The 137,459-nt window shown below is 55.5% G+C and overlaps 6 protein-coding genes, 1 long non-coding RNA gene and 1 pseudogene across 11 annotated transcripts; 2 read left to right on the forward strand and 6 right to left on the reverse strand.

Annotated features, from left to right (window-relative positions):
- Positions 1-1,350: 1,350 nt before the first annotated feature.
- LOC123950104 lies at positions 1,351-1,432 on the forward strand (annotated as a pseudogene).
- A 2,788-nt stretch (positions 1,433-4,220) lies between these two features.
- Positions 4,221-7,961, reverse strand: LOC123947999. Its single transcript, XR_006819902.1, has 2 exons — positions 6,956-7,961; positions 4,221-6,782 (listed from the first exon to the last, which is right to left on the reverse strand). It is a non-coding gene; the product is annotated as an uncharacterized LOC123947999 (long non-coding RNA).
- Positions 7,962-19,085: 11,124 nt separating this feature from the next.
- FRMD8 (FERM domain containing 8) lies at positions 19,086-42,168 on the reverse strand. Of its 2 annotated transcripts, none has more exons than XM_046016278.1 (11): positions 42,021-42,168; positions 41,625-41,709; positions 39,788-39,952; positions 35,736-35,837; positions 35,313-35,371; positions 35,029-35,195; positions 32,977-33,201; positions 30,745-30,868; positions 29,723-29,866; positions 23,958-24,162; positions 19,086-20,746 (listed from the first exon to the last, which is right to left on the reverse strand). In XM_046016278.1, the coding sequence occupies exons 2-11, from the start codon at positions 41,707-41,709 to the stop codon at positions 20,628-20,630; spliced, it is 1,395 nt and encodes a 464-aa protein (XP_045872234.1). In that variant the 5' UTR covers positions 42,021-42,168; the 3' UTR covers positions 19,086-20,627. The 2 variants fall into 2 exon arrangements, with proteins under 2 accessions (XP_045872234.1, XP_045872233.1); XM_046016277.1 differs by having other exon boundaries at positions 39,788-39,955.
- Positions 42,169-47,780: 5,612 nt separating this feature from the next.
- On the forward strand, positions 47,781-53,801 carry SLC25A45 (solute carrier family 25 member 45). The gene is made up of 6 exons (XM_046014399.1): positions 47,781-48,000; positions 48,958-49,001; positions 49,205-49,276; positions 49,554-49,739; positions 52,086-52,344; positions 52,498-53,801. The coding sequence occupies exons 1-6, from the start codon at positions 47,964-47,966 to the stop codon at positions 52,764-52,766; spliced, it is 867 nt and encodes a 288-aa protein (XP_045870355.1). The 5' UTR covers positions 47,781-47,963; the 3' UTR covers positions 52,767-53,801.
- A 7,436-nt stretch (positions 53,802-61,237) lies between these two features.
- On the reverse strand, positions 61,238-64,059 carry TIGD3 (tigger transposable element derived 3). The gene is given in 3 exon segments (XM_046016825.1): positions 61,238-62,089; positions 62,091-62,979; positions 63,912-64,059. Coding segments are annotated over 2 exon segments (1,425 nt in total). The 5' UTR covers positions 62,964-62,979; positions 63,912-64,059; the 3' UTR covers positions 61,238-61,537.
- A 3,485-nt stretch (positions 64,060-67,544) lies between these two features.
- On the reverse strand, positions 67,545-81,683 carry DPF2 (double PHD fingers 2). 4 transcript variants are annotated; one of them, XM_046016019.1, is made up of 12 exons: positions 81,571-81,683; positions 76,880-77,040; positions 76,363-76,470; positions 75,872-76,035; positions 74,387-74,476; positions 73,932-74,010; positions 73,376-73,417; positions 72,183-72,320; positions 71,930-72,058; positions 71,732-71,844; positions 70,844-70,925; positions 67,545-68,876 (listed from the first exon to the last, which is right to left on the reverse strand). In XM_046016019.1, exons 1-12 carry the CDS (start codon positions 81,600-81,602, stop codon positions 68,800-68,802), a joined length of 1,215 nt encoding a protein of 404 aa, XP_045871975.1. In that variant the 5' UTR covers positions 81,603-81,683; the 3' UTR covers positions 67,545-68,799. The 4 variants fall into 4 exon arrangements, with proteins under 4 accessions (XP_045871975.1, XP_045871974.1, XP_045871976.1 ...); XM_046016018.1 differs by having other exon boundaries at positions 74,387-74,479; XM_046016020.1 differs by lacking the exon at positions 81,571-81,683 and adding an exon at positions 78,684-80,022 and having other exon boundaries at positions 74,387-74,479.
- Positions 81,684-85,643: 3,960 nt separating this feature from the next.
- CDC42EP2 (CDC42 effector protein 2) lies at positions 85,644-94,188 on the reverse strand. The gene is made up of 2 exons (XM_046014272.1): positions 94,026-94,188; positions 85,644-89,291 (listed from the first exon to the last, which is right to left on the reverse strand). Exon 2 carries the CDS (start codon positions 88,982-88,984, stop codon positions 88,340-88,342), a length of 645 nt encoding a protein of 214 aa, XP_045870228.1. The 5' UTR covers positions 88,985-89,291; positions 94,026-94,188; the 3' UTR covers positions 85,644-88,339.
- An 11,107-nt stretch (positions 94,189-105,295) lies between these two features.
- POLA2 (DNA polymerase alpha 2, accessory subunit) lies at positions 105,296-132,151 on the reverse strand. The gene is made up of 18 exons (XM_046017074.1): positions 131,401-132,151; positions 127,347-127,471; positions 126,774-126,853; positions 126,529-126,586; positions 122,285-122,391; positions 119,730-119,923; positions 119,045-119,133; positions 117,264-117,419; positions 116,577-116,639; positions 115,835-115,877; positions 112,401-112,525; positions 111,868-111,906; positions 111,136-111,209; positions 108,078-108,186; positions 107,771-107,877; positions 106,881-106,940; positions 106,522-106,648; positions 105,296-105,793 (listed from the first exon to the last, which is right to left on the reverse strand). Exons 1-18 carry the CDS (start codon positions 131,477-131,479, stop codon positions 105,641-105,643), a joined length of 1,788 nt encoding a protein of 595 aa, XP_045873030.1. The 5' UTR covers positions 131,480-132,151; the 3' UTR covers positions 105,296-105,640.
- Between the last annotated feature and the right edge of the window lie 5,308 nt (positions 132,152-137,459).

The following is a 137,459-nucleotide window of genomic DNA, read 5'->3' on the forward strand; positions in this document are numbered from 1 at the left end:
GACTACACGTCCAACAGCAGCACCACCGTGGGGACAAAATAATGCAGTTGTTCCTTTGCTCTTTTTTGACGTCGTGGACCTCTTCAGCTGTACATACATACATACATACTGACACAGTTTGAGCATTCACAGGCTTCTAGAAGCCCATGTGGCCTTCTTCAGATTTCACTTACTTGACAGAGAGACAGCGAGAGAGGGAGAACACAAGCAGGGAGAGTGGGAGAGGGAGAAGCAGGCTTCCCCCCCGAGCAGGGAGCCCGATGTGGGGCTCCATCCCAGGACCCTGGGATCATGACCTGAGCAGAAGGCAGCCACTTAACGACTAATGTGGCATTAACGGAGAAAAAGCCTCTTCCAATGTATCTGTGAACCCTGCTGATGCAGGGAGAGGTGCATGAAAACAAAATTAAAGGCAAAACCAGAACAGACCAGAATATGCACACTGATGGTTGTTACATAAAAGGCTCAGAGCAAGGCGGACAGGTGCCTAGAGGGCAGGGAGAGGGAGCAGGACCCAGGGGCTGAGCCCGGGCAAGAAAGAGAGGAAGGCAGCACTGCAAATGCCTTGTGCCCCACACACACGTGCCTTTACCGCCCTGTCACACTCACCCGAGGGAAGCGGGCTTGGGGGGTGGGGTTGGGGTTAAGTAACTCGTTCTGGTTCGTAAAGCCGCCCAGTAGCCAGGTCAGTAGAACCCAGATCTATCTTTATGCACTTGCTTTTGAGCCGCCCCCCCCCCCCAGTAGGGGGGGGGTTGCCGTAAGTTCAAAACAGAACGGCGGAACAGGGAGCCATGGGGAAGCAACCACCAGGACCCCACCAGGAGACAATACCTGCCTGTCCCCACGGTCTTCTCCAGTGAACTGTCCCATCCGGACAACCACCCTCGTGGCCAACAGGACTCTGCTACTCACGCTGTCAAGGAGCCCCAGGGAGGCCGGCACGGGGCGGGGAGCAGCTTGGGGGGCTCTGAGCAGGCAGCAGCCATGCCCCCCAATCCCACCAGCACAATGAACTCCGGCTGCAGTACACGTTTAAATGTAAAACAAATGAACCATGAGCACCACAACAGAGAATATTTAGGTACTTCGGGGGTGGGAGAGATCCAAGCACAACGCCAAGTACAGAAACCGTGAAGAGCTCCTATCTGAAACTAAGGAAGTAAAATGAAAGGCCATCTGCAAACCAGGAAGAATATTTGCAATAAACTAGGTTATTAATGTCTTTAATACATAAGTGCCTTTACAAAACCACCAACAGAAAATGAACCAGAAAGCTGAAGCGTGTGTGCATACGTGTGCACCCACACACACACACACACACACACACCACTACAAATGGCCAATCCAAGCTTTGCGCAGTGGCAGTATCGTAGCCAATGAGGTTATCCGAGGTGCGATTATTGCTAATTGAAACAAATGGCCAATCCACACAGATGTTGAGCCTCAGCCGCAGCGAACAAGGCTCCCAGCCCCAGTAGAGTAGCCTGGACACCCCTGAGGATTACCGTGGCGATACCCGTTCTGTGGAGAACAGTGGAGAACAGCGAGAAAACAGATCTAGGAAACCCCTCCCAGGAGGGCGATATTTACACCACAAGTGAACCTAAAGTCCTATGTCGGACATTGTGATTTCATACATTCATGCCGAGAAACCAGCCCAGATGTGAGGAAGTGGGAGCTACAGGGACGGTCATCACAGCTTTACTTCCTGAGAGAAAACAAAGAACAAGCAGAAAATAATTCATGTCCTCTGAAGGAGACTGTTTCAACTGACAGAGCCGCACAATGGGTTCCGTCACCACCACAAAAGATGCCTCGAGACAGGGAAAGATGTTCACTATATAAGTGAAAGGAGCTGCAGAACAGTTTACAGTATAATTCCATTTTTGTGGGGAAAAAAAAAAAAAAGCATATCCTAGAGGAAGAAAAAAAAACCCTCTAGAAGCAACTATGCCAGTAACAGATAACTGAGAATTTTGTGGGTTTTTTCCAATTATATTGGTAACCCCCTAGATAAGCCCTTCTTCTACATGAGAACTTAGCTGAGAGTTAGTGGGAAGGCGGTACAGAGCTTCGAGGCCGGAGGAGGGGGGGCGCAGCAGAGCAGGCCACAAGGTAGTGGGGGGGGGGTGGACACACGACACCTCCCCCCCCCCCCCCAGTCAAGCCCACTGTCCCCAGGACTTAACATCTTCCCATCTTTTTATTTTGGGTTGTTTTGCTCCCTTTGCCTCCCTCATGCCCCTGCCAGGCCGCATCAGTGTGTCGTGCTACACGGAAGCGCCGCAAACACACCAGCAGCCCTGCTTCGTTTCATACCAGCACCGCCCAGTAAAGAGCACCGCCCGAGACCAGAGGTTCCCATTTCCTCCAAAGACTTAGTGACCCAGAGAGGCGAAGTTCGAAACGTCCTACTAGTCCCTTAATGCCACAGTCAAGGACCCCAACCAAGGGCAGGTGACAAGGCGGAAGAGGGGGCCCTTTCTGTCCCATGCCTTCTGGGGGGCCAGCCAGTCCTGCAACTCTGTCCAGCCAGGGCGCCCCCCCCCCCCAGGCGCCTCCACCCACAGCTACTCCCAGGCTGGAGTCCTTTTTCCTAGGACTTCCGAACACGCTTCTTGTCGTCCTTACGCCCCATTACTTTTACTTTGCACCAGATCACCGTTTTCTACCTGGTGGGTTTCACTGTACCCTCTACAGCCTGTGGGAGCTCAGAGTGAAAGCTCCACTTTATGCTCTAGAACGCAAACTTATCAGCGAAACTCACCAATGCGCTCACCCACACCTGCAACCCAGCCCACCTGCCCAGAGCATAAAGGCAGAAAAGAACAGGTAGAAACCTCCCCTTTCACCAGCCACCTCAGGGGCTCCTGGATTGGAAGGCGGCTATGAGGCAGGGGACTCAGCCCGCAGCTGCCTGCTCTCGGCCACCACCACACATGTACAGCCTCATGGAAATTCTTCATCTGCCCGCGCAGTTGCTAGGAAACGGTGACATTTAGGAAGGCCATTTATAGCAGTTACCCTCAAGGCTGGAAGCAAGAGTTTTGTCATCATATAAAAAAAGAGAAACCAGTTTGGAATAAAGGGCAGGGCGGATGGGGGAGGGCTGGAGTAAAAAAGCAGAGAGAAGGGGTCAGTAAGAAAGGAGGCCTAGATTGTTCTACGCAGATCAGGAACCAGAGTGGCAAGCAGGGAAAGACCCTCAAATCTGAACACCACAGCCCCCACTCACAGCAGAGCCTTGACCTCCCCAACAGGCCACTTCCTCCTCCCCAGCATCCAACTCCAGGTTCTCAGTAACAGACACAGCCGGGTTCTTGAGGACCCACAAGCAGCCCAGCACACCCACGGACTGCCAAGGCTAGTCCCACAGCTGCTCTCCCTTGCAGAGGTCACAGCGCTCACCTGGCCCTAGTTCAGGTCTTGCCTCCCCTTTCAAAGGCAGGTTTCCCTTTCGGCTCCCTCCAGAACAAACTCTGAAGGGGCTTGGCAGCAGTTTCTATTCTGAGCCCAACGTTTGTCTCCCGTGAGGCAAAACCTTAGGGCCTGATGGTAAAGGCACCAACAGCAGCAGCTCCCCGCAGGGAGCTACTCCCCCCGCCCCAGGGTACACACACCAAGGCAGTCCCCGGGGCAAACAGATTCCAACAGCCCCTACTCATGCCCCCTGCATAGCCCTGGCTGCTTCACATAGTACACAACCGAACCCACTCTCACGTCACCCAACAAAGCCAAACCAAACTCTTTAGGACTAGAGAATGATGGGCTTAGACCCACACCCCAGATCCATTCCAGCCTCCCCAAAACCACAAACATTACACATTGTAGACTGTTTCCCCTCAACAAAAGAATGACAGGCCCCCTTTCTGACAATGCCATTTGGAAATCTCACCAGTTCAAGTTCCAGGATATTACGAAGTAGCCCCCAGGACCGTGACACTGACCTTCACCACTCGAAGGTTCAGCATCACATTTTGCGCCACCATCAGACACTCCCTAAGGTGAGCAGAGCGCCCAAAGCCACCCACCAGGCTGCGGAGCACTCAGGACACCCCGTTCTGTTTGAGGTTACCACACTCCATGACCTCAATAACTTAACGCTCAAGAGCAAATCCCAGCATAAATCTACAGTCAGAACACAGTCAATTTCACAGGTAGCTTGGTTTACATTCAAGATGAAGGTCAACACACATAACATAGCAATACAACATTTCTGAGTTTAGAACTCCAACCTTTATTTGTGCTGTGAGGGGGGAAGAAAACGGGTTAGTGATCATGTACATGATGCAACAGGACTAGTTCTTACGACGGAGGTAACAGGATACGTGAACCGACACACCCAGAAGTATTTCCCCATACACGCATGACTAATGCGCTTTCAATTCCTAGGACACCAATTTCGTTGTACCAAAGTCACCAATTAAAAACTGGACTAACAGATTCTTAAACATTAAAAAAGGACCCAGAAATCCCAAAGGCAGTTAAGTATGGGGGAGTTTAAATTTTAAGTGAAACTGGAGAAGAGGCACAGAGCAAAAGCCACAGGTTATTACCTCACCAAATCAAGATGCATCTCAGAAAACAATTATGAACCGTTTTTCCAGCTCTTTCTCTGCATTTTTTGAAAACAGACCACATCAAGTCCAAGTCCCTCCCCGCCCCATTTTATTTCCCAAATTGCTTTTGACTTGATACTTTCCCCTCAAGCACTCGATCAACTTAAAAAGCACATTAAAGATACAACCGATGAACTCCAACCTTCTCAAGGGTACATGGATTGTTTGCTACCAAATATACAGTTACAGAGACCACAAAAACGTTGTTACAAGAACTAAGGTTAATAGCAACAATTTTTACTGCCGTTAATAGACCACAAAAAGGAGAGATTTGTTTATAAGAAAGTTCTGAAAGTCACTGCATTTTCACTTTGCTCAGAATTTTCAATCACAGAATCTTAGCGAATAGAATATAAACCCATTAAGAGTATACCTTAAGAGCACACCGAACTTTTAAACTTACTTAAAATTTAAGTACATTTTGGGCAGCCTTTTGAAGTCTTATCCTAAGATTTCTAGCTCCAACAGACCGCTCACCTTCACATAAACCATTGTTAACAGCCAGAGGCAGAGAAGCTGGCATTCATCAGCTGTTTTCTTACCCCCTTCATGTAACTGAGTTGAATTCCCATTCAATTACAGCTTGTCAGTCTTCCCCACCTTGCAGAGCAAAACAATTTTGCTTTTCCTGCACTTAAGATTTCTAAAGGACTTTTAAGTTTCTAAGCGATGTTTGTGCTCGTCCCCACCTTGCAGAGCAAAACAATTTTGCTTCCTTCCCGGCATTTAGATTTCTAAAGGACTTCAGTTTCTAAGCAATGTTTTTGCTTCCAAAGAGTCTATTTTACTAATATTACCAATTTTCTTTGCCCTGTTGTCTAGATTCCCCAGAGCTCTACTTGACCTTTTTGCCAGAATTCCCTTCAACCCACATTGCCCACCTCACCCACCCAACCCTCTCCCAGTCCTCACCCCCTCCTCCTCCCAGTACCAATGTCAAGCTTTGCCCCACCCCACCCCTCAGGGTCCTCCCACTTGGTAACACTCAAACTTTAAAAAAAAAAACCCAGAGGACTCTATCACTAATATACCCCGACTATTCCCTTTGCTTAGTTACCTGCAATGCAATTGCAACGCCCATACGACACCCGCCATTTTTAACAGAATTTGACCACAACCAACTTACATCCCCAAGACTGGAGCATCAATAACCCCCCTCCCCCAAATTTGCCAGTATGCTTCATTAGAGTATCGCTTAAGGCATTTCCAACCTGAACATTTTCCCAAAATACTGCTTAGACCATCACACTAATTCCTCCAACCAAGGCACAGGCAGGTGGGCGGGTGAGAGGGTCACTGGGCTCCCATCTGCATGATTCATCTACAGGGCATCCCTCTGCGTTGTGGCACCTTAGAACGTCCTACAGCTTAAGAATCTTCTCGAAGCAAAGTTCGTAGCCCAGAACCAGTTCTGACTGGAGGCTCGATCTAGAAGATGTCGCATCTGAAAACCTCCACCGCGGGAGAGGAGGGGTGGTGCCTGCTGGCATTCAGAGGCCTGAAGTTGGTGCTCCTGGGTCAATCAAATCATTTCTGCGGATGGCCCGATGGATCTGCTTTGCACTTTTAATGACAGTCCCTCCATAAGCTCATCTGAAAACCTTAAGCGGCCTCCTGAATACAGGGCTTCCTGAGCAAGGCCTGGAAACGGGACACTGGAGAAACTTCCTCCTAAGCCTCTGGAAATTCAATCTGCAGGCATCAATATAGGCGGGCTCTCTCCTTCAGGGTCTCCCCTCCTGCACTGCTAGGACTCACACTGGCCAGGGGGCTCCAGTTCTCCTGGGTGCCATCTGATCACCACGATGAACACTACAGCAACAAACCATGGTCCATGAGGCATTCTGGAACCTTAAGCTGGTGCCGTTGCCTCAGGCCCCTCCAAGGTACCCATCTGCCGACCCCCCCCATCTCTGCAGGCAGAGACCCCCCCCCCCCACCCCAGAGTATCAGCAAGGAGGGTCTTTTTCCCCTTCACATTACCAACACAGCCGAATTTCTCAGGGCCTTTGGCAACTTTCCCAAGCTTACCACGTTACCAGAAGCCGTTATTTTAAACGAATGGATAACCTCGAGAAAGTTAAGAACAGAAGGGCCAGAGTGAGTTCACGGAAGTTAGCACCGAACCTAGAGGAAAAGTCCAAAGAGGAACACTGCCACCTGGAAAATAAAGTGTGGGTCAATTTCGTCTGTCCCAGCCTGTCTGACATCAGGCGCCACACCAATAACCGCTTAGATGGCACCTCACCACCTCTATCACTCCTGAGACCACCCACACCTCCAACAAGGGGTGTGGCCGAGCCCCCGTCCCAGGCCAAACCAGAACTACATACCACCCTGGGCCAGAATGGCCAGCCCCGCGAAGCTAGTTCAGTTTCCACAAGACCAGGCCTCATCCCCAGGCGGGGTCGCAACCCTCTGGAAAAAAAAGGGGGCTGCTGGCATTGCCAAGTTCAAGGTCTGCCCTCCCAGCCCACCTGCAGCTACACCCCACTGCCTGCCTTCCTGACCATTCTCCAGGTCTCAACTGCCCAGTTCCGCTTCCTCTACAGCAACGGTGGCAAAATCCTGTCTCCTCTTCCTTCTATCTGCCTTCCTCCTCCCCCACAAACCGGAGAACTTGGGGCCCACTGGAGCCACACACGGTGGTGCCCTCATAGAGCTTAGTTAAGTTGCCCTTCCCCAGAAAGAGGCGAAGGCCCAGCCAGAAGGGCCCTCCTCCCCTAAGTCACTGTGCAAATTACCAACGTACTCTCTTCACCACAGTTCCCCCAATTTCTAGCTTCTTCTCTAACCTTCCTTGGTCTTGTACCCCAACCCCCACCAGTCTCCTCCAACCCGGCCTCCCCCTGCATTTTTACCCCTGAGGCCCTGAACTAACCACCTCCTCCCTCCAAAACCACCCCAAGCCCGCGATCCTCCCTGTCGCTAACTCCTGACCGACAGGCCACAACTTTTGCTTTTATAGCCTTGTGCCGCGTCACTCGGGACACTGCTCAACGGGACGATTCCTCCACCGCCACGGGGGGAAAAAAGTCCCTCCCCCACCCTGCCCAAGGAGCCTCGGGCGGGTCCCCGTCTCCCCCCTCCTCCGCCTCCCCGGCGTCCGCCACCTGGATGTGCTTCGCGACACAGTGAAAAGATTTCAAGGTCACATTTGGGATGCGATTTCCGTGGGGGAGAAGCCCCCTTTTCCTCCTTGGAGGATGAGGGGGTGGGAACAGCACTCCCTGAAACGGGGGCGGGGGAGGCAGGGGGCGGGACGCGGGCTGGGGCCGCACTCCCGAGGGGCGCCGACCCGAAACGCTGGGGTCTTCTCAGGTCACCCCGCCCCGCACAAGTCCGAAAGAAGGGCCGGCTGGGAGTCTGGAAAATTCCAGGCGGCGGCGGCGGAGGAATCTCTGCAGAGGACGCATCACTCCGAGCGGTGGCGGGGTGGGGGCGGGGCGCCTGCGCGTGACTCCTCGGGCGGCGGCTCGGCCTCGTGAGCGCCGATGACGTCAGCGGCGCGGCGTGCAGCGGAGCGCGGGTGGGGGCGGGGCGGGGCGGGCCGGCGCGGAGCGCGGGTGGGGGCGGGGCGGGCCGGCGTGGCGGGGTTCGGGACCCTTCTGGGGGCAGCAGGGACTGTCCCCCCGGGTTGTCCGCGGGGAAGCGCGCCCGTAGCGTCTCTGCCTGAGAAGTGCAGCTGTGATTTACGTAGGACTGGAAATGGTTGGGGGCAAGTTGATTAAAACGTTGAGGCCCGTGAAGTTGCTGCTTGGTGGCTCGTGGGGAATGTGTTAAGGTTTTGTTGTTCCCTGTTACCAGGGGCCTGAAGGTTTGAAGTATTTCCCAAGGAAACTCTGCCCTGGGATAGGCCACTTGATGGTTTTTCTTGATGTACTAAGTGGAGATAAGTAGTTGCAAAACAGTGAGAGCAAAATCTTGTTTATGCGGAAAACAGTGCAGAACTGCACGGCTACGAGACCAAAAGGGTGGAGACATCCAACCGGTTTTACTTCTGCACTGGGAGGTGGGGAAAAGGGAGACAAAACAAAACCCTGCGTTCTGTCCAGGGCACTTTACAGCCTGTGATGGACCTCAAGGAGCCCGGTTTGATGACCTGGGGGCCCTGCCTGCTGGCTGCTTACATAGAACAGACCTCCAACCGGGTTTGTTTGCTTTTTAAGATTTTTATCATTTGAGAGAGAATCTCAAGCTGGCTCCACCCTGATCAGGGAGCCTGATGTAGGTTTTGATCCCATGACCTTGAGATCGGGACCCTGAGATCATTCCCCCACCCCCCAAGGCGGAAACCAAGAGTTAGATGCTTAACTGGCTGAGCCACCCAGGCACCCCCAACCTGGGGCTTCTAAAGCAGAAGCAAAATCAAACCCCTCAGACTCTCAGCCCCTCCAAGACCAGGGTCAGGCCAGGCCCGAGTACTTGGCAAGGCTTTTGGGAAGGGCAGTTGGCATCTCCCTTCCAGGGTGAGGGGGAACCACAGCTTGAGAACCCTGTGTGGTCCCTGTTCAGGCCCAGCCCCGCCCCCAGAAGTACCTGGTGGAAGGAGGACTTTGGTCAGATGAGAGAAGGCCCTCTTGGACCAACTCGCTGCCAGAAGGTCTCCTCCCAGAGCAACCCCCCCACCCCAAACAAAACCTTCCCTAACAATAGGTTCCCTTGACAACTGGGAGGAAACTGGGAAAGAATTGTTCTCCAGCCACAGTGAGAGGCAACGCCGCAGGTGGGGTTGGGCCCCTCCCTGTTGTTCTTGCCAAACATGCATCTCCGGTGACCCTGAGCACCCGAGACTGAGTCTGCGGGCAAGCCCGGGCTCGTTCACCCACGGCTGCTTCGCTGAACTCCTTCACCAGGGGAAGATTCTGGCAGCTGACGGTTCATCAAGATCTGCCCCCTCAGTTTTGTCCTGGCAACGTTTCCAGGGGTCGACTGGAGGGACTTGGCCTGAAAGAACAGTGTGGGAAGAGGGAATTACCTATGAGAATGTTCTAGAAGGCTGTGAGGCATGTATGATACTAAGCAAATTCTTTTCCTGCTGTGTCACAGTACCCAGGCTGTGGGGTCAGCCTTTTATTTATCTACAAGGCGCCGGAGCTGTGGTAGTCACTGCCCTGGGCGGCTTCCTGGGCCCAGCTTGAAGTCTTAGCTTGCTTTTCTCTCCCACTAGTCTAAAAATTACCCTCATTTACATATATCATTCCCAAGTCCCAGAAACAAACTTGCTTAGATTTTTTTGTTTCAAAAAAGTTTGGAGTAGGTGGAATTAGCAACAAAAAACATTAGGATTTTACAAAATTTAGGATTCTCCGTAACAAAAAGAACTAAAGCCCTTCTTTGTGCCTTTGTGTCTGGAGCCACTCTGGCCTCCCGCCCCATTTTCAAGGACAAAATGGCAGTTTCAGAGAGTCCTTGTTTAGAAGCTCTCCTGGCCTTCAGTTCACAGAGCTGGTTTTCTTTGGGAAAGGAATGTGCTTGAGAGAGGAGAGGAGGATAGTGTTAAAAAAGAAACAACCTATCTAAAACAGAGTCACCTGGGTGACTCGGTCCTTAGGCCTTTGCCTTCAGCTCAGGTCACGATCCCAGGGTCCTGGGTCCGGCTCCTGCTCGGTGGGAGGCCTGCTTCTCCCTCTCCCACTTCCCCTGCTTGTGTTCCCTCTCTCGCTGTGTCTCTTGGTCAAATAAATGAGATCTTTTAAATAAATAAATAAAATGGAGTCTCTTGTGGCAAGCCACACCAAGATTGAATACCTAACTTAATTGCTGCTTCAGACCAATCAGTCTGGAATTTCCCGATCAGCTCTGGTGAGGTAAGCTGTTTCATAAGGTCCCTTGGCTCTTCCCTCTAAAGAAAGGTGACCTTGCTTGAAACAATGTCTCTTTTGCTAATATCCTCCTTGTCATATCCTATTTCTGTCTGTGAAGCCCTTCTATTTTGTAGGGCGCCTTAGAGCTGTTTATCGGATGGAACACTGGCCTAAATGATGAATCGTGGAATATGGCCAGCTGGGTCTCTGCGTTTACTCAGTTGAATTTTATTTTTCAACAGTAGAAAACCACACAGAGATCCAACCCTGTCCTGCCTTGGGGGAAGGGAGGCAAGACAGTCTCACACTAAGGTGGACAAAGGAGGGCCCTGGGTTCTGCTTCTTTTTCTGCAAATAAGGCTAAAAATACCTCCACCCTGAGGGAGGAGGAGAGCAGGCCATGCGTCAGCAGATTTCTTTGGATCAAAACAAGCTGTTCCAGGAAAGGGCTGTAAACAGGAACTTGGATCTCTGGGTGGGGCCGAGGAGAGTGGGTGGCTGAAGCCTCGTCCTTCCTGGGCAGCGCACTTAGGAGCCCAGGGTTGGAGGGGAAAGTACAGGAAAGGGCCCGTTTGGCAACACCTGGATTTGTCAAGGTCAGGCACTTTTTCAAGGTCAGGCCTTTCTCACAGCCATGGCTATCTCCTCGTCTTGCTGTGAAACCGGTTCGGCTCTGTTTCCAAACACACACCAGCTAGGAAAGCATCCAGATTTCCTGCAGGAGTCCCTGGAAAAGGGAGAGAAGAAGGGCAAGAAACCGGTGGTACTTCAGGTTCACACCAAGGGCAGGGCAACTGGAGAACGTGCCAGAACCCCACTCCCATTCCCCACAGGTCCAGCTGCCAGGGTCACCTTGGCTGTCCACCCACAGGAGCCCCTGAGCCATGAGGCCCCTTGCCTCAGAGCCTGGGAGAGGAACCTGCAGAGTCACTGTGTGCTGGCTGGGAGCCCTTCCAGGCCTGCCTGGCCCTGCCTCACAGGCAGGATCCATAACCCGCCCCCACCCAGCCCCCAGCAGCCTCTGCGGCCCTGGCAGGAAGCTTGGCCTCAGCCTGGGCTCAGCCCGGCAGCCCCCGTCTCACAGTGTGGCCCTGGGCCCCCTCTTAACCTCTCCCGGACATTTTTTCTTGTTTCCGCTTCAACATTCTGACCGACATTGTTCTAGCTGGAAGTCCCTTTGCCCCGTGGCTGTCCGGCCTGGCTGGCCCTCCGCTGCTTCAGGCCTCTGCTCAGGGGTCACCTTCGCAGTGGGTCCTGGGACTTGAGCGTCTTAAGGGGGCCTGGGTTTCTGTCTGCTCCGCCCTCCGCCGGATCCCCAAACCCCCAGTCCCTGGCACGCGGCGGACCTCAGCCAATGTGTTGACAAAAGCATATGCTTTGTCAAGGTCACTCGGTCCACTGTGAGGCTCTCGACAAATATTTGTGGTATTGGCGGGCTGAAGGAAGGAAGTGGTGCCCAGTCAGAGCAGCCCCACAAACTCAATGGCAGGCCCGGACTTGGGGGCCTGTCCAGCCTGGACGCCCAGAGCAGAAGACAAGGAGGAAGGGCTTGGGGCTGCTCCCTGTGGCCCGGGTCCCAGCAGCTCACCCCGAACGTCTGGGGGAACCTGTCTGCGGTGGAGCCAGCAGAAGGCATTTGAGGGAGAGGGTGTCCGGGTACAGACTCCCTAGACCCTGGTTTAGAAGACCCGGAGGAGATGGACCTACCTACCTACATTTCAGACTCAAATTTTCTTAGCCCACATGGGCCGAAAGGCAGGCAGGCAGCCAGAGGCTAGGGGCGCAAGGAGGGGATCCCTAAGGCAGGAGAGGGTCCTTACATATTTGACCTAGTGTCCTGTCAGGGGACGGGGCCTGTGGGCTCTCAGTCCCTGATGCCCTTTCCTGAGGGCTCCCTGCCTGGAGCCAGACTTGGCACCTTGGCCACGCCTCCAGGAAAAGGCTTGGATGGTTAGTCCCTGACTCCTGGATTCCCGGCCACGTACGTACCCAGACCCCTGGCCACCCCAGCCCTACTGACCACTCCCTGCTTTCCCTGAGTCTTGCCTAAGCTGACCTTCTGCTTAGAGCTCGCCCTGCCCTTCTGCCAACTCTTTCGACAGCTCACGGTCACCTCCCTACGTCCCTATGTCCCGCAGCGGCTGCCCTTGAACCCGCACCAGATCCACCTGCCTCGGCCCCCCACGCTGAGCTCCCTGAGCAGAGGGAAGGCCTGTGGAACTAGGGACCTGGTCCCACAAGCCTTGTCTCCTTCGGCCCCTGCTGTGTCCTACCAGGGGCCCTCAGACTTCCTCAGCCTCCCTGTTGAGTCCCACTTGCATAGGCCTGTGCTCACCTTGCCAGCCTCTCCCCAAGCCCCATCCGCCAGGAAGCCTGGCAACAGTTGGGCAGTCTGGGCAGGGAGTTGGGGGACGTTGACATCCTACTAGGTTTGCACCGCCCCCTAGAAACCCTCTTCCTTCTCCCAGCTGCCTGTAGCCCCTAAGGCCAAGACCAAGACTCCACCAGAGCACTGGTCATTTACATTGACCTTGAACCTCTGAAGGAGCCTTTTCTACTCTGACCCCTGCCATGCCCCCAATCCCCCCCCCCCGTGGCACCTGGGAGCAAGGTGTACATGGCACCGGGCCATCTGCAGGTACAGCAGAAACCCTCCGAGTGGTGCCCCTGGCCACTGGAGGCTACTGACCTTGACCTTGAGGAAAGCCTGTGCTCTCACTGACCTAGAATATCCGCGATTCCCACCACCCTCACCACCGAATGCCAAGGTCAGATAGGCAGGGGACACAGAAGTCCGGAGGAAGAGCTGGGGCTATTATTAACCTCCCTCTTGCATATTGTACTTGTGACAAGTAGTTTAAAATAGCTGTCCGGCTGAGTCCGGCTGGGGGAGGCAGGTGCTGAGAGACAGCTGGAGGGGGGGGGGGGGTTGCTGCTGGGCTGGGGCCTAGGACAGTCAGCTTCTGCCCATCTCACCTCCTGGATTTCCCCAAATAGCCCTGGTTTTAAATATTTTGACTCAATTACCACGTCACAGAAAAACAAACAAATAAAAATTCAAAAAAACAAAAGCAGAATCTGTCTGGAGGACACGGATCCTGATCTTTGGAAAAAGTGGGTCCCCTCGCCAGTTGGTGCTCTTGGAGGTCCAGGACCCCCGACCATGGGCTGTAGGATTGTGGTGGCTGTCGGGAGTCAGGGCCCCTGCCCTGGAAGGAGGGACACATGCAGCACCCCACTATAGGCCCCACGGTTGGCCCCAGGTTCCAGATGATGGGGTCTGGGCGGGAAATGTGGGCTCACTGCCTCTGCGGTGGCGCTGGACCAGGAAAGGGCGGGCTCAGCTGCCCCCTTCTGGCCGTCGCTGGACCTGCAAGCAGTGACCTTGGCGGACTCTCCTGAATTCTGCACACCACTCCCCCTGCCAAATGGTCAAACTGGTGGGGGGGGGGGGTGTGAAAAAAAAAAGCAGTCAACCCTGGGGCTTGAAACTGAAGTCCTGCCCCAGGGCTAATGCTGCCAACCCTGTTCTGTGTGACGTCGGGGTAATCTGCCCGCCTTCTCTGATTGGGACGGGAAGAAAGCGTCAGGCGGCTCTAAAATGTCCTCGTTGCTTGGGAGGAGGAGCAGTGAGAGTCTGCCCCGAAGTCGAAGTCGCCCACTTCCCTTGGCTCAGGGCTGTGAGTGTCTGTCAGACGCAAGGTCACAGCCAGGTTTTGCGTGATGCCCCTGTTCTGCACCCCCCCCACCCCTGCCCATACCCTCTCCCTGTGAGAGATGCTCCTTTCATCTCTGTTATAGTGAACCTGTCAGGACTTCTCTCGAAAGCCTTCTGTGATCTCCGACTCTCTTCCCCATCTGTAGTCTGTTCCCTTAGTCTCCTGGAGCTCGGGTGTGGCTGGCTCATCCGTCAGGGACAATGAGCCTGTCTCAAGTGGCTTGTGATCCTGGTCATTTCCCATCCCCGGTGTCCCCTGCAAAGCTGCTTGGACATTGAGCTGACACCCTTGGGACAACTCAGTCACGGACTCTCTCAGGTCCTGGCGCAGGGGCATCCGGCACTGCTTGCTGACACGTGTCAGCGGCCCCAGACATGGTCCCTCCAGACGGTTCCTTTCCAGCTTGATCCGTGTGCCCTGAACCTGTGGCTTCTTGGACAGAGCGTGAAGGCTTCCCGGGTTGCCCTGCTGTATCCTGAGCCCAGCGGGGCTTCTGGCTTCCTGTGGGTGTCTCGATGCACCCTCCGGCTGCTGGCCCCTCTCCGGGCCGGATCTGCGGCGGCCTCCCAGCTGCGGCTGTGGCAGGAGCCACCTGCGCCTGACCAGCTGAAAAGCTGGCATTGGGGAGGCCGGCCGAAAGCTCCCCAATGCTGCAAGTGGTGGAGAATGAGCCAGAAGTGCCCCAGCCTCACAAAGGGTTGCCTATTTGCTTGTTCCCATGACCTCTGCTGTTCGAGTTCTGAAGCATTATGGGGTCAGGAGGTCCTGAAGACCCTGGACCCCTGTACTGACCACCCCCCTGACCTCTTGTGGTCCGGGGTCCTCTGGAGCCAGGTGCTGGCTGAGCCAGGCTGGGGGAGGGAAGCCCCAGTGCGAGCCAAAGGCAGCTGGTATCTTAAAACAGCAACCTTCGGTGCACTAAAAAGCCCCCCAAAAGGCCATTAGGGTGGTATTCGGGGTTGAACTGTGTCCCCTACAAAAAGATATGTTCAAGCCCCAACGCTTGGGACTGCCGCACGTGACCTTAGTTGGAAACAGCGTCGTTGCAGATGTAATTAAGATGAAATGGCCAAGGGCAGGCCCTAATCCCCGGTGACCGGTGTTCCTAGAAGAAGACGTGCACAGGGAGAAGCCGGGTGACGAGACAAAGGCAGAGACGGGATGTGTGCAGCCGCGAGCCAAGGACTGCAGAAAAGCACCCGAAGCCAGGAAGAGTGAGGAGGGAGTCCTCTGTAGCTTTCAGAGGGAGCACGGCTCGGCTGACACCTTGTTTGGGGACTTCTGGGCTCCAGAACTGAGAGGTGTTACATTTCCATCGTTTTAAGCTCCCCCAGCCCGTGGTACTCCCCGGGAACCTCCTGCGGGTCGAACAGAGAGAGATGCAGGACAGCGCCTTCTGGAACGTGGTCTTCAGGGACGAGTGAAGGAGCGAACCCCACACAGTCACACAGAGACGCAGCCCCACGGGCTGTTCCCGAGCATCACCCACAACCTCCTAAGCGGGGCTGACATCCTCACTTCACACACGACAAGCCGGGGCTCGCAGAGCAGACTCCCGGCCTCCCGGCGGTGGGGGGACCCGAGCTTGCTGACCGCTTCTCCGGCTCGGCAAGCAGGGGCCGCCTCTCGTTTGTGGATGTGTGCCACGCTCCGTGCTCTGCCCGTGGGCGTGGGAAGGAATCCTGACACGGGCCTCCCGTGTCTCCCAGGAGCCGGACGGGGAAGGTGTGGCTACCATCCCCATTTTAGAGATGAGGCAACAGAGGCCCAGACTCATGATGTAAGTTGCCGAGGGCTGCACAGCAGGGAGGAGGAGTCAGACACTGACCAGGGTGTTGGCGTCCAGGGGAGAAAGGTCTGATCCCTTTGAGGACAAGGACAAGGATGGGGGTCCTGCGGGTGCAGGGAATGCGTATTGGGATGCCAGGGTGGGAAGGCGGTTAAGGAGCGCTGAGCAAAGGCCCCCAGGTGGGGAGACTGTGGGGTATGTTCTAAAAACAAGGGGAGGGAGCCTGGGTGGCTCAGTGGGTTAAGTCACTGCCTTCGGCTCAGGCCATGATCCCAGGGGCCTGGGATCGAGTCCCACATCGGGTTTCTTGCTCCACAGGAAGCCTGCTTCTCTCTCCGCCTCTGCCTGCCTTTCTGTCTGCTCGTGAGTGTGAGCGCTCTCTCACAAGTAAATACATAGATAAATAAAATCTTAAAAAAAAAAAACAACCAAAAAAACCAAAAGAGGAAAACCAAAGGGAGCTGGCATGGCCGGTGGGCAGAGACCAAGCTAGCATTTGTGTGGATTGAAGCTGAAATAGTTCTAGGGCCTCTCTTTCAGAAAAATAATCTCCTAAATCCTTCTTTTGCGTATTTTACAAAACCATTGAACACACCGATGGCCAGACCCCAGGGTGCTCATGGGGGGAGGCAGTGGGAACCCCCCCGCCCCCCCACAGCGTGGGCAGCAGGCCTGCCTGGAGAAGAGGGGGCAGAGCGCCTCACAGACCGGGGAGGGGAGCTGCTTCTCAGTTGGGCTCCTTCCCCGGACCCCTCTTTGGTCCTCTCAAGGGTGCCTGGGGTCAGGATCACAGGCTGCTTGGCCTCCAACCACCGAGAGGCCTCCCCGGCCCCCAGGTTCTCCCCCTCCATCTGCCGGGTCCCTGTGCCGATCGCAAGGAGTGGTTTGTCAGGGTCAGCCAGTGTGGCCTGTGGAGGAGGACACACGGTGACGGGTAGGGGCAGCGTCCTCTCCTTCTGCCATGCTGGGTGGCCACAGAGAGAGCACAAAGGCCCCTCTCTGCGCACAGCCCGTCGATGGCTGAGGCGGTGTGTGTGTGGGAGGACGCATTCTGCACTTGGGCCCACGAACCACCTGGACAACTAGCAGTAGAGACTGGGTAGTGGTCGCGGAAGGGGCTCCCCCAGTCAGCTGGAGACTGCCCACGGACAGGACGGGTGGCTCCCTTGGCTTCCCGGGCAGGGAGTGGGACGAAGCCTGGTCAGAGGTGGCCGAGGAGGCAAAGGGGCCGACCTGGAGCTCACAGAGGAGCAGGGCTGTGGCGGGAGGGGCGGCGTGGGGGCAGAATGAGGTCCCTGCATGATGTCTGCGTCCTGATCCCCAGAGCCTGGGCATGTTGGGTTATATGGTGACGAGGAAGGGAAGGTGCCCGTCAGCTGGCTTTAGCACGGAGACAGAGGGTCCCTGATTATCCACACTGGCTCAGGGTAATCACGAGGCCCCCTAACTTGGAAGAGGAGAGAGAGATGTGAGGACGTCACTCGCCTTCAGTGGTTGGAGGGGACGATGGAGAAAGGGCACCAGCCCAGGTGCGGGCGGCCTCTAGAAGCTGCAGAGGGAAAGGAAGTGGAGCCCCGCCCCGCCCCGCCCCCAGAGCCTCCAGAAGGAATGAGGCCCTGCTGGCACCTTGACCTTCACACAGTGAGACAGTTCAGACTTCGGACCTATAGAACCGTGAGGTATGGAATGTGTGTGGTTTTAAGCCATTAAGGCTGTGCCCGTCTTTTCAGGCAGCCACAGGTGGCGAGGGCTGACGACACATGGGTGAGAGGAAGGGGCTCCAGGTCAGCCAGGCTTCGGGGTGTTGGCACTTCCTTACCCACCAGAGTGGGGGTGTCCACGCCGCCAGCAGGCCCTGACCTCTCAGGGGGTCCTGTCAGCCCTGCCTGCTTCCAGACACAGGAGTTTTAGATGATGGTGAAGGTAGCTAAGACCTACGGGGTGCCTAGTCACAGTACTGGTTTGGTTTTGTTTTAGAGATTTTATTTCTTTATTTGACAGAGAGATCACAAGTAGGCAGAGAGGCAGGCAGAGAGAGGAAGGGAAGCAGGCTCCCCGCTGAGCAGAGAGCCCGATGCGGGACTCGATCCCAGGACCCCGAGATCATGACCCAAGCCAAAGGCAGAGGCTTTAACCCACTGAGCCACCCAGGCGCCCTGTTTTTATTTTTTTTTTTTAAGATTTTATTTATTGATCTGTCCGAGAGAGAGCGCCCGCGCACAAGCAGGGGGAGCAGCAGGCAGAGCAGGCAGAGGGAAGCAGGCTGCCCGCTGACCAAGGAGCCCCATGCGGGACTCGATCCCAGGACCCTGGGATCGTGACCCGAGCAGAGGGCAGCCACTTAACGGACTGAGCCACCCAGGCGTTCCTAGTCATAGTACTATTACCAGTCCCATCTTAAAGGTCAAGTGGAGGCTCACGTACGTGCCCACGGTCGTGGCACCACTCTGCCCTTGCCAGATGGAGGACCCCCCAGGAGGCATGACTAGGGGAGAGGCCTAGTCCCGGGACCCCGCTGCCACACAGACCCGTGGCTTGCTCCTTCGAGCTCCGAAATCGTTCACAGTGTGAACTGCAGACCCCAAATGGTGTGCTTACCCCCAGGGCCAAAGCCCGTGTCTACCCACACCAGGATCTGTGGCAAACAAGCTGCCCCTGGCCAGGCCCGGGGAACGAGGAGCCCTCAGCATTGGCAGGAGAATCACCTCACCGCCCTGGGTTCTCTGGCCTCTCGGCTGAGGTGCTGCAGTCCAGACTGTGCCCGGGGCCCCCATTCCCGGGCGTGAGGAGGACCGGGGCAGCAGGGGGTCTAAAAGGCCATGACTGTATGGCTTAGGCTCAGGGGAGAGGGACAAGGCTCCAGCCTGCCCACTGTTGGCTCCTTGTTCCCCTGTCTCCCTGCAGACCTCCCTGTTTGGCTCCCACCACGAACCCCCAAGCCCCTCCTGGACCTTCTCAGCCTGGGAGTCCCTGACGGACCACCCAGACTGGAGAACGTCCCTCTGGGCTCTCCATCGAGCTCAGCTCGGCAGCCCACAGAGCCGAGTACCTTGATGAATATTTACTACAAAGCACGCCAGCTGCCTGTAATTGACTCCCAGGGTGTAATTAACACACTGGTTTATTTCATAACGTAAGCCACCCAAAGTTTGCTGGAAATTTATTTTATTATTCAGAAGTCACATGATACAAAAGAACGAGAACATTCAAAGGGCACTTGGTAAAATACTGCTTTGTCCCAAAGGGCAGGCAGAAAAGGTCATGGCACACGAGGGATGCTCAGAGAACAGTGGAGAGACTGAACAGCGAAAACAAGTAATGTGTGCCCGCGCCCGCCCCCCGCCAGCCCCCGCCAGCCGCCAGCCCAGCAGACAGATAAGCATTCACCTGGGTCTAAACATCGAGTGGGAGGAGAGAACCAGGGGGCTGGGCGCCAGGCGGGCTGGGCCGCTCCCGCCCAGTGACTCCAGGAAGGGTTGTGAGATGGCCTCTGGGTGGGAAATTCCAAAAGGCTGGGATGCCCATTTATTATAACAACAGAGTCCCTGCTGCCGGAGGCAAGCCCACACCGGAACATCTGAGCCAGCAGGCCAGTCTGCATTTCCTCTGCCAGAGCCCTCCACAGGGAGGGAGGGCAAACCGGAGCCCAGTGCTCAGCGAGGCTGGACCTGCGGAAACTCTCAGAAGTGCCGGGAGGGTCCACCGTAGAGGCGCAGAGGGGCTGGGCCCGCCCTCCTCTACCCCCTCTAGGCTGGCGCTTCTGGGAGAAGCCAGGAGGGTGCAGCAGGGGGAAAAGCTACGCCCACCACCACGTCCAGCCTCCCTACAATGTCCCTGGAAAGCGGAGGCCAGCTCGCGCGGGATGTCCCCAACCCCGGAGTTGGGTGGGTGGACACCTCGGCGCCATCTTGAGGGATGGCAGGCAGCTCTGAGGTGGGTGGGGGTCTCCCCCTCAAGCTACCCCGGAGCTCCCAGGCTTCGTGGAACTGGAGCAGATGAAAAAAGAGCAAACACGGGACATCCACCTCCTGGCACCGTGTTGTCCCCAACGGCTGGCAAAAAGGCACTTCCTTCCGGTCAGAAGGTGTCCCGACCGTGAGGCCCGAGTGAAGGGCACAGAGGGCTCCCCGTGCCAGGCCCTGCCTGGCTCCCTCCAGTTCCAGCCAGAGACGGTCACCCTCTCTCTGCCTGCCTCCTTGCCGCCCCACAGGGCCGTCCCCAGACACGCAGTGTGGTGGAATGCGGCAGAAGGAATGCGGGGATGTGGTCACCAGAGTCCAGGGAAAAGACCAAAGACCCACACTGGACCTACGGGTCCCAAATCCTATTCGGCGGCCCCTGCCGTCAGCGCTGCCCCTGAGGACCGCAGAGCAGGGGATACTGTCCATCCTGAGAGGGGCACAAGGGCAAGTCCCTGGCTGGCAGGAGGCGGCCAGAGCCTCCTCGGATGGTCCTGAGACAGCCGTGGGGCAGAGTCCAGGGGAAGGGCAGGTGGGACCCTGCGGGGGACCCCCACCAGCTGTGCGGGCTGCGGACCCTCACAGGCAGAAGCCGCTTCTTCCCTCCCAAGGGAGCCCCCCTGCCCCACACCAGAGCCGCAGCCCGGTCCTGCCCCTCTGGGAGACGAATGCTGGGCCAGGTCCTGGGGCAGCCTCCCCCTGTGCCCGCCCCCTGCCCGGCGCCACGGCCCTCAGCCCTGCTCCAGGCTGTCGCTGGGCTGCACGACGGTGTAGCTCCCCTGGCTGGTGGACAGCTGCCGGCTGAAGAAGGACGTGGTGCGCTTCGGCTTCACCCGCTTGATCTGCTGACCTGTCGCGGGAAAGAGAGGACCGCGCTGAGGGAGGGCTTCCCGAGGTGCGGCGGTCCAGGCCCCCCGGAGGCGCCAGGGGCTGGCTCCTGCCAGAGCCCGTTCAGACAGAGTCCCCCTCGTTGCAGCCTCGAACCCTTGGAGCCAGGGGCCCACACGGGAGCTCGTCCAGCCATGGGGCCGGCCTCCCGATTCACGGCAAATCCAGGTCTGCACACGATGCCGGGCCGGCGACGCTGTCCCACCGGCTTCTGCTCAAGCCGGTTCAAGAACAGACCAAAGAAATACAACACCTACAGCGCCGACCGCCTGCCGAAGGTGCGCCTCAGTAAGTCAAAAAGAAGTCTCACAAGTTCAAATTTCAGGCCAGGTGACAAGGTCAACACCAACTGTCCTAAGTCCTGTGGATCATGCACCTTTGATAGGATGAGATCAAAATGCGCTTTACCTCTGGGACCTTCCTCCCCAGCCCACAACCCCTAAGTATGGGGAAAGCATCAGGCAAATTCCAGTCGTGTGGCCTCCTATGCTATCCCGAGTGGTCCTCCTCCAAACGTTCAAGGTCACCAAACCCAGGGAGATCTGGGAAACCCTCGCAGCCCAGCAGCGCCTACAGAGACCTGACGAGCAATTGCAGTGTGGTGTCCCAGCTGGGAGCCTGCCGCTGGAGAGGACATTAGGCTAAAGCGAAGGACTTTAGTTAATAACACTGTATCCATATGCGTTGATTGTAACACACATACCACATTAACATAGGTGTTAATTTTAAAAATCAAACAACAGGGCGCCTGCGTGGCTCAGTGGGTTAAGCCTTTGCCTACAGCTCAGGTCATGATCCCAGGGTCCTGGTATCGAGTGCCGCATTGGACTCTCCGCTCAGTGGGAAGCCTGCTTCCCTTCCTCTCTCTCTGCCTGCCTTTCAGCCTACTTGTGATCTCTGTCAAATAAATGAGTAAAATCTTAAAAAAAAATAAAACAACAAAAGAAAACAAGGCAACACAAATAAATGAATAATAATCCATGAAGAATACAGGAATGACCACGCACATGAAATTGGTCTGACCTCCCTAATATCCGAACACCGACCCAAACAAGTTCTTGCCGTGTGCTCAAGAGGGGCTGGAAGGCTGGCGCGTGCGCCGTGGGACACCACAGCCCCATTTCTAGGAATTTATCCCGAGGAAGCGGTTCAGGTTCCCAGCATGGATTTATAGCTATACTGTCTGCAGTGGCCGAAAACTGGAACTGTCGTGTCCCACAACAGGGAGCTGGGTGACGCCTGCTAGCCACACCAAGAAAGACTACGATAGTAGAAACGGTTATGTTACAGAAAAATTGTTTTGCTTTCCCTGATTATAACAACGACACGCTTGGGCGCCTGGGTGACTCTGTCAGTTAGGCATCTAGCATCTGACTTCGGCTCCGGTCATGATCTCGGCGTCCTGGGACCGAACCCCCTCCCCCTGCTCATGCCTTCTCTCTCTCTCAAATAAATAAAATATTTTAAAAAAATGACATGCTTGTTGTAAAATATGTAAATACTACAAAGAAACACAAAGTAAAAAGTCGAAGTTAGACAAATTTACCACTGTGGTGGGCGGGTCTCCTTCGTCCTACACACGGATGCACTCTTGCGTGGGGCAGTCCTGCTACCTGATTTTTATTACTTGGCCTTATTTTGTGAACATCTTGCTATTTATTTTTAAAGATTGTTTAAAAATTTTATTCACTTGTTTGACAGAGAGAGAAATCACAAGTAGGCAGAGAGGCAGGCAGAGAGAGAGACAGAGAGGGAAGCAGGCTCCCTGCTGAGCAGAGCCTGACCTGGGGGTCGATCCCAGGACCCTGAGATCGTGACCTGAGCCGAAGGCAAAGGCTTAACCCACCGAGTCACCCAGGAGTCCCCTGCTAATTATCTGTTTTTAAAGATTTTTTCTTTCTTGGGCGCCTGGGTGGCTCAGTGGGTTAAGCCGCTGCCTTCAGCTCAGGTCATGATCCCAGGGTCCTGGGATCGAGCCCCGCATCGGGCTCTCTGCTCAGCAGAGAGCCTGCTTCCCTCTCTCTCTCTCTCTGCCTGCCGCTCTATCTACTTGTGATCTCTCTCTGTCAAATAGAATCTTTAAAAAAAAAAAAATAAATAAAGATTTTTTCTTTTTTTTTTTTTTAAAGATTTTATTTATTTATTTGACAGAGATCACAAGTAGGCAGAGAGAGAGGAGGAAGCAGGCTCCCTGCCGAGCAGAGAGGCTGATGCAGGGCTCCATCCCAGGACCCCAGGATCATGACCTGAGCTGAAGGCAGAGACTTTAATCCACCCAGGCGCTCCTAAAGATTTTATTTTTAAGTAATCTCCACACCCAACATGGGGCTCAAACTCACAACCCCAACATCAAGAGTTGCACACTCCACTGACTGGGTCAGCCAGGAGCCCCTACATCTTGCTACTTAAATCCAGGTCTTAGTTACTACATTTAAAAGCTTCTTGGGGCGCGTGGGTGGCTCAGTGGGTTAAAGCCTCTGCCTTCAGCTCAGGTCATGATCCCAGAGTCCTGGGATCGAGCCCCGCATCGGGCTCTCTGCTCCACGAGAAGCCGGTGCTCCCACTCCCACTCCCTCTCTTGCTGTGTCTTTCTCTGTCAAATAAATAAATAAAATCTTAAAAAAAAAAAAAAAAGCTTATTTTGGAAGAATTCTAGATTTATCGAGAAGGCCCGGAGATGAGAATACAAAGCGTTCCTAGATGCCCTCGTCCAGCTTCTCTCGGTGCTGGCTGGCTCCCTCCGTTACCGCCGCATGTTTGCCAGAATTAAAAAGTGAACCGAGCTGCCACACGGCTGACTGGACGACAGCCTTCCGGACGTCACCAGTTCTTCTACAAAGGGGTCTGCTCCCGGGCCCGGTCTGAGACACCGCCCGTGTACCCGCTGCCCTGACTCCACCGGACGTGGCCCCACTGCTTCTGTGCCCACCCCTCAAATAAGGGACATGGGGAGTTTCCAGCGTGTCCCGCCTAGACACGGCCGCGGGGAACACATCTGTGGACACGGCAGTGACCGGGACAGAAAAGGACCCGCCAGGCCCCAGAGCTCACGAGACGCAACCCTCCCCTGGCTTCACCCGCTCCCCCTCAATTAGGTCCCTGCCAGCTGGACCCCCGATGCGCGGTCCCCGGGGCTCCCCGCGGCGTGCACACGTGCGTGCGCGCGTGCTCACCTTCCTCCACGTAGTCGATGGTGGAGAGATGCTGGAGGCGGCTGCTCACCACGCTGCCCTGCCTGCGCAGAGGGGGGCGCTGAGCGGGGGGCGGAGGGGAGCCCGCGGCCGAGGGGGCGCCGGACACGTTCTCTGGGGGGGCGGCGGGCTCTGAGGTCTGGTTCAGCTCAATGCAGTACTCGATGAGGCTGCTCATCAGCTCGGCCTGGGGACGAGAGGGGCCACCTGAGGTCTCCCCGAGACCCAGCCTTTCCGTACTCTGTGCAGCGAGATGGACCCCCCCCTTCTGCTGGGGGGTGTGGGGGGGACAGAGACGAAACAAACACCACTTACACCAGAAAGGCAGGGGAAGGGGGGAGTCAGGTGCTTGTGGGCCGGGGGACAGGGCAGTCCTGATGGATGTCAGTCCTGAGGGAGGAGCAGGGGCCCCATCTCAGCTCTGGGAGGCGGGGTGGGCGAGAAAGAGCTTTCTAGGCAGAAGGCCCAGGCCGGGAAGGCCGAACGCCACGGGCTGCTGCCGTCGGGCTGGTGGGGGAAGGGAGCTCAGCGGTAACCGGAGGGTGAAGAAGGGAGGCAGAGGGCCCAGGCGGGGCTTTCTGGGTTGTAGGAACGGAGGAGACTTGTCTGAGAAGAACTGCAGGCCTATGAGGAAGGGGGTGGTCCGACCACGGGGTGCGGGTGGGTGGCTCCCTCCGGCTCATTCCTTAACAACGCTACCTTCTCAACAAACCTGACATGTAACACTTGTTGCCAGAAAAGGGGAGGTGACCGGATGTCAGTGAGCACGGTCTGGACACCACGTGATGGGGACCCCAGGGGTCAGATGGATCCAGAGACAGAAAGCTGTCAGCAGCGACGTCCCTGAGTTACTGAGTGCCCACCCCGTGCTGGTGCGGCGACAGGCCATGGGATACAGCAGCGACCGAGGCGGATGCACACCTGCCTGCGCTCCCAAGGGGAACCACAGGAGGAGCAGGGTCAGAGGCCAGGGGGATGGCCCTAAGGCCTCCCTGAAGCAACATAACCCAGCCAGCACCCGTTTCCCACAGCTGCCTCCTTTTGTCACCGAGAGACCCCACACTCGGAGCGGGCAGCAGGCTGGAGAACAGGAGGGCAGCCAGCGGGGACAGAGGCCCCAGGCTGTAAGCCAAACAGGGAGCCCTCTAAGGCCTCGGGACAAAACCTCAATCACAGCACTCCCCGAGGTGCAGGGAGCCCACCATTAAAACGACACCACGTGTGACAAAATTAATATCCATCCGAGATAAAGCTTGGCAAAGCCGGAACAGAAGGGAACTTCCTTGACCTGATGACAGTGTCTCTGAAAAACTTGCAGCCCATATACTAACTTAGAGCAAGAATGAATGTAATTCCCTCCGAGGTCAGGAGCACATCGGGATGTCTGCCCACACCTGCTCAGCACGGTATTAGAAGTCCAAGAGAGGGCACTTAGGCCGGACAGACGGAGGCACACAGACTGGAAAGCCAGAACATGACTGTCCCTGTTCACTGATGACACAACTGTCTACAGAGAAAACCGCAAAGAATCTGCAGCAAAACCGTTAGAACCAGTGAGTGAGTTTAACAAAGTGGCAGGACGTATCATGTCTACATATCACAATGTACAACTGAAAATTGAAATGAAAAGTCACAGTGTTCCTCCCTTCCTCTACTTCCTGTGGTCTAGCATGCAGATGTGATGGCTGGAGTTGAAGCAGCTATCCTGGACCATGAGGTGAATTATTATTATTTTTTTTAAGATTTTATTTATTTGACAGAGGGAGAAGCAGGCTTGCCCCAGAACTGGGATCCCGACGTGGGTTCAATCAATCCCATAACCCTGGGATCATAAGACCTGAGCTGAAAGCAGACTCTTCAACAACTGAGCCACCCAGGAACCCCCATGAAGTGAATTTAAGAGTAAGAGAATATGCCTTGCGGGCAGTAAGGTTAAAGGACTCTGAGTTCAAAAAAACAGATCTGGACTAGACCGCCTGCCCATAATGTTATGTGAGAGAAGAATACAGTTTCATGCCACTAAAAAACAAATAAATAAAAATAAATAAATAAAAATAAATTTAAAAAGGTGCCATCTATGGTAGCACCGCAAAGAGAAAGAAAGCAAAGCAAAGAAATACTTAGGGGTAAGTAAAATAAAAGACATTCAGGATCTATATGCTGATAACTATAAAATGTTAGTGGAAAAAATCAAAGACAAATGGAGACACACAAATCGATGGCCTAGAAGACTTAGGGTGTCAATATTGTCTCCAAATTAATCTCCAGAGTCAATGTAATCTTAATCCAAATCCCGGGAGGCTTTTTGGGGGAAGGGTAGAAATCAACACGTTTATCCTAAAATTTAAATGGAGATGCAAAGGAATGAGAATAGTCAAAAACAATTTGAAAAAGAACAAAGTACTGGAAATCGTACTACCTGATTTCAAGACTTACTCTGAAGTTTCAGTGATCAATACAGTAGTATCAGTGAAAGATCAACACAGAGATCAAGGGCACAGAACAGATAATCCAGAAACAGACCCACACACCTTAACCAACTGAACTGCAACCGAGACACAAGGGCAATTCAATGAAGAGAGGGTAATCTTTTCAACAAATAACACTGAAAGAAAAAAGGGAGAGAATCTTGAGCTACGTATCATGCTTCACATAGAAAAGCAACTTGAAATGGATCACAGACTTAAAATTATAAAATGTCTAGTTTCTGAAATTTTGTTAAGAGTTCTGGGGGCATCAGTTAAGCGTCTTCCTTCAGCTCAGGTCATGATCTCCAGATCCTGGGATCGAGCCCCATGTTGGGCTTCCTGCTCAGTAGGGAGTTTGCTTTTCTCTCTCTTTGCCTCAGCCCCTCCCCACCGCTTGTGTGCCACAGGCACGCGCGTGTGCTCTTTCTCCCTCTCTCTCAAATAAATTTTATTTATTAAAAAGATTTATTATATGTTAATATTATAATATTAATATAATATCAATATTATTAATTTCATTTATTTAAAAGATCTTTTTATCTTATTAAAAAGATTTTATTTATTAGAGAGACAAAGTGAGCGCACGAGAGAGCACAAGCAGGGGGAGAGGGAGAGGGAGAAGCAGGCCCTCTACTGAGCAGGGAGCCCAATGCAGAGCTAAATCCCAGGACCCCAGGATCATGACTTGAGCTGAAGGCAGACACTTAACCAACTGAGCCACCCAGGTGCCCCAAATCCTTTTTTTTTTTTTTTTTTAAAGATTATACTTATTTGACAGAGTTATTTATTTATTGACAGAGCGAGAGCGCAAGCAGGGGGAGCAGCAGAGGCAGAGGGAGAAGCAGACCAGACTCCCTACTGAGCAGGGAGCTGGATGCAGGACTGGACCCCAGGACCCTGGGATCATGACTTGAGCCAAAGGCAGATGAGTAACCGACTGAGGCACCCAGGTGCCCATAGATAAAATCTTAAGAAAAAAAAAGAACTAAAAAATTTCTAGAAGAAAACACAGCATATCTTTGTGACTTGGGGTTAGGCAAAGGCTTCCTAGGAAGCCAAAAGCACAAACCCTAAGAGAAAAAAAAAAAAAGATAAAATGGACTCCATTAAAATTAAAAACATCTCTTCACAAAAAAATTAAGAAAATGAAAAGTTAAATCGCAGACTGAAAGATTTGCAAAATGTTATCTGATAAAGGATGCCAGATACAGAATGAACACTCCCAACTCGGGAAGAAATGAACCCAGTGGAAACACAGCCCGGTGATCTGAGCAGACGCTCCGCCAGAGACGATGTCTGGATGGTGAATGAGCACACGGAAAGGTGCTCAGCATCACGGGTCACGAGGACAAGGGCACGGAAGTGTCAGTGGCAGGTCACCCCCTGGCATCTGTGGGGCTGGCAGACCGGACTGGTACAGACCACGTGCTGGGCAAGGGTGTGGAGCGTCTGGAGCTCCCGGGGTCGGGGGATGGGGGAGGGAGATGCCAACAAAAGCCATGCAGACAGTGGGGGGCGATGCAAGTAACCCCAATAAAAAACTGACAAAAGGTGTGAACAGACACCTCCCGGCTGGGAAGGTACTAGCAAATCCCCTGCTCTCCGCCAGACTGTGCCGGTCACACAGGCACGTTAATGCATCAGAACGGACTCTTAACATGGCTGTAAATTACACCTCAATGAAACGGACTGAAAAATAAAGGACAAAAGCATCAGATGGCACGCCTCTCCCTCCAGAGCGGCTACAACGGGCCAGGCTGGGGAGCGGACACGGGGCAGGGCGCTCGCATCCGCATGACTGCTGGGGACAGCTGGCCGTGTCTGCCCCAGCGAGCACGTGCTGACCTGCTGGCCCGGCCCTTCCGCTCCCGGGTGTCCACCCGCGCACGCACACGCAGGACATGCGTGACCGTGATCATGGCGGCATTGCCGGCAATGGTCCCACACCGGAAACCCCAGCGTCCCTCAGTGACGGGATGCGAGAGTGTGAATTTGGATGCTGGCACACCGGAGAGCATCTCGAAAGGTCGAGCTGCTACTACCTGCGGCGAGGACGGAGCAGAACGGAGCAGACAGAAAAGAACGCATTGTGGCTAGAACCTGCTGCTAGAAGGTTCAAACCAGGTGGAATGACTCAAGAGTGAAACAAGGATGTTTCAGGATGGGGGGGGTCCCCTAGCGGGGAGGCCTGGGAGGGGGCTCAAGAGGTTTCTGGGGTCCTAGTTCTATTTTGCAAACTGAAAGATGTTACATGGATTTATTTTGGGAAAAGTGATTTGGGAGACTTAGGATTTGGCCACTTGTCTCTATGTATATTTCAATAAAACATTTATTTTAAAAAACGGACCTAGGGCACCTGGGGGGCTCAGTTAATTGTCTGCCTTTGACTCAGGTCATGATCCTAGGGTTCTGGGATCGAACCCCGCATCGGGCTCCCTGCTCAGTGGGGAGCCTGCTTCTCCCTCTCCCCTTCCACCCTGCTCATTCCTTCTCCCTCTCAAATAAATAAATTAAATATTAAAAATAAAAATAAAAAAGGGGCCTAGCCTAGCCTAGTGACGTAGAAGTTATGGAGTCATGAGCAGAAAGGTGGGACCAGCTGAGCATCAGAGCTGTGAGAGGGAAGAGCTCAGGGACACTAGGGCAGTGGGTCACAGGAGCCATGGCAGAGGACAGGAGGGTCCAAGAGCTCATGGTCAAGCTGAGAGGGGATGGAGGACACAGGTGTGTGCACTCTGGCAAAGCAGGGGCCTCTGGGCTTGCGGCTGGGAGGTGCAGGGGTGCGGGCTGGCTGCAGACAGGCGCCGAGGGGAAGGGGAGGGTCCAGAGACCCCAGATGGCGGCTGGGACAGAGGCGTGCTTTTGGAGACGGGAGTCCTGACCCATGTCAGTGCTAAGACGAAAGGACGAAGTGTGGGAGGAAGGCCTGTGCCATGAACGGGGCTGGGAGCAGCAGGGCGGGGGCAAGGGCTGGGTGAGCGGAGTGAAACACAGGCATGATGGGGCCTTCGCCCTGCCATGCCCGCTCCTCCTCTGAGAGCACCCAACCCCCGGGGGGCCTTGAGGACGGGAAGCCAGTGCGGGCTGGTCACATAGCACCGGGAAGCCCAGGCCTCTGACGCTCAGCGGTGGCCCCGGCTCAGCGGATGTCAGCCACCCCGGTCCCCAGGCCCTCAGCAGCCGGCTCACCCCCTTGTGGGCCAGCCTGGAGCCTCCAACAGTCTGGGGCGCCCTGAGCCAGGGCCACCCACCCCCACCCGTGCAGGCAACACCCACTACCTGCTTGGAGTAGATCTTGAGCAGCTTGTTGACGGGTGTGCCCTCGTTGTCCCCATCGAACTCCAGCCACAGGACAGACTCCTCCTCCTCGGGGGACGTGTGGTCCCAGGACAGCTCCTGGAAGCGCAGGCCCAGCAGGACGTGCTGCCCAGAGGGAGACGCAGGGCTTGGATTCAGCTGAGCAGAGTCCCCCCCTCTCCCCATCCTGCTCAGAGGCCACCAGGAGGGGACAACTGGCCAGACTATTTACCTCCGAGACTGACTCTAAATTCCTGTATGAGTTTCTCGAGGTGCCCCTGCTCTCATCAGACCCTCACGGGGTAGGGGGATTGCGGTCTGGGGAAGCCTAACCCGCAGCACTTCTCATCCGTGGGCCAAGGCCAAGCCCGGGGACAGCTGGGAGGGTCAAGTACAGGAAGACGTGGGTGGGAGGGGCGACCTTTTCCAGGAGCCCAGCTGGGTAGCATCTCAGCAGGAGGCCGAGCTGGGCTCTGGGCCCAGCACCGGCACAGGGAGGTGCTGGGGTCCCACTCTGGAGACAAGCAGCAGTCACCCCACACCTTCCTGCTGGGTTGGAGAGACTCCTGCCCGAGTGCAGAGAAATCACCCCGCGGGGTGGGATGCTGACACGACCTTCTACGCAGGGAACCAAGACATAGCCTGTGCCAAACACGGAGGGAGAGGCTTTTCTGGAAAACGCGAACTAGTCTCCAGCCACTGGTCCAACAGAGCGGCCAGACCATGCCGGACGCCCTCCACTCAGAGGTTTAATCCCAGCTGCAGCCTCCCCCGGCCCGCCAGCCAGAGAGGCTGATCTAGAGCAGACCCCAAGGAAGCTCCCGGATGCCCCCGAAAACCCCAGGGACATCGGAGGACGGGAGGCCAGACCAGCCATCCAGTCTGCCTCCAGGCCAACCACGGGCCCAGGGGAACCGCAAAGGCCTGGGTGAGGGCCCCACTCCCTCTCCAGGGAGGCCCCTTGCCCCCCAATCCAGTTCCCACCCTGGGTGAGCTAGAGGTACCTTCTCCCTGCTGTCAATGACGTGCACGCCCTCCAGGCTGATGGCCACGTCCACTGGCTTCCGCCCGCCCCGGTGCAAAAAGCCCTGGGCCGGCTTGTCAACCTCACCGTGGAAGAAGGCGCACCTGGGGAGGGGAACCGCTGTTAGCCTGTCACCTCGGGCACCAGGGTCTGGGCTCTGCTGCCACGGTGCTCTGGCCAGGCCCTGTCCCGGGCACACGAGACGTTTAAGCTGTTTTGGTAACTGACGTTTCAGTGAACACTGAGAGCGGGGTGGGAGGGAGGCTTCCTGGAGGGGGTGGCATCGGTGCTGGTCGTGCAGGACGGAAAGGTGTGACCGGGCAGGGGAGGAACTGCGGGGCGCAGGGGAGGGTGTGCATCGCAGACGGAGGGAAGAGTGTGAATCTGGGTGCGGGGATAGCCAGTTATGTCCGGGGAACGGCCGGGAGCCCCAGGACTCGGGCTGAGGCTGCAGGAGGCGGCCAGGCCACGGGAGGGTGGGGAGAGCCCTGCAGCCCACTGTCAGGCCAAGACCCTTCGGCAGCAGTGGGGTCCGGCTGCACCTGTGTGGGGGGCCCATGAGGGGACAGCGGCCACCCCGGGAGGCCTTGGGGCTCGACACGGGGAAGGAGACAGTGCAGGGGTCCTGACATGCCATCTCACCGAGCCGCCGCCCTCTCCCCGCTCCGGTCATGTCCTTCACACTCCCACGGCTGCCTGGTCCGTTGCCCCCTTGCACCAGGCTCAGCCAGAGCCCTCGCCGAGTCCTGCTCTGACTGTCTGCACCCCTGCACCGAGGCGGACCTGGACACAAGCACGTGCCGCCTCTGATTCCCGCAAAGAGCCTCACTCCTGTCCCTGCCAGATCTGGACAAGGTCCGTGATGCCGAGATGCCGACTTCACAGATCACTGAAGTGACCCAGAGCAGCCGCGTGCCTGCCCTCATCCACCCCGCTCTCACCCACCATCACTGTCTGCACACGCACACTTCACCCACCATAAATACCAAAGACCTTCCCTCCCACTCCGGCCACAAACGCTGCATCTCTTGCCTCCAGTCCATGGCACTGACCCCTGAAGGCGCCGGTCACGCTTGCTGTCTCCGGTCTGTTCTCACTCTTCCCCCACCCCCTGCTACCCCATGATGCTGGAGCCAAGGTCCACTATCGGCCGCACAGGGGATGTCGAACGTGACAGGGAAGCAGCAGCAGGGGACGCCCGGTCACTTCCTCCCGCCCTGCCATTCCCCTTGGCCTGGCTTGTAGAGACCCGCCTGCCCGCCTCGCTGGCCCGGGGCCTCCTTGTGCCTGGGCCACACCCACCTCTTCAGCCACATCCTGGGGCTCCGGGTTTTAACCACCCAGATGCTGGTACCCACCCATTATGACCCGACTCTAGACTCAGAAACCTACGCGTCCGCTCAGAATGGCCACCCGGGTATGTAGCGAGCATCTCCAGATCGACACATCCACGACCAAACCCGCGACCTTCCCCCGCCCGCGCCCTGGCCTGGGCCACCCCAGCTGACGACGCCATCCTCCAGTTGCACAGACCAGAGCCCCGGGAGTCCCGTCTCCTTGTCTTCGTTCGTTCCACCGCACGTCTGTCCAGCAAATTCTGCCTACTCTGCCCGCAGCGTTGCCGGCATCTGACCGTGTCTCCCCGCCCACGTCCCCGCCGCCTGGCCTGAGCCGCAGCCCCCTAGCAGAGTACTGTCACGCTGTCCTCACCGGTCACCCGGCTGTGGCCCCTGCCATCCTGCAGTCTGTTCCTACCTCTGCTGCCGTCTCCTGTCCCACCGGAACGTCAGCCTCACCAGGCACGGGCCAGGCCTCTCTGCTACCGAGTTACTGGTAGCGCCTGGAAGGCCACCAGTAGGCACGCGAGAGCCACCGAGCCGCTGTGGACCGTGTGAGGGCAGAACTCGCTCAACAGGTCAGCAGGTCCGCCCACCCCGCGGCTGTGGCAGGTGGAGGCTGAGGACCTGTCTGGTGGCCTGGCCTGTGACGGGAGCGAGGGGAGGACAGGCATCCGGCTCGGTACCCATGCGGCTCAAGGGGCTGGCGTGAAGACAGACCTCACGGGACAACAGAGCCTGGCTGGCGCAGGGACGGGCTCCGCGGCAGGCTGCGCTGGCCAAGGCCAAGAGAGTGCTGGGCTGTCAGGGGAAGGGGGCAGCAGAAGCCCAGGGCTGTGGTGGCCCGGGACGACGACAGCCAGGGAGTCGCTCACCCGTAAAAGGGCAGCTCGTGGCTCTTGAGGAGGTAGGCGCGGTAGTGGGGGCTCAGGGAGGCCCCGTGCTCGCCGTCACTGCCGGCCGCTTCCTTCACTTGGCAGTAGGCGCTCAGCAGTCCCTGCTCGCCTGTGCCCGTCTTGGCCCCTCGGCCCCGGAGGGCGGCAAAGAGCCCGTGGCCCCGTTTGCAGAGGTGGGCGGGGAGGAAGGAGTCCAGCCTCTCCCTGCGGAGGAAGGAAGATGGGGGTCCGGCATGAGGAGGGGCTCTGGGGCTGAGGGCCTCAGGGTGTGGCCTGCTCCTGGGCAAGGGCAAGCGAGGGCCCCGATCAGGACCGCCCCAGACCAGCACCGCGGGCCCAGCAAGCACGCCTGGTGGGTGACTGGGCTAAAGGGCAGGCCAGGAGACCAAAAGGAGAGCTGCAAGCAGGCCCCCCGCCCAGACAGCCCGTGGCTGAAGGGTTTCAGCACAGCGCCCCGCCCCTGAGTCAGGAAGGTTTGGATTTCTGAGTTAGTGGAACTTCGACAAAGAAAAAACCGTGAGGCAAGTGACCTACGGCTTTCCACGTATTTTCTGCCAAACACGGGTATGTTAGAAACAAAAACAAAACCCACCACCAACCCACAATCTGTCAGCACAGGTTTGAGAAGGAAAAGAGGTTTCCAGTAACGCAACCGTGAAGCAGGCAGCCCGGGGTAACCGCACGGCTCCCGGGCAGGCGGTGTGGGTGGTGCGCTGGCTGCCAGGCCGACTCAGCCGGAGCTCTGTCTTGGAGCAGCGAGCACCTTCTCGGAGGTTCTCCATGGATCAAATAAGGATGCTAACCGCTACTTGCACGGAAGGGCACTGGCCTGGGCCTGGCACCGAGTGTCGCGGAGGATGCCATTCTCAGCTCAGAGGGGAGGGGGCTCTGCTGTGCCTTCTGGACGACCAAATGCCCCAGGCCACCGGCAAAGGCGGCCGGGCCGGAGGGAGGGCTGAGGTAGGGCGGTGTGAGGAGGGGTGTCTAGGGGGCCATCACCCTTCTTGGGGCTCCCGGGGGCACTTTTGTTGCTTGTGCCCCCACACCCCTTCTTCTAGAAACAACTCTCACCTGTCATCTAGAAACCCAGCCTTCCCCACTCCCATCCACGGGTCTGTGCAGGCTCAGGGCTCGCCCATCAGCACCCTGGCCACGGTGTCCCCTTTGGCTGCACCTGAGGCTCAGCCAGGGGAAGGGGACGTCAGAGTAGTCTGAGGAGTCTGGTGTGTGAGGGGAGAGACCTCTCCCGCCAATACGTAACTGCTGTGGCTCCCTGGGTTGCCTGAACCCTCCCTGGGTTGCGAACCGGCCCTGAGCGCATGGGGCTGTGCCACGGGAACAAGGACAGGCGTCTGGAGACCCAACCGGAGCCCACTACACCTGGACCACCTCTGGACCTTTCCGTTACTCAGGCCGACAAAGTCCCTCAAACAGACACACTTCGGGCTGTGTTGGCCATCGGGGCAACAGCAGCAGACACGCCCCAGGGCTGGGCTTCCTCTGGCCACCAGCCCCTGCCGGGAACCCTCAGGCTCAGTGAGCAGGGTGGTCCGTGCAGGGCCCCGGATGCCAGTCCCCCCGGCACAGGGCTCTGTCTCAGCACATCACCTCCTCCAACACTGTTCCCTGTCGTGCTGGGTGGGGCAGAGCCTAGCAGCAGCCTGTGCTGAAGTTCCTCTCCACTGGGCTTATCTGTGACCCTCAGGATCATGGTTCACGGAGATCCGAGAACGGCCTGGTCTGCTCCCAGGATACCGTCAATTCGCACAGTGAGTAGGCGTGGCTGAGGACGGGGAAGCGCAGAGCCAGCGTGCTGGTGTCTGAGGAATGGAGCCTTGTCCCTGGAGTTTGGGACGAAGCTGGCAAGGAGGCTCAGAGAGGTTCGGTGACTTGCCCAAGGCCACACATTGTTAGGGCCAGCCCTAGGGCTGAGGTCTCCTGACTCCGGATCTTGGAAGATCACCTGGAAGTAGGGTTCGAGGGCAGCCCTCCCCACCGCGGGCCCCTGCCTCGGGTCACACCGGCCCTCACCTCAGGGCGCAGGCCGTGGGCTGGCCCGGCTGGTAGGGCCCGAGCTGCACGCGGCACACCAGGGCGCCCAGGGCCTCACAGTCCTCCACGTCGCACGGGTACCGCGCGGCCAGCACGTGGCCTTTGGCCTCCTCATAGAGCAGCCGTAGGACCTCCTCATCGTGGATCTGTGGGCCGGTGGGGTGGGGAGGGGCCGCTCAGCTGGGCCGCCGCACCCGTGTCCAGGGGTCTAGGGACACAGGGCCCCGGAGACGGGTGGACCCACCCGGGGCTCACGGCCTCACCTGGAGCTCCCGCCGCTTTGGGAAAAACACGTTCCTTCGGAACTGCAGGGAAGGCTCGTCTGAGGAGAGAGGCTGGGGGTCACTGCCTGGCCCCCCGGCCCGGCCCGGCCCTCTCCCCGCACAGGTCCACTGCTGTCCTCCCGCACCACGACTGCCAGAGCCTGAGGGCCGTCCCGAGAGTGGGACACCTGGCTTGTCTCGACGTGCTTGCTGTCACCCCACGCCACCCTCTCCTGGCTTCCCCCCAAGGAACCCGTGAAAGCTGGTAACTGAGGCCCAGGGGCCCGAGCGGCTGTCCTCCCCCCCGCCCCTGGCAGAGTTGGGCCTCCCCGCTCCCTGGGCCCGACCTCCGGCATCGAGGAGCCTCGGGTGCCCGGAGCGGCTGTGGCTGCCCAGGGAGGCCCAGGTGGGCTCAGCACTAACCTGCGGCCACATCGTCGTTGGGCGCGTCAGTGAAGCGAAGCAGCAACTCGGGCCACTGGCGGCCCAGCTTGTAGGGCCGGTGCCGGGGCTTCAGCTGCACCTCTGCGGAACAGAGAGGAAGCAGCTCGTCTGCGCCTCCGAGCGGGACGACCGCCACCCGAGGACACAGCAACGGTGGTGGCAGTCGTGGCCGGTGGCTTTAAGATTTATTTATCTGTTATTTGAGCGACAGAGAGAGGGGGAGAGAGCGTGTGTGCGCACATGCAGGGGGTCGGGGGGAGGGTCAGAGGGAGAGAGAGAATCTCAAGCAGACCCCCCCACTCCGCCGCACTTGCCACTCAGTGCGGAGCCCGATGCGGGGCTCGATCTCACAACCTGAGCCGAAAGCAAGTGTGGGTCACTCAACTGACTAACCCCCCCCCCCGCCCCGCCCCGCCCCGGTGCCCCAGTCATGGCCAGCATTAACTGAGCAGGTAGAAGCTTCCTGAAGGACAAGTAGATGACATGCATCTGCCCTGTGGTAAACACTATCCTCATTTCATGAACAGGGAGAAATGAAGCTCAAAGAGGTTAAGTTACTTGTCCAAAGTCACACAAGGGAGAGAGGGTCAGGCTCCAGGCAGCGCCAGCCTCTGACCGTTCCCTCCGGCACCGAGGGTCGGCTGGAGTGGAGAGGCTATGGCTGACAGATGGGATGGAGGTACAGATGAACCCCCCAGGGCCGTTAGGAAGCAGAACGCAAAGCTGGTAACCAAGGCCCAAGGGGCCACCCTCCCCTGCCCCTGGCAGAGCCTGGGCCCCCCGCCCCCAGGCCCCATGTCCAACATCTCCCCCCGGAGATCCAGCTGTCCATTCCATGCCATCCGGCTCCCCAGCTCATCTCCTTCTCGCTCCCTCTCCCACTCTGCTCTTGCCATATAGGCCTCCCTTCAGTCACTTGAACCTTCCCAGCTCCTCGGTGCCTCAGGGCCTTCGCACTTGCTGTTCCTCCTGCCTCAGGCCCTCTTCCCCCTAGACCCGCATGTGGCTGGCTGGCTTAGGTCTTGGTTCTAGTGTCTCCTTCTCCAGACCCTTTACCAAGGCAGCCCCCCGTCATCTTCCACGATTTGGCACCGATTTGGTTACCTTTACGGTATTTACCACTCTCTGATGTCACCCCCCGTCACTGCCCCACCAGCCAATGAATCCTCAGGTCACTCCAACAAGAGTGGCTCTGTCCCATTCACTGCTGTACCCCTGGCCCGCCACAGGCCCTCACGGAGGTGGGCAGAATGGCCAAGTGCACCGCTCACGCCCAGCCTCTTGACTCTGCGCAGCCAGCTGGCCCAAGACTCAAAGGTAATGGGAAAGAGCTTTCATCTCCGGTGCCGGCGCCCATGGCCTTTGAGAAGTCAGAGGTCGTTTCCAAGCTGCGCGTGATGAATGAGCGTGGCTTCCGGAGGTCAAGGAGCGGGGAATGGCAACATCTAGGCCATCGCCTGACTTCCCCCGCCTTCCGACCTCGCTTCTGACCCCATCTCCCCGCTTGACCCCCCAGCAGAGGGCCCAGTGCCTTATCCCGCCAGCTTAAACCCAAGAGTCCCCATCTCTGTTCTCTGGACATCCATCTGGTCCCTGATGTTAACCCAAAACAGGAGCCACAGCCCCCACGCTGGCCTCCCTCCTGCCCGCAGCCTCTCCCACCCACCCCTGCAATCAGCTTCCTCACAGCCCTTTCTCCGTTTCTCCCACTCAGATTCCCCAGTGGCTCCTCAACCCTCACTTCCAACTTGGATCCTTGACCACACCCACCTGTCCCCACCCCTGCCTCACCCCTCCCCAGAAGGGGGACTGGCCGTGCACCCCCAGCAGCAGCGTCCTCTCCCCTCCAGGAGAGGCTCCCGCTGCAACCCCACCAACCCGGTCACTCAGCGGGGCCGCTGCGGGCTCTCTGCCTGGACGCTGCCAGGACACCAGGGCTGGACGGCACAGAGACCATCCAAGGACAGGTGGAAAACTGAAACCCAAAGAGGGACAGTGCCCACCTAAGCCCCCAAGAGTTAGCGGCTAAACCAGGACCCGAGCTCCTGCACCAGACTTTAGACTGCAAAGACCCTGAGGGCAGGACACCTTTAGTCCTGCTTCCCAGTGTCCCCAGCGCTTAGAGTGCCGGCCAGCATGGTGTGGTATGCATGTGTGTGTGTCTGTGTGGTCCTACACATACTTGTGAGGTGAACAGGGTACTTGACCAGCTGGGACCCCTGAAGACACTGAGGAGGGGAGTGGCCCCGGGATGACGGTGCCCTTCCTTCTGCCCGCGGCCCAGCACTGACCCCGAACCCCAGCAGCTCAGAGGACTCCCAGGATCACAGCACGACACCGGCCCCGTGGTCCCACATGCTTTCCGATGGAGCCTTCACTTCTGGAGACTTCCACCCAAATGAAACAGATGGTCCCTGGAACCGGTTCCATACAGAGTGACGAGGGCACTGAGAAGGACAAACTCCCCGAACATCCAGCTTGCTGTGCGGCTCCAGCCAACAGCGCCCTGCCCCTGCCCTGGAGCCCCAGGCCACCTGTCACTGCTTACCCCACTCTGAGTCGGGGGCAGCCAAGGGTTCCGAGGGACCTGAGTCAGCGCTGAAATGGCCTCTCGGCCGTCCTGGAACCCAGTCTGGGAACCAAGTGGGCGCTGACTTCATGCCAGAGCTTTTAGCCACCCTCGTCCCCAACAGGGCGGTGGCCCAGAGTGACCCTGCTGGCCACACAGGCAGCCCATTCATGTTCTGGCGGGGTGGGGGTGGGGGGAGCAGGAATGCGATGAGGAGGGAGTGGGGGCGGAGGAAGCAGGAGGAGCAGACGAGAGGCCCAGCTGCGGGGACAGGGAGCCTGAGGCAGCACAGGGGCGAGCCACCCCCGGCTTCCCGAAGATACAAACCAAGGGGCCCACCGTTTGGGCCAAGACCCGGAGGCTGAGAAACGGGCAGCTGAGCTGGGTGCGGAACGGATGGAGAAGACGTGTCAGCAGGAAGAGGGTGGCTGAGAGCAGCAGCTGTACGGGAAGCTTCCATGGTGGGGGGGGGGACCCGGACAGGATGGAGACACATGGGAGGGGCATTCCCTCCCCCACTAGGCTGGGAGAGATCCTCCCTGTAGGGCAGAGGCACAAATCCCACTGATCTCAAGAGAGAAGCAACCGCTCAGGGCCCTGAGGGTCCCGTCACCTGCTTCTTGCCCCTGTTCCTCTAAAAGAAAGGAGAGTATTTCAGCTCAGCAGACATGCCCGGCCCTGGCGACTCTTGGGGCATCCTCTCCTCTGACCCCCTTCCTGTGTGAACCGGCAGGCTGAAGGCCCTATTTGGAGGCCCCAGGGAGCTCCCCTGCCCCCACTCCTGCTCCACCCCCGCCTTGGGATCTCAGCCTGAAAGGCCAGGACACAGGTGGTCCTGGACCAGAAGCCAAGCAGGGCTGCAGAAAAGCCGGGTTCTTGCCTGTCCTGCCGTCCCCACCTGCGGGGGTGGCTGCTTCCCCGGCCAGGTCCCACCTTCCACCCTGCCCTCAAGCAGGATTCAGTTCAAAGAGGCTGGCTGAGGGGGGCCAACCAGGCTTCCACTCTGATCTGAGGCCTACTACTCACGGAACGCGTCACTCCAAACCGCAACTTCTTCATCTGCAGCACAGAGCGGGGCCGTGAGGGTAAGGAGGGATTTCACTCAAGAAATGCCCACTCAGCCTGCGCCACAGACCACGTGCTCCACGAACATGGATCCCTTCCCTACCTGTCCCCTAGTCCTGCTCTGCCTGATGCCCCAGGCTCCAGCACCACGGAGGCTGAGGGCCAGGATTTGACCCTTCCTCGGCCACCAGCAGAGAGAAAGAAGGAGGGGAGCAGAAGAGCCAGGCGTCCTCTCAGGGCTCCGGGGCCTAAAAGTGGGGGCGAGCTGTAGGTCCCACCCGGGCCCCACCTTCTCTTGATGCGCAGCGGCCGGAGGCTTTGGAAGCGGCCCCCTCTCCGGCCCCTGGTCACTGCCCTTCTGACCCTCTAGCCTGGGCTTCTCACTGCCAAGACTTACCCAGCAGAGGGGACACAAGCCAGAGTGCGAAGACGTCCAGGGCGATGTCCGGGAGCTGCAGGACCTCACGGACAGCCCGGTGCAGCTCGTGGGCACTGAGCGAGGACAGGTTGTCCACGGCCAGGGGCAGCACTGTGTCATCCGCCAGGTACACCAGCACGCCAGCTGCTGCAACGGAGGCGGGGCGGGGTCAGCTGGGCCTGCTCCCTGGGCATGGGACCCCTCTACCCCCCACTGGGGCTGGAGGCCCCTCCCTGCACCTTGGGGTGACCAAGGCTACTCCCAGAGATAGAGCCCCAGCAGCCCCAAAGGACCCTGTGAGGAGTGCTGTTAAGACTTACTCGAGACCCTCAAAGCACCCAGAAACCCTGCAACTCTGGCCCAGGGACCAACCTAGCCCCACTCTAACTCCCAAAGGTTCGAACTAAGGCTGGCCACTGCACTCCCACACACTCTCCTGGCAGCCCCAGGGACTCTGCTGGGCTTCCTCCTTGACAGAGAACATTCCACAGGTGGGGACTGAGGCAGAGACAGGCTGAACCCATCCTGAGATTATAGGAGTTGGCATATCAGGCTGGGAAGCAGGAGAGATGCCAACCCACTGTTATCCTTAGGCGAGTGGCAGTCTCTCTCTGGCTCAGCCTCAGACGGAACTGAGGATTCCTAAAGCTGCCCTGGGGTAAAGCAATTTCCAGGGCTCAGCTTCCCTAGGATTCTTCACGCCTCAGGACTCAATACCATAGCCTTTCAGGACTGTCTAAAGAGGCCAGGAGAGGGGCGCCTGGGTGGCTCAGTGGGTTGAGCCTCTGCCTTCGGCTCAGGTCATGATCTCAGGGTCCTGGGATCCAGCCTCTGCTCAGCGGGGAGCCTGCTTCTCCCCACACCCCCTGCCTGCTGCTCTGCCTACTTGTGATCTCTCTCTGTCAGATAAATACATAAAATCTTTAAAAAAAAAAAAAAAGAGGCCAGAAGAAATACAGTCTTACAAGGTGAGTTTTACTTGTGACAGCCCATAGCATTCTTATTCGGAAGCTGATGCCCAAGGGAGACCCTTGGAAGAGCAACCAGATTCAAATTCCCCATCCCTGGAGCTGAGGGACTGTGGGAGAGACGGAGCTTGGAGGCCCATACACTTGGGTCCCAGTCCTAGCCTGGGCCCTGGCTAGCAGGTGACTTCAGCAATGTCAGTCGTCTCATCTACAAAGCAGGGCGAACACCCCTCTCTCAAAGCATGGCTGTGGGTCAAATGGGGGTGAAGCCTATGAAAGGCAAAGGCGTAATTTATCATTGACAAGTGAAAGCGCATTTTGGATTTCCAGTCTGTTCTGCCGTAACCGCTACTTTCTTGACGGACCATAAAATCATCTCCAGGAGGCTGTGATTCAGACTCACGTTTCAGGTAGGGACAACTGAGGCAAGACAGGCTCCAGGACCTAGTGACTTAATAACCTCTCTAGGGCCCAATTTCCTTCCTTATAAAATGAAAATAATAATCCCTGCTTTCAAACCGCTGCTTGCGAGAAAGAAATCAAAGAACCTGACCGCATCACTTTCCATTCATGAGATTTCGTTTGAATTTCACAGCTCGGCAAGGCTTGCTCCTTTTACAAATGAGAAAGGGGAATTTCAAGAACAGAACCCACCTTGGCCAACAGCCTAGTGACAAAGCCCGGCAGCTCTGACTGTCTGCTATCACTTCTCCACACCTCCACAGACCTTATTTGTTAATGAATATATAAAATTCTCTCTCATGAAAGAGATGACAAGTCAGGGCCACTTCCCCAGGGCTGGGGCCCCAGCTCCGTATAGATGGGAGGGGATGGGGACAGGGACCCACCTCGGGGTCCCACGGAGGACACGCTGCTACGATGGGACCGCTCAGCGGGGCCCGGCTGCCCAGCATTGCCTTCTGTCCCGTCCATCTGCAGAGAGAAAGAGAAAGAACGTTACTGGGGGGTCCAGGGATTGAGGGTTGGGGAGCCCCTCAAGCTCCCACTGAAGAAGGGCGGAGTCCCGGCTGATCTGTGGAGGTGAACAGCATTAGCTAGAGGCACCGGTGGGCAGAGCAGTGGGTCTTCAGCCCCCGTCGAGGTCGAGGCTGGTGGGAGGGGTCGGGCGCTGCTGATCAGTAGCTGGGTCGAAGCTCGGCCGGCCGGGGATGCCGGCTCAGGGCACCGCGCCCTCCCTCCCACCCGGGGCGGGAACCCGCGCAGGGCACCGCCCGCGCACTCACCTCGCGGGGAGTCAGTGCCCGCCGCTTCGGCCCACGCTCCAGGTCTGACCCCGACCCCCAGCTCTGGCTCCCACCCCGGAGTGGGCGAGGACTCCGGGACCCGCTCAAGCTCCAACTCCCGGGGCTGCGACGCGGAAGTTGGGGCGGAGGAACCGCGACGCGCACGGCCCCGCCTCCCAATCCGCAGGAGCCAATGGGAGCCCGGGGCTGCGGCGCACGCGCCCTGCGCGGCGCCCGCGCGCTCGCTCCTCCCACGGGCGCAGGCAAGCCTGGGTGCCCCCCGCCAGGTGGCTTCTCGGGTTTGCTCACGCCCGTGGTCAACAGGTGGCCTCCCACAGGGCTGCCCGCTGGCCCGTTACAAGGTGTAGCGAAGGTTCGAGGAAATCGAGAACGGGGACTCACTCGCGTGTTGTTTGGGGCCGGTCCCCTCACCTGTGAAAGGGAGATGCTTCCTGGGACTTGTCAGGGATCCCCCTCGTTCGGGGCAGTGGGTGGAGGTGACTCAGGCAGCAGCTGTACGGCAGCGCCCCTGGGCCATGACGGGTGATGGACTCTTCGCTGGGGTCAGAAGACTGGGTCCCTGGCCGGGCTCAGCCTGGACAAGCCCCTTCTCCTCCCGGCCCCAGTTTCCTATCTGTAAAATGAAGAAGTTGAACTCAGTGACCTCCAGTGACTCTCAAATTATATGCTAGAAACTCAGGCCGAGCACACTTGATTTTCCAAGGAGCAGTCACATGAGCCCTCTCTATCTTAGTCTGGAGACCTTGAGCTGTTCCCAGGCTGGAAAGAGACCGGCAGGTGTGAAACCACCTCTTCCAAGGTCACGTCACCAACATGTCCCGGCAACGCCAGCAGGTGTACGCGCTGCTTCCACTCCTGCTCCCTTTCTCTTGCAGCTGACCTGTTTGTGCCTCATTCTTCTCCTGTGTGCCCTCGGGAAGCGGCATGTCCGCCTGATGTGTAGATCTCAGGGAGAAAAACAGGTCCATGGGGCACCTTCCTGAGCCACAACAATGGGCTGGATGACTAGGGATGGGGGGGGGCAGGGCAAAAGGGGGAGTGGCCTCACCCTACCCTTGTTCTCTGGCATTGGAAGGCAGCCCCATCTCCTAACCCAACCCAAGTTTCTTTAGTATAAACAGCTCTTTCCCTGCGCCCCGCCCCCAGCCACGCTACCCCACACCTGAACCCGTTGCAACATGTCTTCCTTGCGTGAACTAAGGACTCAAGGAAGTTCAGATGTGAGCTGGAGAGAAGAGTGAGCAATAATCAGCATCTCCTCCAGGGGCACCTGGGTGGCTCAGCCGGTTAAGTGTCTGCCTTTGGCTCGGGTCATGATCCCAGAGTCCTGGGATTGAGCCCCACACTGGGCTCCCTGCTCAGCAGGGTGGAGGGAGTCTGCTTCTCCCTCTCCCTTGCAGATCCCTGGGCTTGCATGCCCCTCCCCTTTCTCTCTCAAAACAACCAACCATCTCTTTCCACGTTCTAAGCTCTGAGACCCTCAGATCAGGACACGATGGCTTGGTGGGCTCCCTTAACCAGCTGGATCACAGTGGGAGCACAGTTCAGTGTCACTGAGTGCTTACTGGGTGTGGGGTCTGGGCTAGGGCAGGAGGTGAGGTACTGCCTTGCCCTCAGCAAGCTCAGCTCTGGTTTAATTTTTTTAGAGGTAGAGAGGGGGAATAAGGAAGCCCAGGAGAGATGTGTATTTCTTTTCTTTAAGTAATTTCTTTTATTTATATTTTAAAAAGATTTTGTTTATTTGACAGAGAGAGAGATCACAAGTAGGCAGAGAGGCAGGCAGAGAGAGAGGAGGAAGCAGGCTCCCTGCTAAGCAGAGAGCCCGATGTGGGGCTCGATCCCAGGACCCTGAGATCATAACCTGAGCCGAAGGCAGAGGCTTAACCCACTGAGCCACCCAGGTGCCCCAAGTCATTTCTTTTAAAGATTTTATTTATTTATTTGAGAGAAAGCGAGACACAGAATGAGTGGGAGGAACAAAGCGGGAGGGAGAGAGAGAACCTCAAGCAGACTTCACGCTGAGCGTGGAGCCTGATGCAGGACTCGATCCCAGGACCCTGAGATCATGACCTGAGCCAAAACCAAGAGCCAGTTGCTTACCTGACTGTGCCATCCAGGTGCCCTGAGAAACATGCGTTTACAATGTTTACGTTTACATACAATGACAGAATTGCCTTCGAAGCTATGGAAAACTATAAACAGGCAGAGATGGTTCCTCACTTCCGGAGCCCTACTGAGTGCCAGACCCTTCCGTTTCCTCCGGTCATCCTCGGGGCCCCTGTGGGTAGAAGTGAGGGTAGTAGTAGCTGCTGTTCGTGGTGTGGGTACAATGCACCAGACTCTTTTCTAAGTGCTTTAGTTCTTGTATCACACCAGGAGGTGCGTAGTCGAGAAAACAGGATCGGAAAAGGCAAACCACAAAGCCGACGTCTGGCAGTGTGTATAGTGTAGTAAGGAGCCTGGAACAGGTCCAGTGCGGGGAAGGAGGGCACTGAAGCGATTCCCGAAGGCGTTCCCAGTAGCGGGAACTGTGGGAGCGTGGTGAGGACCCCAGGGAAGCCCGGGGCAGTCAGAGCACAGCAGGCGAGGCTGGGGGTGGCACCTGGGGGCGGGGGTTTGTGTGTGGTGGGTTTGGCAGGTGGTGAGGAGTTTTGGGGGGTTGTGAGCTAGAGAGGGACAAGGTCAGAGCTCTGCCTGGCCAGGCACAAGACGGGCCTGGTGGGATTTCCAGAAGAAGAGTCCAGTCAGGGCTGGGGCCGCCCTTTGGCAAGGCTCTAGAGAGGGGTCAGGGTTCTTCCTTGAACTGGGGGGGGTGGGGGGGGTGGGACGGAAGAAGAGAGCGGGGCCCATTCTGATGTGAGGGCCGCCAGGCCTTTAGAGCCAAGTGCCCTGAGACTCAGCAATCAGCTGGGCTGCTTTCCTGCTTTTATAAGCAGGAAAAGAACCCCCCCCCACCCAAGGGCCACAGAAGGGATTGCCCACTTGGGAGAGAGCGACCAGCAGAATGAGGACTGCAGCCCAGCCCTCGGCAAGGAAGGGCACGGGGGCAGCCCAAGGAGCCCCAGGCGGCTCTAGGTGGAGGACGTCAGAGATGAGCCTTGCTTCCTAAAACCCGTCTACCGGTGAGGAAGTAGCGGTGAGTGGATTCTATTTTGGCCACAGCGGGAAAGCGGAAGGATGAGTGGGACTGGCCCTTGGGTACCTGACAGGGAACGAAGAGTTGCATGATCTGGAGGGGTACGTAGGGATACTGTTGGGACTTCACATTCTTTGGGGCCCTTTGGAGATGGGGAGAGAGAAGTGGAGACCCAGGGCGGGCTGCGGGGCTGCCCGCTAATGCTGCCCCCCTCCCCGTTCACTCCTTCATTCTTGTGCCAAATATGTATTAAGCACCTGTCCTCTGCTACGTGCTGTTCTGAGCCTTCGGGATACCATCAGTGAGCAAACAGCCAGAGGTCCCAGCCCAGACAGACAACAAGTTAATCACTGGTGCATCAGAAAGTCACGGTGCCGTGGAAGAACCAAGAGGAAGAGCCAGGGAAGGAGCACCAGGAGTGCCCGGCAGGTGATAAGTCTGAGTCCAGGCTAGACCAGGCCACTGGGGAGAGGGAACAGCCAGTGCCAAAGGCCTGGAGGCAGGAGCCCGTTGGATGAAGAGAAGGAGGCCCGGGAGGTTGGGACAGAGTGACCAGGGCGTGGCCAGAGATGAGGTCGAAGGAATGTGGGGCTGCACGTTGAGGGCTCCTAGAGCCTAAGCAGGACTTCCGTTTTCAGTCTGAGCAGGAAGGGACCCTTGCAAGGTATGGAGCAAAGCGCAGACATGGTCTGACTTAAATTTCAGCTGAATCCCTTTGGCTACTAGGTGGAGAACAGACTGGAAGTGGGCAGGGGCGGAGACAGGGAGGCCAGGCAGGAGACCAAGTGGAGGCCTTAGTGGCTTTGGGCCAGGGCGCTAGCAGAGGAGGAGGAGAGGAAGGGTGGGATTTGGGTCCTGCTTTGAAGGCAATATTAACGCGATTTCCTTATGGGATGGTGGGGAGGTGTGAGACAGAGGGAGGAGGCAAGGGGGACTCCAAAATTTGGCACCCGCATTTGGAGACTTCAGAGATTTCTATGGGTGGTGTGACACCTGTGCCTTGGATCTCTGTGCCCTGAAAAGACCCCGCCCCGGCCCCACTTCTCAGCAGACCTGCGAATAGCGTCTGAAAATATCCCGTGGCCGGGATGTGAACAATACGTTACATCAGCACCCCGCACCCCGTGAACTCTGTTCATGTCAGACACGCATGCCCGGCAGCAACCTCAGCACTTGGGTTGTCCATGTCCCTGGGTCTGCCCTGATGCTCTGCCCTCTGCCCTGACCCCCACCGTGTGCATCCACGTCCATCTGTGTCCTGCCTCCAAGTCCGCGGGACTGCCGCTGGGCTCCCTCCCTCCCTGCTGCCCAGGAATAACTGAAATGTCATGGAGCCGGGATCCTGAACGTGACCACCACCACCCCACGCCCCGCCCCACCCCACAAGCCCCCCTTGGATGACCTGCAGGGCATCCCAAAGGACATGGGAGACAGAGCCCCAGGAAGCCCGGGCCTTGCCACAGATCAGCCGAGACGGGAACCCCAGTCTGGATAACATGGAAGCCCCTGCTGGCCCCCCTCAGGCATAGAGAGAGGATGGGAGCAGGAAAAATAAAGGTACCAGGCAGGCATGAGAAACACAAGGCGTGAGCCGTCATCTGATTGGTAAAGAGAAGCAACGAATTTTTAAGTGATGTAAAATATCGCTTTCAAAACAACAGCGAGGGGCACCTGGGTGGCTCAGTGGGTGAAGCCTCTGCCTTTGGCTCAGGTCATGATCTCAGGGTCCTGGGATCGAGCCCCGCATCGGGCTCTCTGCTCAGCAGGGAGCCTGCTCTCCCCCACACACTGCCTGCCTCTCTGCCTACTTGTGATCTCGCTCTCTCTGTCAAATAAATAAATAAAATCTTAAAAAAACAAAAACAAAAACAGCGAGAAGTGAGCGTTACAAGACCCAGCTTGTAAGAAGCCGGCGGGGGAGCAGAATCCAAAGCGTGCTAGAACGTGCTTGGTGTACTGGCCGCAGGGAGGGCTGGAAGGAAGGAAGCAGAGAGGAGGAGAGAGGGATGCAGGTCTCCCTGCGTGTCACTTTGGATTGTTGTGCAAAGAAAAATCGGCATTCATAACCCCAGTGCTGAGACACCAGCTACCCTTGATAACACCCAAATCCCCAGCTTGTCCCCAGGGAGGGAGGCCTGGAGAAGAGAAGGATGTGCACGAGGGAGGCTGTGTACGACTCACGCAAGGGAGCCGGGGAAGCTGCACATCCCCCTGGGAGAAGGTAGGGCTCCAGGCTAGGGAGTCACTCCTCTCTGGGTTGTTCCGCCCTGTCCGCTCTGGGGTTCCCAGGGCACTGGGACCGAGCTGGGCCTGCCCCATGGTGGCCATGCTCCATCTCCACCGGCCTAGCTACGGGTCCCAGGGTGTTGGACTGGCCAGGCCAGGCCGGGCAGCCAGGGCCTTGCCCTGGACGGACTCGCCCTGGATGGATTCATTGAAGCCTTGCAGGCTGGGGCAGCCTTGGAGGCTGGGGCCAGGCTGCCTCGCCTAGTCCCGCAGCAAGGCTGCAAGGCCATCGTGGGCCGGCAGGGGGCGGGCCACCCGCCACGATCCTTGCTCTGGGATTTCACACTCCGCACAGGTCTTCTCCTCCGTCAGGGCCACCCAAGGTGGCTTTCTCCCCTCCTGGTGCGGAGGTCTGGGCACTGGGCCACCGCTCACCCTCCCGGCCGAGTTAAACATTAGTGGGAGGTTATCGGGCGGGCGACGGGGAGGGAGATCAGGGAGGGCCAGACGCTCCCTAGCGTGTCCAGTCTGGAGCCACCGGTTCCCGCCCCTGCCAGACAATGCCCGCGGAGGAGTTTGTGGCCGGATGGATTTCTGGTGAGACGTTTTTCTTCCTTCTGTTACGTTCCCCCCAGCGGTCCGTCACTGCCAGGGGACATAGAAGGAACAGAGACCAAAGTCCTGGTGGCTTTGGAGCCCGGGGACCAGCGCCCAGAGTCTCCTGGCAGCTGCCTTGGGGGCGCGGGGAGGAAGGTGCGGGTCTCTAAGCTGCGTGGCCCTACGTCCAGGGCCACGCCGAGCCCTCCCGCAGCCACACCTGCAGACCTTCACCAAGAACCCCACTCTCTAGGGCCACCCTGTGGGGCTCAGAAAGGAATTTCACCTTTGACCCAAGCAGCTGTCCTGCCTTCCCCTCTGGGCCTCTGCCCTAGTTTCCGGCGCCAAGGCCAGCTGTGTCGAGGGCCCAGCCCAGCTTCTGGGTGTCCCTCAGCAGAAAGAGAGGAACATTCTGAACCTGCCTCCAGGGGCTGTGACCTCGCCCAAGAATCCAGGACCAGCATCTGCTCTGGGGGGCAAGATGGGAACATGGGGAGGTGGCCTGGGGGCTGGGCTCTCCTCCCCGGGGGGGGGCAGCAAGACGCCGTAGGGCCCCCAGCTCCGTACTGCGGGTCTGGACCAAGGCCCCGTACTCTACAGCAGGCGTGAGTGGAGGGAGAAAGGGGTCAGGCTGGCAGGGACGTGGGAGCCCTGGAGAGTCTGTCCCATGGCCCCACAGTTAGATAAGCAAGCAGGACGGTCAGTGTTGGACACTGTGAGGACACGGAGTCTGTGGCGGGCTCCTCCCTTCTGCCTGGGTGTCCTCTGGGAACGGCATTGTCCCTGGTCCCCACACCTCCCTAGCCCAGAGCTTGGCGTGGAGGAGGAGGCAAAGGGGCCTACGGGAGTTCCTCTGGAGTCTGGCCAGAAGGCCTGGCCCCAGCTTCTCCTGCCCGAGCTCCCCTCCCCTCGGTCCGGTGCAAGAGGCCCCCCTCATAGCATCTTCTTATCATGCAGGAGCTCTGGGCTTGGTCCTGGGACACCCTTTTGACACGGTAAAGGTGAGTCGAGGGGAGGCATCTCAGGAATGAAGGCTGTCACCGGAACCAGATGTCACCATGCCTCGAGAGCAGGGCCTGGCTGATGGGGAGCTTTCCTATCAGTCCTGCGCTGCTGGCATCCTGCCGGGCAGAGCGGGGAGGAGCCGGGGGCTGGAGCCAACCCTGCCCATCCCTCCTGGGCTGCCTGCTCTGTCCTCACTCAGGTGCGGCTGCAGACCCAGACCGCATACCGGGGCATCTTCGACTGCTTGGTTAAGACTTACCGCCATGAGTCGGTGGGTGTCTTGCTTCTCTGGGGCTTCGGCAGGGGGAGGTCTCTGGGTGGTTGGCAGCAGCTTTCTTCTTCCCCAGTGGGAAGAGAGGAGACCAAAGTTGGGGGTTCCCGGGAGCTGACTGTGCCCCAAGACTGTCCCCAGCCTCAACCAGCCTCAGCCTCCCTTCGGCAGGACTCAGGACTGGTTTCTGGCCAGAGGGGACCCTGCTGGAGTGGGAAGGGCAAAGAGAAACCCCCCTCCCCCCACTTGGCCCTAAGGTCGCCTTGTCTTTCTACAGCTTCTGGGCTTTTTCAAGGGAATGAGCTTCCCCATTGCGAGCATAGCCATGGTCAACTCCGTGCTGTTCGGGGTCTACAGCAACACGCTGCTGGCGCTCACCGCGACCTCCCACCAGGAGCGCCGGGCTCAGCCTCCCAGCTACGCGCATGTCTTCCTCGCCGGCTGCACGGGAGGCTTCGTGCAGGTGAGAGGGAGGGGCGGGGGCACGTACACACAGGTGCTTGCAAGCACGCACACGCAGGTGTGAGCGCGCACACACGTACCTCCAGGCGGTCTGCCGGGCTCAGTGCTGTGGGAAGACCTCTCTCCCGGGGGATCCATTGCCCTGGAGAACTGATAGACTTGCCAGAGCCCCGAGCCCAGCTCCTCCGGTCCTGGTGTGGTCCTGGCAGCCCTCCAGCCCAGGCCCCGCTCAGCCCCTTTGCCTGAAGCTTCAACCAGGCCCCAGTCCACAGATCTCGCTGGGAGAGGCCTGGGTATTTAATCATTAAAGAGCTCCCATCATTTAGTTTTGGTCTTTGTTCTCAGCACTTAAGGACCGGGCTTTTGATTGGTGGGGCGGAGGAAAGAGGGGCCTCCAGACACGGGGGCGGGGCAGCTGATTGGGGGGTGTGAGCATAGAGGCAGAGGGACCCGTGCCTGACTCTATCCCGCACCCCAGCCAGGCGCCTGAGGTCACCCTCTATTCGGCACCTGCCCTCATGCCCCTAACATATTTCTGGGGCAGAGACCAAGGACAAAGAGCGGAATCAGGTGGCTCACGCCAGTGAATTAATGATTCATGAGACACCCACAGGTCCTGGCTTTCCTTCTGTCCCTTCTTGTGTGGGGCACATGCCTGCGCATTTCCCAAGCCCTGAGACCGGCGCGCCACCAAAACAGGGGAGAGAAGTGAGACTCCACGCTAGCGGCTGACCCAGCCAGGCCCAGCTCCTAAGTCGCCTTCCTCTCCAACCCTTTGCAAAGCCGAGCGGATAGCAGAACTGGGGACTGCAGGCTCATGGATGGGGACCGGCTTCAAGGTCCAACGGGAACCCGGTTTGCCATCAAGCCCATGGATTCAGCTTCACAGGATCTTGGAGTAGAAACTAGATTTTGGTGTGGAGATGAGGAGGAAGAGGCAGGATGTGGCTCTGGCTAGCCCTGGGGGCAGGGAATGACAGACAACCTGTGATGTGCACAGAGGCTCACCCTGTCAAACAATGTGACAGCGTCTGCCATCCCACTGCACCTGCAGGCCTGGGATGGGGAGCAGAGGGGCCCTAACCTGCCCCTACTCACTATTCTACCTTTGGCTCAGCCATTTCCGCACAGTCAGGAGCCCAGGACTCAGGGGCGTATCCCCTGGAGAAGCCCGGAGCTTGGCACTGCCCCCAGGCTCGGAAAGGATGACATCAGGGTCCCGCCTTAGAGAGAGGGAGACCAGCCCACCTTCCTGCACGGGAGGAAGTAAGCAAAGTTGGTCTGCCATTGTCGGAACATCGCTGCCAGAGCTGGCTTCCGGGGCTGAGGAACTAAGCTCATGAACTTTCCACGAAAGAAACAAAACCCACAGAAACGCCTCATGACATGCTAACCTCAGCCTGACCTCAGATCTCATCTGGACTTTATTTTTTTTTATTTTTAAAAATATTTTTTTCCATTTATTTGACAGAGAGAGAGAGAGAGAGATCACAAGGAGGCAGAGGCAGGCAGAGAGAGAGGAGAAAGCAGGCTCCCCACTAAGCAGAGAGCCCGATGTGGGGCTCGATCCCAGGACCCTGAGACCATGACCTGAACCGAAGGCAGAGGCTTTAACCCACTGAGCCACCCAGGTGCCTCTCATCTGGACTTTAACAGCTGACCTTGACCTACTGCATCCTTGACCCCTCACATTAGCCCCCGGCCCCAGCTTCCCTCCATATCCACCCAGAAGTCCTAACAGAGCCTCAAATGTTTGCCCCTTCTGCCTCTGCTGGGTGACGAGAGTCCTAGGACCCACAGAGCCCACATATCGCCCAGCTTCTGTTGGGACCCTAGTGGTTGGGGGGTTGCAGGAGGCAGGAAAGACTGGCCCAGCGCTTGACCCCCTCCGGGGCCTCTGAGAGGCGTCCCGTGGGAAGTGGGGGGAGCAAGAATCTACGAATTGATTCTTCAGGCCGGAAGTGACCTCCTTCAGTCTAGGGAGGGGTCAGATCTGTCTCAGGGACTCAGACTGCATGCTTCCTTCAGACCCCATCACTGCAGGTGCCTGCTCCCCCCTGGCTTTTGGGAGGCTAGAAGCCTCCCCCCACTCTTGGAGAAACAATCCAGGATCGTCTCTGAGCACGTGCCAGGCGAGTTCGGTGCCGTTGTCCGAGGAGATGGCAGTGCCCCTGGCTGTCCGGGGCCAATGCTAAGGGTGGCGTCCGGCCTGTGCCCAGCCCTGCCGGGAGCGGGAGCGGCGAGTCCGATGGGCAGACGCGGCCCAACTCTGCCCGCCACCGTCCTCTTGTTAGGATCCTCCTGGCTCGGAGCCCCACCCAGGCTCTCGGTGCTTCCTTTCCTCCAGGTCTACTGCTTGGCCCCTTTTGACCTCATCAAAGTCCGGCTACAAAACCAGACAGAGCCGAGGGCGCGGCCGGGCAGCCCCCAGCCCCGGTACCGGGGACCCGTGCACTGCGCAGTCTCCATCTGCCAGGAGGAGGGGCCCCGGGGCCTCTTCCGGGGAGCCTGGGCCCTGACGCTGAGGGACACCCCGACGCTGGGCATCTATTTTGTCACCTACGAGTGGCTCTGCCGCCACTCCACGCCGGACGGACAGAACCCCAGTAAGCGGACTGCGTGAGCGGGAGGGGGACGGAGAGGAGTGGGGGAGGGGAGCTGGCCTTGGCCGCGGAGGATGGGGAGGGACCCCAGGGACTCGGGGGGGGGGGGGTCTCTGCTCCTCGGTCTGACACCCGCCTGGGTCTCCTCTGCCCCAGGCTCAGCCTCGGTGTTGGTGGCAGGGGGCTTCGCAGGCATCGTCTCCTGGGCGGTGGCCACCCCCTTGGACGTGATCAAGTCCCGGATGCAGATGGCGGGGCTGAAGCACAGGGTGTACCGGGGTGTGCTGGACTGCATGGCGAGCAGTGTCCGGCAGGAAGGCCTGGGGGTCTTCTTCCGGGGGCTGACGATCAACAGCGCCCGCGCCTTTCCTGTCAACGCGGTCACCTTCCTCAGCTACGAGTACCTCCTGCGCTGGTGGGGCTGAGCGTGGCCAGGTAGTGGCCCCAGCTCCCCCGCCAGCCCCGCCCCACCCACCGCCCAGATGCGAGGTCACGGGGAGCGCCCCCGCTTGCTTCTCCAATTGGAGAGGCCGGGCCTTTCCCGATGGGCAGGCAGCCGCGGAGGGCAGGGCCTCGGGCTCCTGGACTCCGGAACCGGGGCTGGCTTCAGGCTCCCAGCACCTCATGCCTTGGCTCCCGTGCTCCCCAGGGCTGCGAAACACACTCAGTGGCCCCTGCTGCCGGTGACATTTGGCCCGACCTGTGACTTCACCCCTCAGAGAGCTCTCAGAGCCGGCTCTCCTGGGCGCTAACCACCCCCTGGATTCCAGCACCACATCCTCACCCATCCCCCACCTGCTCCCCCAAACTGGAGGGCAGCCTTCTCTCCCCTGCTGGTCCCGAATCCTTCAGTGGCTCCCTTGGCCTGTGGGGAAAAGCCCCACCTCCTGGGCCCTCTCCTCCCTGGGGGCTTGGGTGGCCCTTGATCCCTCCCGGGCAGCAGAGGGCAGCATGCCCCTTGGCTAAGCCTGCTCCTTGGCCCAGGCAGAGCACTGTCTGCCAGAGTCCTTCCTGGCAGGCAAGGGAGTTCCGCCTTTGCTCCCCACTGGCTGTGGGGTTTTAATACCACCCCAACCCCCTCCTTTATTCCCCAGCCCTCGCCCTGCCCCCGATCCCTCCCACATCCTACCACGTGCCTCTATCACAGCCCCCGCGGTTTCTGATTCGCTCCTCAACCTGACCCCATGACACAGGGAGCTCCTTGAGATCAGGGGTCAGACTTCCGACCGGTTCCCCCACTCCGGCCACCACACCTGCTTCCTTCGTCCTGTCCCCCCCCTCTTAGGTTTTTGCCCGCCTGGCCCCTCTCCGAGCGGTCCCAGAAGTCAGGGGCCACTCCTCCCAGGGCTGTCTCCCGTCCCACCCTCATTCATGGCACTTGTTTTCTTTACTTGTCTCAGTTGCTAAGTGGCAAGAACAAGAAGGTTTGCTTGATTGGGAATAAAGCTGAGCAGAGTTTGTACCCACGAACGTCTCGATCTGGTCTGAGATCCACCTGGGCCCACCTTACGGTGACCTGAATGCCCAGAACTCTTGCCATTTACTGGGGGCTCCCTCTCAAACCATCACAATAGGGGCACCTGGCCGGCTCTTTCAGTGGAACGTGAGACTGGTGATCTCGAGGTTTGTAAGTTCGAGCCCCACCCTGAGTGCAGAGATTACTTAAAAAAAACCAACAAAACCCATCACCATATTATCACAGTCCACAACATTATAACGATCATCACAGTCTCAGCTCAGAGACAGTGTTTAGCTTGCCCGAGGCCACACAGCCAGAGCGCCTCACACCCCGCCTGGGCACATCTGAGCCTCCAGCCCCAGAGCCCAGTTACTTGGCTGCTCTGCGCCCCCTGGGGCCTGAGACTGTCACCCACCAAAGTTCAAGCTCACCGGGGCTCGGCTTAATGGCATCAGGTCTCCTTGACTGGATCCGGGGCTGCCGATGGCGGGTGACCCCCCAACTGCCCCCCCCCCCCCCCCCCCCCCCCCGCCGCCTTCCTCTCCTGTCACAGCGTAGCCTCAGGGCTCGAGGCCCGGGAACCACCTCCACTCCCTCACCTCCCTCAGAGCCTAGCGGGCCCCGTGCTTGGACTTTGGCTCGAGAAATGTGTAACGGGTGCGAACTGCTCGTCTCTTGGCTTCGAGGAGATGCCTCCTCTTGGGCCAAAGTGTTGACCCCCGAAGGCCCCACCGGGGAGGCAGGAGGCACCCCATTGGCCAGGAGCCTGGGTGCCAGGGAGCACGGCCTTTTACACAGTTAAAGTTTAAGAAATGGTGTCCAGATGCTCCCTCCGGCCAATAAGTGCTGCCCTTCCGAGCTGAGGGAGTCGTCAGTCCAGCAGGCATGACCTGAACTCCCAGCTCCGGAGGCCTCCCCCCCGCCCGGACTCAGAGAGCCTGTGCTTCTGGGATGGGAAAACGGGGTCTGTCTCAGCCACTCACTGCCCTCTCTGTGCCTTAGTTTCCCCTGATGTCGGGTCAGTCTGTGAGCCCCAGTGGCTGTCCAGCCCCGCCGCGGGGCCAGGCCTTTGGGGCTGGATGCGGCAGTGGTAGTCTGACAGTCGTTGGGGGCATGGGCGGGGGGCAGTGGGTGCCTGGGAAATGGGCTTATAATGGGCAGGAAGGGAGCAGGCGGTCAGGGTGGTCCTCTGTAGCTTGTCACGAGTCATGTTACCAGTGAGTAAGAGAATAACAGTTTAAAAATCCTTTTTTGGGGGCGCCTGGGTGGCTCAGTGGGTTAAGCCTCTGCCTTTGGCTCAGGTCGTGATCTCAGGGTCCAAGGACCAGGGATCGAGCCCAGCATCGGGCTCACTGCTCAGCAGGGAGCCTGCTTCCCCCTTCTCTCTCTGTCTGCCTCTCTGCCTGCTTGTGATCTCTCTGTCAAATAAATAAATAAAATCTTTTTAAAAAATCCTTTTTTGATTTGGTTTTAGTTAAATTCCTCTTTAGGGGTAGTAATTACGCCCGTGAGCCTGCCTCTGTACTGTCCGTTTTCCCTATCTGGTTTTTTCTAGAAGTGTCTCTGGGGGCTGGAGCTCCTCTCCTCTAGCTCCTCACTCACAACCGGAGAGGACAGGCCTCCCATGGGGCCGCTCCTTCTGCTGCCAGGACCAGGGCTACGAGGGACAAGGGATATGAGGGCGTCTAGCCCAGTGGCTAGAACAGAGCTGGGATTAGTGAGAAAACAACTCACTCCTCTTTTGGAGGCCCAGGGAAGGGGCGCAATAGCCTTAGAAAGGAGGGTGGAAAGACAAAGATCAGGCAGGAAATGGACAAGGATTTTCCTTCTTTTTAAAAAAAAACAACAAAAAACAAACTAGGTTCCACACGCAGCATGGAGCCCAGCTCGGGGCTTGAACTCACAACCCTGAGATCAAGACCTGAGTAGAGGGGCACCTGAGTGGCTCATTCGGTTAAGTGTCTCTGCCTTTGACTCTAGGTCATGATCCCAGGGTCCTGGGATGGAGCCCCACATTGACCTCCTGCTCCGCGGGGAGCCTGCTTCCCCCCCTCTGCTGCTCCCCCTGCTTGTGCTCTCTCTCTGTCTCTCCCTCACTCTCTCTCTTTCTCAAATAAAATAAAGTTAAAAAAAAAAAAAGAAAGAGCTGAGCTAAGATGGAGAGTCAAACGCTTAACCAGTCTAACCACCCAGGCGCCCTATGGCCAAGGGTATTTTTCAAAGCCACATGTTTTTACATGAGCAGGGTCTCGTAATACTCATGTTTAAATTGCTCAAGGAATTACCATGTTGTTAGAGGTCATCATTCTTTTTGAGAGCTCACTGAGATCGAAGGAATCCGTAAGAACCAAACAGCAAATGCACATGCTTTGAGGCTGACAGGGGGGCTGGTGTCCGAGCCTTGCGTATAAGCAGCCCGTGACTTGGACAAACGTAAATAGCATCTCGTTGGTTTCCGCGCTGTCAAACGTGACACTTAACTTTTCCAGCGGTGATCACAGTAGGAGACATTAGACGAGGCGAACTGGCGTGGACTCCATGCGCACAGGGAGAAATGACACACCGTGGGACGCGTCTGGCTTAATTCACTTCTTCCACACTTACTCGACAGCTGAGCCATGGGGATGCGGTTTGCGAATGTGCTTCTCTGGTGTTTCCAGCCTGACCACTGTCCCGAGCCCTAGGCCCACGCTGCTGGCTGTCTCTGCTCACGCATTCTTGAGCATCCCAAAGTGCCACGTTCCCCTCCAGCCCGTTCCACCTGCAGTGCTCTGTGGCCCAGAAATGTCCTCAGGCCAGAGGTCTCAGAGAAGCTCCCTTCCTCCCACATCAAAGGAGTCCGCAGCTCCTGCTAACCCTGCTCCTAAAGTTTTCTAGGACTCACTCTCTCTTTCTCAGTCCTAAAACCACAGCCCTGGTCCTGTCCTGAAGCTGGACAAATAACTCAACTTTTCCCTACTCTCCTTGTCCCCCTCGATGGCATTCCATCACTCTGAGGAATCAGGACAAGCTCCTTCTACAACCTTCAGGGTTCTCAGACATTCGCCTTCTCTTGGTTCCTTAAACAACCACATTCCCTCTCACCACAGGACATTTGCATGTACGGTTCTCACTGGCTGTGCAGCTCCCACTCATCCTTCTGCTGTCATCCCCACTTCCTTAGGAAAACTCTCCTCAGTCCCACTGTCTAGGTCAAGTTCCTTTGGCTTATGCCAGTGATTTAGAATCACCTGGGGGACTTGTTCAAATACAGATTACTGGGTCCCGTGCTGGGGTTTCTGAATCAGTGGGTTTGAGGAGACTCCAAGAATTTGTGCTTTCCTAAGTTCCTACTGATGCTGCCAGCATGGGCCAGTCTGAGAACCACTAGCTTGTGCTCTCATGTAATCCCCACTTCATCTGGAATCCCAGGCTTTTGTGTGTATGATTCTTTTGTGATAATTGTCTTTCCTCTAAGCTATGAACTCCGTGAAGCCGAGACCTTGCCTGTTTTTGTTCATCATCAAAACGCTAGCGGACACACAAGAGCTGTTCAATAAAGAGCTTTGAACAAATGAATGAATGAGTAAATGAAAAAAACAAAACGAAACTCAGTCTTCCCAATATCCCTTCTAACAGACTGGTGCTCTAGACTTTACCTAGAGCCCTCCTTCTACAAGGCAGCTAGATTCTAGATGTTATTACAAACACGATCTTAAAACCATTGCTAACTTTTCAAGAAGTAAGGGAATTTCCCAAGGGCAAATCGGGGTACTGGAACAGGAGCTGCCCTTGGGGCTTACACTAATGCTGAGACCTTGGAGGTAAAGAACTTTCTGGAACTGAAGACTAGACATTGAGTGACACACACAGGGGCGCTGAGCCCAAGACTCATAAATTAAACCAAGATTCTGGAAAAGGATACACTTTTAGCAAAAGGGTAAACCAGAAAACCTCCACCTCCAGTAAAGGGAATCTACCAAGAAACCTACCTCTCCCTTGTGGTGGACAGAAATTAATAAGAGTCCCCGGGGCGCCTGGGTGGCTCAGTGGGCAGAGCTTCTGCCTTTGGCTCAGGTCATGATCTCAGGGTCCTGGAATCGAGCCCCGCATCGGGCTCTCTGCTCAGCGGGGAGCCAGCTTCCCCCTCTCTCTCTGCCTGCCCCACTGCCTACTTGTGATCTCTCTTTGTCAAATAAATAAATAAACTCTTGAAAAAAAAAAAAAATAAAAGTCCCCTCTGTGAACCAGGAACCACATGCCTATTCACGTCTGAAACAAGTCTGAAACAGCGTCCTCCGGAGATATTAATTTATCGTGCCAGTAGCGCCCTCTCGTGCCTGGTAGGAGTAATTACACATTTTCTGAAAGTTCTCCCTAAATCAGACCTTCAAGTTTTCCAGAGATGAAAAATAAAAAATAAACTAGTAAGATATTTTAAAAAATTATTCCCACATCTAGAAATTAAGGGGCACCTGGGTGGCTCAGTGGGTTAAAGCCTCTGCCTTCGGCTCAGGTCATGATCCCAGGGTCCTGGGATCGAGCCCCACGTCGGGCTCTCTGCTCTGTGGGGAGCCTGCTTCCTCCTCTCTCTCTGCCTGTCTCTCTGCCTAGTTGTGATTTCTCTCTGTCAAATAAATAAAATATTAAAAAAATAATTTATAGAAATTAAGAGACACACAAGGAAAAAAAACTACCATGAGTTGAAGCATCAGTAGAAACAAAAGCAACAGATCTAGTGTTCCCCCCCACCCCCAGGCTATATATAGGTCACTTCCTAGTTCTCCGGCTGGTTCCTTAGGTACAGGGACTGTGTCTTATTCACCTCTGTCGCCCTCTGAGCAGAGAGGGTGCTCATCACAGGCTTGTAGCTAAACGGAAACAATGCTCGCACTTTGTCCTGCCCTCACTGCGCGGGTGGTGGTGCCTGCACGGCAGGAAGGGACACCGGACCTTGGTAAGAGCTCCGCTCTGTTGGGCGCAGCGGGCATCCGCTTCCTTCCTCTCCTTCCTCTGCAGCTCTCGCCCTGCCCATCAGGTCTCACCGAATGCAGTAGCTTCCTAACTTCCTTGGTTTTCCTGTTTCCACGTGTGTTCCCCCGCCTCCACTTCCCATATGAGCTCCACACAGTGACTAGAATCCGATTTCCTAAAACATAACGTGTTCCTCCATCATCCAAATCAGGCTCCCACCAAGACCACCCCTCCGAACTGCTTGTCTCACTTGAGATGACCGTGAACAATGTGACCCTGAGGCCCCTGCCTTCCTCTCCACCCTCCTCCTCTGCTTGACCGCCCCATGCCCCCACTCTCTACCACAGGATGTTTGCACCTGCTGCTCCCTGGGCAGAGAACGCTTCGTTGGGAACCAGAGGCGCTTCCTTACCATTTGCGACTCAGCCCAAAGTCTTTCTCCCTAACTCCCCTCTCCCAGCCCGTCTCGACAACATCATTATTTTATTCTCATCTTGGCATGGATTTCCCTCTACAATGACCAGGTTTTTTGGTTTGCTCGTCTCTTCTTTATCTCCCTCTGCCAGAAAGTGAGGGCTTGGAGAGGAGGGATCCTTTCTGTCTTGTTCTCTATGAGCTGGAGAGTCCTGGAACAGCGCCTGACCCACAAGCAAAGAAGTCAGTAAATACTGTTTGAATGAGCCAACAAAGTCACTTGCAAACAGGCCAAGAATGTTACAGGACAGCAGCGCACGAAAGGAAATGGTTCCTTGTGGCTTTAAAAGAAAAGCTCTGGGAGGAAGGCAGAAATATGGCCGTCAGGCTGAGCTGCTCTAACCGGAATACAGCACCCAGGACAGAGGGCGAGTGTGTCCCCTTGTTACTTTGGTCAGGTCTTTAGAGATCGTATAATTCTGGTTTTTTTTTTTTAAGATTTTATTTATTTATTTGACAGACAGAGATCACAAGTAGGCAGAGAGGCAGGCAGAGAGAGAGGAGGAAAGCAGGCTCTCTGCCGAGCAGAGAGCCCGATGCGGGGCTCGATCTCAGAACCCTGGAATCATGACCTGAGCTGAAGGCAGACGCCTAACCCACTGAGCCACCCGGGTGCCCCTATAATTCTGGTTTGAACGTTTAAGGAGATAGGTCAGAACTGGGATGATTTCAGAAAAGGGACAATTGGAGATAGGTAGGCAAACGAATCTGTGAGGATTTGGGACTTGGAAGACCAGCGGGCAGCCTCAGCACGGTTTAAAAGTGAGCTGTCCGGGCTGCCTGGGTGGCTCAGTTGGTTGAGTGTCTGACTCTTGATTTGGTCTCAGGTCATGATCCCAGGGTCGCTGCGTAAGGGTCCACACTCAACACAGAGTCTGCTTAAGACTCTTCCTCTCCCTCTGCCCCTCCGCCCGCTCGCGTGGCTGCCCTGGGCACTGAGTCCTGCCCAGGACACGCAGTGTCCCCAAACCTGAAAGCTGCCGCACTGACTTGTGATGGCCTACTGCCTTTTAGGGCGCAGGAAGGTTTTGGCCAGAGCTGGACTCCTCACCAGCCCGCGTCTGTCTGTGCCCACGGCCCATGGCCTTTCCAGGTAAATCCATCCTCTTCAAGTCCTACTCCCCGATCTGGCTCAGGCTGCCCATCCCCCACCGGGACCACTCGGACTCTGTCTGCCAGTGGCTCTCACATCTTCAACCCACCCTCCACATCTCCGCTATTCTAGAACCCCCCACGAATGACCTGTCTCCATCCCGACTGGGAACCTTTGGGGTGCCCCCTCACCAGGTCTGGTGAGCTAAACAGCCCTCCTGCCCCCCAGGCCTCCCCATGTGCTCTGGAGGGGCCACCCGCCTCTGCCCACCACACTGTGCTCCTTCCCTCCCAGTCGGCCTCCGTGCCCGTCACCCCTTGCGCTGGACTGGCCTTCCCGCTCTTCTGGCTGTCCTCCAAGCTGCAGCTCAGAGGGCACACCCCCTCCAGGAGTCTCCCGGGGCTCTGCGGGGTCACAGGACTGTGCACGCGCCTGGGTGACAGCCTTTAATCACGATGCACGTCCGCTGTCACAAGGTCCTGCCCAGCGGGGACGCCATTTATGTAGCCTCACCACGCAGGCTTGCTGGAGAGATGCTGTGAAATGGACGGATGAACACTTGACTCTTCCCAGTTCTGGCTCCTTCTGGTTTCCCTAGACTGTCCCCAGCCTGGCCCCCTCCTTCCTAACACCACCTGCCAGCCTCGATCTGAGAGCAGAGTCCGGGAGCCGCAGAACTCGGGATCTATCAGCAGGTAAGGATTCCCCACTCCCTGGGAGCCCTTCCTGCTGGATTGCTGGAAGAGGGGGCGTCCCGCTGGGCACCTGCCGGCGCAGCCCAGACAGCCGGGGTGCGGCAAGCCTCAGTAGCCAATCGAAAGAATCTTAGTCGATTCTCCCGGGAAATTAACACCCTGACCTCTTTTCTGATTACAAACTTTATTTCCAGAAGCAGAACTGTTTCAAACACAGAGTTCGAGGGATTGGCCTGTTTGCAAAGCCCCAGTTCCATCTTCCCGAGGCCCAGCCTCCCTAGAGGTTTGGAAACTAGGCGCTGGCTTCACCCCGCTGTGCGCCCCATCTTTCCACCCCTCTTCTCAAGGCTTGGACAACTTTCTCTCAGAGCTTAGACTGGGTCTCCCAGCGTGTCTCCCTTGCACACCTTTCACAAGAGCTCCATTTCCACGGGAAAGAGACCAGCCTCCCGTCTGCCTTCTAGAGAGGGCGTTTCCATGGGAAACAGGAGACGAGAGGCTCGGGGAGCCACGAGGGGCCCTTCACAGGCAGCAGAGCCGCTCTACCTCCTCCTCGCAGGCGTAGAATTTTTCAAAGAGCGCAGGAGAGGGACTGTTGCACTCCAGCCACCTCCGGAGCGTGCCCAGAGCCCGGAGGGCATCGGCTTTGGTGGGCAGGAGCTGGAAGCCGTCCTCCCCAACCCCCTCCTCGGCCTCGGCGCCCGTCTCCTCTTTGCACGCTCCAGACGAGGGCTCCTCACCCTCCAGGTCCACAAAGCGGGCAAACTCCTGGAGGCTCAGCCCGCTGGGGACCAGAGGCAGCTCGGAGTCCTCGTTGGGGGCCGGGGGCAGCTGGCAGGGAGCCAGCCCTTCCTGCATGAAGCCACTGACGATGAGCCGCGGCGGCACCTTGGCCCAGGCCGCCGCTGCCAAGTGCAGCGCATCCAGCACCGTGAGGCCCGCCCCGGCCTCTGCCAGCGAGACGCCGGCCCTCCTGCTCTGCACGGCGGCCAGCTTGCCCAGCAGCCGGTGCCGGTAATGGGTCTTAAAGGCCCGGACCACGGAGCTGGGCAGGGCCGGCGTGCTGGGGGCGGCGGGGGGCGGCGGCCAGGGGCAGGAGCCTCACGTGGCGGAGTCCGGGCAGGCTGGCCAGCTCCTCCAGCACCCGGGCCGCCAGCAGCAGGGTGACCTGTCGCCCCTGCCGGCCCATGTCCCTGTCGAACTGGGCCAGCCACTCGGACCAGGGGATGCCCAGGTCAGGGTGGTAGGAGGCAGGCAGGGCCTCGCTGCTGACCCCAAAGAAGCACCTGGGCGCGGCCTGGAGCCCAGTGACCAGCAGCCGCCGCTTCTCCGTGCCCCTGCTGTTGGCGCACAGCAGCACCCGCACGCGCTCACAGGGCCCCCCGCTGCCGGGCACGGCCCGGTACAGCAGAGGCACTTCGGCACAGCCGAAAACGTCCTCTGGGGAGAAGTCTTTAAGGGGAAGAGAAGGCTGGGCCCGGGACGTGGGGCCTGGGGGAGGGGGCTCTGGGGGGAAGGAAGGCGCAAGTACATGGCGGCCCCCGAAGCCTACGTTGTTCCGGCGCTTCCAGCGGACCAGCCAGCCGATGCTGGGCACAAAATCCTGGCCCATGATGCCAGCCAGTTCCTTGGCTTTGTGGAGCAGCATGGGCCCCGTGACGTCCCAGGCCTTGGCCCGGGCGATGTGGTACCAGCAGAGCAGAGCCTCGTCGATCCCGCTGTACTTGGACTCCCGCTTGCGCTTGCGCTCCCGGTTGGCCGAGCCGCTGCACCAGTCCGCCAGCAGCTTCTCCTTGTTCTTGCAGATGCGCGAAATCTGCGGCTGGGACACCTGGAAGCGCCTGGCCACCTCTGACTGGGACATCTTGGACTCATCCAGGAGTTCCAGCACCTGGATCTTCTCGGCCAGGGACAGGGCGTGAAGCTTCTTCTTGCTGCTCAGCTCCATGGCTTCTCCGCGGCCCCTGTGGGGGTAAGAAACAGTGAGTGGGGTCCGGAGGGCCGAGGCCAGGAGGACAGGAAAGGAGCACAGGGAGGCAGAGAGAATATCCGAGGACGGGGAAAGAGGCTGCTGTGTGGCAGAGACTAGGGAAGACTGGACCAGCTGGGGGAGCATGAGGGGGTGCCCTGGGCGGGTGTTCAGGGGGCTGGGCGGGGCGGAAGGGAATGGCGAGGCTGAGGGAGCAGTGGGCTGGGCGCCGACCCAGAGGAATGCCAGAGCGGAGCTGGGGAGCGGGGTGGCTCACTGGTCAGAGGGAGAAGGGGTCTGGCCTGGGGTTGAGGGGAGAAGGATGAATAAAGCCAAGGGGACAGCTGCAGAGACAACAAAGGAGTGTGGATGGGGGGGTACTGGGGGCCAGGGCTGGGTGGGGCAAGTGTAGGGGATAATCAGGGCGGGGCTGGGTAGTCCCTGGGAGGGGGAGAGGGATGATGGCCTGCGCTGGGTTTAAATGAAGATGTTGGGGGCGGGGTGGCGAGCGGATGAGCAGAGTTGGGGTGACAAGTGTACAGACGACAAAGAGCGACAGATGGAGGCAGGAGGAGCGAGGCTAATTTGGTGCTGGGTCCAGAGGAGGTAAGACTGGGCGGGGGTCCGGCCTGGAGAGCGAGAGGGAGTGGGAGCACGGGGCCGAGATGGCAGGTGCACAGGCGACAAACAGCAAGAGGGGTGAGGAGGCCCCGGGCAGCGAGAGGGACGGGGTGTCCCCAGAGGGGAGGGAGGTGGCCTGGGAGAGGTACTAGGATCGCGGGCACGAGCGCCTGGGACCGAGGCAGGCCCGGAGCCCGGCTCCGCCACCTGACCGGCCTCTCGCCACCTCGACGCGGGGTCGGTCCGCGGGGCGTACCAGGCGCCCGCCCGCCCTCCCCGCCTCCCGGCCTCCCGCTCCGCACCCACCTCAGGCGCTCGTCCCGCGGCTCCCGCCCCTGCCCCGGCTCTGCTCATCTGTCCGGGCGGCGACGGGAGAGCAGGGGAGGGACGGGCGCCACGACCCGGAGGGCCGAGTGGGCCGAGGGGCTGAGCGGGAGGCGGGCGGCAGGCAGCGGGCGCGCGCACAGGAAGGTCCCCGTGCGCGCCGCCTGCACCGGGCTCTCTCCCGGCTGGGAAGACCGCGGGGCGGCCGCTCTGCTCAGACCCGCCGCAGCCCCGCCCAGGCCCCATCAGATTGGCCCTCAATGCCGTCCCGTCCCGCCCCCAGCTAAATCTCATTGGACGTCGCCGAAGTGGCGGGGCCCTCTTGGGGGCGGGGCTTGCAGCGCGAGCGGCGGTGAGGCGGAACCAAGAGCCCGCGGGAGTCCGGGAGGCATTGCCAGCCGCTGGGGCCTGAGGAGCCTCTGGGCAGCGCGGGGGCCGGCGAGCAGATCTGGCGTCTCAAGGCCTTCTCGGCCGTGACCTAGGCAGTCGCAGCTTTCTCACCTACCAAACAGGGCTAATACCGCTCACGGACTGGTTGTGAGGAAAATGGATGAAAGCTTTCAGCCACACAAAAGCTGTTACCATGGACAGCGCTGGCCTCAGGTTGATCGGTCCATCTGGGGATATAACTTGCCTGGCGCCAGTTTGTTGTTTTGTCTGTTTGAATTTTATTTATTCATTTGACAGACAGAGATCACAAGTAGGCAGAGAGGTAGGCAGAGAGAGGAAGGGAAGCAGGCTCCCTGCTGAGCAGAGAGCCCGACGGGGCTCGATCCCAGAACCCTGAGATCATGACCTGAGCCGAAGGCAGAGGCTTTTATTTGGTTTTTAAAGGAGGCTCCATGCCCAACGTGGGCTCCAACTCACGACCCCTAGATCAAGAGTTGCATGCTCTAATGACTGAGCCAGCCCGGTGCCCCCTGGCCAGTTCTGATTTAGGGCAAATAAGGACTAATTTTTATTAGTTTTGATAGTGGTTGGCAAGATATAGGTTTCTTTCCTTTTTTTAAGAGTGCAGAGCCCACTCGAGTCCGCGCAGGGCTGGATCTCACAACCCTGAGATCGTGAGGGTAATCACCGAAATTAAGAGTCCGACGCTTAACCGACTGAGCCACTCAGGTGCCAGAAGATTCAAGTTTTTTTCTTTTTGTTTTTTTTTTTTTTTTTTTTTTTTAAGATTTTATTTGACAGAGAGAGATCACAAGCAGGCAGAAAGTCGGGCAGAGAGAGAGGGAGAAGCAGGCTTCCCGCTGAACAGAGAGCCTGATGTGGATCTTGATCCCAGGACTCTGGGATCATGACCCGAGCCAAAGGCAGAGGCTTAATCCACTGAGCCCCAAGATTCAAGTTTTTTTTTTTTTTTAAGATTTATTTATTTGACAGATAGAGATTACAAGTAGGCAGAGAGGCAGGCAGAGAGAGAGGAGGAAGCAGGCTCCCAGCTAAGCAGAGAGCCCGATGCGGGGCTCCATCCCAGCACCCCGGGATCATGACCCGAGCTGAAGGCAGAGGCTTTAACCCGCTGAGCCACCCAGGCGCCCCAAGATTCAAGTTTTTAAACTCAAGGTCTAATATCAGTCTTTTCCTTAGTAATCTTCAGTCCTGCCTGTTCTTAGCAACTGAAGGTACGACCTGTGGTCCCGTGTTCCCCATCCTCAACCTCAGCCTGCTTTCCCTCCCCCACTCCCAGCTCTGATGGGAAGCCCAGGGCCACGGATGAGTCCCCGTCTCTCTGCCTCACAGGCTTCCCTCCCCAACCCTATCTATGCCTGATCCTTTTTCCATCCTTCTACGCCCCATGCTAAACCCCACCTTCTGCAAATCTTTTCCAAATATCTTCTCTTAGGCTGCTACAGCATTTCTTTTTTTACGTTTCTTTTCCTTCTATGTCTTTTCTGACTCCTAGACTACTCAACCACCAAGGATCGTTGCTTTACTCCCTCTGCATCTGTCCTACTTCCGTGTAAAAGCCTGAGGACAGGGGATGTGCTCTATCACTAACACAATTCCCGGCTCAGAGCACCCAGCTTACTTATTGAATGCAACGGCCTAGGCCACTGGCTTTCCAGTGGGTCAGTGGTTTTCAGTGTATGTGCTGCCGAAGCGAGCACGGTCAGTGGTTTCCAGACTGTTTCCAAAAGCCTTATGGATACCTCAGGGGGTTCATACCTGATTGACAGAAATCTTGAAAGGTTTAAGAACTACAGAACACACTTTCAAGTGAGATAAAGAAGATCCATTATGGAAGCTGTCAACAACAACAAAATGTTGGCTGCAAGGAAAGGCATCATTTTTCACGCACATAAACATTCCCCAAGGAAGGTGGCCGTGCGGGCAGAGTCCACGCACATGGCGGGTAAAGGAAGGAACACCAGGCAAGCGAAGTTGAGGTGACTCTTATGCTCGTGAACAAAGCTTTCACATGTCCCACTGTGATGTCCTTTTCTCCCGCCATTCTTTTGTATTTATGATTAAGCTTCTGAACCCACTTTAAGTATCTGAAATCCCAAGATTAACCTTTAGAGATTTTTAAATTTTTAATATTTTTGACAGACAGAGATCACAAGTGGGCAGAGGGGCAGGCAGAGAGATAGAGGGGAGATGCAGGCTCCCGGCTGAGCAGAGAGCCCGATGTGGGGGCTCGATCCCAGAACCCTGGGATCATGACCCGAGCCGAAGGCAGAGGCTTTAACCCACTGAGCCCCCCAAGATGAACCTTTAGAAGACTGTCGCCACTTGCATATACAAGTCTAGCAGAATTCCCTTCCAACAAACCAAAATAGACCCAGGATGCTAACGATTTTAACCCAAGTTTTGTATTAATCAAAACAACCTGTCTTGTCTAGCAAGGAATCGTAGGAACATGAATTTACATGAAATTTGGACTAACAGGGGCGCCTGAGTGGCTCAGTCTCTTGAGCCTCAGACGCTTGATTTTTGGCTCAGGTCATGATCTCAGGGTCATAGATCAAGCCGTGTTGGGCTCGGTGCTGGGTACGGAGTCTGTCTGAGATTCTTTCCCCTTCCCTATCCTCCAACCCCCACTCGTGCTTTTTCAACAGATAAAATCTTAAAAACAGGGGCACCTGGGTGGCTCAGGTCATGATCTCAGGGTCCTGGGATTAAGCCCTGAGTCGGGCTCTCTGCTTGGTGGGGAGCCTGCTTCCCTCTCTCTCTGCCTGCTTCTCTGTGTACTTGTGATCTCTGTCAAATAAATAAATAAAATCTTAAAAAAAAAAAAAAATCTTGGGGTGCCTGTGTGGCTCAGTGGGTTAAAGCCTCTGCCTTCGGCTCAGGTCATGATCCCAGGGTCCTGGGATCGAGCCCCGCATCCGGCTCTCTGCTCAGCAGGGAGCCTCTTGGCCTACTTGTGATCTGTCAAATTAAAATCTTAAAAAAAAAAAAAAAGATCTTAAAAACATGAAAAGATATCAGAACAAAGTACTCAACTTTATATCTGCTTTACATACTGGGCTTTAGCAAAGATTTTAATTTGGGACTAAAAGCTGTTATTTCAAAACACTTATAAACCACTGACCTGAGGAAGAAAAGTTTTAGGCTGAAATGACTTTCTCAACCAGGAAAGGGAGTCGAGATAAACCATCCAGCAGGGAGTTCTGTGTAAAAACGTTTATTTGTACTAATGTTTAGAGTACAGGAACTAAAGAAAGAAAGACACCTCCACTCCGCAGGGACAGTGAATTAGGGCCTGCCCACAGCCAAGGGGAAGGCCACTCCAGGGGGTTCTGGCATGGACTATCTCCCTCCACTACTTCGTGTCCGTGTCACCAGGCAAAAAACTGAGGAATCAGGGTGTGAAGACCTTACCAGCTGCTAGCGAGTGTGCAAGGGAAGAGAGGGATGTCTAGGTGGCTTCCCTGTGAGCCAGGGGCCAGGACGCAGAGAGCAGGAGGCAGAGGCTCCCAATTCAGTCAAGGGCAGGAGCTGGATGTCCAGGTCCAGGAAGAACAAAAAGGGGATTCTGGAGGTAGGCTTTTTTCATCGAGTTAAAAAACAGGCACATTATCCAACGTCTCCCTGTGGCCCCCAAGCTGCTGGCCTGGCCCCCTGATTCTTCCCCTCTCCCCACAAAACCAAAGGGAATAGGAGGGGAGGCAGAAGACAGGAAATTCCAAGGGCGGGGAATGCTTCGGTCATTGAGACCACCTGTGAGCGAGCCAGGTGCGCACAAGGAAGAATCCGGTGAAGCTGCGACTCCCCCTGGGGTGGGGCGGAAGGGGTCAGGGCAGAGCAAGGAGAGTGACCAAGAGCATCCTGGCTTGGGCGAAGGATCCTGGGTGGCAGGAAGAGAGCGAGCTGCAGAGCGCCACTCTGGGGGAAGGAAGGAGCGAGGCTAAGCAGCACCAAGGGCCTGGAAAGCTCCTTGCAAGCGCCGCCTCGGCTTGCTCTGTCGCTCACTCCCAGCTGCTCCTGGCAGAGGCCCTGGCCTGGCTCGCCTCCAGGGGAAGGGAAAAACCCTGGGGACCAGCGTGGAGGCAGAGCTGAGAGAAAAGTGAGCTGCTCTCCTGCTCGTACTCGGAGAACACGGTTTGAACCCTGTGATCGCCTGGGCCGAGGCAGGCAGAGTGAAAGCACTTCACGGAGAGCAGTGAGAAGCTGGGCCGCACCCTGGGGCAGTGTGCCGCTCCGTTCTCCCTGAGGGCCTAGGGCCAGAGGCGGTCAGAGTTGCCGCCTCAGCTTGCTGCTGCCAAAGGCAGATTGGCACGACCACCCGAGGTTCTCTGGACTTGTGAAAGAGGAGCGGGGGAAGGTGGGTATGAAAAAGGAGAGAGGAAGAGAGAAAGAGCCCTAGATGTACGGCGGCGGGGGGGGGGGGGGGGGGGGGGAGGGCGAGCGGGGGGGGGGCACATCAGGAGGAGCTCTGGTTCTGGTAGATGGAGGCCTTCTCCTTCAGCAGGTCCAGACACAGGTGGCAGCTCCAGCTCCCTGCAGAGAAGCAGAAGGGCTCAGGACGGTCCCGCACTGCCCTGACGTGCTGTCCGGCCACGCCCCGCACCTCCCTTCCAGGAGCAGGACCAGCTACAGAAGGCCGGGAGACGTTCCGTGGTAGCAAAGTTCCACGGTTATCCTGAGCTAAAAGAAACCTCCCGGGCTTCAAATATCAGGAAAAATAATTCCCAGTGGGGATGAAAGAAAGAATCACGTGGAGGACTATTCCCAAATACAGACTCCTAGGCCCTCTTGGCCCTCTTGAATCCGCAATCTCTAGGAGCGCCTGGGCAGACGGAATTTTTTAAAGCATCCCAACTTTACCCTTGTGATTACCGAAGAACCACACTTTGTTCTCAGGGCCCCAAAGGTCAGGATGAAGATCATGAATAGTGGTTCTAGAGAAACCAGTTTTGACTCCACATAAAACAGCTTTCTGGGAAGAGGCCGAGGAGCAGTGACAGGAGAAGGGGGTGAACTGTGACGACCCAATGTGTTATGATCTATCTCAGAATAGATGGGGGGAAACGTCCCTTGCCAGAAAAGTGTTTCAAACTTTGCTTATCAGTATTTATTATGGTTGTGTTCTTCTGTGTGTGTGTGTTCTTCTGTGTTTTTCAGCAACAAAATTAGTCCTTAATGCCTCAAAATTAGTGTAAATGTTTATCTGTGGATGTGGATGTGCATGGGGGAAAGAATCCACACCTTTTATAAGCTCTGCAGAGACACGGGGCTCTCCAAACATAAGAAGGGGCCTTTCTAACCCAAAGGTCAATAGCGCAGGGGCTGGAAGGCTTCTCTGTAAACAGCCAGCCAGAATGTTACATGGTTTAGGCTGTGAGCCACATGTAGTCTTGGTCCCATGTTCTTTTTTTAAATCACCTTTAAAAACGTGAAAACCGTTCTTAGCTCAGAAGCTATACACATGCTAGCTGCGCCTGGGCCTGGCTGACGATGAGCTGCAGTTTGCCGACCCCTCGACCTAAGAGCCTAACCCACCTTGCGGCTTCTAGAGAATTCTCCCTCAGCTGCCGGCAGCTCCTCACTACCTCGGCCTCTGACAGTACTCCAGTACGAAGGCCCCTCTACAGCTCATGTGGAATTTTGTCTGCAAACCGGTATTTCACGGTTAAAAGATGGCACACGCTACTTCTCCCCGAGGGAGATTTCCGAGCTGGGCATGACAGATGACAGCAGCGGTGTGCTCCCCGGCGGCTGCCGCAGGACCTGCAGACTTTGTTCGCATCCCCTTCCCTAGGGGGGTGACGGCAGTGTGACCTGCATTAAAGGTCAACCTCACCACACAGTGAGGCGCTTTCTCTTGCCTGTCATGCGGGGCCCCCAGCGTTTGTGCACAGTAAAAGCCACTGGGCATTCACAGCCTCCTGAGTAAACTCCCGAATTTCTCTGAAGGAGGGTGTAGGCACAGAGATCTGGCCGGAGGGGACCTGCAGAGAAACAGCCGCTTTCTGCTGCCACCACCGGTTTGGCTGAAAAGCGTGTGCAAACTCGGGAGCATTATTAAGCCAACTACGGGAGGGACAGACTGACCCATTCAGGCTCCAGGTTCAATACATTTCCAGGCTGGGCAAGGGAAGAGGGAGCAAATGCACCCTCACACCTATCACATGGGAAGAGCTGATACCAAAGCCTCGCATCAGACAAACCACGAACTGAGTTCCCGGGGCTGCCTGCAGGAAAGCAAAAGCACTCCTTCCGGCGACTGTTTTCCGCTCAGCCCAGCTCTCTCTCTGGTTGCTGATTTTCTGCCGTTCTAATGTATCTGGCGATAATGTGCGAACGCTAAACCCTCGAAGCGGAAATGCTAGGGAAGCATTCTAAGTGAGAGCAAAGTGTCTATTCCCTAACCTGGAAGAACACACAGGAGAACTCTCTTATTGTACAACTATTCTCCGGGTCACTAATAAAGTCCTTGTTCTGCGTGAGAGGTCAGGCCAACCTACCTTCCGGAGGCTCAGACATGGACGGGGTGAGACAGTACATGTGGTAGCCGCGGTCACAGTCGTCGCAGAAGAGCAGCTGGTCCTAGAGGAGGCAGGATGGAGGGGGAAGGCGCAGGTGAGTGACCAGTGGGGGTGGACAGGGACGGGAGCTTCTGCTTCTTCCGAGGGCGGCGGGGCAGCTGGCGGGGAAGAGCGGACTCGCGAATTTCTGCAGAGGAAATTCTCCACCCCGACCGAGTGAGTCACTGTCATAGCGCCTGAACCCTACCAGCTTCCGAACTCAGCCCGTGGCCTCCACTCTTGTCCCCTACGTCTTCACAGAGGAAACTTCTCTTAAAAATGTTAAGACAGAGCACACCACTCCCAACTAAACCCTCAGACCCGGCGACGCCTGCCTTCCGATCCCTTCTCCGACGGCGCTCCTGCGGCAGGGAGGTCCCCACTAGCCGAAAGGCCTCAGTCCACTTGGCCCGTCTGCCCGAAGGCCCCCGGCCTCGTTGCTCCTGTCCTGGGCACGCTGTGCCTGCAAACCTTCTTGGGCTGGCTCCTCCACATCAACCGAATCTACCCCAGCACTGCCTCCTCGGAGAAGCCAGCTCTGACCACCGCGGCTGGGCACCCAGCGGCCCGGCCCACCGCGGCTGCCGCTCTCTTCGCCGCACGCCAGAAAACCACGGTGCCCTTCCTCGCTCGCGGCCTGTTCCCCACAAGGAGGGCAAGTGCACGGGGCGGGGGGGGGGGGGGGGGGGGGGGGGGCGGCGCTGCTGTCTTGTTTAGCACCAAGTGCCCGGGACGGCGCCTGACGCCAGGCTACTGCCCCGGGGAAGGTCTGGCTGCTCCCCAGGAGGCAGCTACGGGCTGGGGGCGGGGGCGGCGCGGGACACGCACGTCGTTCTCGGAGGTGCCGCAGATGTTGCAGCACTTGCACTCGATGCACTGCCAGCGGTAGGTCTTCACGGCCGCCATCATCACCGGGGTGAACTGCAGGCAAGACGGGTGCCCTGCGGGTGCGAGGAGGGGCGCGTCAGCCGGGCCGTGGTGGAGGGCGGGGGGTGGGGGGGACCCTTGGCCCCGGGCGGGGGGTACCTGAGCGGCCACAGTCTGAGCAGGACACCAGCTCCTCAGGCTGCCCCGTCTTCTTGTTGATCTTGGAGTCCCCAAGGCAGAAGTCGCAGTAGTTGTTGGGCAGGGCCAGGCCGTCGGGACCCTTCTTGGCTACAGAGGGAAAAGAGCTCCGAGCGGGCTCCCGCGGGGCCTCGAGGCGCCCAGCAGCCCTGTAGGGGGGCTTCCCGGGGGGCGGGCCGCCTCCCCCTGCCCCGCCTCCGGCGCGCCCGCTTACACTTCTGCTCCTCCGACCTCTGCGAAACCGGGGTGGGAGGCTGCGAGTCCTCCTTGTCCTCGCCCTCCTCCTCCGCCAGGTGGGAGTGGGCGTAGTGGTAACTGAGGCCCGGCCGGTTCTTATAACGTTTCCCACAAACTGGGTGGGGACAAGACGACAGAGAAAGGTGTTGGGATCCGAGAGAGCCGCATCCCCGCCTCCTCGCCCCCTCCCCCCCCAGCTGCGGGGCTCTAGCTGAGGCAGAGGCAACCACCCCTGCCCCTGTGGGCTCTGTCTGCGACAGGCCTCCGGTGACGGCCACCGGCCTCCGGCGAGGAGCATCAGGCCCTGGGGCTCTCCAGTTTGCGTGGCTCTGGCCTCTGTTACACCCCAGCCCACGGCCACCTCTGCTCTTCCACACTGGCTGTCTGGGAGGCTGAACCCTGGCCCCGTTACCACTTGCCCTGGGACTAGTCTGGGGGAGGGAGCTCCAGGTCAGGAAGGGAAGGGAATCTCTAAAATTCTGTAATCTGGCAGGAAGGAAAAAAGGTAAGGAAGAGACTCCAGACTTTTTTTTGACCTCTCAATAACCATGGGAAGCTCAAGCTCTCCACGTATGCCACAGAGCTCACCCCTGCCCGATGAGGATACAGGAGTAGGGAGTGGATCCCTTGGGGAATCACCTATTAATAAGTCTGTTGGGGTATCTGGCCCCCAAGGCAGCTAGAAGACACTCCCAAGTCAAGGCCCTGCCCACCCCCCACCAATCAGCGAGGAAAGCAGATCCCCACGAGGCATCCTGTACTCTTAAGCAGTGATACCAAGAAAAGCGAGGGGGCCGGCAGGAGGGAAGGGGGAAAGGCTGGGAGGAGGTGGCAGGATGGTGAGAAACATTAGCTGACCACCAAGTGTCTGTCCCGGGGAAGGGGAAGCAGAGGGATCTGTCTGTAGTGGGTCCCTGAGAACACTTCTGAAGCTACCCCATGCAGCGGGGCCGAGCAGCCCTAGGAGCAAGTCTGTGGGAGACAAGCGGTGGTAAAGGCAGCTTCCAGGACCGTGAGGAGTGGAGTACAACCGAAAGCCCACTGCTCCTAGCCCCATGCCATTCCAGAGACGTTTACACTAGCATCGCAGGAGATGAGAAAGGTGGGAGAAACAAGGGAGGAGGGAAGAGGGATAGGAAAACCAAAAGTCTGAAAAGTTGAGAGAGCTACCTCTCTGGGGCGCTTTCGAGGTATGCTTTTGTTTGAAACTATCTGAAAGACAGAAAGAAAAGTCATGAGAAGAAGGCCTTGATACACTTGAGACAGGAGCGGCAGCAGCAGGAAAGCGGAGCAAACGAGAGAGAAACCAGCGGCGATGGTGCTCCCAGGGCGGAGGGACAGAAGTGGGGCGAGTCAGAGAAAAGGGGGAGAGCAGACATTGAAAAATTCGGTGCTGGACTCTGGGGGGGCCCTGGCTTGACTGGGGCCAGCAGACCTGGATGCGGTCGACAGAGGGGCCAACTCTGCCTGCTGTGTGTGCCCCTGGCCCCAGCACCCCACCCCAGGGGACAGCAGAAACCTCTCCCAGAGCATGCAGGCCCCACCCACTGGGTAGCAGAGGCTGGGACCTCCCAAGGGTCTCAGAGGGAACCAGTCAGCAGGCAGGAGAAAGCATTCAGGCCTTTTGTTACCACTCTGAGCAAGAACACAACCCTCCCTCCTCTCAGATCCTGAGCAGGGGCTGGGTCCGAGGCAGGGACCACCCACCCACTCGTGAGGCACTCACTGTCACAGGCATAGGGCTTGTCCCGATCCTCCAGGATGGAAGCTTCCAGCTTCTTACGGGCACTGCCCACACCTTTACCCTGCCCGAAACGAAACGAAACGAAACAAAACCAACAGAAAGATCCCCTTATTAAGATGCCTAGGCCTAGGGTGCCTGGGTGGTCTGCCTTCGGCTCAGGTCGTGATCCGGGGTCCTGGGATGGAGCCCCGCACCGGGCTCCCTGCTCTGTGGGAAGCCAGTTTCTCCCTCTCTCACTCCCCCTGCTTGTGTTCCCTCTCTGTGTCAAATAAATTAATAAAATCTTTAAAAAAAACAAAACGGAACGAAACGAAACAAAGATGTCTAGGCCTGAGGAGTAAACTCCCCGGGGAAGTGACTGCTAATTTCGCTCAAGAGGAAACATGGCACAACCAACGGCACAGGGGGCCCCCGCAGGCAGGGCCCTGCCTCCTCACCTTGGACTTCCCCTTGCCCCGACGCTTGGGAGTGTCTTCTTCATAGTCCTCATCATCCAGGTCATCTAGGAAGTCCTCTGGTTCTAGGATCCGCTGAGTGGACAGAAGGATTACGATGGGCAGATACAATGTACCTCCAGAAGGTCCCCCGCGATGGGCCCAGCCAGGCCACCCAGAACCTCCTCGGTGGGCGGAGGCCCTCTGCTGGCCACTCCAGTCTGGCCTCATTCCTCATGGCTGCCCTGTAACACCCTAGAATCCCATTCCTTTTCCTTTCCATGCTTTGGTCTCTCCTTCCTTTTCGACTCTTTTCCTGTTGCTCCCCTAAAGTGCCTTCCCCACCCTCTCCAAAGGGCCAACTCAAATGCCATGTTTCCATGAAGTCTTCCCCGGTACCCCAAGTAGCCGTGCTCTCTCCTGCCTCTGATCTGCTGCCCTGTGAACATACTACCAGTGGTTCCCTTCTGACAGCTCACTTCTTAGATTAATTTTTTTTATGTCTGGGGCGCCTGGGTGGCTCAGTGGATTAAGCCGCTGCCTTCAGCTCAGGTCATGATCTCAGGGTCCTGGGATCGAGCCCCACATTGGGTTCTCTGCTCCGCAGCGAGCCTGCTTCCTCCTCTCTCTGCCTGCCTCTCTGCCTACTTGTGATCTCTCTCTCTGTCAAATAATTTTTTTTATGTCTATTTTATTTTTTTAGTAATCTCCACACCCAGGCTGGGACCTGAACTCATGACCTCGAGGTCAAGAGGAGCATGCTCTCCAGACTGAGCCACTTCTCAGATTGCAATCAAGAGCTCTGGGGGTGCCAGGGAGGCTCAGTTGGTTAAGTGTCTGCCTTCCGCTCAGGTCATGATCCCAGAGTGCCGGGATCGAGTCCTGAGTTGGGTTCCCTGCTCAGCAGGGAGTCTGCTTCTCCATCTCCTGCTCCCCCTACTTGTGGGCGCTCTGTCAAATAAATAAATAAAATCTTAAAAAAAGAAAAACAGAGCTTTGCTGCTTACTTGTGTGGGCTCACAGGAAGTGTTTTCCCTAACGGCTCTGCTTCAGCTTCCCTGTATGCGAGGCGGGGCCAGGGGACCTACTGCCTACGGCTGTGGAGACTAGAGAAAATGATGGAGAAGCACTTAGCACAGTGCCTGCCGTAGTTTTAACCCTTAGGGTTTCTGGGCATAGTTTTATCTTCCTCGCTGGTAGGGACCAGGCCCGCTTCACCCACGTAACCTCAGGCACCAGAAAACATCTGTGACAGAAGACGACGAGTGAGGGAGAGAGAGTCTGTACTTAGAAGAAAAGGAACAGGAAAAACTGGATACTAACAGCAGAGCTGGTCAGTGCCCGGTGCTAATTAGGGAATGAGCAGGACCAGAACCCCAGGGGCCTGCCTCCTGGCCCAAAGCTTCTGCTTCCATTCTGAATACGGGGTGGCCTCCGATGAAGAGGAGGCTGGTTTCCATCGGAGCTCCCTTAGCCATGGGGTTATACCTTCCGTGCTCGACTGTTGGTCACAGGAAACTCGCCCAGGCTGTCATCATCCACTCGGGGGTCGGGGGCACCGCGCTTCTCCAGGGGGTCTGTGCGCAACAGAGCCTCCAAACTACTGCCGTCTTGAGAGATCAGCCCCTCTTTCTTCAGGGTCTGGTCTGTGTCTGCAGGCAAGGTCAGGATGAGGCAAGACTCAGAAGGGCTGAAAGCAGACCGCTCTGGGTCTACACAGTGCTAGGCCAGCCATGGGCCATTCACTGTCTTTTGGCCTCTGGCTGCTCAGGAACCAAGACACCCCAGTTTACTTGGCACCATAACTCATCCGTTTACTTGTCTCCTCTATGAGACTGAGCTCTGGAAAGGAGGGAATGGCGTCTCGCTCACTCTAGCATCTGCAGGATCTAGCACAGGGCCTGGTACGTGACAGGGGACTGATTACCAGCCTTACAAGCAGCAGGCCGCACCCCTGCTCAAGAAGGGGTGTGCTTTACCTGGTTTAATAGATGGGAAAGAAAGTCTTGGGTCCTCAGGAGGGTGGGCTCGCCGCTTTTTCCGCCAGCGCCGGGCAGGGTAGGAGTATAGCTGCCCAGAGGCCAATCCTGTGGGAAAGAAGAAAGAGAAAAAAGTCAAGGCCTAACGCAGTCCTGGGCAATAACATCAAACACCTTCTAGAGGAGTGGCACCCCCCGCCCACCGAGCTCTACAGTGAGGGCCTGGGGGCAGGAGAAGTGACAGTTCCTGGAAAAGAAAAAGAGATGGAAGCCCGGGGGCCCTGGCTAACACAGAGCTCCCCAGAAGCCCGATGTCAGCCTCAGTAGGGCAGCCCTGCAGAAGACAGAGATGCTGGTATGAACCCATCTGCTTGATCTTCCCTGGGCCTCTAACCCAGGCAAGACCGTATTCACGCACGCGTGGAAGCAGTGAGTAAAACCCTCTCAGCTGGCTCATCGCTTAAGATGAAGAAGCTTCTGCCTTCCCTGTGCTCCCGAGTCTGAACCCTCACCTCACCTGGACCCCGGTGTCGTTTCTCCATCCAGATATAACAGTTGCTCTGGGCCACGCCAGTCTGTGAGTCCAAGAAAGGCAGGCGCACGCTGCGCTCAGCGCAGAGGCGCGCGTTGTAGTTGTGGCACTGCTCCATGGCGTCTTTGTAGTACTGCTCCCCGAGGCTGCGGCGGACACAAAGATCAGGTGCGCGTGTGCTGGGGCAGGGCAGAGCACAGGGTGCTGGGCGGCCCCACTCCCCTGCCATCTGCTTCTTTAGAAGGCTCAAGGGACTGGGAGACTGCAACTCTGGTCCTACTTGCCTCCGTTTCCGCCTCATGGGACACCATACCCCTTCACTAAACCACTGTGAGGAAAGGCACTTCATAAATTACCATCAGGAACACATCATCTCTCGTGTGTCTGCTCAGGCCTAAGCCTAACCCACAAAGGTGGGGAGAAACTAACGTTCATTCTGTGCCTCTCTTGGAGTCCAGCCCTGTGCTAGTCCAGACGCTGCTTCTCTGAACCCTCCTGACTCTGAGAAGCACAGGTTAGCTTCTTTTCACAATCGAAGAAGAGTTCAACAAGGTCTAGGGCCCTTACTAAAATACAGTTAACAAACTACAGCACGTCTACCCAACGAATTTTTAGTAAGCCGTAAAAAGAAGGAGACTCTTCCTGTGCTGCTATCAAACCATCTCCAAGATGACTAGGAAAAAGCGAGGTACAGTGCCGAGCAGTGTTCCAGGATGCTACCATTTATGTGACAAGAAGTACAGGAGAGGGGCACCTGGGTGGCTCAGTGGGTTAAGCCGCTGCCTTCAGCTCAGGTCATGATCTCGGGGTCCTGGGATCGAGTCCCGCGTCGGGCTCTCTGCTCAGCAGGGAGCCTGCTTCTCTCTCTCTCTCTCTCTCTGCCTGCCTCTCTATCTACTTGTGATCTCTCTCTGTCAAATAAATAAATAAAATCTTTAAAAAAAAAAAAAAAGTACAGGAGAAACTAACTGAAGCCTCCAGAGAGAACAACTGGGTGACTTGCTTGGGGGGGGTTTCTCCTATATGCCATTTTAGATCTTCTGAATTTGTACTAGGTGCAGGTTTCCCCCACTATCTGATGGTGTACTTTCTGCCACTTCACTTTTATAAAAGACCTACAACAGTACCTGTTTTCACTAACCGGAAGAGATCTAGAGAGGATTTATTTTTAAGAAGTGGCAATTGCTTTTTTGCTTTATGCCATGTCGGCTTATGTACAGTTTCTTAAGAACACTCTAGTTTGAATAGTGGGGGTGGGGGGAAACCTGTACTGAGCGAACTAATTAATTCTATGTGCTAATTTTATTTTATTTTTAAAATATTTTATTTATTTATTTGACAGACAGAGATCACAAGTAGGCAGAGAGGCAGGCAGAGAGAGAGAGAGGAGGAAGCAGGCTCCTTGCCGAGCAGAGAGCCCGATGCGGGGCTCGATCCCAGGACCCTGGGATCATGATCCGAGCCGAAGGCAGAGGCTTTAACCCACTGAGCCACCCAGGGGCCCCGCATGTGCTAAATCAGTGGAAAACATGTGAAAAACACCTGAACTTCTTTGAATCCTACTTTTTTCCCGAGTGCCATTAGAGTGATATAAAACCTGCTTGCTCACAGGCCCATCTGAGGCCCTTTTCCATTCTCACACCATCAAATTACACAGGCAAGAACCTTCTTTCGCTCAGAGGACTCAGTCTGAAATCTAAATAAGGGAAAAACTTTAAGTGCTTTAAAAAACCGGACAACTACACAGTGCCAGGAGCTACCTGGTTCTAAGAATGCATACAGAACCAACCTTGTTCTCATCCTCAGGGCGGACCAAACGCGTTAGTACTGGAACGACAGTGACCCGTCTTTACATATTCGATCCACTGTAAAGGAACTGAGGCAGAGGTGGCTTCTTTCCCACAGTATCCCTAGTATCCACGAAGGTGTCTGGGACATCTTGACCGGGGAGCTAAGACCTTGCACGGCTGCAAGTCAGCGCGCGAATGTGGACATTCAGTCAGCCCATGTGGAGCTCAGGTTCCTCTGCTGGCCTGGGGAGGCCGGACTAGATAAGCTCCCACATATTCTACACGAGGGAGACCCCTCGCAGGAGGAGCTGGACAGAGAGCGTCTCTGTTGTTTATGTCCCTAACTCAAGCTCCGCTGACAAACCAGGCTCTGGAATCCGAGGGGCGCTTTCACAGAGCCGTCACAATAGACCACGCAGGCACAGCTTAGTACGTTCCCAAGCAACTGAAGACGACACACCACACACGAGGCGACGCGACACAAGATCGCCTGACTTGATTCAATGAGTGGTCAAAACTGTAATCTGCGGTAGTAAGCACGAATCTTGTGTTGGGGCGTGGAAGAAAAAGGGAACAGGCTCACATTAGCTGGCCTTTAGGAGGCAGCCATGTCCTCACCACACGGGGGAAAACTGGGTAAACAAGGCCGAGCGCAGCGGCTCCTTTGTTTCTGCGGATGGCAACGGACACTGAGGCTGGAAGTCAAACGGAAGGAAGGGTGAGATGCGCCGAAGGCTGCGGAGTCAGAGCGCCGAAGCTACAACTGCTTCTGGGGGGATAATAAGAGAGTCCGTCACAGCACTTGGGACACTTGGGAGTTAAGTGGGATTTCAGAAGGTGGTGCAAACTGCCTTCTGAGAGAGCTGGGAATGAAACACCCAAGTCAGGGCGAGAGGGGATCTGATCAAGAGAGACTACGAGAGAATGAGAGGGAATTTATAAATGGGAAAATTCTTCTCCCAGAACAGACGCAAGTCAGAAAAAATGAGCTAGTTAGTCCTGACCTCCATGTATAACCTCCGCTGTTCAAAAAGCAGGCATACCACGATCAAGAGAAGTTCCAGAAAAGTATCTCGTGGGTGAGAACGTGAGAAAGTTGGTTCCTCATTACGAGCACTCAGGAACCAGGGGCTGGTGACCCTCACAATCTCTGTAGCTCCTTTAAGAGAAATGAGTCGTGCTCTGTTGAAATGGGCAACTCCTCCCTTCTAGGACTACACGAAAGGGCTGGCAACTCTATTTCCCTGAAGAAAGTCTTCCAACCTAAAATCTCGTTACCTATTAACTCTCAAAACCTAGGGAAGTGTGACATTCCCCCAGCACAGTAAGATTTCCAAGGCGGGAGCTCTGATTTCTTTCCAGGAAGCGTGAAACCTGTGTAAAACCTCCCTTTACGGTGGGCTTGGGGTGTGTGTGTGGGGGGCGGGGGGGTAGTCAACAAAGAGAAAGGCAGGGAAACAAAGAAAGAACATCTGAGTCAGGAAGAATAACTATATAAAATGGTAGATCAAGAGCGACATTTCTAAATTGAGGGAAATGTCAGCCTGAAGAACGAGCTGGGGGAAACTGGAGTGGGCAGATCAGAGAGAAAGATAATAGTGTTGGGAGGAGGGGTAGCTGAACGAGGAGGCAGGATGGAGCTGAAAGCAAGTTAAAAAAAAAAAAAAAAAAAAAAAAAAAAAAAAAAACCCACAGGAGCAGAAGAAGGCACTTAGCTTAATGGAAGTGGGAAGGCATTCTCAAAGAAAAGGCTCCAGGCCGGGAGGAGGGGAGGTAGGCAAAGCAATGTACTCTTTCAAAAGGCTCTTGGGAAGAGTGGGGGCTCAGCCCACCACAAAGGCAGATGAGAAGCTGTGAGTCCCTCAGAACAGTTCCCAAACCTTTACCCTGTCATCCAGTCCAAATCCAAAAGCCCTGCCTGGGCAACGAGTCACCTCTCAGTCTTCCTACCTCTGCACCAAGCCCAATTTACCCACTGAAAAGAGATTGCTCTGTTGGCCCACCGGGCACGAACCCGTCTCTTCAGGGAGGAGGCTAGGTTCAATCAAGTCCCAGAGCATCTTTTAACTCACAGCCAACAGACCCCGCTCCATCTTCCCCAACAACCATTAACTTTAACTTTGCTGGAAACCTGACCAGCACAAGGCGACTGCACAGCGCGCAGCCTGCCCACCTAGATGCCCCCTCCAGGCTGCAGAGGCGTCCTGGACCGCTGCCGTCCAGTTCCCGTTTTTTTGGTGGCTGGGCTGGCTGGTGCAAAGGCCCTCGCCCCTGAAGTTCCTTCCCGTCTGCATCTCCTTGCTCCTCGACACGTTCTTCCCGACGATGCTTCTGGTCTTGGCAATCAGATACTCAGACCCCCACCCCCACCCCGATCGTCAAGGGGCTGTAAAAACAAAACAGCCCCGCGGTGCTTAACTGCGCAAGGGCTGCTGAGCCTGTTGCTCCAGGACCAGCCGCGGGCAGCGGATCCGGAGGGGTCGGCGTCCGGCTTCGTGGGGACACGGGTCGGTCCCGGGCCCGCCCTCGCCCGGCCCCTCCGGACCGAGGCGTCTGGTCTCGGAAGCGCACCCGGACTGTGTCTCTGCTACGCAACGACGGCGCCATACTCGGGCCACCGTGAGCCCGAAGGAGCGCTCAGACCGCACGGCGCCGCAGGGAGGCTGCCCGTAAGGGGCTCCCGTGTGCCCCCCTCAGGGCCTCCACAAGTTTCCAAAGAAGCGCAACGTCTTCTTGGGAGTCTCCTGTTGCCTTCCCTACTAGGAGTCGCAACCAGGCCTTCTCGGGCACGTCCTTCCCTCCGCCTCGTCCCCTCCCGCACCGCCGCCTACTCCCAGGCCCCTTACAAGAGCTCCCGGCCTAGGACAGAAAGAAACGACTACTCACAGCTTCACTACATTTTCCACCACAGCCGCCATCTTCCCTGCTCCTCTCCCTCAGGCCGGGAGGCCCGGAGCCCTCAGCGCGCAGGCGCCGGGAACGCACCGGGGAACCGGTTTCCTCGTTCCTCTGCGCAGGCGCCGGCCGAAGGCGCGCGCCCGAGAACGAGGCAGGGAGAGCGGGCTTCGTGACAGTCCACCCGGGTCGGGGAGTCGAGTCGAGGGAGCCCAATGCGCAGGCGCGACGGAAACGGGCGCGCGCCTCGAGGCTTCTGCGGGAGCCCGGGGTCTTCCGTGCGGAGGGCGGGACCGGAGAGGGAGGGTCTGGCCTGGTGCCGAAACGAGAGGGTTGATGAGATGAAGATGGTGAAAACTGGAGATCCGGAGCTGGGCTAATGGAGCATTATGCGTTCTGCTAGCTCACCGACATTTATCCTTGTGGTTAACCCTTTGCCTTCACTCATGGGCGCGGGGAGGGAGTTGGTGGGTCGCAGAAAACAAGAGTAATGCACAAACCACTTGGGTCCCCCATCGTGTGCCTGTTCAAGGAGAGGAAAATTGACGCCCGAACTGGGGAGTTCTTTGGCCTGAACATTGAGGTCTTGGCAAAAGTTACCTCCCCTTCCTGCCACCAAACCCAGCCACCAACGTCGTGATACCCTCCTCCCTTGCTTCCTACTCTGTCCCTCCACTTAGGCTCTGAAGAATTTCCCTCCTGCAACTATGCGTGAATCTTTTGTACCACTCATGACTCCTTCACTGTGGAATCATGCAAATTCATATACAAACATGGCTTAATATCCTTTTAAAGATTCAGAGCCCTACCTTCAGCCCGCGGTTGCCTTGGCTTATCACCCCATTTCTTTCTACCCTTTCACAGCGAGGTTACTCCCTATCTGTCTTATTTCCAAGTCCCTTTCGCCCAGTTTAATGAGAATTTTGTTCCCACTGGTTCATTGAAACAGGTCCTAACGAAGACACCATGACATTCTGACCAGTCCCTTCTTTTTCTTTTCTCAAGATTTAATTAATCTTTTTTTATTTGAGAGAGAGGGAGCACGTACAGGGGTGGGGAGGAGAAGCAGAGGGAGAGGGGCAAGCTGACTGTGGAGCCTGATGGGGGGCTGGGGGGGGTCCACCCCACCACCCTGAGATCATGATGTGAGCCAAAATTAAGAGTCCACTGTTCAACCCACCCAACTACCCAGGCACCCCCATTCCCTCTTTTTTCAAGCTCTTTTCAGGGTCTCCGAGATGAACATTCGCCTGGCTGTGCGCTGAACACACTGACAGCAGTTCCTTCAGCCTCTTTTGCTGATTCTGTCCCTTGTCCCACTTTTAAATGTCACAGTCCTCGGGGTGTGGCGTTTGGTGTTTGCCATATGCCTTCTGCCATCAACTCCAAGACGCACATATGCCCCGTGCCCCTCCCCTACTTTAGTATTTCAGAACTGGAGGACATCTTACCATCACCATGCCTTAAAATCACTGGCAGATGAAGGTTGTGTGATATTGGTCAGTGCCTGCCCTGCCACTCAACTTGCATAGCAGGTGGCAGCTGCAGGGAAGAAAAACCCAGAAACAATACTGGCGCAGTCTTTTACCTCTAGGAACCGAACGACTGTGGGGACAAAGAGTACCCGAAGTGATTCCAAAGCAGGAGTCAAAAGTACATTGTGTGTTGTGGCCTGAATGTTTGTGATCCTCCCCTCTTCCCCCTCCCCCCCATCCTCTGTTGAAGCATTAACCCCCAAGCATTTGGAGGTGAAGTCTTTGGGAAGTGATTAGGTTCAGATGAGGACATGAGGATGGGGCCCTCATGATGGCATTAGTGCCCTCATAAGAAGAAGAAGACAGCTATCTCTTTCCCTGAGGAAAGGCCCTGTGATGTCACAGCAAGAAGGCCGGTGCCTGGAGCTAAAAACTCTGGAGAGTAGTTCTCTTTGGAGGAGAGTGACAAGAGGGGCCATAAGGTGGCTACTGAGGAATGTTCTTTTTCCTTCTTCTGGGTAGTGGGTACATAGGTTGGTTCATTTTATAAAAATTTATTGAACTACCCCAAATTGGGGCACTTTGCTGCATGTATATGTCAATAAGAAAATAAAAAATATTAGAAATAATATACAGGCTAGTTCTGGGTAGATGGAAAGGTACTTTGTGGGCCCAGAATCCATGCTTTTTACTTCTTTTAGGATTTGTTCAAGAAATGCTACATCACTGAGCAACAGATGCTCTGACCCAGTAACCAGTATATACATGTTTCTCTTACAGGAAGGAACCAAGGAGTGGAAGTGGGGTGCGGCCTTTTGCAATCTCAATGAAGGACTCTTTTGCATAGTGTTTCCTATTTCTGGGCCTCTGGGTTCCGCCTGACCTAAGGGAGGAATGCTTCCACGAGGGGGCCCAATAATGATTTCCCTAAATTAGGACCTAAGACTGCCAATGGGTTATTTTTTGTTCTGCTTACCACTGGGCAAGAAAGGAAAAAGAGAGCACGGCTATTGGCCTGTGTGATTGATTCTTTTTTTTTTTTTTCCTTTCTTAAGATTGAATTTATTTATTTGGGAGAGAGGGAGGATAACTGGACTGATTATTAGGAAGCTAAAACCCAAAGATATAAGCCCAGAATTTGAAGCAATTTTTGTCCTGGGGACATTTACTGATCTGGGAGATATAACTGTGAAACTGAGCTGTTGTTTGGTGGTTTTGATGGGGAGGGTTAAAAATCAAAACCCAAAGCCAGCCCAAGGTAGGAGAATAGATACCCCACCATGGACACATACACACTTTAATATGGGATCCTAACTTGTGTGAACTTTTAGCCCAGAATCATGTCTGGGTGGTTCAGGGAAGCTTAAGCCTTGAGTTTGGATTAAAGTAGACCCATTTCTATATAGCCCTTGATCACCAGGCAGAAGCAAGCATATTTGATATTGAGTAATAGGTTTTATGAAGGAATGTACTGTCATCCTAGTCCCCAAATTATTTCTATAAACATGTTTTTCAGATATGACATCCAACCCATGGTCAAAGACAATCAGGCACACAGAGTAAAAAGAAACTTGTACAAGAGACCTATACAAAAACTATAAAACATAAATTGACCCACACAAAGATTTAACACCCGGAATTTCTGATACTGACCATAAAATAACACTGCTTATTGTGTTTAAAGGAGTAAAAAACCAGTATCTAAACATCAGTCGGGGGAGTGCCTGGGTGGCTCAGTGTTAAGCTTCTGCCTTTGGCTCAGGTCATGAAGCCAGGGTCCTGGGATCGAGCCCCACAGCCGGCTCCCTGCTCGGTGGGGAGCCTGCTTCCCCCTCTCCTTCTGCTTGTCACTCCCCCTGCTTGTTCTCTCTCTCTGCCTCTGTCGAATAAATAAATAAAATCTTGAACACACACACACACACACACACACTTCTGCAGTGGGCAAGTGGGATTAAGAAGTGCCACAACAGAATTTTAAAAGAACGATATAGAACTTCTCAAACTGAACATTAAGGTAACCAAAATTAAGAACACAATGGGGGCACCTGGGTGGCTCAGTGGGTTAAGCCTCTGCCTTCAGCTCAGGTCATGATCCCAGGGTCCTGGGATCGAGCCCCACATCGGGTCCCATGCTTGGCTGGGAGCCTGCTTCCCCCTCTCTCTCTGCCTGCCTCTCTGCCTACTCTTCATTTCTGTCTGTCAAATCAATAAAAAAAATTTAAAAAAAAAGAAAAAGAAAGAGCACAATGAATCTTGTAAGCAGATTACTCATAACTGAAGAGAGAACATAGAAAACTAGAAGCTAGGTAGGCAGAAATTGTCCTTAATACTGCATAAAAGACGAAAGAACAGAAAATACAGAAGTAGAGAAGAAACATTGATATATAGAGAGATCTAACATACATTAAAAAAAAATGTTTTTATGAAGTTGGCTCCATGCCCAGTGTGCAGCCCAACACAGGCCTTGAACTCGTGACCCTTGAGATCAAGACCCTGAGCTGAGACCAAAAGTCAGATGCTTAAACTGCATGAGCCACCCAGGCTCCCCCTCATATATATGTAATTGGCATGGAAGACAAGAAAAAAAGCAAACCTTCCTTAGAGCTTCACCCAGCTGAAAGGCCACACCTCGCCCTGGACCTGAGCCGAGGTCAGAGCGCCCATGCCTGTCTTGGGTCCCCTGGAGCTGCTCCCTAGCCACCCTGCGTCAGGCACCCCCACCCAAGGGCCCTGGGAGGGCACTTGGGGCTGCTGTGTCAGGCTGGAAAAGGGGAACTAGACAGGCCACCTGAAACGTCAGATGAACTCATCTAGGAATCCTTGCTTGCCCCAAGGCAGCCATGGGAAGAGAAAGGTCTATCCTCGTCAGCTTGTATAATGCTGTTCCAGCACCATGCCCTCCAGACACCACCCACAAAAACGAATTCCCCAAAACAGGAAGAGAAGTTGTTGGGCAGCCAAAGAAATGACCGATGTCCCACCATTTGCGATACCCGGCAGCCACGTAATCACATTTCTGTAATCGTAAAATAATATAAGCCTCCCTAGTATAAAGCATCTACTCCTCTTTCTGCCAAAAATATATTCACTCTTCTTCCGAAGGGAGACAACTCGAAATCTGTCAACGATTACACCCACTTGCAAGGCCAGGACGGGGGCTCTGGTCCCCAGAGCAGTCACGGTCAGAGAGACAGGAAGTAGATGGTGGTTGCCAGGGGCTGGGGGAAGGGAGAACGGGGAGTTCGTGTTTCATGGGTATGGAGTTTCACTTTGGGAAGATCAAGAAAGTTCTGGAATCGTTGGTGGTGATGGTTGCAGAAGAACATGAATGATTTAACGTCGCTAAACCGTACACTTAACCATGGTTAAAATGGTCAATTTCATACTGTGTATATTTTAACACACACACACAGCCCTGTGGCCAAGCAAAATGCCTCTGGGTCACATTCAGCCCCCACTATGAAATCTGACACAGGGAATGGAGGTAGGAAAGGCTGGGGTGCGAATCTGGGATCCACAGGGTCAGAAGGATGGAGAACCAGTGGAGAATGGAAGCAGGGGACAGCCAAGGCTTGAACTTGCCTCCAGCCACCCACGTGGTCTGTTCCGGATCAGACACAAGCCCCACCTTAGCACTCTCCCCTCTTCTGTCCCCACTGTCCCTGCCACGTCCAAGCCTCCTCATCCTGCAGCGGCTTCTTCCTTTCTGACCTTCGGTCCATCTTCCATTGGCTCGGGCAGCAACTTGCTAAAACCCGGATCTGACCACGTGTCTCTCCTGCTTAAAATCCTTTTGCAGCTCCCCATTGCCTCTGCTCAGCCTTGCAAGCAAAGCCGTTCCCAGTGGACTCCAAGCTGTTTTCCCCAGTCCTGCCTTTCCCGAGCCCGAGTTCCTTTATGTCCATAGCCACTTTGGAGTACCTTCCATGTGGCAGCTCAAGAACCTTGTCCCTAATTTTTCCCACAACCCTGCGAGGTCGGGACTGTTGACCCATTCTAGAGATGGAGAAACCGAGTCTCACACAGACTAGGTCAGACCCAGAGATCCATGCTCTTTTCACCACTTGGCGGCTCCTCTGTCCTTCACTTTGGTGCCTCGGTGCCTTTGCTTATGCACGAGTGTATCTTAGCCTTCAGGTTTGGGCCAGAATCCTGTCTGACCATCCTAATGGGCCCTCTGCCCCAGGCATTCCCGATCTTGTTTTCTTCACAGTTGTTCAACATGGTGGGAAATCCTCTTACCTGCTTACAAAGTCAATATTCTTTTCCCACTAGAATGTAAGCTACAGGAGAGCAGGGATCACGTCTGTCTGATATCCCCGGCACCAGGAACGCACTTGAGTGCCCCCTAGCTGCTCACTAAATAGCGCTGATGGACACGGTCCCATCCCTCCTGGCCCCAGCCCTGGCTCTCCCTCCTGCATGCGCCCTCAGTCCTCTGATGCGGGTCCACATGCTGGTCCCTTGCACCAGAGCTTATTTTTTCATTCCTGGGTCTCCCCCATAGACCCCAGCAGCCTGGGCATGGCACCTGGCTTACCCCAGTGCTCAGCTGCCTCTTATAAACACCAGAAGCAACACTGCATATCCCCAGTTGGCATTTGGTTGGTTCCTGCTCCCAGGCAGAAGCTTTTAAAGGGGACCAAGCCTTCTGGGAGCGGGGTCCTCCTCCTGCCTCCCCAGATCAGCCCAGGTCACAGAGACCAGTCTGCCTTCCGGAGGAAAGCTAGGTCAAGGGTGCAGAGAGCACAGCTACCAGCAGCAGCAAGTTTTATTGCGACCAGAATCTCCTGGTCATGGGAGGGGGATGGGGCCAAGGGACATTCGGTCATCAATGCCATGTTCCCAGTCCAGGACACGGAGCCGAAGGTCTGGCTGGCTATGCTGTGCCTCCCCTTACCCTGCCCCGCCCCCCAATCAGGGCATTCCCCGGGGCTGAGACAGAAGGCAGGTGGAAAGGGGAGTCCGTCTTGGCAGAGCCTTCATCCAAGGGAGGTGAGGGAAGGAGGAGCAGTTGGTGGGGTCCAGCTGGCCCAAGATTCTCAGGGCCCTTTGGACTGACCTCTGCAGGTGTTCTTAGTGTGTTTTAGGGGAAAGCAATGAGGCACACTCTGCCCCTAGGGAGAGCCTGGGAGGGAGGGAAACAAAGGCTCAGAGAAAGAAATCACTGGCCAGCGACCACAGAGTGGGACCTTGGGAATCCTGACTTCTAGGCCCGGGCTGCATTGCCCCCTGCCTCCCAGCATTCACTCCATCCTGAGCACCCGGCCTGGCCAGCCTTGGTCCTACGTGGGGATCTGCATGTGGCCCAGGTCCTGGTCCATGATCTGGAGGACGTCGTCCAGGATGGAAGGCCCCAGGTCCACGTGCAGGGAGAGCAGGGAGCTGGCATGGGACAGGAAGGACTCCTCGGCCCCTGACTCAGGCGTCAGCCCATTGTGGGCAGAGTCAGCCTCTGGAATTCTCCAGATGTCCACATTGCCTGCATCCTGCGGGGAAGGCTGGGGGGAAGGCTGCGGGGTCTCCAGGTGCAGGCGAGGGGGTTTGGGTGGGGCCTGGCTTGTGGGCAAGGTGAGGGCCTGGGGCCCACCGATGACAGGGAGGGAGATGGCGTTCTTGAGCAGAGGGGATGGCCCTTCAGGGAGCTCCCGCCCGCACAGCGTGGGGGTGCGGGTGAACTGGAAGGGGAGGTCGAAGGCGCCATCCTCCTCAGGTCCCTTGACTGCGGTCCCTGGCAGGAGGTGGAACTTGCCCTGCAGGAAGGAGATGTCGCCGAACATGTCGCTGCCCCCGCCGCTGCCAATATGGATGGTGTGGCGGAAGTCCCCCAGCGGCGGGCTGATCATGTCCGACGACAGCAGGTCCCGCAGCTTCTCCTTCTTGCCCTTGCGGCTGCCACGCTTCAGGTAGATGGGCACCTTGGTGGACATCGTGGCCTCAGAACCCAGACCTGGCTGCTGGCGCTGGGGACAGTGGGGACCGCGGCCTCCTCTCACGGCCTCGTCCACAGACACCAAAACCTTGGTGAAGGGCGAAGACTGATGTGTGGGATGCGACCGAAGATGTCCCAAGGGATGAGAAAAAGAAAGAAGTCAGAAGGCTGAGACAACAAAATTCGCTTTCTCCTCAAAAGAGTTGAAAATGCTCTGGAAAGCTAGCGGCGGCGAAGTGGAACTCTTGGAGACAGCGGCGCTCTCCCGTCTTGTTCTCACGAGGGTCTCTCGGGGTGCTGAAGAGCTGAAACACCAAAGGTGCAAGTCAGGGACAGAAGGACACAAGGCAGAAGCGGTGGTGTCATTTCTGGGGCCGCTGCGTCGCCCCAGGAGCCCAGGTGGGGCCACTCCTCTGCGGGAAGCCATGTTGGAGGAAGCACGTGTTCGCTTGCAGACTCACTGTCCCTGGGAGGCTGGATCACCAGCACTGAGCCCCTCTCCTGACCAGGAGGGAAGTTGAGGCCTGGGAACCTGGGTGACAGGCCCAGAGTCATATCTAAAGTCCTGGCTTTGGTCTCTCGCCCTGGGTTTCTGGCTCTGCTCATCGCAGTTGCCTGAGTTCTCAACCCCCACTGCACATCAGCTGTGCCCCAAGACATAGCAAGGGTCAAGTTTGTGTGGGGAGGTCTCACAGACTTGTCTTGGTCCCCTACTGGACTAAGGAGAGAGATTTTGTGAACTCTGTCTCCGCCACCCGTCTGTGCCAGGCCTGGACACGTGGCAGGTGTTCGGCCAACAGGGCCAAATGACAGACGCCTTCGTTGGGCCCAATCTCATCCCACCCGGAAGTGAGGCCATGCCGGAGTTCCCCTTCTTTCCTCCGAGTTGTTAGTTCCCAGCTCCGGGACGGAGTCTGCCATAGTTACCGTCCCTCCACCCTGCCCAGCGCCTGAGGGGAAGATGCAGTGGAGGGTACACATATTTTGGGGGGCTCTGCGCTGTGCCTGGCATTTTGCTGAGTTCCTGGCAAATGCGTCTCATTTAATCATAGCCATCACCCTCCTCTCATCCCCGTTTAAACACCCGACCCAGAACACATGTTGCGGGGATCTGCACAAGGCATTGATGAGGGAGAGAGGCAGAATGCAAAAGGGTAGTGTGGAAGATTCCATTTCTGGGGCACCTGGGGGGCTCAGTCGGTTAAACGCCCGACGCTTGGTTTGGCTCAGGTCAGGATCTCAGGGTCATGAGATCGAGCCCTGTGTCGAGCTCCGCCCTCAGCAGTGAGTCTGCTTGAGACTCTCTCTCTCTCTCCCTCTGCCTCACTCAAGCGTGTGCTCTCTCTCGCTCTCTCTCTTGCAAATAAATAAAATCTTTTTTTTTAAAGATTTTATTTATTTATTTGACAGACAGAGATCACAAGTAGGCAGAGAGGCAGGCAGAGAGAGAGAGAGGAGGAAGCAGGCTGTCCGCAGAGCAGAGAGCCCGATGCGGGGCTCGATCCCAGAACCCTGGGATCATGACCTGAGCCGAAGGCAGAGGCTTTAACCCACTGAGCCACGCAGGCGCCCCAAATAAATAAAATCTTAAAAAAAAAAAGATTCTATTTCTGACAGCAGTGACCAACTCCCCTCTGCTCTGCCCCTTCCCCGTGTATGCACGCAGGTATGTGTACCTACAGATACGATCCAAGTAGGATTATATCTTACATAAACAGAGAGAACCTGGGTGCCTGGGTGGCTCAGTGGGTTAAGCCTCTGCCTTCAGCTTAGGTCATGATCTCAGGGTCCTGGGATCAAGTCCCACATCGGGCTCTCTGCTCTGCAGGGAGCCTGCTTCGTCCTCTCTCTCTGCCTGCCTCTCTGCCTACGTGTGATCTTTGTCTGTCAAATAAATGAATAAAATCTTAAAAAAAAAAAGAGAGAGAACCTGGAAGGCAAGCACTGGGTTGTTATACGGGCTGTGTAGACCGCGGGGGGAGGGGGCGGAAGGCAGGGAAGGAGTTTGGAGTCAGTGGTATGGGAGGAGAGGAGTGTCCTAGATAAAAATCACCTGTAATATCTGGTACTGTTACTAGAAAGTGATGTACGTAACTGAAAAAACAATGGTTGGCAAAATGCGGATGACGGTTCTCTCCAGGTGGCAGATTTCAGATGATTTTGCCTTTCTTCCTCATACTTTTATAAGCTCCAGATCTGAATAATAAGCATGTGTTACTTAGGTGCACATATAATTTGTGTAGTCAGAAAAAAAAAAGCTATTTTTAATGTGGAAAAAATAAGTGCCCTGTGGTGGGGTGTCATGTCGGCTTGACAGAAGAAGGAAGCATGGCAGGCCCTCCTTGGCGTTCCCACGGTTGGGGATTGGCCTTGAACGTGGATATGAGAGCCCAGATGTAGAACTGGAACACAAAAGGCAAAGAAATGTGTCCAAGGTCGTCCAGAGGATAACCAGATGAGCCCCCCTCCCCCACAGCCCCCTCCGAAGGCTGCCAAGGGGCTGAGAAGGTAGGAAATGGGCCAGGGAGGGGCAGAGCAGCAGCTCTGAGGCCTGGCCTGGTCCTAGACCCCATTCTCCATCCCGGGCAGGGTGAAGAAAGAATGAGGGGCTGGCAGGAGGGAGCAGGAAGAAGGAAGGAGGATGCGGGAGAGGCAGAGTCCCAACTCCCAGCCCAGGCCCTTACTCAGGAAACCCCACCCCAGGACCGGACACTCCAGGTCAGTCACACTGAGCCACAGGGAACCGGACATCTTGCCCCTCCCTGAGCACCTGCAGTTTAACAGGAAACAAAGGAGTGACTCTCCAGTGGCAGAATTCCAGCTAAGCTTGGAAGGAGCTGGGCGGAGGGTGGAGGGCGGGGGAGGCGGTGGGTGCCTCGAGGTCCTGGGATCCCACCCCTCACTCGTGGAGCGGACATTTACCTGTGATCACCGTGCCAGACCTGGGGGGCATGCCAACACCCACCCGACCTGTGTCCTTGGTAGGCGAGCCGTCCTGGGGTAGCTTTTCCCTCCTTTGCACTCAGGAAGAGTGGGGCAGACTGGGGGGATTTGTCACACACCCCCCACATCCCATCACACAGTGCGCCAAGAGGAGAGCCTAAGTGTTTCCACAACAAACTGGGCGTCCCTGACAGCTGTCTCGCTCTGAGCCAGATGTACCCGCCCAGTTCCAGATGTGGGGAGAACTGGGGCTGGGGGGGGGAAGGGTTGGGCCAGCGTCAGCCACCCAGGGGAGAGCTGGGAATTGCAATCATCAAGCCCTAAGGATTCGGATTTGGCAAACGTGAGACCCCAGTCTCCAGCTGCCCTCGCACAGTTCCCATTTGACAGTTCCCAGGCACATCTCGGTGGGTGTCACCACCGCCTTCTACAGAGGCAAAAGCCGAACCTCAGAGACCTTAACGTTGCTGAGGTCGCCCAGCTGGGAAGAGGAAAAGCGGGCCCCAGGACCCAGCCAGGTCCCTATAGCTCTGATGCAGTGGGCCACCCAACCTCGGAAAGCTGCAGAGCAGAATTAAAACAGGCTCCCAGCTAGGCTGGGGCCACTCGGTCCCCAGATTGCCTCCATTTAAGTCCATTTGGCTGCCCCTCTCCCCTAATTCGCAAGGATCCAGAGATATGAGAATGAGCTCTCCATCAGGACAAGGCTATGGGGGGCTGGGAAGGGGTGGCTTTCCCCAGAAGGGGGAGGAGCAGATGGGAGCTTGCCCTGGATAGGAGCCCTGGGCCTCCTTCAGAGAGAATGACTTGCAGGAGGCACAGCCCCTTACCTTGTCTAGGAGTACTAGTCCACTCCCCAACAACCGCGTTCAAGCAGCCACCCTCTGACCTCGAAATCAGGAGCCAGAAATTGAATCCACCTCCACCTGGGACTCTCTGTGACCTTGGGCAAGACACGTCTCCTTTCTGGCCCTCACCCTCCCCATCAATAAAATGGGCTGACGAAGCCATCACCAGAGGGGTACCGGAAGACCATACTGCCACAGTTGCAGATGAGAGATGTAGGACAGATTGGGGGTCCCTGTCATTCATTCGACAAATAGCTGTAGGGCTTTCCTCAAGCAATTTGGTTATCCGGGGACAGTGCTCCGAACAAGATCAAAACCGAATACTTCCACCCTCCAAGCGACCGCCTTCTCCCGCCTGCCCTGGAGGCAGCTTGCAAGCCCAGCTCGCGCGGGAGTCTCCCGGGGTCCTTGCGGTCCCTATGCGGGGCGGCGCTCGGCTTCGCGGCCGCTAGGTGGCGCGCACGCGCTCGCTCTGTCGCCCCGCATCTCAGAGGAGTCCCTGCGCGAGCCAGGGTCTCGAGCGCGCTTGGGGCTCCAGGCAGGGGCCCCCCAAGGAGTGGCACGTTCGCTTATCAGATGCGGATCGTCGGCGGGATCTTCTTCTCTTGGGGTGTTCTGGTCTCACAACCAGACAGTAGGTGGGGAAAGCGACGATCGGGGATCTTGCCAGGGTCTCCAAGCTCTGGGAGGAGCCTCCCGCGTGCTTTCCGGCCTGGGCGATGTCCGAGTGTCCTCTCGGCGCAGGGCCAGAGCTCGGGCGAGCAGGCCCCCACCCCTGGCTCCCGCGGGTCGGGTTCCTCAGCCCCAGCTCGGGTTCCGGCGCCGACCCCTCCCCGCCTTCTGCCCGAGCACCCAGCCGGGATCCGTTTCAGGACACTCGCGGCCGCGGCTAAAGATAGGAGGACACCTCACCATCGACTAAAAATACGACCCCCAGCCCCGGCGGGGACGCTGGGCGGCGGGAGGGCGCTCCCACGTCCCGGGTGTGGGGAGAAGGCGAGGGCTCAGGGTGAAGGGCGGGACCATGAGTTAGGGTTCGGGATGCGCTGCCCCTTGCAGGCGGAGGGGGCGCTGGGACCGACACGCGGGCGGGAAACACCGTGGAGCCCGAGGCTCCCGGGAAAGGACATGCGTAGGGGGTGACACAGGGGCCGGGGCGCGAGCCGGGACAGGGCGCCACGAGGATGGGCCTCTCAGGGGGGCCCCTGGGAGTCGCGAACGGGCTGCAGAGTCCCGGCCTGAACTCACCTTGACGCGCGCAGGCGGCGCACCCGCGGGCTGCGAAAGCTCGGGAACTGGACGGCGCGGCTCTGGGAGGCGATCCCGGCTGTGAACTCACAGAGAGGTCCGTGGCCCCTGAAGCCCCGCCCCTGGCCCGCGGAGCCAATGCCCGGGCCGCCCCCAACCAGGCCCCGCCCACATCCCCGCCCCACTCGGGGCCCCGCCTGTGCTCCCCCTTCCGTGGCGCGGAGCCCGGGTCCCGCAGCCGCGCTGGCGCGGGGTCCAGGGCAGGCTCGGGTGGCTGCGGGCCGGGCGGTGTCGGGTGCCCGGGCTGGACTCTGCGGACTCCGGCTGCGCCTGTCGGAACCAGGACTCTCGGTGTTCGAAGGGCCGAGGGGGCGGCCGCCGGAAGCCCGAATTATAGTTCTTCAGAATTCACCCAGCGTCCTTGGACCCGTTCCTCCGTGGAGGGCTGGGTCTGGGGAGGCGCCCATCAAGCGTATTTGGTGGCCACTAAGGGAATGACTGAGGCCTTGGAGGCAGCCGAGTTAAAATATTAACAAACTTGCGAGAGCTTTAAGTTTACCGCCCCCTAGAAAAGAGAGCGCAGAGGTGTGTGGGCAGAGTGGCCTGGGCACGCCTGTTTGCCCTCAGTCTAGGTGGCTTCCGGGGCGGGGCTGGAACCCTTACGTAGACTCATTCTAACTTCGTTTCATTCATTCATTATTCATTCATTCATTCATTCATTCATTCATTCATTCATTCGGTACTAGAAACATTTATTGAAGGGCAGGCCCTGCACAGGGCTGTGGACATAGGCGGAAGGAACCTGCGCTTCCTCCAGCGATTCAACAGAGTTGAGCATCTAACGGGGGCCAGCTGCTGTTCTTGTCGCTGGGAATTCAGGGCCCCAGGAAAGATGGAAAACTGAAGCTCAGGGACCTGATGGTGACCTGCTCGGCCTCCAAGTGCCACACCTGCGGTCTTTGGGGCTTCTTCTTGCCTCAGGGTTGTCATCCAGCCACTGTCCCTCCTGCCCTGCCCTCCCTCCCACACACAGCCCTGGGAGGGGACAGCAGCTCTGTGTCAAGCCTTGAGCCCTGTCTCTGAGCCGTGGCCCCGGGTGGCGTGCTGACTCTGCTGCCCACTTGCTCTGTGGCCACAGGCATGGGACGGTCCCTTTCTGAGCCTCCTTGCCTGTACAAGGAGAGTTACATGTGTCCCCAACAAGATAAGAAACTTGTGTGTGCTTTCTGGATGGGAACACAGGTCCCACAATGGTCACTTTCATGCAAAGATTGGAACGGTTGCTTTGGGGGACAGCAAGCTGGCCTCGCCCCCTGACTTAGAAGGACTCCACTGATGAGACCTCCTGAGCCTGCAGGAATGTGGCTGAGGCACAGCCCCCTACCCTCTGCCCAACTGCTGAGAGTCCTTTGGGGGAAGGAAGTTAGGAAGGGTCGAGAGCTCCATTCAGAGCTGGTGACAAAACAGAAAGTTGCAGGGATGGAAGTTCGGACAGGCAAAGACACTCATCGGAAGCCACATGACCCTGGGAGCCAGTTCCAGAGCTCTTTGGAGAGGTTTGGGTGGGTGGGGGGGCTGTTGGGGACCATTGGGGGATGGGTAGAGGGCAGTGCATTTGGCCCTGTCAGCCAGGCCCTAGCCCCTGCTCCCCTCCCTTAGCAGCTGATGAGCCTTCTCTGCAGCCTGGCTGTCAGGCCAGGACTCCTAATCGGGGCCCAGAGCATCGGAACCACCATCTGTGCTCTGGGGACTGTCTTAAGTCCCCTGGATGTGACAAGCTTCCAGTTCAGTGGCGGCTCCCCATGTGGCTCAGTGTACCCCTGTCATCAGCCCAAGCTGGAGCTCAGGGCCACCTGCACAAAGCCTACATCGGAGGCATGACTGCGGCCTGGTGGGGGGTTCTGGGCTTTGCAAGCACTCAGGAGAGCGCTCCATCCTCTCTGCATGGATGAGGTTGGGGGTTGGGTCACTCCGCTGGGGCCGGAGGAATCCCCCGAGGTGCCTGCTGACAGCTCCTCTCCTCCAGCTTTTGCTGAAGGGGCAGGATCTTTGCACACACGCACCAGCTGCTGTGGAAGCCCAGCAATTAGCGCGCGCTTATGAACCAGGACTTCTTTTGCTAAAATTGGCGCTTTTTGACGTAACTTCTCAGGCTGTGTGTAAGGGCCTGAATGTGGGCGGGGAGGCTGGGATCCCGGGCCAGGGGATAGCGCCAGGGTGTCCTGCTTTTCTGACTCAACAGACATTCAGGTCAAGTGTCCTGCCCCCCTGCCCTGCCTGCACCCCGTGTCCAGGGTCTAATACCTCAGCCAAGGCCTGGACTGTTCTCCCTGGAAGGGCTCCTGAGCGCCCTGGCAGCTGAGGGGGCAGGACCCTGAAGGGCTTTTGGGAAGGGTCAGGCACGAGGAAAGCTATTGATGGAGAAATGCTTGGAATGGGCTATTCAACTATTCAACTTCCTTCTCCTCCGCTGGGAGCTCTCCCTGGCCCTGAGATGGATCCAGCTGGTTTCTCCCACCCCATGGCTGCTGCCCCCTCCCCCATAGGGCCCTGTAATCACCACACAGTACTGACTCAGCCCTTCCTTCCCCTCCCAGCCCCTTCTTCCTGGAAATCATCTACGTCAGCAGCCCCAATCCCTGTGGACAGAGTCGGAAGCCCCTTCTCCAGGGTTAAGTGGGGAGGATGGGGGGGCTGGCAGGGAAGGACCCCCTCAGGCTGGAGCCAGCTCACCACAGCCCCCACCTACCTGGGAAGCTAGGGCCCTGGGAGGCAGGGGGGAGGATGGGGACCAGGAGTCGGGAGGCAGGCCTGAGAGCAGAGAGTCATAAGGGAAGCGTAGCAATAATCTTGGGGGGGGGGATCTAGAGGGCCAGTGACAAGAGACAGTATCTGGAAGGGGCATGAGCAGCCCTACCGCCCAGGGCCGTGGAGCAGCAGGGAGCTGGACAGAAGCTCCGTCCGCCCCTGGAAGCCTCCTCCACCCCAGCCTGAGCTCAGCCTGCAGGGCCCCACGGCCTCAGCCAACCCCAGGCCTGGGTTGGATTTTTCCTTGATTGTCTCTTGTTTCCTTCCTCCCCTGGGCTCCTGCCAGCTCCGGCCCTGCCCTCCTCGCTCTTCACCCTCCTTTAGAGAAGTCTGTTCGGCCAGAGCCGGAGACTCGAGATGGGAGTCCCTTTGGAGCTGCCCCCTGCTTCTGCCTCTGTCTTGAACCCCTCCTGGGGAGCTGGGTATCAGGGCCTTGTGGGGAGGACTTTCCTCTCGGTCTGGATTTTGGCTCCAGGCCCAGAGCCACGGGGGTTTCCAGAGTGGTGACAGCTCTGTCCTAGGAGGGACCAGCCCAGGCATTTCCCCCAGACGCCTCTGTGAGCATCCAAGCCCATGGCTGTCCTTTGGCCTGGGGAACACAGAGTCAGCAGGGGCAGTCTTCAACACTTCCCACCTCCTCAAGACACCCTGTCACCGTTCATTTTGAAAACTCGTATTTGATTCTACTTCTTGTCTGTGGCTGTGCTGGACCAGAGAAGACACAGATGGTCAAGACTGGTCCCCGGCTCGCAGGGAAGAGGTAACCCTGAATGAAACAAATAACCAATCCTAAAACCGCACATTCTGTGCCATAAAGGAGGCCCTCCAGGGTAGAGGCTGGCTCTGATTCCACTCCATCTATCCCAGGCCAGCCTGGATGAGGCTCAGTTAGTGACTGCGATTGCAAGAAGAATGAGAAAGATCAGAAAAGAGAAGGGTTTGTTTTGCTAGAGGTGAGGAAGCAGATGGGAGTGTTAAGAAAAGTTCAAGGAGGAGGCGATACTCGAGTAGGGTATTAACGGGTGAATAGGAGTTCGCCGGGCAGGGAAAGGGAAGGGTGTTCCAGGGGGACAGAGGCCAAGGCAAAGGTCAGGAGGAGTACAAGTAGATGCCTCATGTGATCAGGGGAACAAGAGCTATCCAGAAGATGGTGGCGTAGGACAGGGGGAAGGGCAAGAGGGTAGTGGGGGAACACTGTCTTCCTTGCCCAGCATCCATCCCTCTTACTCTGGGGACCACCGCTCAGTTTTCCAGAGTCTCCAGTGTGACTAACCCCACCCCCCAGGTAAAAGCCTCCCCCTTACCCCTGCCCCCCAGGCATCGATTCTCCCTGCAGACAACCGGCATTATCAGCTTCTTGTAAACACTTCTGGAGATACTCTTGGCCTGTGCAAGCAAAGCCCCTCCCATCCTTTCTACACAAATGGCAATATCTAGGCGAGTAGGGCCCCCCCCCAGGTCCTGCAGGTCCTGGTGGCCGTGGTGTGGGGAGCACAGACTGTACTGTCAGAGGCAGGGGAAGGGACCCCACAGGGCATCTCACTGAGCCTCTGCCCTTCCCATTGCTCTGCTCCTTGCTTTTTCCAGCTAACATTAAGTTGTCCCTGGTGTCCTTCTTTTGCTGCTGCCTAGTGTTCCAGGCTGTCCTGGTGTACCTAAGTCGTTCTCAGCCGGTGGCCCTTGCGGTCGTTCCCAGCCCTTTCCTATGACAAGCAGGGCTGCCGTGAGTCACCTCGTACAGCTGCCCATTCACACACACGTGAGCACAGCTGCGGAATCATTGCTACGCGCGGGGTGGGGGGTGGGGACATGCGCAGCTGTCATTCGGTCAGCTCTGTCTGCCGGTCCTTCCAAGGGGTGTGCCAGGCACCAGGCCCCTGCACAGACCGCGGGCCCCTCTCTCCTCAGCCTCCCCGAGCGCCTGCTTCTCCAGCTCTTTGTTCTCTGCTCGTCTGCAAGGGAGAACCAGACCTAGCGGAAGGAGGCTCTGTGTGGCTCAGTGCGCGTCTCCCTTACTCGAAGTGAGCTTGGCCGCCTTTTCATTGCCTTTGGGGTCATTCCTCGTTCCTTCTCTGGCTGCATAGGTTCACTTAGGAAGGTCGCTTCAGAGACGGGGACCTGGAGCGAGGCCTGACCACAGGCAGGGGCCGCTCTGGGGACCGTTGGTTCAAGAAGGAGACAGAGCTTGGCTCTGAGCTGTGGTGTAAAAGCCAGAGTTGGAGATAATAAAGTAGGAAGATTGGAATTTGGTGACAGACCGGCCCCGGGGACCCATGGAGGGAGGAGAAGGGGGGCGGTCGAGCCCAATCCAGGGTGATGACTCAGGGCGGAATGGGTGGGGAAGGGCAGGGAGGACGGAGGGTCACCAAGGGAGTGTAGGATTCTGGGGGTGAAGCTGATGTACCACCCCCCCCACACCCCAGCTTACATGCTTCCGGGTCCACAATCCCTGGGTAGGGATTGCCTGCTGCCCCCCTCCCTCTGCCGCTGGGGCAGTCCCCTTGCACATGCTCCCGCCCTCGGCTCACCCAGCCATCTCCCCAGGGCACCCTGCTGCTCTCAGCTGCGGCGTCTCTCCCCCAGGGAAGGCTTCTGCACCCCCAGCCCATGTCATGTCCCCTTGCGATACCCTTGGAGAAACTCTGGGTCGCTGTCCCCTCTGTGCCACTGTCAACGGATTCACGTCCATCCCCCTCTGGACGGTAGCCACGAGCGTCTCCCCAGAGTGCGCGCAGCAGAGCAGGCACCTGACCAACAAGCAAAGGAATGGGTCAGCGAATGAATGCCACGATGCTGGGAACAGCAGGAAGGGGGCATGTCGGGCACAGGCGTTTAGGAAGTAAGAGCCTGGAGCCAAGGACTTCTCTGCATGCCCACCCAGCTTTGGTTTTCGCCAGAACCTACGCCTGCCCCTGTGCCTGGTGTCCGCTCGTTGGCAGTTTCGGCCCCGGAGCGGAGCTCTGGGGGAAGCAGGCATCGTCTGTTCGGCTCCCCTCTGCATCCAGATCCCACCCCGGCACAGTGACACAGCCTGGGCCCACAGTGAGTGTTTGGCAACAGGAGAAAATGTGGGAAGTGATGGGCTCGGGCTCCAGGTCCGCACACCAGAGGCAGAGGCACTCCTGCTTCCTCCTTTCCAGGCGCTTGTCTGGGAAGGTGGAAGGGAAGCCTCTCCTCCTGTAGGTACCTCCCGTGGGCCTACTGCCTGCGATGTAGGGATGGGACCAGCTCCCGCTCTCGGGAGGCAGGCATCCTGCTGGATTCGCGGGGAGGAGGTTACCCACGGGATGGGACATGGAGAACAGAGTGGAGGGGCCAGATCGCGTTGTTTTAAAACAAACATGCCCATAGCGAAAGATTTCAAATGCGCTATGAGCACGGACATGACAAGTAATTCTCTGAGTCCTGCTGCCCCTGACCCCTAGCCCTTCCACCCCTGTCCCCAGAAGCAAACCACTGTTCCTAGATGTGTTCAAAGGGGCAGAGCATTTGAAGGGGACGGAGCCTTCAAGGGGAACGTGAGCCTTGGGAAAGACCTGTGGGAATCAGGAATGGCCGTGCCTTTTAGACCCTGGCCCAGTCTCCTCCTGCTCCTGGTGCAAAGAAGCCGGGAGGGCACTGCTGTGGCTTCCAGGGAGAGTCGCTGCCCAGAGGGGCTGCCTCTGCCAGCCCGGCAGCCCCCCCTTCCCACTCTTGGGGGGGGGCAGCTGACTTGACCCTGGACCAGATGCCTCAGACCCTGGGAAGATCTGGGAGTGAGAGAGTGGGCAGAGGAGACGGGGCTCAGCGGGGCCCTCAGGCAGCAGGATGCAGGGATTGGGGTCAGCAGGGTCATGGGGCAGCAGCTGTCCCCGAGACCTCTGAGGGCCCCCGTGGCCCAGGCAGCTGCTGGCCTGGCCTCTCAGCTGTCATGTGGCCTCCGGGAGGGCAGGGAGCCCGGAACGTGAGGAGGAGGGTGGGTCGGGTGGGGGAATCGGGAACTGGCCGTGGGCCCAGGTGGGTCCTAGGGCAGGCTGGGCCCCGGGGGCCTGGGCATTTCTAGGGCAGACCGGGAGGGAGCAGATAGGCCTGGCTGCTCAGTCCCACCTCAGTGACCTCCAGACTGGGAGGCCAGCAGGGCAGGTTCCACTCCAGCTGCCCCCTCCTCCGCCAGACCCCCAGGACGTCCCCGTTCTCCAGCTTTATGTAGGCCCCTCCCAGATCGACCAGTCCAGTCCCCACCCCTCACCAGAGTGTGGCTCCTGTCACCCACTAGCCCAGCCCAATAACCATTTGGGTGTCCTCCCTTGGTCCCAACCTGCCCCCGATAGTCCCAGGCACCTTCCCAAACACCTGCCTCAACCCCCGCCCCCCCCACTCCCAGGCACCTGGGCTCTTACCTGCAAGTCCTTCTAAGTCTGTCCTTGTCATGTACCAAGTTGGTCAGCGTGGCAGGGGGTTTGGAGTTTGAATCCCAGTTCTGTCACTTGCTTAGGCTGGTGACATCCAGCCTCTCAGCACCTGCCAGCAGGGTTTGTAGGGAGAGTTAGGTGTGGTCTCTATGTCTGAGTTCACACGGTGCATTCTCAGAAACGTTAGCTCCCTTGCCTTCCTACCTGAGCTGTTTTCTCCATCCATCCCCTGGCAGTCATCCCAATCCTTCTGTCCTAGATCAGGACCCCGTCTTTTTGGTGGCAAATGACAGAAAGTTCAATTCCAACTAGTGTAAGAAAAAAGAAGGGGGTGTATTTGTGGCTTAGATTTTAGGGGGGGTGGGGCTACTGTCATCAGAGCTCAGATGATGTGGCCTGGTGCTGACCTCTCCCTCCCTAACTTCTGGCAATATATCCTCTGGTTTAGTGTCTGTTCAGGATGCGTTTCCCCTCATTGTGGCAAGATGGCTGCAGCAGCTCTGCCCTTGCAGCGTGTCTTTTCTACAACTCCTGCAGAAGTCCCGGAGTCATGGTGTTTGGACTGTCTTTGGTCATGCTTCTCCCTGACCATTTACCAAGGCAAGGAAGGAGCAATGTGCAGCTTGGTTTAGGCAAGGGAGGAGAGTGGAGGAGGGGTGGTTGCCCGCAGGGAAACCAGGGTGCTGTTTCTATGGGAACGGAGAGTGGGTACCAGGAGGCTCTGTCTTCTGATAGCTTTTAGAGTGTCTCTGGCCTCCAGACTCCCCGGCTTCACTCTGCCCTTTGCGGCACTGCCAGGCCTTCCTAAGATGCAGGTTTCAGGGGTGCCTGGGTGGCTCAGTGGGTTAGAGCTTCTGCCTTCGACTCGGGTCATGGTCTCGGGGGTCCTGGGATCGAGCCCCGCATTGGGCTCTCTGCTCGGAGGGAATCCTGCTTCCTCCTCTTTCTCTCTGCCTGCCTCCCTGCCTGCTTGTGATCTCTGTCAAATAAATAAATAAAATCTTAAAAAAAAAAAAGATGCAGGTTCCATGCTGCCCTCCTGCTCCACACGGAAGCTTCCGAAAGTTCCCTGGGGTAAATCAGGTCCAAACTCCTTTGCAAGACATTCCTGACTTCACAGTCTGGCTCCAGAGCTCCGTTCCTGGCCCGTCCCTTCTTTTTGTCCCTCTCTGCCCCTCTTCTTCCTCCTCTTTCCAGGCATTCTCTTCCTCGTGGCTAACAAGAGCACTGAAGGCAGATGTCCGAACACCGGAGCATCACTCGTAACAGCCACAATATGGAAACAGCCCCATCTGTCACCTGACGAGGGAAGAAGGACAACACTGTCCACCTGCACAAGGGACCAGGACTCAAACAAGGGGAGAAGGGAAATGAAAGCCTGACGCCTGCTCCCGTGGGGCCGGCCCTTGAGAAAGAAGCTGGACGCAGAGGACCACGTGTGCTGTGATCCCGCTTGAGTGATGTGCCCAGAACCGACAAGTGTGTCGAGGTGGAAAGTAGGTCTGTGTTTTCCGGGGGATGGGGGTGGGGAGTGACTGCTAATGGGGATGCGGTTTCTTTTAGAGGTGAGGAAAATGTGGAATTCGATAGTTATGTTATTCGTGTGACATTGTGAATGTCCTAACAATCCCCAAATGGTACACGGTCAGATGGTAAAGTTGATGCTGCTAATTTTTAATTTTTTTTTTTAAAAGATTTTATTTATTTATTTGACAGAGAGAGATCGCAAGTAGAGAGGCGGGCAGAGAGAGAGAGAGGGAAGCAGGCTCGCCGCTGAGCAGAGAGCCCGATGTGGGACTCGATCCCAGGCCCCTGAGATCATGACCCGAGCCGAAGGCAGCGGCTTAACCCACTGAGCCACCCAGGTGCCCCTAATTTTTAAAATGTTAAAAAAAAAAACAGAAAATAAAAACTACCCCCGCCTCTGCCCCACTCAGTCAAGGCCCTTCAAGGCTAGTTAGGAAGGTCAAGTGTGGAGGAAGATGCTCTGTGTGGCCAAACAGGACTGGCTCTCGGCGGGGGTGGGGGGGCTCAGCCAGGAGCCCCAAGGTCAGGGGAAAGGAAACGTGTACCAAACAGAAGTGAAAAATCAGCCCAGAAGGCTACTCCCAGCACCAGGGGAAGCTGCAAGACGGGCTGAGCCAGGCTGGGTGACCCCAGGTCAAGGGAAAGGAAACACCAAGACCAAAGTAGCTGCAGAGGCAAAGCAGGATGGAAGCCCCCAGGAGCAGAGTCACCCTGGGTGTGGAGGGGCCGGGGGGAGTGCGGCACAAGGGCTGGGACACGGAGACGTGGAACTTGCGAAGAGCCCAGGGACTTTGCTCAGAACCATGTGTTCCATCCTTAGGCTTGTGTCTCAAGGGCACGGGCAGGAAGACCGGGGGAGATGCCACCCAGCAAAACGGGGGTTCTGAAGCAGGAGGGTCCCAGGCGTCCTGGCCCAGCCCTGGCTCCTCGGCTTCGTCCACCCTCCCTCCCCGATGCCTTTCCCCCAAGCCTTACTCCAGAGGGCGGTGCCCGGCACAGGCAGGAGCAAGAGGGACAGCAGTCAGGATATTAGTGTCCCAGCTGAAAAGAGGTCTGGGAACAGCCACTTGGCAGTCGCTGGGCACCGGCTTCCTGACACCAGCAAAAGGGAACCGTCTGGTGGCAGAGAGGCGCTCGCTGCAGAGCAGTCTGCAATCTGGGGGTTTTCTGTGTGTGTTTAATGCCTCCTTGGGCCTCCAGGATCACTTCCAACAGTCACGCGACTCGTTTCCAGGCAACCGGTTCGCGCTCCCATTCATGCTGAGCTCCAGCTTTCCCCGCGCCACAGCCTCCCTCTGCTCGGCACAAGCCTCCCCCCAGGTGCCTCCCCCCAGGACGCAGACTCTTCCTCCCCTCCCGCCAACTGCCCCATTGCACGGGGACTCTGGGTCTTGCGGAGCCTGTCATAAAGGGAGAGGAGGCTTTGTACCCTCCAAGGGGGGACCATGATACGACGATTCCCCACAAAGCTGCTTCAGTGACTTGAGCATAATTGGCGAGAGCGGGGCTCCCTCTGAGCCACGCAGGAACTCACGCGATAAGGGCTCAGAGCCTGCTTTATCGTGGCCCAGGGCCTGTTGCTTAATCTTCCCGGGCCAGGGTTTCCCAAGGCGCGGGGGCGGGGTGCAGGGTTTTGGCGGACACTGGGGTTGGTGCAAATATGAAGGCTGTTCTCGAACTGTTTGAGGTCGTGGAAGAGGGGCCCGGGCTCCTAACTGCCACATTCAGAGACGAAGTGGCTGGGTGCTCGGGGATCTTGAGGAGGGAAACTCGGCTCCCCACGCTGGGGCTTGTCTCTGTTCTCGTGTTCAGACGCGGAGCCTATAAAATGAACGAGACAAAACCGCAGCTGCTTGTTTTCAAAGGGAGGCCAGTTTCTCCCAAAGCCGGTGGGACCTGCCGTGGACTCCCCCCTCGCTGTCCGGGGCAAGAGGCAAAGGTGGGACCCTGCTCGGTCACCTGTCTGCCTCTGACTCAGGCCACAGGCATCGCGCCTGCCGCGCCCTTGCACACTTCCCTCAGCCCAGCAGTCGGGCTCCTCCGGCCTGGCTTTGGCAGACAAGGCAGGAGAGCCCACCGGCTTTGGCTTTGGGCAGAAACCCAGTCCACGTTTAGCTAGTGACAGCTTCTCCCCAAATGCCCGGACACACGGGGTGTTTGGGGACCCTAGATGGCCCCACCCGGCCAAGAGCTCTGGGCGAACCCCACACGTTGTGCAGCTTTGGCAGGGCCGGCGCCGGGGAACCCAGCTTTGGCAGGGCTCCGGGAGGCCGCCCCCGCCAGATGGAGTGGTCGGGCCGGGACCACCGCCCGCAGAACAGGGCTGCGTGGGGAGGGCCAGGCGCGCCGCCAGCTCCTCACTCTGCACCACCCCCCCCGTGCTCCCCAGCACGGAGGCCACGGGGGCCTGGGGAGGGTCCGGGCTGAGGCCGGCCGGACACCCAGTGTGACAGACGTGCGGCCTTCACGAGTCACATGTCAAGGAGGCAATGTTCTTTGTTCGCTGCCAGGAAAAAGAAAAAGGAAAAAGAACTCCGCTCAGGAGTCACCCTCAGAATTTACTTTTATTTCTCCAAAAGTTGTTTCCGTGTCTGATGCCCGCCGAGAGGTCACCAAGCCTTCCGGCCTTTTCCGAGCACGCTGCATCCACAGCCAGTCTGCCCTGGGCTCTGTGTCCATGAAGAAGCAAGAGCTTTCTTCCAGAGCAGCTCGCCTCCAGGTCAGGGTCAGGGTCCAGCTTCACCGGCACGCGCCCCGCAGCCTCCCTGCGCCAGGTGACTGTCCGCGGTCCTCCACCTTCCAGCGGCCGGGCTCCCGGGGGAGGGCCGCTCCCGGGCTCTCAGACGTCCGTGAGCGCCGCATGACAGGGGACGAGGAAGCACCCAGGCCTCAGATCCTGACCACCTGGGCGGCCACGCACGGACTCCGCCTCTCCTCCCCGCCCGCCGCCGGCTGCCTCCTGAGGAAGAGGCGGCCGAAGGTGCCCCCCACCTGCCCCTTGGTGAGGCGCCCGGGATTCACACAGACGCAGCCGAGGACGTCCTGGGGAAAGGAAAGAGGCAGACGTGAGAAAGCTGGAACCACCTAACAGACCCCAGAGAGGGGCTGGTAAAACGGAGTGGAAGGCAATGGAACGCATCTCAAGTCCAATCTGTTAACTTATTATTGGGAAGCCCTGGGTTCCTTTTGAGCCTCTGAAACAGAATAAAAAAGGGTAACAATCAGCTCCCCAACTTGGGAGACAAACCTGACCTGGTTATTGTTTCCAACAGCAGAACACATTTTTACATCCTGAGGTCGAACTGGCTGATTCGGCAAGAGAGCTACGGCTTGGGTGGATCCCGAGGGACCCATCCCCGGGGCCTCAAGTGGCAGAGATGAGAACGACCCAAGGGCTTCTTCAAAGTTCTCATGGTGGAGCCCTTTCCGGAGGTCACATCTGAGTTCCGGGGAGTGGGGCAGGCAAGTGCACGTGCGAAATGTCCCTAGGTCTCCCGGATATGGCCCCATGTGACAACCACTGTGTGAGGGCCTTCCTACCTGCCCCTGGGGCTCCCAGGCTGGCTAGCTGAACACCCGGGGGGTACCTGGGAGCAGGGAGAAGGCTTTTACTCAAACATTTTACTAACAGATTCATTTTCTAGTCCTTTCATCACCTCTCCCGAAGAAAGGAGCACCGTCCCCAGCATGAGGAGCGGGGACCAGTGGTCTAGAAGGGAAAGTCAGATGGGTCCTGGTGTTTCTGGGGAAAAAGCAGAGTTCGAACCTACCTTCACAAAGTATTTCAGCTCTGATGGGATAATGAGGACGTCCGGGGTGACGGGCAGCTGTGCATAGGTGTAGAAATTCTCGTAGTCAATGGCCATGTCTTCCTGGGGAGGGTAGAGCGGGTAGTAGCTACAGAGACGGAGAGAAACAGTCAGCAGTGGCTGGGCCAGGGGCCCCTCTTCCCACATCGTCTCTCCCACTCCGCCCTGTGTTTGGGGGACAGAAGGCAGGCTTGTCATCACGGGGGCGGGGGGGGGTTCCCGGGTAGTGGCCCAAGGAAGGTGCTCGCGATCAAATCCGTCAGAGCACCAGCCCCCAAAGCACACTTGTCCTGGTCAGAGAACCCCACGGGCGAGCTCACCTCCTCTGGGTCAGGATGTGCTTGAGGATTCGGCTGAGTCTGTCCGAAGGTCCAGAAGCGCTGGGGAAAGCAAGAGAAGAAATGGAATACAGAGCCTTGCTTCTCAGCTCCCGTGTCTCTTTGGGGAGGAGCTGAGGATAAACCGGGGAGAAGCTCCATGGCCCATAGGCAGTGGTGAGAGGGTACCTCTGGGGAAGTCGAAAGACCCCCCCCCCAAACAAAGAGCTCGGTCTGTTCCCCCCGAGAAGGGGAGCAGGCCACCGGGCTGCAAAGGCAAAGAGCAGGCATCCCAGGTGATCAAGACCACACAAGCTGTTGGCTAAAACCGCAGTGTGCGAGAACGTGCGAGGGGTGCACCAGCGTGTGGTGAGCGTGAAGTCAGGGTGACTCTTGCACCCCGGGCCCCAGCCAGCAAGCACACACCCATCTCGCCTAGCACACGCACTGCTTCACACGCCCTCTGGCCATGGAGGAACCGCCGGACGGCCGCCAGTAGGCAGGCTGGGTCCGAGTTTCTGCAGACCGACGGCCGGCTGCCCAGCTCTGCAGCTCACTCGCACGAGCAGGGGACACCCCCTCCTGCTTAGGTCACGAGAGTGGGAGGTGAAGAAAAGGAGATGATCGTCTACGACGAGAAACGGCGTGCAAAGACACGTGGCCATGGCTCTGCGGGGTCTCCAACACCACAGACAAGTGCAAGCAGGGACAGACACCGTCGCTCCCTCTGGGAACGGACGAACGTGAACGGCCAAAGGGTCTGGCGCAAAGCGCGGCTCGGAGGACATCCCTGTCAAGGCTCTGCCAAGCGGCCCCTTGGTTTTCTTGGTGGAAGAAAGGCCCGGGGTCCAGAGAGCCCGCGTCCTGCCTGCTGGACCAGAAGTGCTCCCCACCTACTGATCTCCTCGGCTCCCATGTGGAACAGCAGATCCGTGGACGTCAGGCCAAGGATCACTCCGTTGACGGCGAGGCTGCAGGGCTCAGACACGAACTGCACTCGCTGAGACGAGAAGGGGCAAGACGAGCATTTGGCACCCAACTTAGAAACGTCCTGCCCTTGGCGGGGGGACAGTGGAGAGGGGTCTCCCAGGGGTGGGGAGACCACCAAAAGGGGGGCCAAACCGACGGACAGTAGATCACAAATACATCTGTTAAATAAAGATGCTCAAGAGTCAGGGGCCAGAGTGGGGGCGCCGCTACCTTTCTGTCGTCTCGAAGCAGATCGGAGTCGTTGAAGGGCGGCTGCGGGTACACGGGCTCGCGGTGCACGTCCCTCACGGACGGGACAAAGACGAGGCGGGAGCCAGAGCTGCTTTGTCAGAAAACGGTCAGGAGAGGGAGAAAAGCGAGCGCAGTCGCGTTAGAACAGCTGGACGACACACTGCAAGCGTCGCGCTTGGGACAAGGGCCCCCGTCCAGGGAGGAACTTCCGAGCTGAACTCTAGCAGGAGAGAGGCCGTCTCCCACGGGACACTGTGAGCACAAGCCACCTCGTTCCCACTTCCGCACATCTACCTCAGCGAGGCTCGGGTCACCGGGGCCACGCTTTCTCCCGGCTCTGTGCGGTGTGCCGCTGGGGCCAGGGCACGTTTGGTGGGAAAGAAAGGGGGAGCCGAAATTGGGATAGAGAAGATCAGAAAGACAAGGTTTTGACCAAAGAACCAGGGCCCTGCCGCCAGAGAGGAAAGCAAACCTGACTCCACGCTGCGCACACACACGTGGCGTACAGGCGGGAGTCTCCCTGACCCGGCGGAGCGGGGGGCTCGTGCCCAGGGAGAGACCAGCCACGCCGGCCGGACCCCCACACTGCTTCACACACGGAGGGTCAAACCACAGCCTCTACAGAACACTGGGTCCGAATTACAACAGCGACAGACACACCTCCCGAGGGACGGGGAAGAACACACGTGGCCTCTCCCCGAGGCCCTTCTCTCTCCCCGAGGGAGGCGACGCTCCAAGTTTCTCTGAGCAGACCGTCTAGCCAGAGTGACGGGACTATTTAACAGCAACGGCAAACAGATTTTCTTCGATGGAAGCAGAAGGGGGATCTCTAGGGTGCAACATGTGAGCGAAGGAAAACCTTCAACTCTAGGACCCAATGATTTATCCTCAGCCACACAAAAGAGGAAAGGAAAAAAAAAAATCCCGTTTCCTTGGTTCCCTCGGCTGTGCTTGGCAGGGGGCCTACCACAAACCACACAGCCGCGAAGTGTCCCTTTGAGGGCATGGTTAGCCCTCCTCAGTGCCCACTGCCAGCTCCCTCTCTCGCTTAAACTCTACGGCCTTCCCAGACGCAGGAACAGCTCCGTAGCTGCCTGTCCTGTGGGAGAAAAGGTATTGGTGATTTTTGTCACATCTGTCACCTGTCATACCGGCTCAGAGTGTGAACTGAGACCTGTGCAACAGAAACCAGGACCTTGAGACCACTTTGGCCACCAGTGACTGTCCTTGTGACGTGGAGAAGTACACGATCGAGTCACCCGAAGCCAGGGCTGACCATCCCAGGACTAGCTGAGCTCCAGGCCCCGGGGGCTCAGTCTGTGAGGGACACAGAGGGCAGAGAGGTCGCTGGCCCTGTTTAAAGGGGTGGAGTTGCTGCTTCAGGGAAGCAGTTGCTGAACTTCAGGGAAGGTTCTGGAAGAGCAATGGTTAAGGAGGAAACGGCCCTCCTGCTCAGGGTTGTGAAGTGGCTGTAGGGGGAGGGATCAGAAAGAAAATTCCAACTATGCTGAGCATTGCACAACCTCGTTCGCGGCGGTGGGAGGGTCCCCACAGCCACTCCCTCTGTGGGGTTGCTGCTCGGCGGCAGCTCGGCTCTCTGTGCACGGGGCACTTCGGCGAGCTCTGGCTTTTACTGATAAATCGGCTCTGTACGTCTGATCTCTCAGGCATAAAAATAAATCCCCCCAGCATGGAGCGCTTATATACTGTTTTGGGGAGGGCGGGGCAGCTCCCCCTGCCCCAGGGCGCACGCTGGTTGCAGATGAAAGTGCCTGGCAGCGCTGGGCGCTCGCCCCACAGTCACAATGCCCGGTCTGTTCTTTGTTTGTTCCACTGCTGTCACCACCACACGGGGCGAGGAACCAAAAACAGGACCCGATGTCGCACTGAGAGCACCCGGTCCGCTAGGGCATGGCTACGCGGTCCCTGACCATCCCTGGGGGACCCCATCGAACAAGGACACCAGCCCTGCTCCTGGCAGCTGGGGCGGGGAGGGCTATCTCTGAGGGGCACCAGGTGCTCCCCAGGTCCGGCCTGCGTCAGGACAAACGGCAAGAGGGGAGGCACTTGTATCAACTTCATTTGAGGGAAGGAGCGGGGAAGGGGCAGACCCAGATGCTGGCCCCGTCCCCTGAGCTCCAGGTAAGTTAGGGGGGCTTCTCCTCAGTCCCCGAGGCCTGCCAGACCCGCCCTGCTGCCGATACAAGAAGGTAGTATTACGACTAATCGACTCTGGGATCAGTTCTCACAGCGAATGGGCGGACGATTATACATCTTGTTTTAAAAACCACCTTTGTTACAGACTTGTTTTCAAAAGCTTAGCCTCAGGAATGTTTATTTTCTCTGAGCTCAGCCACTGGCAGGCAGATCCCTAGAGGAGAAGATCCACCACCTGCACCAGATCCCCTCAAACCCCGGCCCTGGAGGAAAGGGGCAGCAAGTGAGGACGTCTGCTTCCCGAGTAACTTCCCACTTGTAGTTTGGGACTTTTCCTGGAATAGTGCCTTTTCTCTCAAATTAGAATCGCATGTCTCTCCTCAGTTCCTGCCCCTTGGTCTACAGCGAGGATCTAAGATCCCCCCAACCCCCGTGGCCTGCTCGGCTGTCGGCAGTGTGCCCCACGAAGCGTGGGGCAGCTCGGACTCTGGGGAAGGACTTGGACTCACCCCAAAACAATCACTCATGCAGCGAGATGCTTGGGGCCCCCGGGGATTTCGTTGGGGAACTCATCAAACACTTCTCAGAATCAGCTGGGAAGGTTCCCAGGAAATAGGAGTGTACACAAAAGGGAGTGAGAAAAGGAAGGAAGCAAAGGGCAAGCAAGGGAAGAGAGAAAGTCTGCACAGCCTCTTCCTGTCAAGTGTGTTTATCTTTGTGTTTTAGAGATGCCTCTAAACCCGGCGTCCGTGCACTTGGGAGTCAAGAGGCAGATCTGATCTCTGGAGTTCGAAAGGATGCAGGGACAGGAGCTACCGTTACTTCCTGCCGCGGGGAACCCGGGCAGCGTGAGACTCTGTCCAACAGTCTCAATTCTGACCTGCGCGTCCCTTCGATAATGGTCCGCAGACACTGCTTGAAAATATCTTCAAACGGACTTGTGAGCAGACAGCTCTGCAAGAGAAGGAAGGAGTCGATTCAGAGGGCGGACGCCGGCCTTCACTGACCGGCCTAGCGAGGAGCTGAAGGACAACGATGAAAGACACACACTCGTGGTCTCTGTCCTCAAGAGCAGTCTGTCTGGGGGCAGGAAGGGGGTGGGGAGGAGTTCATCCTCTAGAACGTAAGCTGAAACACTAGAAGCAAGAGTGTTCTGAAATCCTTCCTGTGGAAGGTGCGACATCCTGAGACAAAGGGCAGGAGGCACCGACTCTCGGCCACAGAGATGTCCTGGGAAGGGCCTTTTGTGTTTTCTGCATCATAGGACAGCAAGATGGGGGTCCTGGAGCCAACGGTAGCAGCTTAGCGAGCCACAGACCCCTGCGTCTGTGAGAGCGTGCTCAGGCCTTGGCACCGAGCATCACAGGGGGACCCCAGACTCACAGATGTGTATTTCCTTCCCCAGCTTCCAAACGGGCCTTGTATTCTGGTGACACGAAGCCTTCTAATTCAGTATCTTTATAAAAATGCCCTGCTACAGTGCTTTCTGATTAGCCGCAGGGATTAATTTAGGTTTGTGACAAATGCTACATGAACTCCAGAATATGGAAACAAGAGTGAGGGCTCAACGGGAGGGAAGTATCTGGCACGTTCCCTTCCAGCCTGGACTTACCTCAACCTGTTCGTGCTTTGCATCCAGGAAAGGTCCAAGCTGCAGGTAAGAGAAATGAAGTGTCAGAACCACAAGTGTCTGGGAGCGCCTTCACACACCCTCTCCTCGTGGTTCTCTGCCCAGGGTCCATCTGTCCCTCCGGACAGCAGACGGGGTTGGGGTGCCCAGCCAACATCACAGGCAAAGGCCATGACCCTGGATGGAGGGAGGCCGCCAGGGCCCCCTAACCGGGTGTGCTGCCTCCTACAACAGGGGGCCTTTCTTTTAAAAAAATATTTTAGGAAGAAAGAGAGGAGGAGGAGGAGGAGCTGAGAGGGAAGGAGAGAGAATCTGAAGCAGGCTCCATGCTCAGTGTACAGCCCGAAAGGGGACTTGATCTCACAACTATGAGATCATGACCTGAGCTGAAAGCAAGCATCAGACACTTGACTGACTGAGCCACTCAGATGCCCCTGGGCCTTTTTCTACGGTCTCCTCCCCAGTTTTCCCCCTGGTGCCTCCCCCAGCGAAGCTGTCCCAGGAGGCTGTCCTACCAGGATGCAGACATCCGGCAGATCGCGGTTGATGACGGCGATCAGATCGAGCAGGGGGTCGTATGTGATGCTGTCGGAGGTGGTGTATGGGCCACAGGCCACCAGGACCATGTTTTGCTCAAAATCTAAGACAGAAAGAATCGCAAGGTATTGGTTAGAAGATAATGGGATGGTGGGAGAAAGGACAGTTAGGGAAAAATGCCACAGGACTCAAGTAATTGAGAGTCTCCCTATGTGTACAATTCTGGGAATCCAGGATCTCATCCCCATCCACAAAGAATGCTCTGCCAGCTGCCAGAGACAGGGAAGTATGTGAGTAACTAGGGAGAGACAGGCAGTTTGCCAGCAGCACACGTGGGCGATGGGAGGAAGCAGCAGTCAGGAAAGACCTGATCAAGGTGAGATTTGCTCATGCCTTTCTCCTATTTTTTTATTATGATAAAACACAAATAACATAAAATTTGCCATCATCACCATTTTTAAGTATACATTTCAGTGGCATTAAATAAATCCAGAATGCTGTGCAATCATCCCTGGCACCCATTCCCAGAACTCTTTCATCTCGTGAAACTGAAACTCTTGTCTCCATTAAACACGAACTCCTGCTCTCCCAGGCCCTGGCCACCATTCTATTGTCTGTCTCTAGGATTCTGGCTACTCGAGGATTCTGGCTACTCTAAGTATCTCATGTAAGTGGAACCATACACTATTTATCTTTTTGTGACTGGCTTATTTCACTTTGCTTATGCTTGTTAAGTAGAATTTTCCGGGAGCAAGGGTAGGGCAGGGATCTGGAGAGTGTGTGGTTTGAGGGAACATCTGTGGTCCAGCGTGGCTGGAGAACGTGGTCCGGTAAGGAGTCGAGAAAGACGGGCTGGGTGTGAGGTTCGGCCTAGGATTCCCGTGTGGGGTACAGAGGTGTGACATTTGGCTACTTGTCTCGCACGACCCTTTCCCCACAGCATCAGCCTTCCTTTGGGAGAGCCAGCCCTCTCTCTCCTCCACCAGGCAGTCCGGGGGACTGTAAATTAGGTGTAATGTTGTCCCCTAGCCAAGAGCCAGGTGTGTGATCAGTCTGAGCCATCCATACCCTCCTCTCTGGTTGTGGAATCTCGAGGAGAATCATTCAAGGAGAGAAGAAAGGGTGGAGCTGACCTATTCCAGCCAGAGGTAACTGGATGAGAGCTGGGGAATTCCTGCTGGCTGGACATCTAGAGCTGCTCCCAAGTCTGCATTTCTAGCTCCCCATCCTCGCCACGAGCTAGCTGGATTTCCCCTAACAAATTCTCTTTTTCTTAGGTTAGTCTGAATCAGTTTCTGTAGCTTACACCAACAAAACCCAAAGATCTCTGACTTAACATGGAGTTGTGTTAGTTTCCTCTGGCTGCGGTGTCAAATTACCACAACCTTAGTGGCTGAAATCAAACACGTATTTATGATTACGGTTCTGGGGCTCAGAAGTCCCACGGTCAAGGTTCTGGCAGGGCTGCATTCCTTCTGGAGGCTCCAGGTGAGAGGTGTCCTTGCCTTTTCCAGCTTCTAGAAGCCACCTGCGTTTCTTGGCTCAGGACCCCTCTTCCATCTTCCCAGACAGCAGCCCACCTTTCCTACTTTTGATGTGATCGTTCTGCCCTCCCCCTTACAAAGACCCTTGTGACGACAGTGGGCCCGCCCAGACAATCCAGGATAATCTCAGGATTCTTAAGTAAAGGACACCTGTGAGGTCCCTTCTGCCGTAGAGAGAAACACAGTCCCCGTCCGAGGAAGTAGGCCGTGACTCGTCTACCGAGCAGGAAGGCCGTGAAGCGGGATTGAGGGTTCAGGGAGAAGAGTCTGGTTCATGCAGTGCTGGGGCAGGGGACAAAGTTAAATCTGGTTCTGAGGAGCCACAGGAGATATAAACCCTGGAGGGGAGCAAGTGCCAGCAGACAAGGGCGTCTCCAAGTGCGCCGCTCAGTACCTCGGTCAAAAAGGTTTGTTCATAACTAATTCCACTGCTTCCAGAGGCTTCCCTGGCACACGGCTCAGGCTCCGGGCATCTCGGCCATGTCAGTTTCATTCCGCCACGCACAGCGGATCTAATACCACCAGCTTTCTGGTTCGCTGCCAGAAACACGGATCTTCTGATGCAACATGCAATGTCCTAAACCCTGAAATTTCATTCCTGATTCTAGGTCACCGCCAAGAACGCCCTCATCGTGCACCGTTACTGTCCTCAACAGTCTTCTGCTTTGCTTCCAAAAATGCTCTGAATGATTTTGAAGCAGTCTGTTAAAATTTTTTTGTCCTTTCCCATCCAGTTTAGTTACCAAATAACTCTAGGCCTCCTTAGAAATTTGTCTTTTTTTAAAAAAGGATTTTATTTATTTGAGAGAAAGAGAGCAAGAGCGCAGGGGGGAAGTGGCAGGGCAGAAGCAGACTCCTGCTGAGCGGGGACCCTAAGATCATGACCCAAGCTGAAGGCAGACACTTAACTGACTGAGCCACCCAGGTGCCCCAGAAATTTGTCTAACTTTTTAATAAAGTCTCAATTTTGGAATAACTTTAGAAGAATAGGAAAGTCGCAAAGATAATACCAAGTTCTTGTATATATATACCCTTCCCCACGTCCCCGAACGCCGGCCCCCTGCCTGACTGGGTGCATCTGTCAAAATGAACCCGGGGGCACGTGGGTGGCTCCGTCAGTTAAGCATCTGACTCTTGGGGCACTTGGGTGGCTCAGTGGCTTAAGCCTCTGCCTTCAGCTTGGGTCATAACCTCAGGGTCCTGGGATCGAGCCCCACATCAGGCTCTCTGCTCAGCGGGGAGCCTGCTTCCCCCTCTCTCTCTGCCTACTTGGGATCTCTGTCTGTCAAATAAATAAATAAAAATCTTAAAAAGAAAAAAAAAAAAGCATCTGACTCTTGATTTTGGCTCAGGTCATGACGGTGAGATCACGCTGTGTGGGGTGTGCCTTCTGCCCCCGCCGGCCCAGTCCCTACGGACTGCGTGCATGCTTTCACTCTCTCTCAAATAAATAAATAAATCTCTAAACAAAACCAAAACAAAATGAAGGAATTCACGCTGCCTTATTATTGTTACCTCCTGACTATTTGGGGGTCACTAGGGTTTCCATAATGTCCCTTTTCTCTTCCAGGATCCCACAGCACACTGAAAGAAATTCCTTTTCAAACATTCCTATTTGGTCTTCCACAAAGTATCTCCCAGGTACAGACGGCATGCCTCGTGTAGCCAGAACCCAGGTGGTCAGGCTCACTGGGCTCGGACCCCGGCCGGGGTCTTCAAAGGGCCGGGGGAGCCACCCACCCACTGTCCTTCCCAGCCTCCCCCGGGTGCTGCCAGGCACGGTTTGTAGCTTTCTCGAGGCCTGAGGAACCCGGATCCTCCTCCTCCATCCTCGCGGTTAGCAAAACAAGGTTTGAACCCAAACTCACCTCCATCCTCTTCGGTGGGCTGATAAAATGGAAGTGGTAGACCCTTAAAAACAGGAGAAAAGCTAAACTGAGTTCTGGTTGAACAAAAAAAAAAAAGGGAGGGGGCGGGCCCTGAATGTGGGTGGGGAACCGGGGCATCGGCAGGTGGGGAGGGAGGGCCGAGGTGTGGAAGGAAGAAAGCGGCCTCAGGCTTGCTCCCTGGAGCTCAGAGCTCACAGAACTGACGGTACCTGCCCTTTTCCTATATGGCACAGAGCGGCAACGAAACCCAGGTAATGGGAGGTCATGGTTAAACTCGTTAACACCCAGCAGAAGGTGGGAGAGCACAGGTTCCCGAAGTCTCAGTAGTCTAGGCAAAACCCAAGAGCAGGGAATCTGCCACTTTTGCTCGAGTGTTTTGCAAATCCGTGGAGGACTACTACCTAGAGCAGGGGTTGGCAAACTAGGGGCTTTGGGGCCCATCCGGCTACCGCCTGCTTTCACGAAGCTAGCCACACTCACTGGTTTGCACGCATCTATGGCACTTCTAAGCCACCAAAGCAGTCATTGTGACAGAGACCGTGAGACCTGTAACGCCTCAGATATTTACCGTACGGCCCTTTACAGAAATGGTCTGCAGGGGGCCCGGAGGTAGCTTCCCATCCTATAGCTAGAGGATTGAGAAGCAAATAGGTTCTCCCGTGTTTTCCAGGACGGACAGAACGGCCCATACTGAGGGAAAGTGGGGCAGTCACCCTCGTACCTCGTAGAGTTTGGTGGCAATAAATTTTCTACCAGTCGTGTTGATTCCTTCCATAATTACAACCTGAAGGACAAGAAGTAGAATGGGAGATAAACAAGAGATCGGCAATAAAACTATTTTGATAAAGTTAAAAAGTATGAAGGCACTGGGGTGTCTGACCAGGTCAGTGGGAGGACATGCGACTCTTGGTCTTGGGGTCATGAGTTTGAGCCCCACGTTGGGGGTATTTCACTTAAAAAAAACATCTATTAAGTACTAAGTGCACCTATCTCATTTTATAATTAGAAACTCGGGGGTATTTTTCTAAAAACAAATTAAGAGGGTTGTGCCAGTAATCCTAATTATGCTCCATACGGATGATCTAATTTTTTGTAACAATCCTATGAGGTAAGAAGTATTAATTTCCGTTTTAGAGGCGAGCCACTCTGCTTCGAGATGGTAAGAAGCTTGGCCACAATGACAGGCCGTGCTGGGGCGGAGCTGGAGGCCCAACCGGGAAGCAGGTCCCAGGGCTGAGGTCAGAGCATTCGGGGAAATCTGGAATCCGTACACTGGTGTCTGCCCTCGGGCCAGTGCTCCCGCCACGCCTCGTGAGAGTGTGAGGCAGCCCGGAAGGCAATGTTCATCCTACCGCCACCCCTGACACACGCTACAGAGTACACAGCACGCGTGTGCGTCCCATCTCACCTGTCCGGGAAACAGAGAGTATTCTTTGAGCTCAGATAAGTCCACTGGAATCTGAGCCCCCAAGGAATGTTCCCGGTCCCCCTCGAGAATCACGGACTTGCTGTTCAGCTTCCCGTTGGTGTCACAGCCGATCTGGCCCAGCAGAGTAACGGGGTCCTACCGAAGATGTAACATACGCGTGACAGTCTTGGGGGCAGGAGCTCGAAATCTGGGGTCACCAGAATGGACAGCGGAGCAAATCCCAAGCAGGAAAGATTTTTTTGGCCGGGCCACCCTACTGACAAGCATCACCAGTGACTCTCAGGGCATCTGGTCCGCCCACCCACCCACTGCTTGAGGCCCTCGAAGCGGTCACCTAAGCTCGGGCGTCTCTAGTGAAGACAAACTTGGTTCCTGAGCCCCAAGGCAGCCCACTGCATCTCTGGATAGTTTCAAACATTAACAGCTCACGTCTGTTGAGCTTACTGAATACCAGGCACGTTCTAAAGGCTTACACGTATTAATCTGTTTAATCCTCACAACGATGGTGAAGCGGACACTATCTCTGGACCCACTTTACAAAAGAGAGAAAGCAGCCACAGGTTACGTCATTTAGTTAAGGTCAAAGTGTGGGTCAGGTCTGGGTTGGAAGTGTGGTTCCAGAGCCATATCCTTAACCACACACCGGATTGTCTCTTAACAGGAAATTCTTCTTCAAATTGTGCTGAAATGTCTCTCTCTGGCTTCCTCTGTCCTGTTCCCATTCCCGGGGGCAGACTGAGGAAGTCCAGTCTTTCCTCACAAGACCGTGCATTGCTGCCTCCCCTCCAGTGCTTCCTCCCAAACTTCCTTATATGACATGGGTTTGTGTATCATCCCCAAGTGGTCAATCTTCTCTGAATGCAAACAATGACAGAAATGCCTTAAGGAATCTTCTAGGACACATTTCCACTTAGGTTAAAACATGTTTCAGGGGGGCCCCTGGGTGGCTCTGTGGGTTGAGCCTCTGCCTTCGGCTCAGGTCATGATCGCAGGGTCCTGGGATCGAGCCCCATGTCGGGCTCTCTGCTCAGCGGGGAGCCTGCTTCCCCCGCTCTCTCTGCCTGCCTCTCTGCCTACTTGTGATCTCTGTCTGATAAATAAATAAAATCTTAAAAAAAAAAGTTTCAGAGAGAAAGCACTGGAAAATATGCCAGATTAAACCACAATTAAAGATATTGCTGGCAACAGTTGATCCGTAAGGACAGACACCAACCTAGGGGAGCGACTATGGGTCACTGCTCCTGGAAACCCTACCCTTGCTGTTGTCCTCATAACCTGATCCCTGAACACTTCTATCTGTGGGAAATCTCCAGGGGGCTACCTGCCCCACCACTAAAAAGGAGAAGGCCTCAGTCCTTGCTTATGTAGAAGACCCTAATCCAAGTGCAAAGAAAATGTTATCAAATTCGACCAAGACAGATGTTCTAACTAGAACGCAGACAGGAAGTAAAAAAGGGAGCAAGGATGCCTTTTTACCATCAGTTTAAAAATACAGTATTAGGGCTGCCTGGGTGGCTCAGTGGGTCAAGCCTTTGCCTTTGGCTCAGGTCATGATCTCAGGGTCCTGGGATCAAGACCTGCATTGGGCTCCCTGCTCAGTAGGGAGCCTGCTTCTCCCTGCCTTTCTGCCTACTTGTGATCTCTTTCTCTCTCTCTATAAAATAAATAAATAAATAAAATCTTTAAAAAACAAACAAACAAACAAACAAACAAACAAACAAACAGTATTATTTAGGAAGGACTATTAGAACGATTCTTACTTGAGCTGGGACCAGAACAGGAGCAAAAGTCTCAATCTTGTAATGTTCCTTGAGTTCAATGCCAAGTTCCTCTATCTTACAGGTCAGAACTGAAAGCCCAGAGGGGAAAAAGTATTGTGCTTAGGACATTTCACTTGTCAAGAGGAGAAGATACAGTGCATTGTAAAATATTGAAGTCAGTCGATTTACAGAAGTAGGAGGTGCCCAGGACTTCCTTCTAAAGCTCTAGCCAAGCTCCCAATAGCTGGTGGCTGAAATTTGGCCACAGATCACGTGGCACACTCCCCAAGAGTCAGCACGGATGCCCACAACCCAGCCTTCCTTTACTTCTGGTCATCAGTGAGGTTTGGGGCAAGTCAAGTCCAACCTGGAGAATCTTCCATTCTTTACAAGGAAGACACCATAAATGTCTCTCATTTTCACTGGCTTCTACAGTTCAAACGGCTGTCGCTGGAAAATGGTTATGTGCTTTCTCTTTACGGAAGCAGAGTGACTTGGGAGAATTGCCGAGAGGGTCACGTCCTGCCCCTCCACTGCCAGGGGCATCCTGAGGACATCTACGAACTTCTGTATTCAAAGGCGACCTTGGAACTTGTTCTATGGCCTAGCTAAAGCTTTGTTACTTACTCTACGCCTTTCCAGGTGGTTTTATATTCTCCAGAATCACAAAGAGATAAACAATTACCGTCTCGAATATCTAGAAGCTTCTGGAACATGGATTTGTAGCTCCCGGTGAGTGACTCTGGACCCCCCAAGACCTTCAGGCTGAGGTTACCGGCGCCTCCTCTTCCAGACCAAGACACTCCCTGGGCTGAGCCAAAGGAGGTAACCACGTCTCCTCGGTTGTTTCTCGAGTTGTATTTCTGAGAGGGCGTGGCACTGATGGGAAGTAAAACAGATAAGCATTACTGAATTCCTATTTAAAGAGTGAGGCGAATAAAATGAGGTAACCTTTTGGAAAGGGGGACTGGAGAAACGTCAAGCTGGCCTCACATTTTATAAATCTTATCAGCTTAATGGGGTTGGATATACCCAGACCTTTAAGGAATTTCAGGAATGAGGCTAAGTTTAGAGACAGAGACATATTTCAAAAGGTTTTCTCCTGGATTACAGCTTAACAAAAGCAACACCAAACCGAACCCTGGATTGATTAAAAAGCGAGTTTAAAGTACTACTTTCTTTTCTCTCTTACAATTTTTTAAAAGACTTTTTTTTATTAGAGAGAGAGAAAGAGAGGGAACAAGCGGGGGAGGGACAGAGACAGAGGCAGACTCCCCGCTGAGCAGGGAGCCTGACGCAGGGCTCAATCCCAGGTTCCTGAGATCATGACCTGAGCTGAAGGCAGACACTCAACCAACTGAGCCACTCAAGGGCCTCTCTTATGACTTTTTTCCCCGCACTTACTAGAACACCCTAGAACCTGGCTATGGATAAGCTCAAAGCTGCTGTGCGTCTCTAATACCACACAACACAGCTCAAGGTAGGCACCACATTGAAATGAAGGTCAAAGGACTTAATCAGCTCCCCCGTGTGTGCAGATGGGGCTGTACTGCGTTCAGCCCGCGGGTGGACAACCGTTCCCACTCTCCAAGGCCCAGCGGACAAGCTCTCGTATTTCCACGGCCCGCCTGGTAAACAAGAACACGGAGGTCACTGAGCTCCCCGGAAGGCCGTGTGGGCCTCCCCTCCCCTGGCTGGGAATGCAGCTGGCAGCGAGCTCGCTCTCAGACGTTCTGCCCCTCCGGACCCGAGCTCTGCAGGCACCAGTTGCACGGGCGATACCGAAACTGGAGCCATCCTTCCTGCTTCCCGCAGAGGCTACGGGAGAGGAGCTCAGTCCATGAGCTCGGCCCCTGCGCTGCCTCTACCTGAATAATTTACAGGTTACTTCCATAAATTACAAAACCAGTTTCTGATGTCAGCTTTATTAGCGTGCGTTAAAAAATGCCGAGGCAGCGCAGGGCCGCCTTCTCTGAGCTCCTCCCCGAGAGGCCCCGTGGGACAGCCATCACTGCTGGCCCCTGAGTGCCGGGACACTTCAAGGGACTGCTGCTGTCCCCGTGCTGACTCGGCTGATGAGAACTGTCTCTACCCGGCAAGTTTCAAAGATGCCCTCGTACGTCTAGAAAGCTCACTTCCCAAACCCGTTTGAGAACCCCCGAAAGCAGCAGTGGACTGCGCTGGGGAAACTGTCCTTCCGAGTCCCGTGGCCGCTCTTCTGGAGTGACCGCTGTCATCTCCTTTCTCAAGCGGCAGAGCTGGACAAGCTTCAGCTCTGCTCTGTCGACGAGGGGACCACGGCACAGGCAGTTCGAGTTTCCCTAAACGGTTAACGTGACGGGTCCTTGGCTTGACGCGGCAGCACCAAGCCTCTCTTCCACCCGGCAGGGCCAACGCCTATGGAATGCGCTACCAGGAGACATGTCATTTACGGCTTCCAAAAAATCACATGTGATCTTTGTGGATTTACGTGCAGAGGGGGCAGCAGGGATAAAAATGCCAACTAAGTCCGCGTAGATGCACAGTGACATGCAAATTCTCAGGAACTAGTTGTAACCTGAGACAGGAACAATAAGCAGGTTATCCAACAGGATGGACACAGATCCCTGCTTTTCTTTTCAAAAAAAAAAAATAGACGCCGTGGGGGCGCCTGGATGGCTTAGTAAGTTAAGCGTCTGCCTTCAGCTCAGGCAGGTCATGATTCTAGGCTCCTGGGATGGAGCCCCACATCGGGTTCTCTGCTCAGCGGGGAGCCTCCTTCTCTCTCTCCCTCTGCCTGCCGCTCCTCCTGCTTGTGCTCTCTGATAAATAAATAAAATCTTAAAAGAAAAAGTTGATACTATAGATGAAAAGAAGAACAAGGAGAAGAAACCCAACAACAACAGAACTGACAGAGGCAGATGGGAACCTATCTGTCTCCCTTGGCAAGACTCCCAAGACTCACGGGCTTCTGAATAGACAGGTTGTTTTCCCGAGAAGGTATCTGTTCCTGATCTGGGAAATGAGCCCCAGAAAAGTGGGTGGAAAGTGAGTTTCCTTAACGACTGGAAGACGCAGTAATTTTCCACACAGGAAGGGAAGGCAGAGAGGGCAGACAGCAGTGAGCCCTCGAGCCGAACACCACCAAGCCACACGCTCACCTGCATGGACTCCCTCACCCGGTAGGGTCAGTCCCCTGACAACCACAGAAAGGGGAGAACCAGCCCGCTGTCCGGCAGCTGGATTCATTCTGATCCGTACCTTGGAGAGAAACTCGACGGCAAAAGGAGTTGATGGGGGCTCCGAGTAGACACGGTCCGTTTCGTTAGGGGGGTTTCTGGGGTGGTGATAGCTCGCTTCTGAGAACCCTAGGAACAAAACAGAAAACGAGATCCCAGTCACCGAAGACCCAAGTTGCTACCTGAGGGTACGGCCACTTAGGAAGAAAAGCACGGTCGGTGCCCGAGTGAAAGGCACAAGGTAGGGCTGGGCTGGTTCCCTTCTTGAGGCCTCATCTCTAAGCATAATCCCATTATAGAAATCTTCAGCAGCTATCACCAAATCCATCGGAATCCTGTCCCCATTTTGAAGGCAATTATGAAAAAGTATCAACATTTCCCAGAAAGGACTGCCAGGCAGGCAATCTGTCCTGTCAAACTGTTCATGTGGTCACTTTTTTCCCCCGCCCCTTTGCTTTGGAACAGCTAGAAATTTTAATCTGCACAGACACATTTTCCTGAGAAGGGGTGGGACCACATTACTACTCATTTTGGCAAAATCCCTTGCACGTTTTCAAAATTAGAGAAGGGAAATGACTCCAGGAAGATAACATGGTTGAGCTTGTAGTCTGAGTGCTTAGCAAACGCCTCACTTCTGTTGGTTACTTCCGTTCTGATGGTCACTTCTGTTCTCGGGCTTTTGCTCATCAGCAGGAATCCAAAGGTAAGCCCAGGATTGAGACCTGTGGCTCCGAGATCTGTTGCTTCCCAGAGTCTAGGACAGCTGACTGGGGCAGAGCAGGGGTAAACTCTTTGCCCAGACCACAACCAGGAGGCCGGCTGCTCTGCAGAGGATTTCCTGCCCGTGGGCTCCTCCTGGCTGCGCACCAAAGTCATGTCACCACAGCTGCCTGCTGGCGACGACTGGGGACAAACATTGGAGAACAGACGCAGGGCCATTATCAAGTAGCTGGGACAAAAATCAGGTTTTAAAAAGACCCTGATGCTACCGCTCTTGTACAAGAATCCATTTTTAATACTCCTCTCTGCTATTTTCATATTTTTCCAATTTAAAAAATATACGAATTCTAATATTTACAATCTTAGTTTAAATATAAACCTTTATTTGTATATTACCCATACTGATTTTTCCCACACTATATTAACTATGAACATTTTCCTACCAACTTTGTCATTTTTTAGTAGCTGTGATTAAACTGATCCACACGAGTTGACACGAATACTTCTCTACTGCTGGGTGAATGGGTGCTTGTACCTTTGTCTGATCCTAAATAACGCTGCTGCCCATCGTCACAGAGACGGCTTCCCCCATAATTCAGATCACTTCCTTAGGAGAGATTCTGACTAGAGACAATTACCGGGCCAAAGAATGGGTAAGATTTTACGGTTTTGGTGTATTTCCTCAAAATAATATCCTTTTTTTTTTTTTTTAAAAAGATTTTATTTATTTGACAGACAGAGATCACAAGTAGGCAGAGAGGCAGGCAGAGAGAGACAGAGAAGCAGGCTCCCTGCTGAGCAGAGATCCTGATGCGGGACTCGATCCCAGGACCCTGAGATCATGACCTGAGCCGAAGGCAGAGCCTTTAACCCACTGAGCCACCCAGGCGCCCCTCAAACTAATATCCTGACTCTTGTAATCCACAGGGGCTGTGGAACTCTAGGGCCAAGGTTGGGTGCGGTATTTCAAGAGAAGGACATGTCTCCCAGGACATGGCGAAAGGATGGGAGACAGGGCAGTTTCACGGCCTTTGTCCTCAGCGCTCGCAGCCAAACCCGATGGTGTCAACAGACCAACTCCAGTCGGACTTCTCAGGGATGTGCTCACTCTAACCACACTTGAGAGATTTGCTTTTAATGCTGCACGTGTAGGCATTTGCAGTGAGAAATGCAGGGACCGAGGAGACCATATTCTCACATCCTGGGGCAAGCACATTCTCATACCACACAGAAACCCAAATTATAGCCCAGGTTGCCAATTTATTCATTTACTAGAAAGCCGAGGCCGGTGGCACGGGAACTTCACACCCACAGGCTAACCTACTCCCTCCGATCAGGCAGGACGTGTGGAAAGCCGAATGATCACCAGGGGATTTATGGCAAGCGCAGAGGCAGAATAGTTGTTCACTGCACAAGTCAAACATTTAATGATGATCGGAGAAGGCCACCGGGACACTCGGCTCTATACCACAGGCACGCCTGCCTCGGAGACCCAACAAGGGTCTGGCAAGCTCGCCGTGCACTGTTTGTGAGGGGAAAGGCCAACGTTTGGCCCCATGACTAGGCAGTCAGGAGGCCACTGATGTATGGCCTTAACGATGACTGAGCAGTTTCCCTGGGATAGTGAACGAATCTAGGTATTTCACGCTCCTCTGGGCTTTCCACACGTCTTTCATCTTGTTTGCTCATTTCAGTCCAACCCACTTAACTCTGATTCCGTGGTCACCGGCTGTGATTCCTAACTGAGTGTCCTCAATACCTCCGTGGCAGGAATGGGCATCATTAGGATGGCCTTTCTGTCCCTGGAAGAGCATATACTCCCCTGGGAAACCAAGTAAATTTGCATCAGACCTACGCGTCAGTCCACGGAGCGCTGGGTGACGAGTCAGTCCCCAAGGACACGCTCAGCTCTGGCCACACAGACAGATCACATGTGCTGGAGCTGTGAGGCCATCACATGAAGCAGCCTCACCAGGGTCCGTAATCCCGGCTGGTGCTCCTTAGGGAGCCAAGCAACCGTCCTTTCTCAGAAGGTCTGTCCTTCAACAACGATTAACACGCCAGGCTCTGGGAAAACAGCAGCAAACACAGCCGCGTCTCTGCCCTCAGGGAGCTTTCTGTTCTAACACAGGGAGGCAGACTAAAACAGAGCAGTAAATAAATACACAACCTTCCTCATGTTAGTAAGTGCCATGGAGAAAAGTAAAGCAAGAGAAGGAAACAAAGGCGGGAAAGAGGAGGGGCTTGCTCTCGGCGGTGGGTTTGTTCCCTCAGACAGGGGACAGATGAGGCGGACACATGTCTGGTGTGTTTGAAGAGCAGAGAGACCGCCAGAATGAGGAGGAGAGGGAAGTGGACAAGGGAGTGGGGCGAACTCAGACAGACCCTCACACACCTTCTGAATGTTACTGGGGAACTGGTGTAGGGCGGTGAGCAGCAAAGCCTGGCCTGACTTGCGTTTGAAAGGAGCCTGGCACACGGTGGCTGCTGTGTGAACGGCTCAGAGGTGGACAGCAGAAAGCAGCCAGGACAGGGCGCTGTCCCACTCATTCAGGAGAGGACAGTGCCGAGGACCTGATGGCAACAGGTCCCGGTGCACAAGGGGGAGAGGGCTGGTGAATGAGCTGGGAGCGGGGCGTGAGAGCGACGGAAGACTCAGGGAGGTCTCCGAGGTTCCTGGCCTGAGCAAACCCAAGAATGAAAGCACTTTTTAGCAAGACATGGGTTCTAGGACAGGACCATCTCTAGGGGGAAAATCAAGCACCGACTGTGTATCTCTTCAGTTTTAAGCTAAGGAAAACTGCGGCGTGTCCAAGCAATAGGTTACGTGCGCCTGTCTCGTGTCAGCAACCTTACAGGGCGTGTTTTCGGCTTTCTTGCTCTCCACAGGCACACCTCAACTGCTTGCCTTCTTCCTCACGGTGCAACTTGACTTTGAAAAATTAAGGCTTCCTCCATGTTTATGGATTTCTACAAATTTATTCTGGGCTTCTTGAGGGCAGAGCCGAGCCGTGCCTGGTCTCTCCACCGCGGCTCTCCCGGCGTCTGGTACAGAGCCTGGCCCACAGCAGCCGCTCGGTAAATGGACGGAAGCATCGGGATCTTAGAGATAAGGAAGCTGCAGCTCAGAGGGATAAAACGACTCACCCAAGGTCCCCTAGGTCTTCTGACACAGGCTTTGAGGGCAATACTATTCCATATTCCACTGCCCTAGCCTAGCCTTCACGCTGGGACCCAACACTGGAACGGAATCATTCAGTCACAGCACCTCCAGCGGAATCAACGCTCTGCGACTTTTACGAAGAGTAATACTGGAGAAACTGTATTTATGAACATTTCACGACGCTCATGCTAGTTGAAAAAAGGCAGGATGGCCCTATGGTTCCAAGGACTGCCATTACGTCAACACGGCTATGCCTGTGACGGGAAAGGACGACGTGTAAGTGCCAACAGAGTAGGAACTTCAGAACTTCAAATGCTGTGACGCTGTTTTTAGAAGACGGAAAAAAGGCTACTCGGGGGAAGCGACCTCCAACACACACTGACCTTAGAGGGTGTGGTGTAAGAGTCCAAGAGGCTCTCTTCTTCTTCTTCCACTTCGATGCTACAAACAGTGCTCAGGAAAAACAGACTTCCACCCAAAATCGAAGGCAAGGGTTGATTACATGAGAAAGCCCACTGGTAGGGACTCTTATTATTTGTTTTTAAATTACGCAAATTACAAGATACAGCAGCAAATTACAAGATACAGCACCCGGCTTTCTATGAAGACCTGCGGCAGGAAAGGATACAGCTCTTGGATGGAAACAATGTCTCTGGCTCCGGCGTGCCCACCATCCCTGGGCGCTCTGGACGATTTTTTGCTCAGACACTGAGGAATAAAAGATAATGAATGTATTATTCCGTAGTCAAGTAACAGAGGAGGTGTGCTCCACAGCTGTGAGGTAATAACAGGCATTCAAAATACAATCTAATATATAAAATTCCTCCAAGTAAGAGCTAAGACAGCGCACGGCAAGCGAGTGAGGAAGAGTTCTCCTGGGACTGTCTGCAGCCGCTCAAAGCTAACACAACTGCCACGGATTTGCTGAAGGCCTGCATACCACCCGACATACCGTTTCAGGTGATTCTGACTCGCTCTCGTCTAATTCTTACAATAACCATAAAAAAACATACGGGTTCTTAGAACCAGTAACAGAAGAGGAAACGGACACCCAGGCACAGGCGTTATGTTGGCTGCCCCCGTGCACACCGGGACCGGAGTTCGGCTGTGTTTCTGAAGCCCACACTCGTCTCACACCACCTCCCCCCGAAGAGGAGGAATGGAGAATTTCATTATTAGTTTCCTTACATTTTGTTCTCACCTCATGCTCAAAAGAGTTCAGGACCTCCGGGGTGAGGCCAACTTTCCCCGTTCTGGTGCAGAAGGCTATCAGCTCTGCTACCATGCCCTCCTCGTTCTGTCCGTGCAGGAGGCACAGCTCCACCACTGCGGGAAGGAAAAGTGGGCAGGTGAGACCACAGCTTGCTTCTGGCAGCTTCCCCCCGGGAAAAGTGAAAACAGTCTTTGATTTCCTCAGTCAGTGTTTCCTCAGCACCCACTGGTGCCAGGCCCGGTTCCAGGCACGAGAATACAGCAGTGAACAACAGAGAAGAATCCTTATCTCCACGAAGCTTACTCTTGGAGACAGAAAACAAGTAAAATCTGTGCTAAGTTAGATGGTTCAATGTGCTGTGTAGAAAAAGAAAGCTGGGGGCACCCGGGTGGCTCGGTCCGGTCAGCGGCTGCCTTCAGCTCAGGGCATCCCAGTGTCCTGGGACGGAATCCCAGGTCGGGCTCCTTGCTCAGCGGGGAGTCTAATTCTCCCTCCTCCTGTGTGCTCTCTCTTTTCTAAGATTTTATTTATTTATTTGAGGGAGAGAGATTGTGAGAGAGAGAGAGAGCACGAGAGCGGAAAGGGTCAGAGGGAGAAGCAGACTCCCCGCCGAACAGGGAACCCAATGTGGGCTTGACCCCAGGACTCTGGAATCATGACTGGAGCCTAAGGCAGACGCTTAACCGACTGAGCCACCCAGGCACCCCTCCCTCCCTTGCTCTTGCTCTCTCTCTCTCCCCCCTCAAATAAATAAAATCTTAAAAAAATAAATAGATAAGATTAAAAAGAAAAGAAAAAGATAAAATCTTAAAAAAAAAAACAAACTCATAATAGGAGACCTGAGTTGGGCTCTCTGCTCAGCAGGGAGTCTGCCTCCCTTCCTCTCTCTCTGCCTGCCTCTCTGCCTACCTGTGATCTCTGTCTGTCAAATGAATAAATAAAATCTTAAAAAAAAAACCCCACAAAACCCAAAAAACTCGTAATAGGGGAATTCTTCCAAACATACAAAAGCCACTTAGAATATGGACCAATCCTCCTGTCAGAGACAACTACATTAAATCTTAGGGGAGCCTGGGTGGCTCAGTGGGTTAAAGCTTCTGCCTTTGGCTCAGGTCATAATCCCGGGGTCCTGCGATCGAGCCCCGCTGGACTCTCTGCTTGGCGGGGAGCCTGCTTCCCTCTCTCTCTCTCTGCCTGCCTCTCTGCCTACTTGTGATCTCTGTCTGTCAAATAAATAAATAAAATCTTTAAAAATAAAGAAAAGAAAAGAAAAAGAAAGCTGGGGAAGGGATCAGGGGGGTTTGGGAGCAGGGATTGGTAATTTTCAATACAGTGATTAGGGAAGGCTTCGCTGAGAAGGTGGAAAGCGAGCCATGCCTTATTTAGGGAAAGAGCTTTCAAGCGAAGATCCTGAGGCAGAAGCGAGATCAGCAAAGGCCACTATGGCTAGAACACAGTGAGGAAGGAGAGAAACGAGGAGTTTAAGGGGGTGCAGATTGTTGGCCACTATAATTCCCCTGGTTAGTACTCCGAGCAACTTAGAAAATCCCCAGGGGGTTCGGACAGGGCGGTAACATGACCCAGCTTCCAGTAACCAGGGTCACTCTGGATGCCGTGTTAAGCAGGGAGCCAAGGGGGCAAGGGGGCAAGGGGGCAAGAGAACCGTGGCAAAGTGCGAGCGAGCAATGACGGCGGCTTGGATCAAGGTGGGGGCACTGAGGTGTGGGGAGAAGTGGCTGGACCTCACACAGGAAGCATCGTGAGGGTAAAGCCAATGGGATTCGCTGATGGTGAAGAAAAAACAATCGAAGATGATATGGTTTTCAGGCTGAGCACCTCGAAGGGCGGGGAAGAGAGCAGGAGGAAGTCCTATGAGGAAAGGGAAGACACACAGGAGCTTGGTTCTTAGATACACGGAGTTCCAGCCGCCCAGCTAGCGGCTGGACAGGCGAGCTGGCAGTTCAGCAAGTGGTCCAGGCTAAGACAGGCGCCTGGGAATCATCCGCAACACGTGGGATGAAAAGCCGAGAGACCACATGAGACTCCCTAAGGAAGTGTGTGCATCTGTGACTCAGGATGAGCCTGAGAAGCGCTGACAAGCAAGAGAAGAGAACAAGGAGGCGTAGTGTCTGAGAAGCTCAGAGACAAACGTGTTTCAAAGAACACACGACGAACCGTGTCAAGCGAGAATTCCGGATGAGGACTGAAAAGTCACCCCGAGTTTAGCTAGGTTAAAGTCACTGGTGACCTTGAGGAGAAGCAATTTCAGAGAAGCCCTGGGGATGAAAAAGATTACAGAAACGGGCTTAAGGAGGACAAATCTGAAGACAGCAAATACAGACAACAGACAACCCGTCTGAAGAGGTTTGCTGTAATTGCGGGGGAAAGAATGGAAGAGGGAATGGGTTCAACAGAGTATTTTATTTTTATTTTTTAAAGATTTTATTTATTTATTTGACAGAGAGAGAGAGATCACAAGTAGGCAGAGAGGCAGGCAGAGACGGGGTGGTAGCAGGCTCCCTGCTGAGCAGAGAGCCCGATGCGGGGCTCGATCCCAGAACCCTGAGATCATGACCCGAGCTGAAGGCAAAGGCTTAACCCACTGAGCCACCCAGGTGCCCCTCAACAGAGTATTTAAAAGCGGAGCAAGAACCACACTACTGTGCTATCAGGAGAAAAACTCTTATAGCGAGAAAAATAGAAAACATGTAAGAGGTTAGAATGACTGGAGCAATGGTCATAAGACGGTTCGAGAAGGAATGGGATTTAGGACTCTAGTGGGGGGTCTGTATTTTGCTAGGAATAGGGAGAATTTATTCATTGGAATAAGGCAGGAGAGGTAGGTGTGAAGAAGTAATGGTGGAAGTTTTCTAATTGTTTCTACTTTTTTGGTGAGACAAGAAGTTCATCAGCTTTGAGTGGGACAGAAGGACCTTAAAGGAGAAGGTGGCGGGGGCGCCTGGGTGGCTCAGTGGGTTAAAGCCTCTGCCTTCGGCTCGGGTCATGGTCCCAGGGTCCTGGGATCGAGCCCCGCGTCGGACTCTCTGCTCCGCAGGGAGCCTGCTTCCTCCTCTCTCTCTGCCTGCTTCTCTGCCTACTTGTGATCTCTGTCTGTCAAATAAATAAAAAATTAAAAAAAAATTATGAATTCAAAGTCTAGAATTCTAACACCACTGCCAAAGTAGTTCTGTGAGATGAAAGCAATAGCATTTTGGAAAAGAATGCACTGGGCATAAGACCTTGGAGAATTTTGGTATCTCACGGTAAGTTAACATGTTTGCATTCCAGTTTTATACGTTAAAAAAGAAGTTCTAAGTGTTGACGAATGGTTAAGGGCAGGGGCATGTTCATCATGATTCTGAAACTGAGAACTCTACACCTCCCAAGACAGTGCTTCCGACATCTCCCGCCCCAGAACCTGACCAGTAAAAGGGAGCACCCACACTCGAGGAGAGGAGACTGGGGTTCACAGACTAGCGGTCTCCTGGTCTGTTTCTGCTTCTGTAAACAGCTGACAAGCTCCCCAGAGTTTTTATCAGAGCTAAAATTCAATTTGGGGAACCCACCTCAAGGGTTCATATCTGCACAGACCACCAACAGCTTTGATGAGAAGTGATGGATCAGCAGAAGATTACAGCTAGGCTGGAAAGGGAGGAGCCACGAATAAAAAGTTGCATTTCAAAACCCCCACGTCTCTTGTTCTGTTTTGGAGGCTTACAGAATTTCACAACTCGTGCCACCGGGCCTAGTCTGAGCCTGGCACGGCCCAATTCCACCTTTCCGAAACTGCGCGGGTTTAAAAAGTCATGCTTCATATTCTTACTCTTGAGTTGGGATCCAAGCAGGACACTGCAAACGCTGCCAAGTCCCTACATCCCCAATCGCAAGACTTGGTTTAATTCTTCGTCTCCCAAACACCAAGAGGTCTGATCTAGGGGAGGGGAGAAACTTGGCTGCGTTCCCTTTGGGGTTCTAGGCGACTGGGAACAGCCAGCGGGAGCGCGGACCTCGGCTGGGGGCGGCGCGGGGCCGAGGGACTCACATTTCTCGGTCAGAGCCGCCTCGCATTCTACGTCGAAGATCTGCAACTCTTCCACCAGGCGCTGGGCGGACACGCTCATGGTGACCCAGCTGGGAAGCCGGGGCCCCGGCCCACCGAGCTCCGACCTGAGTTCCAGGAACCCACGGCGTGGAGACTGATGGGCAGGACGAGGTTCCTCGGATCCTTGCACCCTCACAGAGAGCGAGACGGAAAAGGACCCAATGGCCCAAGCCCTCCGGCGGTCGGAAGGCTCCCGGCCTCAGCCACGGAAAAACACTTCTTTTTAACGTGGGAGGAGCCCCCAAACGCCCGAAGGAAGGAAGCAGAAAGCTCGTTAACTCGCACTTCTGGGGAGAACGTCCTGCTCCCAAAAGCTACTGCGGAGCACCTCCAGGACTGGAAGAGAACAGCGCAACCAGCGAAAACGCGCCAAATGGTTTGCACGGCACGCGCATGCGCGAGACGGGTTCAACCCCGCCCCTTCCCTTCTGCTTCCTTCTTGTTCCCAGTCTTCGCGCACCCCCGCGCGTCCAAGGGCGCGTGCGCACAAACGCCGACACGCCCGCTCGCGCGCCTGGCGGTCCGCCTACCCTATGGCGGCTGCGCAGTTGTGCCTCATAGGGCGCGAAAGCTGCGCTCTGGCGCGCGTTGTCCTTGGCCCGCATCACTTAAGTCGCGTATGGGTGCCAGCCGTGGTTGCCTATATTTTGGCACCGCCTGCCGGGCCAAGCTCCGTGACCAAGGCTCGTCATCTTTCTGTCCTGCGCGCTGGTGCGCAGGCGCTGTCGTGTACACACCCCGCAAACCTGCCAGAGCTGCTGTGCCCGGCCGCTCTCGGCCTGCCCTCGCTTATCTTAAAAGAGTGGTTTTGTTAGGGAATCCGGTTGATTATCTTCACTGGTTATCAACTTGGGCCTGGCCACCGGGATAGGTCTGTTTTCCAAACCTGGGGCATTTTGGTGGAAAGGTGAGGTTATGCCGTCGTTCGGCGTACGTTAGGTTTGGGTGCCTTTGGGATTTCCCGGTAGAAATCCCAGTTCCCGGTGGGCTACTGGAAACTTGGGAGTGAAAATGATTCGCTAAGAGGCAGAGAGTGGAAGTAAAATGGAAAGGTGGCCTTCCCCTAGAAGTATCTCAAGTCTTTGCGTTGTTGGCTCAGCTTGGAAAAATAACCTTAGACATCGTGTTCCCCTAATAGGTGGTATACTGGTAGGATCTTTCTAGAAAAATTTGCCAGTGTATATGAGGAGCCTGGAAGATGTTCGTTTGCTCTTGACTCAGCATTTCTTATCCTAAGAAAATCCGCCAAATCCAGGCAAAGTTTTGGGTACAAAGATGTTTGCGGTAGCTTCATTGACAACATTAAAAATGAAAGCTGTTCAACAACGAAAGATAGGGACTAACTAAGGAAAGTATGGGGTTTTACCAAAGTGGTGATTCCCAAGACTGCACCAGAGATCAAAGACTTCTAGGGGACACCTCAGGGAATGAGATGAGGGACAGGGGCCAGGCAGAGCCAGAGCACCCTGTCCTAGTTTCAGCCAGGCAAGGTGGAGCCGACCTTAGTCTGCTTCCCCATTCGAGGGTGGGTGGAGAGGGAAAATTCTCACTTTCCCTTAAGGCCTCTACTGGTAGGTACAGAGGGCAGAGGGTAGGAGTGGTTCTCCTGGGTACAAACAATAAAGGGTGTAATTGTTTCTATTGTTATGTAATGATTTATCACGAATCTAGTGGCTTAAAACAACGTGCATTAGCCTAGTGTTCTATAGGTCAGCTGTCTGGACAAAGTATGTCTTCAGGTCTCCATTCTCCGCTCCGTGAGGCTGAAATCTAGGTGTCGGCCAAGTTGGATTCCTTTCTAGGGGGTTTCTTCAACCAGCCAGAGGAACTCTGTTTTTAAAAGCTTCTTGTTATTAGGTCAAGTCCACCCAGATCATCGTCCTTTCTTAAGGCCAGATGATTTGGGGCTATAATTACATCCACGAAATACCTTTACATAGTGTTCCTTTAGTGTGAAGAGGGCACTGTCCTTACATAAAAAGACATTGACTCGGTAGAGTGTAAAAAAGAAAAATTAAAAGCAAAAGAGGAAGGCATCGAATGTCTGGAACTATTTTGAAATATGTAAGGCCTTCCATGTTGGGTATAGTTTCCTTTCATGATAAAAATAAATGCTAAAATAAAATAAAATAATAAATAAAATAAATAAATAAAAATAAAATGCTAAAACTAATGTAGTAGAGAAGAGGAAGATTTAAATCATCTGTGTCAGCATCAAATAGACTAGGTCTGACCCCAGCTCTCCTCCCTGTCAATCCTTTCCTGAATTAGTTGCCTGTTACTGTCTGGAGGTGGGTGATGGGGGCCAGTTGTCAAAAGACTGACGCTCATGTTTTATAGGAAGGATTCAAGAGCATGTCAATACTCTTTCCCTAGACTGTGTGATTATTTGTCGTATGCTGTGCTCAGATAACAGGAAAAATCTCATTCCACATCCTGTTACAAATGCTTAGTGGTCATTTGGATTTCCTTTTCTGCAGTTGGCGTGTCTACATCCTTTGTCATTTGCCTTTTATGACCAAGTAGCAGGAGCTCTTTGTATATCATCGACCAAAGGTCGCAAATTATGGCCCTTAGACCCAAACTGGCCAGCTGCCTGTTTCTGTAAGGCCTTCTAGCTAAGAGTATTTTTTACATTTTTTTAAAGATTTTTTTTTAAGATTATTTATTTATTTATTTGACAGAGAGAGATCACAAGGAGGCAGAGAGGCAGGCAGAGAGAGAGAGAGAGAGGGAAGCAGGCTCCCTGCTGAGCAGAGAGCCCGATGCGGGACTCCATCCCAGGACCCTGAGATCATGACCTGAGCCGAAGGCAGCGGCTTAACCCACTGAGCCACCCAGGCGCCCTATTTTTTACGTTTTTAAGTGGTTGGAAAAAATCAAAAAAAGAATATTTTGAGATATATGGAAATGATATGAAATCCAAATTTCAATATGCATAAAATTTTATTGGAATGAAGCGGTATTCATTTGTTTATGGTCTATGGCTGAGTTTGTGCTACAGACAGACTCGATAGTTGTGACAGAGACCTTATGACCCTCAAACCTCAAATATCGACCCTCTGTCATTTACAGAAAATGTCTGCAGACCCGTCAAAGATGGTAACCACTAGCAAGTGTGTTGCACCCAGACTTTTTCCAATCTGTATTTTAACTTTGTCGTTTCTTCTGCCAAAGTTTTAGAATTTTGTTTAAAGATTTTATTTTTAAGTAATCTCTACAGGCAATGTGGGGTTTGAACTCACAACCCTGAGACCAAGAGTCAATGACTCTACCAACTGAGCCAGTCAGGTGCCCCTCCCATTTTTACGTCCGTTGTTTCCTTTGTGGCTTTTTGGTTTCCTGTTCTGCTTAATAAAGTCTCCCTAAACAAAGCTTATTTATGCAAATTTCCTTCTAACTTCCCTTTGATTAATTTAATTGTTTTACATTTCATCTTTTGATCTCTACTCCCTATGTAATTAATTTTATTTATATTGTGAGGAATGATTTATCTTTGTTTTCTTTCAGGCAAACAGCCAGTATGTCAGGTAAACTTAGTAAATGAAACATTGTTCTCCAATGAACCAAACTGTGATCTTTTCATGTATCAAGTCCCCATAAATACTTGGATCTATTTCTGGATTTTTTTGCCCCATTCTGTTGATTTATTCGTTGCCTTTGCTGTGTCATGATAATAATTTTTTTGATTATAGTAGTGTGTCAGATAGGTTTTGGATCAGGAACATATAGTCAAGTTGTAAAGTAACAGTGACTTGGGCAAAAACAGAAGTTTATTTTTCTGTCAGATAAAAGAATTCCAGAAATAGGCAGCCTGGGGGGCGCCTGGGTGGCTCAGTGGGTTAAAGCCTCTGCCTTCAGCTCAGGTCATGATCCCAGGGTCCTGGGATCGAGCCCCACATCGGGCTCTCTGCTCTGCGGGGAGCCTGCTTTTTCCTCTCTCTCTGCCTGCTTGTGATCTCTGTCTGTCAAATAAATAAATAAAATCTTTGGGGAAAAAAAGGGTAGTATCCTTTATATACATTCTCTATATATAGTATAAAGGTACTACTTTGCTAAAAAAAAAAAAAAACAAACTAGGCAGCCTGGGGCTGATGTGGTGGCTTCATGTTCATCACGGGCTGGATCCTTCCACCTTTCTGTTCAACTGTGCTCGTGTTAGCATCCACACTTAAGGTCAACTCAGAGTCCAAGATGGCTTCTGGAATGCCAGCCATCACATCACTTTCCAAGTTGGAGGAAAGGCAGGGAAAGACTTTTCCAAAACTTCATCTATTCCTCTCTGAAGGAGTCATTCTGTAAACCCTTCCGACAACTTTTAGATTTTAGTCCCCAAGACATATCTTTAAAGGAGGCCAGGATATGCACATTTATAAGTTTTAATGTTGTAATATTATGGGGTTGACACATGGCTATCCTCGTTAATATACAAATTTTGTTAGCAAGAAAGGAGAGAGCTAATGATGGCTGAGAACTTCGCAATCTTTGCCCCGAGTAACTTTATAGTTAAGTTACTTTTAAAAGCTGTTGAAGCATTTTGCTATTTTAAAAAAATTTTTTTTATTTATTTGTCACAGAGAGAGAGAACACAAGCAGGGGGAGCAGCAGGCAGAGGGGAGAAGCAGATTCCCCGCTGAGTAGGGAGCCCGATGGGGGGCTCATTCCCAGGAGCCCAAAATCACGACCCAAGCTGAAGGCAGACACTTAACAAACTGACCACCCAGGCATCCCGACATTTTGCTATTTTTAAAACAATTTTTAAGAGATGATTTTATTTTATTATTATTTTTAAAGATTTTATTTATTTATTTGACAGACAGAGATCACAAGCAGGCAGAGAGGCAGACAGAGAGAGAGGAAGGGAAGGAGGCTCCCCGCCGAGCAGAGATCCCAATGCAGGGCTCGATCCTAGGACTCTGGGATCATGACCTGAGCTGAAGGCAGAGGCTTAACCCACTGAGCCATCCAGGCGCCCCTGAGAGATGATTTTAAACTTTAAAATCCTTTTATGTTTTCCAGCCCATCCCAGGCCATTCTGATTGGAGGTATTTAAAATTTTTATTTACTTAGGAAGAATTGATACATTTTTTATAAAAATATATTTTTTTAAGATTTTATTTTTAAGTAATCACACTCAACATGGAACTTGAACTCACAACCCTGGGATCAAGAGCCGCACGCTCCACTGACCCAGCCAGCCAGGTGCCCCCAAGAATTGATACTTAAATGATATAAGCCATTCCAAGCAGGATCTTGATATCTCTTCATTTTTCTAGGCCTTGTGTTTATGTCCTTAAATACAACTTTCCAGCTTTTTCCATATAGATCCTGGTTTTGTTCAAATTATTGACGCAATATTTTTTCTTGCTCTTGTGAATGGAATATTTTTTCCACACTGATTTCTACTTGGTTATTGCCAGTTCAAAGAAAAGCTATTGGGTGGTTTGTTTGTTTGTTTGTTTGTTTAATTTATTTGTGGGTGGGGAGGAGCAGAGGGAGAGAGAGAGAGAGAGAATCTGAAGCAGACTCCCTGCTGAGCACAGAGCCTAACGTGGGACTCGATCTCACGACCTTGACATCATGACCTGAGCTGAAACCAAGAGTCAGACTCTCAACCAACTGAACCACCCAGGCGCCCCAGCTATTGTTTTTTGGTACATGTTTCTTGAAGCCAGTCATTTTTGCCAAATCCCTTCATTTTAATGTTTTAGAAGAGCCTCAGATTTTCTAGATTATATTGCTATAAATAAAGGTATCTGTTTCCCCTTCTTTCCAATATTGATACTAATACTTCTATTTTCCTGTCTCAGTGCATTGATCCAAACTTTGAAATCACAGTTGAGGGCACCTGGGTGGCTCAGTCAGTTAAGCGTCTGCCTTTGGCTTAGGTTGTGATCTCAGGGTCCTGGGATCAAGTCCTGCGTCAGGTTCCCCGCTTAGCGGCGCGTCTGCTTCTCCTTCTCCCTCTGTGATCTCTCTCTCAGATAATAAAATAAATC

Source organism: Meles meles, chromosome 8 (genome assembly GCF_922984935.1).
Source record: "Meles meles chromosome 8, mMelMel3.1 paternal haplotype, whole genome shotgun sequence".
In the NCBI taxonomy this organism is placed as follows: Eukaryota; Metazoa; Chordata; class Mammalia; order Carnivora; family Mustelidae; genus Meles; species Meles meles.

Coding starts and splice junctions, on each gene's coding strand:
- CDC42EP2 (XM_046014272.1), bottom strand. CDS start 88,984: ATGTCCACCAAGGTGCCCATCTACCTGAAGCGTGGCAGCCGCAAGGGC.
- FRMD8 (XM_046016277.1), bottom strand. CDS start 41,709: ATGGACGGGACAGAAGGCAATGCTGGGCAGCCGGGCCCCGCTGAGCGG. Junction 39,956..41,624: donor GTCCTCCGTGGGACCCCGAG/GTGGGTCCCTGT, acceptor CCTCCGTTGCAG/CAGCTGGCGTGCTGGTGTAC. Junction 35,196..35,312: donor CAAAGCGGCGGGAGCTCCAG/GTGAGGCCGTGA, acceptor ACCGGCCCACAG/ATCCACGATGAGGAGGTCCT.
- DPF2 (XM_046016018.1), bottom strand. CDS start 81,602: ATGGCGGCTGTGGTGGAAAATGTAGTGAAGCT. Junction 77,041..81,570: donor GTGGAAAATGTAGTGAAGCT/GTGAGTAGTCGT, acceptor TGTCCGCCGCAG/CCTCGGGGAGCAGTACTACA. Junction 74,480..75,871: donor CCAACAGTCGAGCACGGAAG/GTATAACCCCAT, acceptor CTGTCCACTCAG/CGGATCCTAGAACCAGAGGA.
- POLA2 (XM_046017074.1), bottom strand. CDS start 131,479: ATGAGCGTGTCCGCCCAGCGCCTGGTGGAAGAGTTGCAGATCTTCGAC. Junction 111,907..112,400: donor TGCCGGATGTCTGCATCCTG/GTAGGACAGCCT, acceptor TCTTACCTGCAG/CTTGGACCTTTCCTGGATGC. Junction 107,878..108,077: donor TGCTTCGAGACGACAGAAAG/GTAGCGGCGCCC, acceptor TTCTCGTCTCAG/CGAGTGCAGTTCGTGTCTGA.
- SLC25A45 (XM_046014399.1), top strand. CDS start 47,964: ATGCCCGCGGAGGAGTTTGTGGCCGGATGGATTTCTG. Junction 49,002..49,204: donor ACCCTTTTGACACGGTAAAG/GTGAGTCGAGGG, acceptor GTCCTCACTCAG/GTGCGGCTGCAGACCCAGAC. Junction 49,740..52,085: donor GCACGGGAGGCTTCGTGCAG/GTGAGAGGGAGG, acceptor CCTTTCCTCCAG/GTCTACTGCTTGGCCCCTTT.